The 119806-nt window shown below is 63.0% G+C and overlaps 5 protein-coding genes across 5 annotated transcripts; 1 reads left to right on the top strand and 4 right to left on the bottom strand.

The window, feature by feature from the left end:
- Window positions 1-803: 803 nt before the first annotated feature.
- On the bottom strand, window positions 804-13498 carry LOC131563148 (cytochrome c1, heme protein, mitochondrial). The gene is made up of 9 exons (XM_058813083.1): window positions 13223-13498; window positions 12838-12995; window positions 12547-12706; window positions 9487-9689; window positions 7058-7184; window positions 4827-4984; window positions 2336-2496; window positions 1864-1964; window positions 804-1056 (listed from the first exon to the last, which is right to left on the bottom strand). Exons 1-9 carry the CDS (start codon window positions 13496-13498, stop codon window positions 952-954), a joined length of 1449 nt encoding a protein of 482 aa, XP_058669066.1. The 3' UTR covers window positions 804-951.
- Window positions 13499-15163: 1665 nt separating this feature from the next.
- Window positions 15164-36648, bottom strand: GPAA1 (glycosylphosphatidylinositol anchor attachment 1). The gene is given in 13 exon segments (XM_058810724.1): window positions 15164-15542; window positions 16974-17141; window positions 19066-19294; window positions 20859-20922; window positions 22655-22808; window positions 23995-24191; window positions 25193-25389; window positions 25728-25829; window positions 27249-27396; window positions 29594-29705; window positions 33465-33638; window positions 35413-35490; window positions 36620-36648. Coding segments are annotated over 12 exon segments (1863 nt in total). The 5' UTR covers window positions 35487-35490; window positions 36620-36648; the 3' UTR covers window positions 15164-15298.
- A 2502-nt stretch (window positions 36649-39150) lies between these two features.
- On the bottom strand, window positions 39151-42478 carry EXOSC4 (exosome component 4). Its single transcript, XM_058812968.1, has 3 exons — window positions 42264-42478; window positions 41484-41702; window positions 39151-39522 (listed from the first exon to the last, which is right to left on the bottom strand). The coding sequence occupies exons 1-3, from the start codon at window positions 42432-42434 to the stop codon at window positions 39151-39153; spliced, it is 762 nt and encodes a 253-aa protein (XP_058668951.1). The 5' UTR covers window positions 42435-42478.
- Window positions 42479-43185: 707 nt separating this feature from the next.
- OPLAH (5-oxoprolinase, ATP-hydrolysing) lies at window positions 43186-94316 on the top strand. The gene is made up of 26 exons (XM_058812846.1): window positions 43186-43359; window positions 45986-46177; window positions 51767-51881; window positions 53553-53676; window positions 57945-58140; window positions 60082-60247; window positions 62121-62259; window positions 63041-63108; window positions 63916-64238; window positions 64330-64442; window positions 65698-65868; window positions 67525-67662; window positions 69300-69438; window positions 69960-70072; window positions 70757-70908; window positions 71816-71976; window positions 73551-73652; window positions 75488-75662; window positions 77270-77454; window positions 79410-79541; window positions 82067-82201; window positions 84771-84920; window positions 86841-86998; window positions 87953-88113; window positions 89528-89625; window positions 92129-94316. The coding sequence occupies exons 1-26, from the start codon at window positions 43186-43188 to the stop codon at window positions 92384-92386; spliced, it is 4038 nt and encodes a 1345-aa protein (XP_058668829.1). The 3' UTR covers window positions 92387-94316.
- Window positions 94317-100645: 6329 nt separating this feature from the next.
- On the bottom strand, window positions 100646-113195 carry LOC131562897 (sphingomyelin phosphodiesterase 5-like). The gene is made up of 11 exons (XM_058812723.1): window positions 112991-113195; window positions 110878-110993; window positions 110572-110743; window positions 109230-110001; window positions 108446-108830; window positions 108280-108352; window positions 105586-105726; window positions 104915-105004; window positions 104557-104620; window positions 102764-102908; window positions 100646-100868 (listed from the first exon to the last, which is right to left on the bottom strand). Exons 1-11 carry the CDS (start codon window positions 113193-113195, stop codon window positions 100773-100775), a joined length of 2259 nt encoding a protein of 752 aa, XP_058668706.1. The 3' UTR covers window positions 100646-100772.
- Between the last annotated feature and the right edge of the window lie 6611 nt (window positions 113196-119806).

Genomic DNA, 119806 nt, shown 5'->3' with positions numbered 1-119806 from the left:
TGTGGAACCCCAGCCTTTATTCCCCCCCACAACCCAGACAGACACACAGACAGACAGACAGACAGACTGACCCCACTCGTGTTTCTCTGTGTAATCCCAGCCTTTAATTCCCCCCGCAGCCCAGCCCAGACACACAGACAGACAGACAGACAGACCCCAGTCACACATTTCCATTCTGTGTAGTCCCAGCCTTTACTCCCCCCGCAGCCCAGGACAGACAGCCCAGACAGACACACAGACAGACACACAGACAGACAGACACATTTCCATTCTGTGTAATCCCAGCCTTTATTCCCCCCGCAGCCCAGGACAGACAGACACACAGACAGACAGACAGACAGACACACAGACAGACAGACAGACACACAGACAGACACACAGACAGACACACAGACAGACACACAGACACATTTCCGTTCTGTGTAATCCCAGCCTTTATTCCCCCCGCAGCCCAGGACAGAGAGCCCCAGACAGACAGACAGACACACACACAGACAGACACATTTCCATTCTGTGTAATCCCAGCCTTTATTCCCCCCCGCAGCCCAGGACAGACAGACACACAGACAGACACACACAGACACACAGACAGACACACACAGACACACAGACAGACAGACAGACACACACACAGACAGACAGACAGACAGACACATTTCCGTTCTGTGTAATCCCAGCCTTTATTCCCCCCGCAGCCCAGACAGACAGACACACAGACAGACAGACACACAGACACACAGACAGACAGACAGACACATTTCCGTTCTGTGTAATCCCAGCCTTTATTCCCCCCGCAGCCCCGCGGGGGCCGAGGCCGGGGTCGAACACGAGGTTGGGGGGGGGGGGGGGGAACGTGGGGACCCCCAAAGCCCCTCCTGGGGGGCTCCCCCGGTGCCGCGGGGGGGGCCGGGGGCTCGGGGACCCCCCCGGGGCGGAGTCGGGGGCCGGGCCCTACTTGGGGGGCCGGTACAGCAGCTTCCTGCTCTTGAGCACGGCCCACTTGTGGCGCTTCATGTAGTACAGCAGCGGCGTCAGCAGCCCCGAGATCAGCAGCAGCTGGGGGGGACACGGGGGCTCAGCAACACCGGGACCCCCTGAGACCCCCCGAGCCCCCCAGCCCCTCCTTGGGACCCCCTGAGCAAACCTGAGACTCCCCGAGCCCCCCAATCTCTCCTTGGGACCCCTGAGACCCCCCAAACCACCCTGAGACCCCCCGAGACCCCCAGTCCCTCCTTGGGACCCCTGAGAGCCCCCAAACCACCCTGAGACCCCCCGAAACCCCAATCCCTCCTTGGGACCCCCCTGAGCAAACCTGAGAGCCCCCTGAGAACCCCCCCAAACCACCCTGAGACCCCCCGAGCCCCCCAATCCCACCTTGGGACCCCCTGAGCAAACCTGAGACCCCCCAAACCACCCTGAGACCCCCCAAAACCCCAATCCCACCTTGGGACCCCCTGAGCAAACCTGAGAGCCCCCTGAGACCCCCCAAAACCCCAGTCCCTCCTTGGGACCCCCCTGAGTACTCCTGAGCCCCCCCGAGCCATCTTGAGGCCCCTCTGAAACCCCAGCCCCACCTTGAGAGCCCCCGAGCCCCCCAAGAGACCCCAGCCCTACCCTGAGGCCCCTCAAGACCCCTCATCCCCAGCCCTATCTTGAAGCCCCCAGCCCCACCCTGACCCCCCCTACCCCACCTTGAGGCCCCCTGACCCCCCTTAGGCCCCAGCCCCACCTTCAGGCCCCCCAGCCCCACCATGAGCCCCCCTGAAGCCCCGCCCAGCAGCCCCCCCCAAAGCCCCCAGCCGCCCAGTGAAGCCCCCAGCCCCACCTTGAGCCCCCAGCCCCACCTTGAGCCCCCAGCCCCACCTTGAGCCCCATCTTTTTGCGGTGGTCGTGCTCGGGCTCGGCCGCCCAGCGCAGGAAGGTGCAAACGTCCTTGGCAATCTGGGACATGGTGGCCGGGGTGCCTGGGGGGGGGGACAGGGCAGTGAGACCCCCAATGGGACCCCCGAGACCCCCAGAGACCCCAAAGAGACCCTCTGAACCCCACAGATCCCACTGGGACCCCCAGGACCACTCCAATACCTGGTGTGGTCAGAGCCCCCCAGGACCTCCCCAAACCCCCCCAGGGCACCCCCAGACCCCCCCCCAGCCCCCTCCAATCCCTTCCCCTTCCCACCCCCAGCACGACCCCCCCAAATCCCCTGCAGACCCCTCCCAGGACCCCCAGCTTCCCCTCAGACCCCTCCAGGACCCCCCCAGCCCCAGCAGGACCCCCCCAAGGCCCCTTTAATCCCCCCCAGGACCCCTTTAAGCCCCCCCTTCAAGCCCCCCGTACCGTCCTCGTACTCGAGCACCTCGTCGTAGATGGGGGGGGCCATGCCGATGGCCTGGCCGGGGAAGTAGGGGTTGTAATGGAGCCCCTCCCTCAGAGAGACCCCCCCGGGGGCGTCACAGTACCCCGTGAGCAGGGCGAACACGTAATCCTCGCCCCCGTGCCTGAAGGGTTAATAACAGATCAATAACAGATCAATAACGGATCAATAATGGGGTCACAGTACCCCGTGAGCAGGGCGAACACGTAATCCTCGCCCCCGTGCCTGAAGGGTTAATAACAGATCAATAACAGATCAATAACGGATCAATAATGGGGTCACAGTACCCCGTGAGCAGGGCGAACACGTAATCCTCGCCCCCGTGCCTAAAGGGTTAATGGAATCGATAACAGATCAATAACAGATCAATAACGGATCAATAACTGATCAATAACGGCGTCACAGTACCCCGTGAGCAGGGCGAACACGTAATCCTCGCCCCCGTGCCTGGAGAGATCAATAATGGATCAATAATGCATCAATAATGGATCAATAACGGCGTCACAGTGCCCTGTGAGCAGGGCGAACACGTAAATCTCACCCCTGTGCCTGAAGGGTTAATAACAGATCAATAACGGATCAATAACGGATCAATAATGGGGTCACATTACCCCATGAGCAGGGCGAACACGTAATCCTCGCCCCCACGCCTAAAGGGTTAATAACAGATCAATAACGGATCAATAATGGGGTCACAGCACCCGGTAAGCAGGGTGAACAGGTAACCCTCGCCCCTGTGCCTAAAGGGTTAATGGAATCGATAACAGATCAATAACAGATCAATAACGGATCAATAATGGAGTCACAGCACCCGGTGAGCAGGGCGAACACGTAATCCTCGCCCCTGTGCCTGAAGGGTTAATAACAGATCAATAACGGATCAATAATGGATCAATAACGGATCAATAATGGGGTCACAGTGCCCTGTGAGCAGGGCGAACACGTAACCCTCGCCCCCGTGCCTGAAGGGTTAATGGAATCGATAACAGATCAATAACGGATCAATAACTGATCAATAATGGAGTCACAGCACCCGGTGAGCAGGGCGAACACGTAATCCTCGCCCCTGTGCCTGAAGGGTTAATAACAGATCAATAACGGATCAATAATGGATCAATAACGGATCAATAATGGGGTCACAGTGCCCTGTGAGCAGGGCGAACACGTAACCCTCGCCCCCGTGCCTGAAGGGTTAATAACAGATCAATAACGGATCAATAACGGATCAATAATGGGGTCACATTACCCCGTGAGCAGGGCGAACACGTAATCCTCGCCCCCGTGCCTAAAGGGTTAATGGAATCGATAACAGATCAATAACGGATCAATAACGGATCAATAATGGAGTCACAGTATCCCGTGAGCAGGGCGAACACGTAATCCTCGCCCCCGTGCCTAAAGGGTTAATAACAGATCAATAACAGATCAATAACGGATCAATAATGGAGTCACAGCACCCGGTGAGCAGGGCGAACACGTAATCCTCGCCCCTGTGCCTGAAGGGTTAATAACAGATCAATAACAGATCAATAACGGATCAATAACGGATCAATAATGGGGTCGCAGTGCCCCGTGAGCAGGGTGAACACGTAATCCTCGCCCCCGTGCCTAAAGGGTTAATAACAGATCAATAACGGATCAATAACAGATCAATAACGGATCAATAATGGGGTCACAGCACCCGGTGAGCAGGGCGAACACGTAATCCTCGCCCCTGTGCCTGAAGGGTTAATAACAGATCAATAACAGATCAATAACGGATCAATAACGGATCAATAATGGGGTCGCAGTGCCCTGTGAGCAGGGTGAACACGTAACCCTCGCCCCCGTGCCTGAAGGGTTAATAACAGATCAATAACGGATCAATAACGGATCAATAACCGCGTCACAGTGCCCCACAGTCAGCAGGGTGAACATGCAGTCCTCACACCCTTGCCTGAAGGGTTAACGGGATCAATGACGGATCAATGACAGATCAATGACAGGATCAATGACAGGATCAATGACGGATCAATGACAGATCAATGACAGGATCAATGACAGGATCAATGACAGATCAATGACAGATCAATGACGGATCAATGACGGATCAATGACAGATCAATAACGGATCAATGACAGATCAATGACAGATCAATGACGGATCAATGACGGATCAATGACAGATCAATGACAGATCAATGACAGGATCAATGACAGGATCAATGACAGATCAATGACAGGATCAATGACGGGATCAATGACAGATCAATGACAGGATCAATGACAGATCAATGACGGATCAATGACAGATCAATAACGGATCAATAACGGATCAATGACCGATCAATGGGGTCATTGAGAATGGGATCAATGGCATCAGTGGGGTCAATGCATTGTGGGGTGACCCCAAAGCCCCCCAGGACCCCCAAAGCCCCCCAGAGCCCCCCAGAGCCCCCCAGGACCCCTCCTCACCTGGCGTTGACGATGTAGCTCAGGTCCGGGGGCAGGGCCCCGTTGTTGGCCGCCCGCGCAGCCTCGGGGTTGGGGTAGGGCTTGGGGAAATGATCCGAGATCTTCCCGGGACGCATGAACATCTCCCCGTTCTCATCCGGGCCGTCCTGCACCTCCACCTGCAGGGACAGGTGAGACACGGACAGGTGAGACATGGACAGGTGAGACACGGACAGGTGAGACACAGGGACAGGTGACACACAGGGACAGCAGGGTCCCCATGAACATCTCCCCGTTCTCATCCGGGCCGTCCTGCACCTCCACCTGCACAGGTGAGACACGGACAGGTGAGATACAGGTGAGACACGGACAGGTGACACACAGGGACAGCAGGGACAGCAGGGTCCCCATGAACATCTCCCCATTCTCATCTGGGCCATCCTGCACCTCCACCTGCAGGGACAGGTGAGACACGGACAGGTGAGACATGGACAGGTGACACACAGGGACAGGTGACACACAGGGACAGCAGGGTCCCCATGAACATCTCCCCGTTCTCATCGGGGCCGTCCTGCACCTCCACCTGCACAGGTGAGACACGGACAGGTGAGATACAGGTGAGATATGGACAGGTGAGACATGGACAGGTGACACACAGGGACAGGTGACACACAGGGACAGCAGGGTCCCCATGAACATCTCCCCGTTCTCATCGGGGCCGTCCTGCACCTCCACCTGCACAGGTGAGACACGGACAGGTGAGACACGGACAGGTGACACACAGGGACAGGTGACACACAGGGACAGCAGGGACAGCAGGGTCCCCATGAACATCTCCCCGTTCTCATCCGGGCCGTCCACCTGCACAGGTGAGACATGGACAGGTGAGATATGGACAGGTGAGACATGGACAGGTGACACACAGGGACAGGTGACACACAGGGACAGCAGGGTCAGGGACAGGTGACACACAGGGACAGGTGACACACAGGGACAGCAGGGTCCCCATGAACATCTCCCCGTTCTCATCGGGGCCGTCCTGCACCTCCACCTGCACAGGTGAGACACGGACAGGTGAGATACAGGTGAGACACGGACAGGTGACACACAGGGACAGGTGAGACATGGACAGGTGACACACATGGACAGGTGACACACAGGGACAGCAGGGACAGGGACAGCAGGACACGGCGAATGGCAGGACAGGGACGTTGGGACAGTGGGACGGAGCCAGCAGGACACCAGGGGTGGTGGCAGGACAGGGACATCAGAACACTGGGGACAGCAGGGTGGGGACACTGGGGATGGCAGCAGAGTGGCACCAGGACAGCAGGGGTGGCAGCACAGGGACAATGACACGTCAGGGACAGCAAGGTGGGGACACTGGGGATGGCAGGACAGGGACAGTGGGACACTGGGATGGAGCCAGCAGGACACCAAGGACAGCAGGACAGTGACAATGACACGTCAGGGACAGCAAGGTCACTGGGGACACTGGGAGTGGCAGGACAGGGACAGCAGAATATTGGGGACAGCAGGGTGGGGACACTGTAGGTGGCAGCAGAGTGGCACCAGGACAGCAGGGGTGGCAGCACAGGGACAATGACACGTCAGGGACAGCAAGGTGGGGACACTGGGGATGGCAGCAGAGTGGCACCAGGACAGCAGGGGTGGCAGCACAGGGACAGCAGGGCACTGGGACACTGGGATGGAGCCAGCAGGACAGTGGGGACAGCAGGGGTGGCAGCAGTGACACTGGAACCTTGGGGACAGCAGGACACGGACAGTGGGGACAGCAGGGGTGGCAGCACAGGGACACTGGAACATTGGGGACAGCAGGACACGGACTGTGGGACAGCAGGGGTGGCAGCACAGGGACACTGGGGACAGGGCAGGGGGACACTGGGGAGAGCAGCACAGGGACACTGGGGACACAGGGGACAGCCTGGGTGGCACCCAGAGGCACTGGGAAATTGGGGACAGCAGACTGGGGACACTGGGACACTGGGGACAGGGCAGGGGACACAGAGATATTGGGGACAGCAAACTGGGGACACTGGGACACTGCAGGTGGCAGCACAGGGACACGGGGGACAGCAGGACAGGGACACTGGGACAGTGCAGGTGGCAGCAGTGACACCGGGGGTGGCACAGGGTGGCACGGGGGGTGGCAGCAGCGACACAGGGTGACGGGGGGTGGCACAGGGGGTGGCACAGGGTGACAGGGGGTGGCACAGGGGTCGCGGTGTCACCTCCTCCGCCAGCGCCTTGGCCTCGGCCTCGGTGTGGGTGACGCCGATGAGGTTCCGGAAAGCCAAATACTCCATGGAGTGACAGGCGGAGCACACCTGGCGGTACACCTGGAACCCCCTGCGGACACTGCGGGAGACAGACACCAAAATCACCCCAAAATCACCCCAAAATCACCCCAAACACACCTGGCGGTACACCTGGAACCCCCTGCGGACACTGCGGGACAAACAGACACCAAAATCACCCCAAAATCACCCCAAAATCACCCCAAACACACCTGGCGGTACACCTGGAACCCCCTGCGGACACTGCAGGACAAACAGACACCAAAATTATCCCAAAATCACCCCAAAATCACCCCAAACACACCTGGCGGTACACCTGGAACCCCCTGCGGACACTGGGGGACAAACAGACACCAAAATTATCCTAAAAACCCCAAAATCACCCCAAAACAATCCCAGACACACCTGGCGGTACACCTGGAACCCCCTGCGGACACTGGGGGACAGAAACCCCAAAATTATCCTAAAAGCCCCAAAATTACCCCAAAATCACCCGGAACCCCCGGCGCACACAGCGGGGACAGAAACCCCAAAATCACCCCAAAATGACCCCAAACACCTGGAACTCCCTGCGCACATTGTGGGGACACAGCGGGGTTAGAGACCCCAAAAACCCCCAAAATCACCCCAAAACCACCAAGAATGCCCCCCCCACCATGCACACTGCGGGGACACAGCGGGGTTAGAGACCCCAAAAACCCCAAAATGACCCCAAACACACCTGGAACCCCCTGTGCACAGTGGGATGAATGAGGGAGGTCAGAAACCCCAAAATCACCCCAAAATTGCCTGGAACCCCCTGTGCACACAGTGGGGTCACAGCGGGGTTAGAGACCCTAAAATAACCCCAAAACCCCCAAAATGACCCCAAACACATCTGGAACGCCCCCGTGCACACACTGTGGGGACTCACGACCCCAAAATCGCCCCAAAATCACCCCAAACACACCCAGAACCCCCCTGCGGGGACACAGTGGGGTTAGAGACCCCAAAAACCCCAAAATCACCCCAAAACCACCAAGAATGCCCCCCCCCCCCCATGCACACCTGTGGGGTTAGAGACCCCAAAAAAACCCCAAAATCACCTCAAACACACCTGGAACCCCCCTGCGCACACTGCAGGGACCCCCCCAGAGACCCCAAATGCCCCCAGAGACCCCAAAATCCCCCCCAAATCTCCCCAGTCTCCTTTACCTGGCGTGGTCCAGGGACCCTCAGGCATCCCCAGGACCCCCCAAATTCCCCGTTTCCCACACCTGGCGTGGTCCAGCACAGACAGAGACCCCCAAACCCCCTCAGGACCCCCCAAATTCCCAATTTTTCATACTTGGCATGGTCGAGAGCACACAGGGACCCCCAAACGCCCCCAAAATTCCCCATTTCCCATACCTGGCATGGTCCAGCGCCGACAGGGACCCCCCAAACCCCCCCAAATCCCTCCAAGACCCCCCAAACCCCCCCAGGACCCCCCATTTCCCACACCTGGCGTGGTCCAGCGCAGACAGGGACCCCCCAAAGCCCCCCCAAACCCCCCGAATTTCCCCATTTCCCACACCTGGCGTGGTCCAGCGCCGACAGGGACCCCCAAACCCCCCCAGGACCCCCCAAATCCCACCAATTTCCCATACCTGGCGTGGTCCAGCGCATACAGGTACCCCCCAAACCCCCCCAAGACCCCCCCCAAACCCCCCCAGGACCCCCCATTTCCCACACCTGGCGTGGTCCAGCGCAGACAGGAACCCCCAAACCCCCCCAGGACACCCCCAAACCCCCCCAGGACCCCCCAAATTCCCCATTTCCCACACCTGGCGTGGTCCAGCGCAGACAGGAACCCCCCAAACTGCCCCCCAGGACCCCCCAATTTCCCATACCTGGCGTGGTCCAGAGCCGACAGGGACCCCCAAACCCCCCAAATTTCCCCATTTCCCACACCTGGCGTGGTCCAGCGCCGACAGGGACCCCCCAACCCCCCCAAATCCCTCCAAGACCCCCCAAACCCCCCCAGGACCCCCCATTTCCCACACCTGGCGTGGTCCAGCGCCGACAGGGACCCCCCAAAGCCCCCCAAACCCCCCCAGATTCCCCATTTCCCACACCTGGCGTGGTCCAGCGCCGACAGGGACCCCCAAACCCCCCCAGGACCCCCTGAATTTCCCCATTTCCCACACCTGGCGTGGTCCAGCACAGACAGGGACCCCCCAGACCCCCCCAGATTCCCCATTTCTCACACCTGGCGTGGTCCAGCGCCAACAGGGACCCCCCAAAGCCCCCCAATTTCCCCATTTCCCACACCTGGCGTGGTCCAGCGCCGACAGGGACCCCCAAACCCCCCGAATTTCCCCAAATTTCCCCGTTTCCCACACCTGGCGTGGTCCAGCGCCGACAGGAAGCCGCCGTGGCTCCAGGGCAGGTTCGGGGGGTGCAGCTCCAGCTCCCCCGCGCTCACGGGGCCCCCCCCGAGCGACAGCGACAGGGCCACGGCCAGGGACCCCCCCCCCGCCAGCGCCCCCAGCACGGCCAGGGACCACCGGGAGCGGGGACGGCCCGGGAACGACGACAGCGACACCTGGGGGGACACGGACACGTTAGGGACAGGTTAGGGACAGGTTAGGGACACCTGGGGGGCACAGGGACAGGTTAGGGACAGGTTAGGGACACCTGGAGGGACAGGGACAGGTTAGGGACACATTAGGGACAGGTTAGGGACACCTGGGGGGCACAGGGACAGGTTAGGGACAGGTTAGGGACACCTGGAGGGACAGGGACAGGTTAGGGACACGTTAGGGACACGTTAGGGACATTGGGGGGACACAGGGACAGGGACCCCCCCATGAGGGACCACCGGGAGCGGGGACGGCCCGGCGACGACAGGGACACCTGGAGAGTGACAAAGGGACAGGTTAGGGACACCTGGGGGAACAGGGACAGGTTAGGGACATTGGGGACACAGGGACAGGTTAGGGACAGGTTAGGGACACCTGGGGAGAACAGGGACAGGTTAGGGACACCTGGGGGGGACAGGGGTGTTAGGGGCACCTCAGAAGGTCACAAGGACACCAGGGTGGGGATGGGAGGGTCAGAGGTGACAGGGACACCTGGGAGGGGACACCAGGGTGGGGACAGGGGAGACACGGACACCTGGGAGGGGACACAGGGACACCTGGGGGGGACAGGGACACCTGGGAGGGGACACAGGGACACCTGGGGGGGACACAGGGACACGTGGGGGGTGACAGGGACACCTCGGGGGGACACAGGGACACCTGGGGGGGACAGGGACACCTGGGAGGGGACACAGGGACACCTGGGGGGGACACAGGGACACGTGGGGGGTGACAGGGACACGTGGGGGGGACACAGGGACACCTGGGGGGGACACAGGGACACGTGGGGGGTGACAGGGACACCTGGGGGGGACACAGGGACACCTGGGGGGGACACAGGGACACGTGGGGGGTGACAGGGACACGTGGGGGGTGACAGGGACACCTGGGGGGGACACAGGGACACCTGGGGGGTGACAGGGACACCTGGGGGGGTCAGGGACACCTGGGTGATCACAGGGACACCTGGGGGGTGACGGGGACAGGGACACCTGGGGGGGGGACACGTGGGCATCCAGGGGCACCAGGGACCCCAAGGCTCGGGGGTGGGGGGACAAAAGCAATGGGGGGGTCCCGGGGACAGCGGGAACAGCGGGGATGGAACAGCGGAGACACCGGAGTTACCAGGGACACCAGAATTACCGGGGACAGCGGGAACAGCGGGGATGGAATAGCGGAGACACCGGAGTTACCGGGAATGCCGGAATTACCGGGAACAGCGGGGACAGCGGGGATAGCGGGAACACCGGGAACACCGGAATTACCGGGAACGGGAACAGCGGGAGCACCGGGAATGCTGGAACTAGCGGGAGCGGGAATGGCAGGGATACCGGGAATGGGAACACCGGGGATACCGGAATTACCAAGAATACCGGGACCGGGAATGGAACAGCGGGGACACCGGAATTGCCGGAAACAGAAACAGTGGGAACAGCAGGAACGGGAACAGCGGGAACACCGGGGATGGCGGGAATAGTGGGGACACCGGAATTGCGGGAACAGGAATACCGGGGACACCGGAATTGCCGGGATACCGGAATTGCCGGAACAGGATTACCGGGGATACCGGAATTGCGGGAACAGGAATAGCGGGGATACCGGAATTGCGGGAACAGGAATAGCGGGGACACCGGAATTGCCGGGATACCGGAATTGCGGGAACAGGATTACCGGGGTTACCGGAATTGCCGGGAACGGGAATAGCGGGGACACCGGAATTGCCGGGAACGGGAATAGCGGGGACACCGGAATTGCGGGAACGGGATTACCGGGGATACCGGAATTGCCGGGAACGGGATTACCGGGGATACCGGAATTGCCGGGAACGGGATTACCGGGGATACCGGAATTGCCGGGAACGGGATTACCGGGGATACCGGAATTGCCGGGAACGGGATTACCGGGGATACCGGAATTGCGGGAACGGGATTACCGGGGATACCGGAATTGCGGGAACGGGATTACCGGGGTTACCGGAATTGCCGGGAACAGGATTACCGGGGATACCGGAATTGCGGGAACGGGATTACCGGGGTTACCGGAATTGCCGGCGGCAGCGGCGCCAAGGGCGGGCAGAGGGCACCGCGGGCACGCGGCGAGCGGGACAAGCGAGGGCCCCGAGAACCGGGGACACCGGGCGGGGCTCGGGAGCGAGCACCGGGCACAGCGGGGCAGGCACCGGCAGCCCCCAGGCAGGGCCGGGAGGGGAACTGCGGGTACCGGGAACCGGGAGGGGTAACGGAGAACGGCGAGCAGGACGGGCAAACGAACCGGGAGGGGTTGGGAGCGGAACCGTGCCGGCACCGGGAACCAGGGGCACCGGGAGGGGCTCGGGCAGGAACCGAGGGCACCGGGAATGGAACCGGGGGCACCGGGGAAGGCACGGAGGAGCACCGGGAACCGCCAAGTGGAACCGGGAGCACCGTGCAGGGCTGGCAAGCACCGGGCACACCGGGGGTCCGCAGACAGAACCAGGGGCACCGGGAAAAGGGAGGGGCCGGGAATAGAACCGGGGACACCGGGAAGGGCCGGGGCAGGAACCGGGGACACCGGGAAGGGCCGGGAGCGGCACCGGGGACACCGGGAAGGGCCGGGAGCGGCACCGGGGACACCGGGAAGGGCCGGGAGCGGCACCGGGGACACCATGTGGGCCTGGGGCAGGAACCGGGGACAGCGCGCAGGGCTGCGAAGCACCGGGCACACCGGGGCAGGCACGGCCAGCGCCGGGCACGGCCGCTGCCGTCCCTCACGCACTCCCCGGTGAGCCGCAGGGCCCGCGAGGGGCCGGGCCGCGCCGTGACCTTGCGGGGCCGCACTCACCGTGGCGGGGCCGGGGCCGCGGTGCGGGCGCAGCAGCGCGCGCGGGGGAGCCGGGCCGGGCCGCGCCGGGCCCGGGAGCAGCCGCAGCCCCGGGAGGCCCCGCAGGCCCCGCAGCGCCGCCATCGCCGAGGTCGAGGGGACGCGCCGCGACGCCCCGGAACTGACGTCGGAGGGAGGGAGGGGCGGGAGTGACGTCACCGGGAGGCACGTGACGCGGTAACTTTTTTTTTTTTTATTGCGGCGCCCCCTGGCGGAGGGAGGGGGAGGAGCAAAGGGAGAGACCACGCCCACACGGTAAACCACGCCCCCCCGAGCGGACGCCACGCCTGGTAACAAAACCGCGCCCCTGAAAAAGCCACGCCCCTTAAGAAACCGCGCCTCGCCGCAGAGGCGTGCCGATTAACAGCCACGCCCATTAACAAAGCCACGCCCCTCAACGAGTCACACCCCTGCACATAAGCCACGCTCATTGACAAAAGCCACGCCCATTAACAAAGCCACGCCCCTCAACGAGTCACACCCCTGCACATAAGCCACGCTCATTGACAAAAGACACGCCCATTAACAAATCAGGTCCTTGTACAAGACACGCCCATTACCAAAAGCCACGCCCCCAGAAGGCCGCACCCCCAAACAAACCGTGCCCTGAAAGAGCCACGCCCCTTTAGGCCCCCACTGTGGGGGTCGTCCCGGTGGGCGGGGTCTCAGTGGGGTCACACCTGAGGCCTGTCTGGGCATCTGTCTGTCTGTCTATGGCTCTGTCCGTGTGTCCGTCTGGGGCTCCGGCCGTGGGTCTGTCTGGGGCACTGTCCGTGTGTCCGTGTGTCCGTCTGGGGCTCCGGCCGTGGGTCTGTCTGGGGCACTGTCCGTGTGTCCGTGTGTCCGTCTGGGGCTCTGGCCGTGGCTCTGGGGGCACACTGGGCTCTGGCTGTGTGTCCGTCCGTGTGTCCATCCAGGTGTCTGTCCATGGGTCTGGGGATCTGTCTGCGTGTCCGTGGGTCCTTCCAGTGGTCTGTCCGTGTGTCCAGGGGGGTCTGGGCTCTGTCCAGAGCTCTGTCCGTGTGTCCATCCAGGGCTCTGTCCCTGAGTCTGTGCGTCTGTCCATGTGTCTCTCCAGGGCTCTGTCCGTGTGTCTGGGAGGTCTGAGCTCTCTCTGTCTGTCCGTGTGTCCATCCAGGGCTCTGTCCGTGGTCTGTGCGTCTGTCCATGTGTCTGTCCGGGGCTCTGTCTGTGTGTCCATCCAGGGCTGTCACTGTCACTGGGGTCCCTCTGTGGGACTGTCTGTGGGCTTGTGCCTGCTGGAGATCTGTCCGTGCATCCATCCCCTGTCCGTGTGTCCATCTCTGTGTCCATGTGTCCATCCTCATGTCTGTGTGTCCATCCTGCATCCGTGTGTCCATCCCCAGTCCGTGTGTCTGTTCCCTGTCCGTGTGTCCATCCCCTGTCCGTGTGTCCATCTGTGTGTCTGTGTGTCCATCCCCGTGTCCCTGTGTCTGCTCCCTGTCTGTGTGTCCATCCCCATGTCCATGCGTCCATCCCGTCCGTGTGTCCATCCCTTGTCCGTGTGTCCATGTGTCCGTCTCTGTGTCCATGTGTCCATCCCCATGTCTGTGTGTCCATCCTGCGTCCGTGCGTCCATCCCCGGTCCGTGCGTCCATCCCCGGTCCGTGCATCCATCTCTGTGTCCGTGTGTCCATCCTCATGTCTGTGTGTCCATCCTCATGTCCGTGTGTCCATCCTGCACCCGTGTGTCCATCCTGCGTCCGTGTGTCCATCCCCGGTCCGTGCGTCCACCCCCTGTCCGTGTGTCCATTTGTGTGTCCGCGTGTCCATCCCCGTGTCCCTGTGTCTGCTCCCTGTCCGTGTGTCCATCCCCATGTCCATGCGTCCATCCCCTGTCCGTGTGTCCATCTCTGTGTCCATGTGTCCATCCCCATGTCTGTGTGTCCATCCTGCACCCGTGTGTCCATCCCCAGTCCGTGTGTCCATCCCCGGTCCGTGTGTCCATCCCCGGTCCGTGTGTCCATCTCTGTGTCCATGTGTCCATCCCCATGTCTGTGTGTCCATCCTGCATCCGTGTGTCCATCCCCAGTCCGTGTGTCCATCCCCGGGTCCGTGTGTCTGTTCCCTGTCCGTGTGTCCATCCCCGTGTCCCTGCGTCCATCCCGTGCGTCCATCCCCGTGTCCGTGCGTCCAAGCCGTGTCCGTGAGTCCATCCCCTGTCCGTGTGTCCGTCCATGTCCATCATTTCCAGCAGAGCACGCTCCACAGCAGCAGCCAGCACGGATGGGCCCCCAGGCAGAGCAGCGGGCTCAGCTGAGGGGTCTCTCCGTGTGTCCATGCCGTGTCCGTGTGTCCGTGTGTCCATCCATGTCCCTCATTTCCAGCAGAGCACGCTCCAGAGCAGCAGCCAGCAGGGATGGGCCCCCAGGCAGAGCAGGAGGGACAGCAGGGGGGGCAGCACACCTGTGCTGGAGGTGCTGTAGGTCTGTCCCTGTGTCCATGCCGTGTCCGTGTGTCCATCCATGTCCATCATTTCCAGCAGAGCACGTTCCAGAGCAGCAGCCAGCACGGGTACGCCCCCAGGCAGAGCAGCGGGCTCAGGTGAGGGGTCTGTCCGTGTGTCCGTCCCCGTTGGTTATTTCCAGAAGAGCACGTTCCAGAGCAGCAGCCAGCACGGGTACGCCCCCAGGCAGAGCAGCGGGCTCAGGTGAGGGGTCTGTCCGTGTGTCCGTGTGTCCGTCCCCGTTGGTTATTTCCAGAAGAGCACGTTCCAGAGCAGCAGCCAGCACGGGTACGCCCCCAGGCAGAGCAGCGGGCTCAGGTGGGCCCCGTGCAGGTGCTCCTGCAGCAGCCCCTGGCCCAGCGCCCCCAGGAAGCGCTGCCAGGCCTCGCCCAGCCCCGCCGGCGCCTCCAGCAGCTCCCGCTCCAGCAGCACCGCCGCGAACAGCGACACGCCCGGGGTCGTCAGCACCAGCAGGATGGCCAGGGGCAGCCTGGAATGGGGGAAAGCAGGGTTACAGACCCCTGGGACCACCCTGAGACCCCCGGGACCCCCCCATGGATCCCAGAGGCCCCCAGGAACAGCGACAGGCCCGGGGTCGTCAGCACCAGCAGGATGGCCAGGGGCAGCCTGAAAGGGGGAAAAACAGGGTTAGAGACCCCTGGGAACCACCTTGAGACCCCTGGGAACCACCCTGAGACCCCCGGGACCCCCAGGAACAGCAACAGGCCCGGGGTCGTCAGCACCAGCAGGATGGCCAGGGGCAGCCTGGAATGGGGGAAAGCAGGGTTAGAGACCCCTGGGACCCCCCCACGGATCCCAGAGCCCCCCAGGAACAGGGACAGGCTGGGTGGGGGTGCTCAGCACCAGCAGGATGGCCAGGGGCAGCCTGGGGGGAAAAACAGGGTTAGAGACCCCTGGGACCACCCTGAGACCCCTGGGAACCACCCTGAGACCCCTGGGAACCACCCTGAGACCCCTGGGACCCCCCCATGGATCCCAGAGCCCCCCAGGAACAGCGACAGGCCCGGGGTCGTCAGCACCAGCAGGATGGCCAGGGGCAGCCTGAAAGGGGGAAAAACAGGGTTAGAGACCCCTGGGAACCACCTTGAGACCCCTGGGAACCACCCTGAGACCCCTGGGAACCACCCTGAGACCCCCGGGACCCCCCCATGGATGCCAGAGCCCCCTAGGAACAGGGACAGCACCAGCAGGATGGCCAGGGGCAGCCTGGAAGGGGGGGAAAGCAGGGTTAGAGACCCCTGGGAACCACCCTGAGACCCCTGGGACCCCCCCATGGATCCCAGAGCCCCCCAGGAACAGCGACAGGCCCGGGGTCGTCAGCACCAGCAGGATGGCCAGGGGCAGCCTGGAACGAGGAGGGGGGGATGGATGGGTTAGAGACCCCTGGCACCACCCTGAGACCCCCGGGACCACCCTGAGACCCCTGGGACCCCCCTGAGACCCCCGGCACCACCCTGAGACCCCTGGGACCCCCCTGAGACCCCCGGGACCACCCTGAGACCCCTGGGACCACCCTGAGACCCCCGGGACCCCCGTGCCTCCAGAAGCTCTGGGGACAGGGACAGGCCGGGGGTGCTCAGCACCAGGAGCACGGCCAGGGGGGGACAGGGACACCCAGAGCCCCCTAGGGACCCCTCCTCACCTGTGTCCAAGAGCACTCACCTGTCCCCCCCTCCGTGTCCCACCTGTGCCCAGGTGTCCCTCACCTGTTTCCCCCGGGTCGCACGGCGGCCGCAGGTGGCACCAGGGTGGCCCCATGTCCCCAGGTGTCCCCAGGTGTGTCTCACCTGTGCCCAGGTGTCCCTCACCTGTTTCCCCCGGGTCGCACGGCGGCCGCAGGTGGCACCAGGGTGGCCCCATGTCCCCAGGTGTGTCTCACCTGTGCCCAGGTGTCCCTCACCTGTTTCCCCCGGGTCGCACGGCGGCCGCAGGTGGCACCAGGGTGGCGCCCAGCAGGAAGCCCAGGGAGAAGTTGAGCAGGGCCAGGCACGAGAGCAGCAGGGCCAGGGCCAGCAGGGCCACCAGCTTGAGGGACATCCAGCCGCGCTGGCCACCCCCGGACAGGGCCCTGGGGACAGACGGACACGGTGTGACACGGTGTGACACGGTGCCACCATCCCTGTGACACAGCGCCACCACCCCTGTCACACAGTGCCACCATCCCTGTGACACAGGGCCACCAGCTTGAGGGACATCCAGCCGCGCTGGCCACCCCCGGACAGGGCCCTGGGGACAGACGGACACGGTGTGACACGGTGTGACACAGTGCCACCATCCCTGTGACACAGCGCCACCAGCTTGAGGGACATCCAGCCACGCTGGCCACCCCCGGACAGGGCCCTGGGGACACAGGGACACGGTGTGACACAGGGCCACCATCCCTGTGACACAGTGCCACCATCCCTGTGACACAGGGCCACCATCCCTGTGACACAGTGCCACCAGCTTGAGGGACATCCAGCCGCGCTGGCCACCCCCGGACAGGGCTCTGGGGACAGAGGGACACGGTGTGACACGGTGTGACACAGTGCCACCATCCCTGTCACACAGGGCCACCATCCCTGTCACACAGGGCCACCAGCTTGAGGGACATCCAGCCGCGCTGGCCACCCCCGGACAGGGCCCTGGCGACACAGGGACACGGTGTCACCACCCCTGTCACACGGTGTCACCACCACCAGTGTCACACATGGGCAGCAGCAGCCCCACACCTGTACCTGTGGGTACCTGTGGGTACCTGTGTGTGCTGGGGCAGTGCCAGCTGCACCTGTGTGCACCTGTGCCAGCTGTACCTGTGCGTGCTGTGGGGCAGTGCCACCTGTACCTGTGTGCACCTGTGCCAGCCTCACCTGTGTGTGCTGTGGGGCAGTGCCAGCTGTACCTGTGTGTGCTGGGGCAGTGCCACCTGTACCTGTGTGCACCTGTGCCAGTCTCACCTGTGCGTGCTGTGGGGCAGTGCCAGCCTCACCTGTGTGTGCTCTGAGTACCTGAGGGGCAGTGCCAGTCCCCAGCCCATACCTGTAGGGCACTGCCAGCCTCACCTGTGTGTGCCGTGGGGCAGTGCCAGCTGTACCTGTGTGTGCCGTGGGGCAGTGCCAGCTGTACCTGTGGGGCAGTGCCAGCGCCTCACCTGTGCGTGCTGTGGGGCAGCGCCATGCCCGCCACGTAGATGCCAATCAGTGCCAGCCCCACGCCTGTACCTGTGGGTACCTGTGTGTACCTGTGTGTGCCATGGGGCAGTGCCAGCTGTACCTGTGTGTACCTGTGTGCACCTGTGGGTACCTGTGTGTGCCTGTACCTGTGTGTGCCATGGGGCAGTGCCAGCTGTACCTGTGGGTACCTGTGTGCACCTGTGGGTACCTGTGTGCACCTGTGTGTACCTGTGTGCACCTGTGTGTGCCCTGGGGCAGTGCCAGCTGTACCTGTGTGTACCTGTGGGTACCTGTGGGTACCTGTGTGCACCTGTGGGTACCTGTGGGTACCTGTGTGTGCCCTGGGGCAGTGCCACCTGTACCTGTGGGTACCTGTGTGCACCTGTGGGTGCCAGGCTCACCTGTGCGTGCTGTGGGGCAGCGCCATGGCCGCCACGTAGATGCCAATCAGTGCCAGCCCCATGCCTGTACCTGTGGGTACCTGTGCCAGGCTCACCTTGTGTGCCCTGGGACAGTGCCAGCTGTACCTGTGTGTACCTGTGGGTACCTGTGTGCACCTGTGGGTACCAGGCTGTACCTGTGGGTACCTGTGTGCACCTGTGTGTGCCCTGTGGCAGTGCCAGCTGTACCTGTGGGTACCTGTGTGCACCTGTGTGTGCCTGTACCTGTGTGTGCCATGGGGCAGTGCCAGCTGCACCTGTGGGTACCTGTGTGCACCTGTGTGTACCTGTGTGCACCTGTGTGTGCCCTGTGGCAGTGCCAGCTGTACCTGTGTGTGCCCTGTGGCAATGCCACCTGTACCTGTGTGCACCTGTGTGTACCTGTGGGTGCCAGGCTCACCTGTGCGTGCTGTGGGGCAGCGCCATGCCCGCCACGTAGATGCCAATCAGTGCCAGCACCACGGCCTCGGCCTCGCCCACGGGGAAGTGCTGGGTGGCCACGGCCTGGCCCCGCACGGGCAGCAGGTACAGGGCAGTGCCCGCGCCCCACGACACCAGCACGGGGGGCACCAGCCACAGCAGGGACCCCCGAGCCTGGGGGCACAATGGGGGGCGTTAGAGTGGGGCACAGGGTGTGGGGTAATGGGGGGGCACAGGGGGTATAATGGGGGGCACAGGTGGGCACAGGGGGTATAATGGGGGGGCACAGGTGGGCACAGGGGGTATAATGGGGGGCACAGGTGGGCACAGGGGGTATAATGGGGGGCACAGGTGGGCACAGGGGGTATAATGGGGCACAGGGGTGCCAGCAGGTACAGGGCAGTGCCCGCGCCCCACGACACCAGCACGGGGGGCACCAGCCACAGCAGGGACCCCCGAGCCTGGGGGGCACAATGGGGGGCGTTAGAGTGGGGCACAGGTGGGCACAGGTGGGCACAGGGGGTATAATGGGGGGCACAGGGGGTATAATGGGGGTACAGGGGGTATAATGGGGGGTACACGGGGTATAATGGGGGGCACAGGGGGTATAATGGGGGCACAGGGGGTATAATGGGGCACAGGGGGTATAATGGGGGGCACAGGGGGTATAATGGGGGGGCACAGGGGGTATAATGGGGGGCACAGGGGGTATAATTGGGCACAGGGTGTATAATGGGGGGGCACAGGGGGTATAATGGGGGGGCACAGGGGGTATAATGGGGGCACAGGGGGTATAATGGGGCACAGGGGGTATAATGGGGCACAGGGGGTATAATGGGGGGCACAGGGGGTATAATGGGGCACAGGGGGTATAATGGGGGCACAGGGGGTATAATGGGGGCACAGGGGGTATAATGGGAGCACAGGTGGGCACAGGTGGGCACAGGTGGGCACAGGGGGTTACATTGGGGGCACAGGGGTCAGGGTGGGGGTCACAATGGCGTCAGAATGGGGGGCACAGGGGGTGCCAGGGGCCAGAATGGGGGGGCACAAGAGTAAAAAACAAGGGGACAATGGGGTAAAAAAGGGGGGGAAAAGGGGAAAATTGGGGGAAATGGGGGAAATGGGGGGAAATGGGGGCACAGGGGTCAGAATGGGGGGCACGGGCTGTGCCAGGCGTCACTGTGAGGGGCACAGGGGGTCACAGGCGTCAGTGCAGGGGGCACAGGAGTAAGAACAATGGAAAAGTGGGGTAAAAATGGGGTGAAAATGGGGGGAAACGGGAAAATGGGGGCGCCAGGGGGTCCCAGCAGGGACAGCAAGAGGGGCTGGGCTCAGGGCGGGGGTCCCAGGGGAGGTGGGGGGTCAGGATGGGGGGCTGGCAATGAGACTGGGGGGCCCAGGGGGGCTCTGGGGGTCTCTGGGGCCAGGGTGGGGGTGCCAGGTCAGTTTTGGGGTCCCAGGGGGGCTCTGGGGTCTCTCTGAGGGTCCCAGGGGGGCTCTGGGGTCTCTCTGAGGGTCCCAGGGTGGGTCAGGGGTCTCAAGGTGGGTCTGGGGTCTCTCTGAGGGTCCCAAGGTGGGTCTGGGGTCTCAAGGTGGGTCTGGGGTCTCTCTGAGGGTCCCAGGGTGGGTCTGGGGTCTCTCTGAGGGTCCCAGGGTGGGTCTGGGGTCTCTCTGAGGGTCCCAGGGTGGGTCTGGGGTCACTCTGAGGGTCCCAGGGTGGGTCTGGGGTCTCTCTGAGGGTCCCAGGGTGGGTCTGGGGTCTCCTCACCTCCCCGGGGGGGGTCTCCCCCTCCCCCTCCTCGCTCCGGCTCAGCCGCATCCACAGGTCCAGGGCGTGGGGAGGGGTCAAGGAAAGGGACGGAGCCCCGGACCCCAAAATGCCCCCAAAATCCTCCCTTTTCACCCCAAAATCCCCCCAAACCCCAAAATCCTCCCTTTTCACCCCAAAACGCCCCCAAAATCCTCCCTTTTCACCCCAAAATGCCCCCAAAATCCTCCCTTTTCACCCCAAAATCCCCCCAAACCCCAAAATCCTCCCTTTTCACCCCAAAATCCTCCCTTTATCCCCCAAAATCCTCCCTTTTCAACCCAAAATCCCCCCAAAACCCCAAAATCCTCCCTATTCACCCCAAAATGCCCCCCAAATCCTCCCTTTTCACCCCAAAATCCCCCCAAACCCCAAAATCCTCCCTTTTCACCCCAAAATCCCTGCTTTTTACCCAAAAATTCCCCCAAATCCCAAAATCCCTGCTTTTACCCCCAAAATCCCTCATTTTCCCTCCAATCCCTCCTTTCCCCATTTTCCCCTCTTGCCTCCCCCAAATTTCCCTTTTTCCCCAAAATCCCTCATTTGCCACCTTGTGCCCCAATTCCTCCCTTTTCCCCCAAACCCCATTTCTCCCCCAAATTCCCTTTTCACCCCAAAACCCCATTTCCCCCCCAAACACGCACTTTCCCCATTTTTCCTACAAATCCCCATTTTTCCTGGTTTTCCCCCGTATTTTTCTCATTTCCCCCAATTTCTATCTGCATTTCCCCAATTTTTCTCCATATTTTGCTGTTTCACCCCATTTTTTCCTATTTTTTACCCCGTTTTTTCACCGTTTTTTCCCGTTTTTTCCCATTTTTACTCATTTTTTCCCGTTTTTTCCCATTTTTGCCATTTTTTACCCCAGGATATGCGCAGGGCTAGCACGAGCAGCAGCAGGGCCAGGGTGGGCACGTAGGAGCCCATTTTTAACCCCATTTTTACCGGATTTTCACCGTTTTTCCCCGTTTTTCACCGTTTTTTTCCCGTTTTTCTCCATTTTTTCCCCGTTTTTCCCAATTTCCCGGTGTTTCACCCCAGGATATGCGCAGGGCCAGCAGGAGCAGCAGCAGCCCCAGGGCTGGCACAGTTGTGCCCATTCCCCATTTTTCCCTTATTTTTACCCCATTTTTTACCCATTTTTGCCCCATTTTTTACCCGATTTTCCCCATTTTTTCACCATTTTTCCCTGTTTTTCCCAATTTCCCCATTTTTCACCCCAGGATATGCGCAGGGCGAGCACGAGCAGCAGCAGGGCCAGGGTGGGCACGTAGGAGCCCATTTTTAACCCCATTTTTACCGGATTTTCACCGTTTTTTCCCCGTTTTTCACCGTTTTTTTCCCGTTTTTCTCCATTTTTTCCCCGTTTTTCCCAATTTCCCAGTGTTTCACCCCAGGATATGCGCAGGGCCAGCACGAGAAGCAGGGCACGTAGGAGCCCATTTTTAACCCCATTTTTACCGGATTTTCACTGTTTTTTCCCCGTTTTTCACCGTTTTTTCCCCGTTTTTCACCGTTTTTTTCCCGTTTTTTCACCATTTTCCCCCGTTTTTTCCCAATTTCCCGGTGTTTCACCCCAGGATATGCGCAGGGCCAGCACAAGCAGCAGCAGGGCCAGGGCAGGGCTGGATGAGCCCATTTTTAACCCCATTTTTACCGGATTTTCACCGTTTTTTCCCCATTTTTCACCGTTTTTTTCCCGTTTTTCACCATTTTTCCCCGTTTTTTCCCAATTTCCCGGTGTTTCACCCCAGGATATGCGCAGGGCGAGCACGAGCAGCAGCAGGGCCAGGGCGGGCACGTAGGAGCCGATGCTCACGAAGCGCGACAGCGAGGGCAGCAGGTACAGGAAATAGGATTGGTGCAGCCGCTCCAGGAGGTTGTTGAGCTTCCGGAACATTCCCTCCAGGGTCCTGGGGGCCGACGGGGGGTCTGGGGTCAGGGGAGACCCCGGGGATCCCCAAATACAGAGAGAGACCCCCGGGGATCCCCAAATACAGAGAGAGACCCCCAGGAACCCCCAAATACAGAGAGAGACCCCCAGGAACCCCCAAATACAGAGAGAGACCCCCAGGAACCCCCAAATACAGAGAGAGACCCCCAGGAACCCCCAAATACAGAGAGAGACCCCCGGGGATCCCCCAAATACAGAGAGAGACCCCCGGGGATCCCCCAAATACAGAGAGAGAGACCCCCGGGGATCCCCCAAATACAGAGAGAGAGACCCCCGGGGATCCCCCAAATACAGAGAGAGACCCCCGGGGATCCCCCAATACAGAGAGAGAGACCCCCAGGAACCCCCAAATACAGAGAGAGACCCCCGGGGATCCCCCAAATACAGAGAGAGACCCCCGGGGATCCCCCAAATACAGAGAGACCCCCGGGGATCCCCCAAATACAGAGAGAGAGACCCCCAGGAACCCCCAAATACAGAGAGAGAGACCCCCGGGGATCCCCCAAATACAGAGAGAGAGACCCCCAGGGATCCCCCAAATACAGAGAGAGAGACCCCCGGGGATCCCCCAAATACAGAGAGAGAGACCCCCGGGGATCCCCAAATACAGAGAGAGACCCCCAGGAACCCCCAAATACAGAGAGAGACCCCCGGGGATCCCCCAAATACAGAGAGAGAGACCCCCAGAGATCCCCCAAATACAGAGAGAGAGACCCCCAGGGATCCCCCAGCCCCACAGAGGATCCCCCCTTCTGGAATGTTCCCTGCAGAGCTCCTCGGAATGGGATCGGGATTGGGGTCTGGGGAGACCCCAGGGACCCCTCCCCAGTGTCCCCCAGTGTCACCCCAAGACCCTCAGGACCCCCCTCAGGACCCTCCAAATACCCCCAAACCACCCCAAAGCAGCCCAGGACCCCCTCTGGGACCCCCCCAGGGACCCCCAAAGCTGCCCCAAACTCAGAACTCCCCCCAAACCCCTCCAGGACCCCCCAAAGCCCCCAGACCCACCTGCCCAGCACCCCCAGGTCGAACTTGTGCTGCCGGAAGCTGTTGATGCCCCGCAGGGTCAGGGACCCCCAGGATCCCCCCAAAGCCCCCCAGGACCCCCCAAACCCCCCAAAGCCCCCCAGGGCCCCCAGACCCACCTGCCCAGCACCCCCAGGTCGAACTTGTGCTGCCGGAAGCTGTTGATGCCCCGCAGGGTCAGGGCCTCGATGCGGAAGCGCAGGAAGAGCCCGTGAGCCCCCCCGGGCCCCCCCCCGGCCTGGCCCAGCACCATCAGCCCCAGCGTGCGCAGGCTCTGGGCATAGCCGGGGCCCGAGGGGCCCTCCGGGGGGGGCAGCTGTGGGAGAGTGACCCCTGAGTGACCCCTGAGTGACCACTGACCACACTGACCACTCAATGAACCCCCATTGCCCCCCTGAGCCCCCCCCAGCGTGCGCAGGCTCTGGGCATAGCCGGGGCCCGAGGGGCCCTCCGGGGGGGGCAGCTGTGGGGGACAAAGGGACAAGGGTCACCGAGTGACCCCTGAGTGACCACTGAGTGACCCCTGAGTGACCACTGACCACACTGACCACTCAATGAACCCCCATTGCCCCCCTGACGCCCCCAGGGTGCGCAGGCTCTGGGCACAGGGGGGGCCTGAGGGGCCCTCTGGTGGGGGGCAGCTGTGGGAGAGTGACCCCTGAGTGACCCCTGAGTGACCACTGAGTGACCACTGAGTGACCCCTGAGTGACCCCTGAGTGACCCCTGAGTGACCACTGACCACACTGACCACTCAATGAACCCCCATTGCCCCCCTGACGCCCCCCAGCGTGCGCAGGCTCTGGGCATAGCCGGGGCCCGAGGGGCCCTCCGGGGGGGCAGCTGTGGGAGAGTGACCCCTGAGTGACCCCTGAGTGACCACTGAGTGACCCCTGAGTGACCCCTGAGTGACCACTGAGTGACCACTGACACCCCCAACCCGGGCAGCAGTGCCCCCGAAACCTGGGAGAGACCCCCTGAAGCCCCCCAGGACCCCCAAAGCCCCCCGGACTCCTCCTTGCCCTGGAAGGAGCGGAAGGGGTTCAGCAGGTCCAGGTTGGGCAGCGCAGCCCCCAGACCCCCCAAATCGCCCCCAAATCCCCCCCAAATCGCCCCCAAAGCCCCCCAGAGCCCCACCTTGCCCTGGAAGGTGCAGAGCAGGCCGCTCTTGAGGCAGAAGGAGTGGAAGAGGTTCAGCAGGTCCAGGTTGGGCAGCGCAGCCCCCAGACCCCCCAAATCGCCCCCAAATCCCCACCAAAGCCCCCCCAAAGTCCCCCAGGACCTCCCCAAAGCCCCCCAGGACCCCCCCAGAGCCCCACCTTGCCCTGGAAGGTGCAGAGCAGGCCGCTCTTGAGGCAGAAGGAGTGGAAGAGGTTCAGCAGGTCCAGGTTGGGCAGCTGTCCGTTCAGCCCCTCCACGGCCACGTCCACGCTGGTCACCACGTCCGAGCTGAGCTCCAGGGCCAGCGCGGCCTGGATGGCCCCTGCCCGGCCTGGGACGCCCCCCGAGTGGATGTCTGGGGGCAGAGACCCCTGTGAGACCCCCTGAGACCCCCCCAGAATGGCCACGGGACCCCTGAGACCCCCAGAGCCACAGGACCCCCATGGGACCCCCCCCCCCGTGTCCACTGTGGTCACTGTGTCCGTGCCCAGCTCCGGCCACGGTCACCTGCATGGGCCCTGAGCCCTCCCAGTGCTCCCAGTGCCACCAGTGAGGTTCCCATGGTCCCTCCCAGTCCCTCCCAGTGCTCCCAGTGCCACCAGTGAGGTTCCCACCGTCCCTCCCAGGGCTCCCAGTGCCACCAGTGAGGTTCCCACCGTCCCTCCCAGTCCCTCCCAGTGCTCCCAGTCCCACCAGTGAGGTTGACATCGTGGTAGGCCTCCAGCCAGGCCTGTGTCCCCAGCAGGTCGTGCTCGGTCACCAGGAAGATGAGATCCTTGGCCCAGTACACCTGGCCTGCGGAAACTGGGAGCTGTGGGAGCGTCCCAGTATGGACCAGTACACCCAGTATGGCCCCAGTGCAGCCCCAGTGCCCCCAGTACAGATCCTTGGCCCAGTACACCTGGCCTGCGGAAACTGGGAGCTGTGGGAGTGTCCCAGTATGGACCAGTACACCCAGTATGGCCCCAGTGCAGCCCCAGTACACCCAGTATGGCCCCAGTGCCTGCCCAGTGCCCCCAGTATGGCCCCAGTGCCTGCCCAGTGCCCCCAGTACAGCCCGAGGGAGATGAGATCCTTGGCTGGGGGAAACTGGGAGCTGTGGGACTGACCAGTATGGACCAGTACAAACCAGTACAGCCCCAGTGCAACCCCAATCCCTGCCCAGTACACCCAGTACAGCCCCAGTGTCCCCAGTGTCCCCAGCATTCCCCGTATGCCCCAGTGTCTCGAGTATCCCCAGTATCCCCAGTGTCCCCCAGTGTCCCCCAGTGCTCCCAGTGTCCCCCAGTATCCCCAGTGTCCCCAGTGCCCCCAGTGTCCCCAGTGTCCCCCAGTGTCCCCAGTACTCCCAGTGTCCCCCAGTGCCCCCAAGTGTCCCCAGTGCCCCCAAGTGTCCCCTGTGCCCCCAAATGTCCCCTGTGCCCCCAGTGTCCCCAGTGCCACCAGTGCCCCCAAGTGTCCCCAGTGCCCCCAAATGTCCCCTGTGCCCCCAGTGTCCCCAGTGCCACCAGTGCCCCCAGTGCCCCCAAATGTCCCCTGTGCCCCCAAATGTCCCCTGTGCCCCCAGTGTCCCCAGTACTCCCAGTGTCCCCAGTGCCCCCAAGTGTCCCCAGTGTCCCCCAGTGTCCCCCAGTGTCCCCAGTGCCACCAGTGCCCCCCAGTGCCCCCAAGTGTCCCCAGTGCCCCCAAGTGTCCCCAGTGCTCCCAAGTGTCCCCAGTGTCCCCAGTGTCCCCAGTGCCCCCAGTACTCCCAGTGTCCCCAGTGCCCCCAAGTGTCCCCAGTGCTCCCAAGTGTCCCCAGTGTCCCCCAGTGTCCCCCAGTGTCCCCAGTGTCCCCAGTATCCCCAGTGTCCCCAGTGCTCCCAAGTGTCCCCAGTGTCCCCCAGTGTCCCCCAGTGTCCCCAGTGCCACCAGTGCCCCCAGTACTCCCAGTGTCCCCCAGTGCCCCCAAGTGTCCCCAGTGCCCCCAAGTGTCCCCAGTGCTCCCAAGTGTCCCCAGTGTCCCCCAGTGTCCCCCAGTGTCCCCAGTGTCCCCAGTGTCCCCCAGTGTCCCCCAGTATCCCCAGTATCCCCAAGTGTCCCCCAGTGCTCCCAGTGTCCCCCAGTATCCCCAGCGCCCCCAAGTGTCCCCCAGTACTCACAGTGTCCCCAGTGTCCCCAGCACCCCCCTTAGCCCCCCAGAGCCCCCCAGGACCCCCATTTTGCCCCCCTCACCTCGGCAGAACTCTGCCAGGGCCAGCAGCAGCCCCACGGCCTGGTTGTTCTTGCTGCCCTCGGAGCAGGGCACCAGCAGCAGCAGCGCCTCCGTGCTGGCGGCGCGGGGGGCCCGCAGCACCCCGAACACGTTGGTGCCACGGACCAGCTGGGGATGGACACCCCAAAATCACACAGGGAACCCCCAAATGTACCCCGAGACACAAACAAACATCCCCGCAGCACCCCGAACACGTTGGTGCCACGGACCGGCTGGGGATGGACACCCCAAAATCACACAGGGAACCCCCAAATGTACCCCGAGACACAAACAAACATCCTCGCAGCACCCCGAACACGTTGGTGCCACGGACCAGCTAAGGACAGACAGACAGACACCCCAAAATCACACAGGGAACCCCCAAATGTACCCTGGGACACGAACATCCCCGCAGCACCCCGAAAACGTTGGTGCCACAGACCAGCTAAGCACAGACAGACAGACACCCCAAAATCACACAGGGAACCCCCAAATGCACCCCGGGACACGAACATCCCCGCAGCACCCCGAAAATGTTGGTGCCACGGACCAGCTAAGCACAGACAGACACCCCAAAATCACACAGGGAACCCCCAAATGTACCCTGGGACACGAACATCCCCGCGGCACCCCGAAAATGTTGGTGCCACAGACCAGCTAAGCACAGACAGACAGACACCCCAAAATCACACAGGGTACATTTGGGGGTTCCCTGAGACACGAACATCCCCGCAGCACCCCGAACACGTTGGTGCCACGGACCGGCTGGGGATGGACACCCCAAAATCACACAGGGAACCCCCAAATGTACCCCGAGACACAAACAAACATCCCCGCAGCACCCCGAACACGTTGGTGCCACGGACCGGCTGGGGATGGACACCCCAACATCACATAGGGACCCCCAAAACCTCCACACGGACCCCCAAACCTGCCCTGAGACCCCCAAACCCACAAAACACCCCAACATCCCCGCGGCACCCCGAACACGTTGGTGCCACGGACCAGCTAAGGACAGACAGACAGAGCACCCCAACATCACACAGGGGACCCCAAAACCCAAACAGGGACCCCCAATTCACCCAGGGACCCCAAAACACCCCAACATCCCCACAGCAGCCCGAACACGTTAGTGCCGTGAACCACCTAAGGACAGACACCCCAAAATCACACAGGGACCCTCAAATGCACCCAGAGACCCCTAAACAACGTCCCCACAGCACCCCGAAAATGTTGGTGCCACGGACCAGCTAAGGACAGACAGACAGACATCACACATGGCACCCAAACCTGCCCGGGACCCCCAAACCCACCAGGGACACCCCCAGGGAACCCCGGCAGAGCCCAAGGGTCCCACAGGCACCGGGAGCTCCCCTCAGGGCAGGCCCTTCCCAGTGCTCCCAGTTCCCCATTCCCCCATTCCCCCATTTCCCAGTGCTCCCAGTTCCCCCAGCTCCTTCACTCCTCCAGTTCTCCAAATTTCCCCAGTGCCCCCCAACTCCCCCAGTCCCCATTCCCAGTGCTCCCAGTCCCCTCCATTTCCCCAGTTCCCCCAGTGCTCCCATTCCCAGTGCTCCCAGTCTGTCCCAGTCGCTCCCAGTCTCCATTCCCAGTGCTCCCAGTCCCCCCCATTCCCAGTGCTCCCAGTCTGTCCCAGTCCCCATTCCCAGTGCTCCCAGTGCCCCCATTCCCCATTCCCAGTGCTCCCAGTGCTCCCAGTCCCATTCCCAGTGCTCCCAGTCCCCCCCAGTCCCATTCCCAGTGCTCCCAGTCCCTCCCAGTGCTCCCAGTCCCCCCCATTCCCCATCCCCAGTGCTCCCAGTCCCCCCCCAGTCCCCATTCCCAGTGCTCCCAGTGCTCCCAGTCGCTCCCAGTGCTCCCAGTCACCATATTCCCAGTGCTCCCAGTCCGTCCCAGTCCCCATTCCCAGTGCTCCCAGTCCCATTCCCAGTGCTCCCAGTCCGTCCCAGTCCCCATTCCCAGTGCTCCCAGTCGCTCCCAGTGCTCCCAGTGCCCATTCCCAGTCCCCCCAGCCCCATTCCCAGTGCTCCCAGTCCCCCCCAGTCCCCATTCCCAGTGCTCCCAGTGCTCCCAGTCGCTCCCAGTCTGTCCCAGTCCCATTCCCCATTCCCAGTGCTCCCAGTCTGTCCCAGTGCCCCCCAGTCCCCATTCCCAGTGCTCCCAGTCCCATTCCCAGTGCTCCCATTCCCCATTCCCAGTGCTCCCAGTCTGTCCCAGTGCTCCCAGTCTGTCCCAGTGCTCCCATTCCCCATTCCCAGTGCTCCCAGTCTGTCCCAGTGCTCCCAGTGCCGTTCCCGGTCCGTACGTATCGCTCGTGGGCCTCGTCGGGGAAGGGCAGCGTGCGGCTGAAGGGCTGCACGTGGACCTCGAGCCCCAGCTGGAACATGGCCTGCTCCAGCCACGCCACGGGCATGCCCCTGAAACATGGGGTAAAACAGGGGATTTAGGAACCCCAGAGCATCCCCAAACCCCACAGGCTGTGCTCCAGCCACGCCACGGGCATGCCTCTATAAAAATATGGGGTAAAACAGGGGATTCAGGAACCCCAGAGCATCCCTGAGCCCCCCAGGCTGTGCTCCAGCCACGCCACGGGCATGCCTCTATAAAAATATGGGGTAAAACAGGGGATTCAGGAACCCCAGAGCATCCCTGAGCCCCCCAGGCTCTGCTCCAGCCACGCCACGGGCATGCCACTAAAATAAATAGGGGATTTAGGCACCCTGAGCCCCACCAGGCTGTGCTCCAGCCACGCCACGGGCATGCCTCTACAAAAATATGGGGTAAAACAGGGGATTTAGGAACCCCAGAGCATCCCTGAGCCACAGCTGCAACATGGCCTGCTCCAGCCACGCCACGGGCATGCCCCTAGAATAAACAGGGGATTTAGGCACCCAGAGCGTCCCCAAACCCCACAGGCTCTGCTCCAGCCACCCCACGGGGATGCCTCTACAAAAATATGGGGTAAAATAAGGGATTTAGGCACTCAGAGTGTCCCCAAACCCCACAGGCTGTGCTCCAGCCACCCCACGGGCATGCCCCTGCAAATGATAGGGGATTTAGGAACCCCAAACCCCACAGGCTCTGCTCCAGCCACTCCACGGGCATGCCACTAAAATAAATAGGGGATTTAGGAACCCCAAACCCCACAGGCTGTGCTCCAGCCACCCCACGGGCATGCCCCTGAAATAAATAGGGGATTTAGGAACCCCAGAGCATCCCTGAGCCCCAGCTGGAACATGGCCTGCTCCAGCCAGGCAACAGGCATGCCCCTATATGGGAAATGATAGGGGATTTAGGCACCTTAAACCCTCCCTGAGCCCCACAGGCTCTGCTCCAGCCACCCCACAGGCATGCCCCTAAAATAAATAGGGGATTTAGGAACCCCAAACCCCACAGGCTCTGCTCCAGCCACCCCACGGGCATGCCCCTGAAATAAATAGGGGATTTAGGAACCCTGAGCCCCACAGGCTGTGCTCCAGCCACCCCACAGGCATGCCTCCATAAAAATATGGGGTAAAATAAGGGATTTAGGCACTCAGAGCGTCCCCAAACCCCACAGGCTCTGCTCCAGCCACCCCACGGGCATGCCCCTGAAATAAATAGGGGATTTAGGAACCCCAAACTCCACAGGCTGTGCTCCAGCCAGCCCACAGGCATGCCCCTGAAATATGGGGCAAAACAGGGGATTTAGGAACCCCAGAGCATCCCTGAGCCCCCCAGGCTCTGCTCCAGCCACACCACGGGCATGCCTCTATAAAAATATGGGGTAAAATAAGGAATTTAGGTACTCAGAGTGTCCCCAAACCCCACAGGCTGTGCTCCAGCCACCCCACGGGCATGCCACTAAAATAAATAGGGGATTTAGGAACCCTGAGCCCCACAGGCTGTGCTCCAGCCACTCCCCTAAATAAATATGGGATTTGGATTGGGATTGGGGCACCCCACAGCGTCCCCCAATCCCTTCTGCAGCTTCTCCAGCCAGGAGTGGGGATGTGAAGCCCCCCAGAACTCCCCCCAAAACCCCAAAGGGGTCACCTTGCTCTCCAGCTGAACACCAAAATTCCTGTCCCCCCTCTCCAAACACCCCTCCCCAAAACCCCCAATCCACCCCAAATCCAACCCCAAACCCCCCAGTCCGCCCCAAACCCAAGCCCAAATCCCTATCCCCAAACCCCCCAAACCCCAAATCTCCCCATTCTCACCCCACTTTCCTCTTGTGCCCCCCAAAGTCCTGGGCATGTCCCCCCCCCCCCCCCAAACCCCTGAAATCCAACCCCAAACCCCCGAAATCCAACCCTAAATCCCCCAAACCTGACCCCAAACCTGACCAAAACCCCCCAAATCCCAACCCCAAACCTCCCAAACCTGACCCCAACCACCCTCTATCCCACCCAAAACCCCCCAAATCCAACCCCAAACCCCCCATATCCAACCCTAAATCCTCCAAACCTGACCCCAAACCTGACCAAAACCCCCCAAATCCCAACCCCAAACCTCCCAAACCCCCCAAATCTCCCAACCCCAATCCCAACCCCAAACCCCCCAAACCCAACCCCAAACCCCCCAATCCCAAATCCCCCAAATCCCCCTATTCACACCCCACTTTCCTCTTGTGCCCCCTGAATTCCCGGGCCTCAAAACCCCCAAACCTGACCCCAAAACCCCCAAACCCCAAATTCCCGGGTTCTTACCCCGCTTTCCTCTTGTGCCCCCCAAATTCCTGGGCCCGTCTCCTTCCCCAGACCCCCCAAATCCAACTCCAAACCCCCCCAAACCCCAAACCCAAACACCTCAAACCCCCTAAATCCCCAAATCCCAATCCCAAACCCCTCAAATCCAACCCCAAAACCCCCAAACCCCCTAAATCCGATCCCAAATCCCCCAAACCTGACCCCAAATCTCCCAAACCAAACCCAAACCCACAAATTCAATCCCAAACCCCAAACCCTGGGGGTCTCACCCCACTTTCCTCTTGTGCCCCCTGAAGTCCCAGCTGCGTCCCCCTCGCCAAACCCCCCAAATCCAACCCCAAACCCCCCAAACCTGACCCCAACCGCCCTCAATCCCACCCAAAACCCCTCAAATCCAACCCAAAACCCCAAATTCCCCCCCCTTGTCACCCCACTTTCCTCTTGAGCCCCCTGAAGTCCCGGCCGTGTCCCCCTCCCCAAAACTCCTTAAACCCCTCAAACCTGACCCCAAAACCCCAAAACCTGACCCTAAACTCCAAAAACCCAATCCCAAACCCCCCAAACCCCAAATCCCCCGGGGTTCTTACCCCGCTTTCCTCTTGTGCCCCCCAAAGTCCTGCCTGTGTCCCCCTCCCCAAAACCCCCCAAATCCAACCCCAAACCCCCCAAATCCAACCCCAAACCCCCCAAACCTGACCCAAACCACCCTTAATCCCACCCAAAACCCCCCAAATCCAACCCCAAACCTCTCAAAACCCCCAACCCCAAAACCCCCCAAACCTGACCCCAACCGCCCTCAATCCCACCCAAAACCCCTCAAATCCAACCCCAAACCCCAAATTCCCCCCCCTTGTCACCCCACTTTCCTCTTGAGCCCCCTGAAGTCCCGGCCGTGTCCCCCTCCCCAAACCCCCTTAAACCCCTCAAACCTGACCCCAAAACCCCAAAACCTGACCCAAACCACCCTTAATCCCACCCAAAACCCCCCAAATCCAACCCCAAACCTCTCAAATCCAACCCCAAACCTCCCAAATCCAACCCGAAACCCCCCAAACCTGACCCAAACCACCCTTAATCCCACCCAAAACCCCCCAAATCCAACCCCAAACCTCTCAAATCCAACCCCAAACCTCCCAAATCCAACCCGAAACCCCCCAAACCTGACCCAAACCACCCTTAATCCCACCCAAAACCCCCCAAATCCAACCCCAAACCTCTCAAATCCAAGCCCAAACCTCCCAAATCCAAGCCGAAACCCCCCAAACCTGACCCAAACCACCCTTAATCCCACCCAAAACCCCCCAAATCCAACCCCAAACCTCTCAAAACCCCCAAACCCCAAATCCCGGGGTTCTTACCCCGCTTTCCTCTTGCGCCCCCCAAAGTCCTGCCTGTGTCCCCCTCCCCAAAGCCCCCCAAATCCAACCCCAAACCTCTCAAAACCCCCAAACCCCAACCCCAAACCCCAAATCCCGGGGTTCTTACCCCGCTTTCCTCTTGTGCCCCCCGAATTCCCGGGCCAGCGCCAGCGCCCGCGCCCCGAGGTCGGAGCCCTCGCCCACCATGGTGGAGCCCATGGCGTTCTCGGACAGGTACGTGCGGGGGGCCAGGGCAGGCAGCAGCAGGAACCAGGTGAGCCCCGACAGGTAACTCAGGACGCTGTGAGGGACACCCCAGAGCCATCAGTGACACCCCAAAAATAACCCCAAAATCATCAGTGACACCCCAAAAATAACCCCAGAGCCATCAGTGACACCCCAAAAATAACCCCCTAACCATCAGTGACACCCCAAAAATAACCCCAGAGCCATCAGTGACACCCCAAAAATAACCCCAAAATCATCAGTGACACCCCAAAAATAACCCCCTAACCATCAGTGACACCCCCAAGCCAGCACAGGTAACAGCAGGAACCAGGTGAGCCCCGACAGGTAACTCAGGACGCTGTGAGGGACACCCCAAAACCATCAGTGACACCCCAAAAGTAACCCCAGAGCCAGCCCTGACACCCCAAAATCATCAGTGACACCCCAAAGCCAGCACAGGTAACAGCAGGAACCAGGTGAGCCCCGACAGGTAACTCGGGACGCTGTGAGGGACACCCCAAAATGGGCATTGGTACCCCAAAAATAACCCCCAAATCAGCCCTGGCACCCCAAAGCCAGCCCACAGCCAGCACCGAAACCCTGGTTTCATCACTGACACCCCAAAAACAACACCAGCACCCCAAAACCACCCCCAGGAGCCCCCTCCTCAGAGCCTCCCACTTCCCAGGAGGGTTTTGGGGTGCTCCCCAGGGGTTTTGGGGTGCCCCACTCACTACAGGGGGCTTTTGGGGTGCCCCAGAGGGGTTTTGGGGTGGCCCTAGACCGATCAGAGGGGTTGTTGAGGTCCCCCTTAGCCCCTCAGGGTTTTGGGGTGCCCCCAGACACACCATAAGGAGGGCTCTGAGGTCACCCCGGGGTTTTGGGGTGCCCCCAGGGTTTTGAGGTGCCCTCACTCACCAGACAGGGGTGTTAAGGTGCCCCCCAGTTCCCCCGCAGGTTTTGGGGTCCCTCAGGGGGGTTTGGGGTGCCCCCCATGTTTTGGGGTGCCCCTCACTCACCAGAGCGGGCTGTTGAGCTGCAGCAGCAGCCCCCCATGCTCTGGGGTCCCCCCCATGCTCTGGGGTCCCCCCCATGCTCTGGGGTGCCCCCCTCACACACCACAGCGGGCTGTTGAGCTGCAGCAGCAGCCCCCCATGTTCTGGGGTGCCCCCCATGTTTTGGGGTGCCCCTCACTCACCACAACGGGGTGTTGAGCTGCAGCAGCAGCCCCCCATGCTCTGGGGTCCCCCCCCATGTTCTGGGGTGCCCCCCATGTTTTGGGGTGCCCCTCACTCACCAGAGCGGGCTGTTGAGCTGCAGCAGCAGCCCCCCATGCTCTGGGGTCCCCCCCATATTTTGGGGTGCCTCAGGGTATTTTGGGGTCCCCCCCATGCTTTGGGGTGCCCCCCATGTTTTGGGGTGCCCCTCACTCACCAGAGCGGGCTGTTGAGCTGCAGCAGCAGCCCCCCATGCTTTGGGGTGCCCCCCATGTTTTGGGGTGCCCCCCTCACTCACCAGAGCGGGGTGTTGAGCTGCAGCAGCAGCCCCCCATGCTCTGGGGTCCCCCCCATGTTTTGGGGTGCCTCAGGGTATTTTGGGGTCCCCCCCCATGCTCTGGGGTCCCCCCCATGTTTTGGGGTGCCTCAGGGTATTTTGGGGTCCCCCCCATGCTCTGGGGTCCCCCCCATGTTTTGGGGTGCCCCTCACTCACCACAGCGGGCTGTTGAGCTGCAGCAGCAGCCCCCCATGTTCTGGGGTCCCCCCCATGTTTTGGGGTCCCCCCATGTTTTGGGGTCCCCCCCATGTTCTGGGGTGCCTCAGGGTATTTTGGGGTGCCCCTCACTCACCAGAGCGGGCTGTTGAGCTGCAGCAGCAGCCGGGCCAGCGCCCGCCGGCACTGCGGGTCCGACAGCAGCCCCATGGACCTGAGATATGGGGGGGACAGGGGGGATGTGGGGTCAGGGGGGCACCGGGGACACACTGAGACCCCCCCCCCCAAAAACCCCAAACCCCACAGGGAGACCCCAGAGCCCCCAGAGAAACCTCAAAAACCCCATAGAGCCCACAGAGAGCCCAGAGAGACCCCACAGAGACCCCCAAACACCACAGAAACCCCACGGAGACCCCACAGAGACCCTCAAAAACCCCAGAGACCCCACAGAGAGCCCAGAGAAACCCCAAAGAGACCCCACAGAAACCCCCAAAAACCCCAGAGACCCCACAGAGACCCCACGGAGACCCAGAAAAACCCACAAAGGCCCCACAGAACCCACTGAGCCCCCAAACCCCAGAGATTCCAGACCCCGGAGACCCCCAAAAACCTCACAGAGAGCCCGCAGAAGCCATTGAGACCCCACAGAGACCCCAAACCCCAGAGACCCCTCAGAGACCCCAGTGAGCTCCCCCAAACACCACAGAGCCCCCACAGAATCCACAGAGCCCCCCAAAAACCGCACAGAGACCCCCCCCAAGCCCCTTACCCACCCCGTGGACTGCCAAACCCCCCCCAAAGCCCACAGAGACACCAAGGAGCCCCCCAAAAACCCATTCACACTCCAGGGACACCCCAAATCCCCCTCACTGCCCCCCAGACCCCCTCCCCATGGACACCCCAAACCCCATAGAGACCCCAAACCCCACAGAGCGAGACCCCAGAGCCCCTTTACCCACCCCATGGACCCCAAAACCCGCTGCTCGTGGACCCCCCAAACCCCAAAGAGACCCCAAAAACCCCAAAAGAGACCCCCCAAATCCCACACCCATCCCATGGACCTCCCAAAACCCCCCAGAGCCCCCCCAGAGCCCCCCAAACCCCTCACCCACCCAATGGAACCCCCAAAGACCCCGCAGAGCCCCCAAATCCCCTCAGGTCTCCCCCAAATCCCCCTCAGGCCGGGGCCCTGCCCTCCCCCACACCCCCACACCGCGTTCCCCCGCCCCCCACAGCCCCCACACGGCCCAGCTCCCTGTCCCGCACCCCCTGTGCCCTCCGGGACCCCCAAAAACCCCAAAATGTCCCAAAAACCCCCCAAAAATCCCCAAATCCCCCAAAACCTGCGGAGCGCGGCACGGCCAGGCCGCTCAATCGCTGCCGGAGCGCGCGGCCAGGGCGGGGAGCGGAGCGCCGAGACAGCGATCGCGGGCACTGCACCGCCAGGGGGCGCCAGGCGAGGGGCGGGGCCAAGGGGTGTGGGCGGGGACAACAGGCTATGGGCGTGGCCAACGGGGATGTGGGCGGGGCCACGGGAATAACGGGGATTTGGGGTAAAGGGGCAAAAAAGGGGGGAAAAACGGGGGGAAACCAGGGGGGAACAACGGGGGGTTTGGGGGCACAAAAGGGGGGAAACCCAGGGGGTTTGGGACGGAAAAGGGGCAAAAAAATGGGGGCGTTGGGGGCAAAAAAAGGGGAAAATCGGGGGGTTTGGGGGTACAAAAGGGGACAAAAAAGGGGAAAAATGAGGGGTTTGGGGTGAAAGGGGTAAAAATGGGGAGAAAACGAGGGGTTTGGGGGGAAAAAAGGGGGCAAAAACAGGGGGAAAACTGGGGGGGTTGGGGGCACAAAAAGGGGGGGAAAATTGGGGGTTTGGGGTTACAAAAGGGAGCAAAAAAGGGGCAAAACTGGGGAATTTGGGGGCACAAAAGGGGTGAAAAGGGGGAAAATGGAGGGTTTGGGGTAAAGGGGGGGAAAATGGGGGGAAAACAGGGGATTTGGGGGCAAAAAGGGGGGAAAACCATGAGGTTTGGGGGCATAAAAGGGTACAAAAAAGGGGGTAAAAATGGGGGGTTCGAGGGGTACAAAAGGGGGAAAAAAGGGGGGGAACCTGGAGGGTTTGGGGGCACAAAATGGAGAAAAAAAGGGGGCAAAAATGGGGGATTTGGGGCACAAAAGAGGGCGAAAAAGGGTGGTTTGGGGGCACAAAAGGGGCTCTGGGCAAAGGTGGAGGTGACAGGGACAGCCCGGGGACACCAGGGAGAGCAGCACTGGGGAGGGGGGTGTGCAGGTGGGTGACACACGCAGGGCACACAGGTGACACACAGAGCTGCAGTGACACACCCCGGTTTATTGCCACGGAGACACCCCAAAACACAGGGTCACAGTGTCCCCAGTGTCCCCAGGACTGGTCACTGCAGGGTCACTGCAGGGTCCCCAGGAGCTGCTGGTCACTGCAGGGTCACAGCCACAGTGTCCCCAGTGTCCCCAGGACTGGTCACTGCAGGGTCACTGCAGGGTCCCCAGGAGCTGCTGGTCACTGCAGGGTCACAGCCACAGTGTCCCCAGTGTCCCCAGGACTGGTCACTGCAGTGGTGTGAGGCTGCAGCCCCCAGGGGTCAGTTGGTCACCACAGGGTCCCCCAGGTCACTTGGCCATGGCAGTGTCCCCATGGTGTCCCCACAGTGGTCACTGTGCCGTGGCAGTCCCCGTTCCATGGCCATGTCCCCATGGTGGTCACTGTGGTCAGTGACCGCTCCATGGTGGTGTCCTGGTGTCCCCACGGTGGTCACTGTGGTCATTGTGTCATGGTGGTGTCCTGGTGTCCCCATGGTGGTCACTGTGGTCATTGTGCCATGGTGGTGTCCTGGTGTCCCCACGGTGGTCACTGTGGTCATTGTGTCATGGTGGTGTCCTGGTGTCCCCACGGTGGTCACTAAGGTCACTGTGCCACGGCCATGTCCCTGCAGCGGTCACTGCTCTGTGGCAATGTCCCCTCAGTGTCCCAGTGGTCAGTCACTGTGCCATGGCAGTGTCTCTGCTGGTCACTCTGGTCACTGTGCCATGGCCGTGTCCCCAGGGTGGTCACTGCGATGGTCACTGTGCCATGATGATGTCCCAGGGTGGTCACTGTGGTCACTCAGTGTTCCATGGCAGTGTCCTGGGGTGGTCACTCAGTGTTCCATGGCACCATCCCAGGGTGGTCACCATGCTGGTCAGTGCTCCATGGCGGTGTCCTGGGGTGGGCACCATGCTGGTCAGTGCTCCATGGCAGTGTCCTGGGGTGGGCACCATGCTGGTCAGTGCTCCATGGCAGTGTCCTGGGGTGGGCACCATGCTGGTCAGTGCTCCATGGCAGTGTCCTGGGGTGGTCACTCAGTGTTCCATGGCGCTGTCCTGGGGTGGTCACCACGCTGGTCAGTGCTCCATGGCGGTGTCCTGGGGTGGTGACTGTGGTCACTCAGCACTCCATGGCACCATCCCAGGGTGGTCACCATGCTGGTCAGTGCTCCATGGCAGTGTCCTGGGGTGGTGACTGTGGTCACTCAGCACTCCATGGCACCATCCCAGGGTGGTCACCATGCTGGTCAGTGCTCCATGGCGCTGTCCTGGGGTGGTCACCACGCTGGTCAGTGCTCCATGGCGGTGTCCTGGGTGGTCACTGTGGTCACTCAGCACTCCATGGCACCATCCCAGGGCGGTCACCATGCTGGTCAGTGCTCCATGGCAGTGTCCTGGGGCTGTCCCTGTGGTCACTCAACACTCCATGGCAGCATCCCAGGGCGGTCACCATGCTGGTCAGTGCTCCATGGCGGTGTCCTGGGGTGGTCACTCAGTGTTCCATGGCGCTGTCCTGGGGTGGTCACCACGCTGGTCAGTGCTCCATGGCGGTGTCCTGGCGCAGCCTGGCCCTCACCACGCCGTCCAGCACGGCGTGCAGCCCCTGGCAGGCGGCCTGGGCAGCGTCCAGCACGGGCCGCAGCCGCTCCTGGTGCAGGCGGGCGCTGAGCTGGCACAGGGCCAGCTGCCCGCTGCCCGCCACCGTGGCCACGGCCAGCCTGGGGCCCCCGGCCGCCTCCTCGGCCGCGCTCAGGTCGCTCAGGGCCACCGGGGGCCCGGCCGGGGGCTCGGCCAGCCCGGCCGACCCGGCCACCACGGCCCCGCGCAGCGCCACGCCGGCGTCCAGGAGCGCCAGTCCTGCCGCGCTGACACTGGCACCCAGCTCACCGCCGTCCGCCTGGAGAACCTGGGGGAAAAGGGGAATGGGTCACCCCAAAATATCCCCAAAATAACCCTAAAATATCCCCAAAATCGTATTGACACTGTGTGCCCCAGCAGCGCCACGCCGGCGTCCAGGAGCGCCAGTCCTGCCGCGCTGACACTGGCACCCAGCTCACCGCCGTCCGCCTGGAGAACCTGGGGAGAAACGGGTCAGGGTCACCCCAAAATATCCCCAAAATATCCCCAAAATCGTATTGACACTGTGTGCCCCAGCCCAGCCATGCTGGCATCAAGGAGTGACACTGGCACCCAGCTCACCACCGTCCGCCTGGAGAACCTGGGGAGAAACGGGTCAGGGTCACCCCAAAATGTCCTAAAATATCCCCAAAATCGTATTAACACTGTGTGCCCCAGCCCAGCCAAGCTGGCATCAAGGAGTGACACTGGCACCCAGCTCACCACCGTCCGCCTGGAGAACCTGGGGAGAAACGGGTCAGGGTCACCCCAAAATGTCCTAAAATATCCCCAAAATCGTATTAACACTGTGTGCCCCAGCCCAGCCAAGCTGGCATCAAGGAGTGACACTGGCACCCAGCTCACCACCGTCCGCCTGGAGAACCTGGGGAGAAACGGGTCAGGGTCACCCCAAAATGTCCTAAAATATCCCCAAAATCGTATTAACACTGTGTGCCCCAGCCCAGCCATGCTGGCATCAAGGAGTGACACTGGCACCCAGCTCACCACCGTCCGCCTGGAGAACCTGGGGAGAAACGGGTCAGGATCACCCCAAAATATCCCCAAAATTGTATTGACATTGTGTGCCCCAGCAGGGTCAGTCCTGCCACGCTCATGCTGGCACCGAGCTCACCGCCGTCAGCCTAGAGAATCTGGGGGAGAAGGGGTCAGGGTCACCCCAAAATCCCCCAAAACAAACCCTGAAACACCCCAAAATCCCACAGATCCTATGTGCCCCAGAAGGACCAGCCCGGCCGCGCTCACGCTGGCACCGAGCTCACCGCCGTCAGCCTGCAGAATCTGGGGGAAAAGGGGCCAGGGTTACCCCAAAATGCCCAAATTACCCCAAAACATCCCCTGAAAGACCCCAAAACAAACCCTAAAACACCCTAAAAAACCCCAAAACCACACAGAACCCATGTGTGTCCCAGCCCAGCTGTGCCCCCCCCCGTGACGCCCAGCTTGCCTCCATCTGCCTGCAGCACCTGTGGTCAGGGACACTCCAAAAACACCCAAATCACCCCGAAACGCCACAGATTTTGGGTGAGCACAGCCCCTCCAGGGCCCCTAAACCCACCCAGGACCCCCCAAACTCCCCCAGACTCACCTGTACATGCACGTCGATCTGGGAGCGGGGATAGAGCCGGCTGAGCACGGCTCCCTCCAGCCCCACAGCAGCAGCGCTCCCCTAAACCCCCCACAGAACACCCCCAAACCCACCCAGAAGCCCCCAAACCCCCTCAGGACCCCCCAAACCCCCTCGGGACCCCCCAAAGCTCACCTGTACGTGCACGTCGATCTGCGAGCGCGGGTAGAGCTGGCTGAGCACGGCTCCCTCCAGCACGCCCCAGGATCCCCCCGAATCCCCCTAAACCCCCCCAGAACACCCCCAAACCCACCCAGAAGCCCCCAAATTCCCCTCGGGACCCCCCAAAGCTCACCTGTATGTGCACGTCGATCTGCGAGCGCGGGTAGAGCTGGCTGAGCACGGCTCCCTCCAGCACACCCCAGGATCCCCCCGAATCCCCCAGAACACCCCCAAACCCCCCCAGAACCCCCCCAAATTCCCCTCGGGACCCCCCAAAGCTCACCTGTACGTGCACGTCGATCTGCGAGCGCGGGTAGAGCTGGCTGAGCACGGCTCCCTCCAGCACGCCCCAGGATCCCCCCGAATCCCCCTAAACCCCCCCAGAACACCCCCAGACCCACCCAGAACCCCCCAAATTCCCCTCAGGACCCCCCAAAGCTCACCTGTACGTGCACGTCAATCTGCGAGCGCGGGTAGAGCTGGCTGAGCACGGCTCCCTCCAGCACGCCCCGCAGCAGCAGCGCTCGCTCCCCCGATCTCCGGTCCGTGCCGCCCTGCGCCGAACGCCGGCGCCGCTCGCCGCCCCCCGCGAACGGGGCCGAGCTGCAGCGGACGCTGAGCAGCGCCCGGTCCGGGGGGGCCTTGGCCCGGGACCCCCGAACCTGCGGGGAAAAGGGGGGCATGGATTTGGGGGGGCCTCGGCCCGGGACCCCCGAACCTGCGGGGGAAAGAGGGGCATGGATTTGGGGGGGCCTTGGCATGGGACCCCCGAACCTGGGGAGAAAATGGGGGTTGGAGTGGGGTGCACACATATGGGGGGGCCTCGGCCCGGGACCCCCGAACCTGCGGGGGGAAAAGGGGGGCATGGATTTGGGGGACACCTAATGGGGGGCTGTGGGATCCCCGAACCCTGGGGGGAAAAGGGGCCGGGAGTGGGGGGAGCACCCCTATGGGGAGGGGGCTGTGGGACCCCCGTATGGGGAGGTGAGAGAGAGAAACGGGGGGCAGGGGGGGGGGGTCCCAGGACAGGGGGAGGCACAAATTGAGGAGGGTCAGAATGGGGGACCCTGAAAACCCCACGGGGAGGGGGGCAGAGACATGGGGGGGGGGGGAGGTCACAGACATTGAGGCGGTGGGCACAGAGACTGGGTGGGGGGCCACAGGCACTGAGGGGGGGTCACAGCCCTGAGAGAGGACTTTTACAGCCCCGGGGCCCCGCTCACCTCGTGCGGGCCGTACACGGCCGCCAGCACTTTGGTGTTGCCCTGCTCCAGATAGGCCGAGCCGTCGGCCCGGGCCAGCACCCCGAGCCGGGCCCGCACCTTGCGCAGCTCGTCCGGCCGCCGCCCGTCCGCCCGGAACCCCGCGTCCGACACCAGCTCCAGCCCCGCCATGCCGGTACCGCCGCCGGTGCCGCTCCCGCCGCCGGCACCGCGTGTGGGGCCGGACTACAACTCCCGGCGTGCACCGCGCGCGGCCTTTACTGCCCGTGCGCGCCGTGCGGGGCCGGACTACAACTCCCGGCTTGGCCCACGCGAGAAGCCCGCCAACGGGAGGCACCGCCCCCCTGACGCTCCCGCGGCTGAGGCCACGCCCCCCGGCTTGTTCCCTGGGGCCACGCCCCTGTGACGTAATCCCCTACAAGGCCACGCCCTATTCGGTCACGCCCCTCCGTACAGACCACGCCCCCAGGGAGGCGGTGTCCCGGTTCCGCCCCCGGGAGGCCCCGCCCCCCGTAGGGCCCCGCCCCCTCGGCCGGTTCGCGGCACCGAACGGGACCGGGCGGCACCGGAGCGACCCCGGCGCCCCCTGGCGGAGCGGCAGCACCCCCGGACCCCCCCTCGGGCACGGCCGAACCTTCCCGGGCTGTCCCGGTCCCGGTGCCGGTCCCGAGCGGGCACCGCCGGCCGTCCCGAGCGCTCGGAGCGGGTCAGAACCGGCACCGGGACAGCACCGAGCCCGTGTCCCGCCGGCACCGGGCGGCACCGAGCGCCGGGCGGGCCGGAGCGGGCGGCTCCGCTCCGCCGTTCCCGCTGACCCCCGTCCGGCCAGCGCTGACCTTGCCCAGGCCGGTCCGGAGCGGCCCCGAGCGCCGCCGCTGCCGCTGGTACCGATCCCGATCGCGGTGCCGATCCCGGTGCAGCCATGGCCGCCCCGCCGGGCCCCGCCGGGTTCCAGTTCGCCATCGACCGCGGCGGGACCTTCACGGACGTGTTCGCCCGCTGCCCCGGCGGCCGCGTCCGCGTCCTCAAGCTGCTCTCCGAGGACCCCGCGTACCGCGACGCGCCCACCGAGGGCATCCGCCGCGTCCTGCAGGAGGTGCGACACCGGGGGGACACCGCGGGGACACCGGGGGGACACCGGGGGGACACCGCGGGGACAGCGGGGGGACACCGGGGGGACAGCGGGGACAGCGAGGGGGACAGCGGGGGGACAGCGGGGGGACAGCGGGGGGACAGCGGGGGGGACAGCGGGGACAGCGAGGGGGACAGCGGGGGGACAGCGGGGGGACAGCGGGGGGACAGCGGGGGGACACCGGGGGGACAGCGGGGGGACACCGGGGACACGGCGGGGACAGCGAGGGGGACAGCGGGGGGACAGCGGGGGGACAGCGGGGGGACACCGGGGACACGGCGGGGACAGCGAGGGGGACAGCGGGGGGACAGCGGGGGGACACCGGGGGGACAGCAACGGGACCCCGGGGACACGGCGGGGATCGCGGGGGGACAGCGAGGCTTGGCGGGGACAAGGCAGGGGGACGCGGCAGGGACATGGCGGGACCCCCCAGATTCCCTTCTGGGACCCCCGGGACCCCCGGGACATGGCGGGGGGACAGCGGGATCCCCGGGACCCCCCCCAAGTGCCCTGCCGGGACCCCCGGGACCCCCCAGGACATGGCGGGGGGACACTGGGGACACCCCCAAACCCCCCGAGTACCCTTCTGGGACCACCAGAATCCCTGGGATCCTCGAGACCCCCCAAATCCCCCGAATGCCCTGCTGGGACCCCCGGGACCCCCTCAGGAACTCACCGGGACCCCCCCCCCCCCCAAATGCCTCTCCCCGAGACCTCCGTGGGAAATTTCGGGACCCCCCAAGAGGACCCCCCAGACCCCCCCGGCCCCCCCCCCACCCCAGCCCTGGGCCTGCCTGGACCCCCGGCCCAACCCCGTGCTGGGAGTCCCCAAGTGGGTCTGGGGTCCCCAAATGGGTCTGGGGGTCCCTAAATGGGTCTGAGGGTCCCTAAGTGGGGCTGGGATCCCCAAATGGGTCTGGGGTCCCCAAGTGGGTCTGGGGTCCCCAGGGAGGTCTGGGGGTCCCGAGATGGTTCTGGAGTCCCCAAGTGGCTCTGGGGGTCCCCAAATGGGTCTGGGGGTCCCTAAATTGGTCTGAGGGTCCCTAAGTGGGGCTGGGATCCCCAAATGGGTCTGGGAGTCCCCAAGTGGGGCTGGGGGTCCCCAAATGGGTCTGGGGTCTGGGTCTCAGTTTTGGGGTCCCACAGGAGCTGGGGGTGTCCCTGCCCCAGGATGGACAAGTCTGGGATCCAGTGGATCCACTCGGGCACCGGGGGTCTGGGGGTCCCCAAATGGGTCTGGGGGTCCCCAAACGGGTCTGGGGTCCCACAGGTGAATTTTGGGGTCTCCTGGTGAATTTTGGGCTTCCTTGGATGAATTTTGGGGTCCCACAGGAGCTGGGGGTGCCCCTGCCCCGGGAGCAGCCCCTGGACAGATCCCGGATCCAGTGGATCTGCATGGGCACCCAGAGGGGCTGTGGGGCTGGGGTCCTGCTGAGGATCCCACTGTGGGTCCCCAGTTGGGTCTGGGGTCCCCACATGGGTCTGGGGTCTCAGTTTCGGGGTCCCGCAGGAGCTGGGGGTGCCCCTGCCCCGTGAGGAGCCCCTGGACGGCTCCCGGATCCAGTGGATCCGCATGGGCACCTGGGGGGCTGTGGGTCCCTAAATGGGGCTGGGGGTCCCTAAATGGGTCTGGGGTCCCCAGTTGGGTCTGGGGTCTCAGTTTTGGGGTCCCGCAGGAGCTGGGGGTGGCCCTGCCCCGTGAGGAGCCCCTGGACGGGTCCCGGATCCAGTGGATCCGCATGGGCACCTGGGGGGCTGTGGGGCTGGGGTCCTGCTGAGGATCCCACTGTGGGTCCCCAGTTGGGTCTGGGGTCCCCACATGGGTCTGGGGCTCCCCACATGGGTCTGGGGTCTCAGTTTCGGGGTCCCGCAGGAGCTGGGGGTGCCCCTGCCCCGTGAGGAGCCCCTGGACGGCTCCCGGATCCAGTGGATCCGCATGGGCACCTGGGGGGCTGTGGGTCCCTAAATGGGGCTGGGGGTCCCTAAATGGGTCTGGGGCTCCCCACATGGGTCTGGGGTCTCAGTTTTGGGGTCCCGCAGGAGCTGGGGGTGGCCCTGCCCCGTGAGGAGCCCCTGGACGGGTCCCGGATCCAGTGGATCCGCATGGGCACCTGGGGGGCTGTGGGGCTGGGGTCCTGCTGAGGATCCCACTGTGGGTCCCTAAATGGGTCTGGGGCTCCCCACATGGGTCTGGGGCTCCCCACATGGGTCTGGGGTCTCAGTTTCGGGGTCCCACAGGAGCTGGGGGTGCCCCTGCCCCGGGAGGAGCCCCTGGATGGGTCCCGGATCCAGTGGATCCGCATGGGCACCCAGAGGGGCTGTGGGTCCCTAAATGGGGCTGGGGTCCCGCTGTGGGTCCTGCTGTGGGTCTGGGGTCCCACAGGTGAATGTTGGGGTCCCGCAGGAGCTGGGGGTGGCCCTGCCCCGTGAGGAGCCCCTGGACGGCTCCCGGATCCAGTGGATCCGCTTGGGCACCTGGGGGGCTGTGGGTCCCTAAATGGGGCTGGGGGTCCCTAAATGGGGCTGGGGCTCCCCACATGGGTCTGGGGTCCCCAGTTGGGTCTGGGGTCTCAGTTTCGGGGTCCCACAGGAGCTGGGGGTGGCCCTGCCCTGTGAGGAGCCCCTGGACGGCTCCCGGATCCAGTGGATCCGCATGGGCACCACGGTGGCCACCAACGCGCTGCTGCAGCGCCGGGGCGAGCGCGCGGCCCTGGCCGTGACCCGCGGCTTCCGACACCTGCTGCACATCGGCACCCAGGCCCGGCCCCGCCTCTTCGACCTGGTGAGCACCTGGGCACAGCTGGGCACAGCTGGGCACACCTGGGCACGCACCTGGGCACGCACCTGTACCCCAACCCCATCCAAAGCCACCCAAACCCAGCCCCAAACCCACCCCGACACCTGCTGCACATCGGCACCCAGGCCCGGCCCCGCCTCTTCAACCTGGTGAGCACCTGGGCGCACACCTGGGCACACCTGGGTACAGCTGGGTACACACCTGGGCACACCTGGGTACAGCTGGGTACACACCTGGGCACACCTGGACACACCTGGGCACACACCTGGGCACACCTGGACACACCTGGGCACACCTGGGTGCACACCTGGGCACGCACCTGTACCCCAACCCCATCCAAAGCCACCCAAACCCACCCCGACACCTGCTGCACATCGGCACCCAGGCCCGGCCCCGCCTCTTCGACCTGGTGAGCACCTGGGCACACACCTGGGCACACCTGGGTACAGCTGGGTATACCTGGACACACCTGGACACACCTGGGCACACCTTGGCACAGCTGTACCCCCACCTGTGCACACACCTGGGCACACCTGTACACACACCTGTACACACACCTGGACACACCCCTGGGCACACCTGTACACACCTGGGCACACCCCTGTACACACCCCTGTACACACACCTGGGCACACACCTGGGCACACCTGGACAGCCCTGTACACACTCTTGGGCACACATGTGTATACACATGTACACACACCTGGGCACACCTGTACACACACCTGGGAACACACCTGGGTACACCTGGGCATGCACCTGGGCACACCTGGACAGCCCGGTACACACACCTGGGCACACTTGTACACATACCTGTACACACACCTGTACACACCTGTACACACATCTGGGCACACCTGTACACACACCTGTACACACACCTGTACACACACCTGGGCACACACATGTGCACACCTGGGCATACCTGGACAGCCCTGTACACACACTTGGGCACACATGTGCATACACATGTACACACACCTGGGCACACCTGTACACACACCTGGGCACACACCTGGGCACACACCGCGGTACACCTGGGCACACCTGTACACACACCTGGACACACACCTGGGCACACACCTCGGTACACCTGGGCGCACCTGTGCACACCTGTGCCTGCACTGGCACTGCCGGGTCTGTGGTGCCACATCCCCCTTGTTCCAGTGTCCCCTGGGTTCAGGGTGCCAGGTGCCTGTGCCCGCAGTGCCCCGTGTCCCCTGTGTCCTGTGACCCCCCCCCGTGTCCCCTCAGTGTGTCCTGTGACCCCCCCCGTGTCCCCTCGGTGTCCCCTCGGTGTGCCCCGTGACCCCCCCGTGTCCCCTCGGTGTGTCCTGTGACCCCCCCGTGACCCCCCCGTGTCCCCTCGGTGTGTCCTGTGACCCCCCCGTGACCCCCCCGTGTCCCCTCGGTGTGTCCTGTGACCCCCCCGTGACCCCTCAGTGTCCCCTCGGTGTCCCCACGCTGACCCCCTTGGTCACACACATGATGTCTGTCCCCTCAGTGTCCCCTCAGTGTCCCCTCAGTGTCCCCTCAGTGTCCCCACACTGACCCCCACAATGTCCCCTCAGTGTCCCCTCAGTGTCCCACAGTGTCCCCCCAGTGTCCCCACACTGACCCACACAATGTCCCCTCAGTGTCCCCCCAGTGTCCCCACACTGACCCACACAATGTCCCCTCAGTGTCCCCCCAGTGTCCCCACACTGACCCACATGATGTCCCGCCCGGTGTCCCCTCGGTGACCCGTGGCCGCCTGGCACGGGGCTGGCACGTCCTGTGACCGGCACCGTGTCCCATGACCGGCACTGTGTCCCCGTGTGCCCCACGGTGTCCCCAAATACTCTGTCCCTGTGTCCCCTCTCCATGTGCCTCACGCTGTCCCCGTGTGCCCCACAGTGTCCCCACCACCGTGTCCCTGTGTGTCGCCCCCCCAGGCTGGCACCGTGTCCCCTGTGCCCCACAGTGTCCCCACCACCCTGTCCCTGTGTCCCCTCCTGGGGCTGGCACCGTGTCCCCTGTGCCCCACAGTGTCCCCACCACCGTGTCCCTGTGTGTCGCCCCCCCAGGCTGGCACCGTGTCCCCTGTGCCCCACGGTGTCCCCACCACCGTGTCCCTGTGTGTCCCCTCCTGGGCTGGCACCGTGTCCCCTGTTCCCCACAGTGTCCCCTCCTGGGGCTGGCACCGTGTCCCCTGTGCCCCACAGTGTCCCCACCACCGTGTCCCTGTGTGTCGCCCCCCCAGGCTGGCACCGTGTCCCCTGTGCCCCACAGTGTCCCTGTGTGTCCCTCCCCACGGGATAGCACCGTGTCCCCTGTGCCCCGCAGTGTCCCCTCCTGGGCTGGCACCGTGTCCCTGTGTGCCCCACAGTGTCCTCAACCACCCTGTCCCTGTGTCCCCTCCCCTGTGCCCCGCAGTGTCCCCTCCTGGGCTGGCACCGTGTCCCTGTGTGCCCCACACTGTCCCCAACCACCCTGTCCCTGTGTCCCCTCCCGGGGCTGGCACCGTGTCCCCGTGTGCCCCACAGTGTCCCTTCCTGGGCTGGCACCATGTGCCCCACGCTGTCCCCAACCACGCTGTCCCCGTGTCCCTGCTGGGGCTGGCACCCTGTCCCCCTGTGCCCCACGGTGTCCCCACAGCCCTGTCCCTGTGTCCCCTGCTGTGTTGGCATCGTGTCCCAATGTCCCCCCACAGTGCCCCTGCTGGGGCTGGCACCGTGTCCCCTATGCCCCACGGCGTCCCCACCACCCTGGCACTGTGTCCCCTCCTGGGGCTGGCACCGTGTGCCCCACACTGTCCCCTCCTGGTGCTGGCATTGTGTCCCCATGTGCCCCACATTGTCCCTGCTCAGGCTGGCACCGTGTCCCTGTGTGCCCCACGGTGTCCCCACTGCCCTGTCACTGTCCCCTCCTGGGCTGGCACCGCGTCCCCGTGTGCCCCACACTGTCCCCTCCTGGGCTGGCACCGTGTCCCCGTGTGCCCCACACTGTCCCCTCCTGGGCTGGCACCGCGTCCCCCTGTGCCCCACACTGTCCCCTCCTGGGCTGGCACCATGTCCCCCTGTGCCCCACACTGTCTCCTCCACCCTGTCACTGTGTCTCCTCTCAGGCTGGCACCGTGTCCCCCTGTGCCCCACGGTGTCCCCACTGCCCTGTCACTGTCCTCTCCTGGGGCTGGGACTGTGTCCCCGTGTGCCCCACACTGTCCCCTCCTGGGCTGGCACCGTGTCCCCGTGTGCCCCACACTGTCCCCTCCTGGGCTGGCACCGTGTCCCCCTGTGCCCCACGGTGTCCCCACAGCCCTGTCCCTGTGTCCCCTCCTGTGACTGACACCCTGTCCCTGTGCCCCACGGTGTCCCTGCTGTGGGACTCGGTGTCCCCGCCGTGTCCCCACCCGTGTCTCCCCCTCGTGTCCCCTGTGTCTCCCCGCCGTGTCCCCCTGTGTGCCCCGCGGCTGCGTGTCGGAGCCTGGCCAGGTGTCCTTGGCGTGTCCCCTGTCCCTGTCCCTGTCCCTGTCCCGCCAGCGGGGCTGGGCTGGGCGCCAGGCCTGGCCCGTGGCCCGCGTGGCCTGGCCAGAGCCGGCGGGACAGGGACAGGGACAGGGGACACGGGGGGGACACGAGACAGTGGACAGGGACAGGGACAGGGACAGGGGACACGGGGGGGACACGAGACAGTGGACAGGGGGCACGGGACAGGGGACAGGGGACAGGGGACACGGGGGGGACACGAGACAGTGGACAGGAACAGGGACAGGGACAGGGGACAGGGGACACGGGGGGGCAACACGGGACAGGGGACACGGAGGGGACAGTCCTGTCCCTGTCCTGTTCCAGTCCTGTCCCTGTCTCATCCCAGTCCTGTCCTGGTGCCACTCCTGTCCCTGCCCTGTCCCTGCTCTGTCCCACTCCTGTCCCAGTGCCACCCCAGCCCTGTCCCACTCCTGTCCCAGTGCCACCCCAGCCCTGTCCTTTCCTGTCCCAGTGCCACCCCACTCCTGTCCCTGTCCCCGCCCTGGTGCCACCCTATTCCTGTCCCTTTCTTGTCCCTGTCCCATCACAGTCCCATGCCAGTGCCACCCCAGCCCTGTCCCACTCCTGTCCCAGTGCCACCCCACTCCTGTCCCACTCCTGTCCTCGTGCCACCCCAGCCCTGTCCCAGCCCCAGCCCCAGTGCCACCCCATTCCTGTCCCTTTCTTGTCCCTGTTCCATCCCAGTCCCATGCCAGTGCCACCCCAGCCCTGTCCTTTCCTGTCCCAGTGCCACCCCACTCCTGTCCCAGCCTCGGTGCCACCCCATTCCTGTCCTGGTGCCACCCCAGTCCTGTCCCACTCCTGTCCCAGTGCCACCCCACTCCTGTCCCTTTCTTGTCCCTGTCCCATCCCAGTGCCATGCCAGTGCCACCCCAGTCCTGCCCCCCTCCTGTCCCAGTGCCACCCCACTCCTGTCCTGGTGCCACCCCTGTCCCTGACCTGTCCCTGTTTCTGTCCCAGTCCTGTCCCAGTGCTGCTCCAGTCCTGTCCTGGTGCCACCTCTGTCCTGTCCCACTCCTGTCCCAGCCCCAGTCCTGGTGCCACCCCTGTCCCTGACCTGTGGCATTCCAGTCCCATCCCAGTGCCAGTCCTATCCTGGTGCCATCCCAATCCCGTCCCCTTCCTGTCCCAGTGCCACCTCACTCCTGTCCCTGTCCCGTGCCAGTTCCATCCCAGTGCCACCCCACTCCTGTCCCAGCCCCAGTGCCTGTCCCTGTCCCCATTCCTGTGTCTTTCTTGTCCCTGTCCCATCTCAGTCCCATCTCAGTGCCACCCCTGTCCTTGTCCTGGTGCCACTCCACTCCTGTCCCTGTTTCTGTCCCAGTCCTGTCCCAGTGCTGCTCCAGTCCTGTCCTGGTGCCACTCCACTCCTGTCCCCTTCCTGTCCCAGTGCCACCCTAGCTCTGTCCCACTCCTGTCCCTCTCCTGTCCCCTTCCTGTCCCAGTGCCACCCCTGTCCCGGCCCTGTCCCCTTCCTGTCCCTCTCCTGTCCCCTTCCTGTCCCAGTGCCACCCTAGCTCTGTCCCACTCCTGTCCCTGTCCCACCCCAGTCCTCTCCTGGCGCCACCCCAATCCTGTCCCCCTCCTGTCCTTGCCCCAGCCCTGGTGCCACCCCAGTCCTGTCCTGGCGCCACCCTTGTCCCTGCCCTGTCCCTGTTGTGTCCCACTCCTGTCCCACCCCACTCCTGTCCCATGTCCCCGCGGTGTCACTCCAGTGCCACCCAGCAATGTCACCCCACGTCCCCGCGGTGTCCCTGGGTGATGTGACCCCGTGTCCCCACAATGTCACTCCAGTGCCACCCAGCAATGTCACCCCACGTCCCTGCGGTGTCCCTGGGGTGATGTGACCCCGTGTCCCCGCGGTGTCACTCCGGTGCCACCCAGCAATGTCACCCCACGTCCCCACAGTGTCCCTGGGGTGATGTGACCCCATGTCCCCACAATGTCACTCCAGTGCCACCCAGCAATGTCACTCCACGTCCCCGCGGTGTCCCTGGGGTGATGTGACCCCGTGTCACCCCCGTGTCCCCCGGTGTCCCCGCAGGAGGTGGCCATGCCGGACGTGCTGTACGAGGAGGTGATCGAGGTGGACGAGCGGCTGATCCCGGAGCAGGAGGATTGTCACCTGCCCGGGAGTGACACCTGGCCCCGGGTACAAGGTGGGTGTCACCATTGTCACCATTGTCACCATTGTCACCTGCCCGGGAGTGACACCTGGGACAGGGTACAAGGTGGGTGTCACCATTGTCACCATTGTCACCATTGTCACCTGCCCGGGAGTGACACCTGGCCCCGGGTACAAGGTGGGTGTCACCATTGTCACCATTGTCACTGTTGTCACCATTGTCACCTGTGGGGCAGTGACACCTGGCCCCGGGTACAAGGTGGGACACTGGGGTGGTGGCACTGGGGTGGCACCTGGCAGGTGACACTCCTGTCACCGTCCCCTGCCGCTCTGTGCGGTGGCACTGGGGGCTTTTGGGTGTCCCAGGGCTCTCGGTGACACTGTGACACTGTCCCCATGTCCCCAGGTGTGACCAGTGTCACCCTGCAGGTGCAGTGGGGGGGTTCAGGGGCTCTCAGTGCCACTGTCCCTGTCCCAGGTGTCTCAGGTGTCACCCAGCTGTTGCCGTGTGGGTGTCCCAGGGCTCTCGGTGACACTGTGACACTGTCCCCATGTCCCCAGGTGTCTCCAGTGTCACCCTGCTGGTGCAGCAGGAGGGTTTAGGGGGTGTAGGTGACACTGTGACACTGTCCCTGTCCCCGTGTCCCCAGGTGTGTCGGGTGTCACCCTGCAGGTGCAGTAGGGGGGTTTATGGGCTCTTGGTGACACTGTGACACTGCTGTCCCCTCAGGTGTGTCGGGTGTCACCCTGCTGCTGCAGTGTGGCTGTCCCGGGGCTGTAGGTGATGCTGTGACACTGTGACACTGTCCCTGTCCCCGTGTCCCCAGGTGTGTCCGGTGTCCCTCTCCTGGTGCAGGAGGGCTCTCAGTGCTCTCGGTGACACTGTGACACTGGTGTCCCCTCAGGTGTGTCCGGTGCCACCCTCCTCGTGCACTGGAGGGGTTTAGGGGCTGTAGGTGACACTGTGACACTGCTGTCCCCCGTGTCCCCTCAGGTGTGTCCGGTGTCACTCTGCTTGTGCAGCGGGCAGGTTTAGGGGGTGTAGGTGACACCATGACACTGTGACACTGTCCCTGTCCCCATGTCCCCAGGTGTGTCCCGGTGTCACCCTGTCGGTGCAGTGTGGCTTTCCCAGGGCTCTCGGGGCTCTCGGTGACACTGTGACACTGTCCCCGTCCCCAGGTGTCTCCGGTGTCACCCTGCTCGTGCAGCGGGCAGGTTTAGGGGGTGTAGGTGACACCATGACACTGTGGCTGTCCCCGTGTCCCCCCAGGTGTGTCCCGGTGTCACCCTGTCGGTGCAGTAGGGGGGTTTATGGGCTCTCGGGGCTCTCGGTGACACCGTGACACCGTGACACTGTGACACTGTCCCCGTGTCCCCCCAGGCGTGTCGGGTGCCACCCTGCTCATGCAGCGGGCAGGTTTAGGGGGTGTAGGTGACACTGTGGCTGTCCCCATGTCCCCTCAGGCGTGTCGAGTGTCACCCTGCTCGTGCAGCGTTGCTGTCCCAGGGCTCTCAGTGACACTGTGACACCGTGACACTGTGACACTGTGACACTGTGACACCGTGACACTGTCCCCGTGTCCCCTCAGGTGTGTCCGGTGTCACCCTGCTCGTGCAGCGTTGCTGTCCCAGAGCTCTCAGTGACACTGTGACACCGTGACACCGTGACACCGTGACACTGTCCCCGTGTCCCTGTCCCCAGGCGTGTCGGGTGTCACCCTGCTCGTGCAGCGCCCTCTGGACGTGTCGCGGCTCCGCACGGACCTGGAGCGGCTCCTGGCCCGCGGCATCCGGAGCCTGGCGGTGCTGCTGCTGCACAGCTACGCGTGCGAAACGGGGGGATTTGGGGGGGATTTGGGGGGATTTGGGGGGTCCCGGGGGGCTTTGGGGGGTCCTGAGGGGTCCCTGAGGGTCCCCAGAGCCTGGCGGTGCTGCTGCTGCACAGCTACGCGTGCGAAACGGGGGGCTTTGGGGGGGATTTGGGGGGATTTGGGGGGATTTGGGGGGATTTGGGGGGATTTGGGGGTCCCTGAGGGTCCCCAGAGCCTGGCGGTGCTGCTGCTGCACAGCTACGCGTGCGAAACGGGGGGATTTGGGGGGGATTTGGGGGTCCCTGGGGGGTCCCTGAGGGTCCCCAGAGCCTGGCGGTGCTGCTGCTGCACAGCTACGCGTGCGAAACGGGGGGATTTGGGGGGGATTTGGGGGGATTTGGGGGGATTTGGGGGGTCCCGGGGGGCTTTGGGGGGTCCTGAGGGGTCCCTGAGGGTCCCCAGAGCCTGGCGGTGCTGCTGCTGCACAGCTACGCGTGCGAAACGGGGGGCTTTGGGGGGATTTGGGGGGATTTGGGGGGATTTGGGGGGGATTTGGGGGTCCCTGGGGGGTCCCTGAGGGTCCCCAGAGCCTGGCGGTGCTGCTGCTGCACAGCTGCGCTTGAGAAACGGGGGGCTTTGGGGGGGATTTGGGGGGATTTGGGGGGTCCCGGGGGGCTTTGGGGGGTCCTGAGGGCTTTGGGGTGTCCCGGGGGGTCCCTGAGGGTCCCCAGAGCCTGGCGGTGCTGCTGCTGCACAGCTACGCGTGAGAAACGGGGGGCTTTGGGGGGATTTGGGGGGATTTGGGGGGGATTTGGGGGTCCCGGGGGGCTTTGGGGGTCCCCAGAGCCTGGTGGTGCTGCTGCTGCACAGCTGCGCTTGAGAAACGGGGGGCTTTGGGGGGTCCCGGGGGGCTTTGGGGGTCCCTGAGGGGTCCCTGAGGGTCCCCAGAGCCTGGCGGTGCTGCTGCTGCACAGCTACGTGTGAGAAACGGGGGGATTTGGGGGGTCCCGGGGGGCTTTGGAGGGTCCCGGGGGGCTTTGGAGGGTCCTGAGGGGTCCCTGAGGGTCCCCAGAGTCTGGCGGTGCTGCTGCTGCACAGCTATGCGTGCGAAACGGGGGAATTTGGGGGGGATTTGGGGGGCTTTGGGGGGTCCCGGGGGGCTTTGGGGGGTCCTGAGGGGTTTGGGGGTCCCTGAGGGGTCCCTGAGGGTCCCCAGAGCCTGGCGGTGCTGCTGCTGCACAGCTGCGCGTGAGAAATGGGGGGCTTTGGGGGGATTTGGGGGGATTTGGGGGTCCCTGGGGGGCTTTGGGGGTCCCGGGGGGCTTTAGGGGGCGTCCCCCAGCCCGGCGGTTCTGCACCCTTGTGCACGGGTGGGGACATTTGGGGATTTGGGGGGGGGGGGTCCCAGGTGACCCCCAGGTGTCTCAGGTGTCCCCCAAGGCGCCCTCCCAACCCAAAGTTCCCGGAGATCGAAAAACGCCCAAAGTTCGCCCGAAAAACATCGAAAGTGGAGAAATTCGGGCGAAAGGGGAAATTCGACCCAAGTTCAGGCCAAATTGACCCCAAACTCAACCCCGAGTTCACTCCAAATTCAGCCCCAAATTCATCCCCAAATCACCTCAAATTCAGCCCAAATTCGACCCCAAATTCACCCCAAATTCAGGCCAAAATTCAGCCCCAAATCATCTCAAGTTCACCCCAAATTCACCCCAAATCAGCCCAAACTCAGCCCCAAATTCAGCGCCAAATTCATCCCAAATCACCTCAAATTCAGCCCAAATTTGACCCCAAATTCCCCCCAAAATCAGCCCAAAATTCGGCCCAAATCACCTCAAGCTCGGTGCAAATTCACCCCAAATTTGACCCCAAATTCAGCCCCAAATTCAGCCCCAAATTCAGCCCAAATTCAGCCCCAAATCATATCAAATTCACCCCAAATTCACCCCAAACTCAGCCCCAAATTCACTCCAAATCACCTCAAATTCAGCCCAAATTTGACCCCAAATTCATCCCAAATTCAGGCCAAAATTCAGCCCCAAATCGTCTCAAGCTCGGCCCAAATTCAGCCCCAAATTCACCTCAAATTCACCCAAAATTCAGCCCCAAATTCACCCCAAATCACCTCAAATTCAGCCCAAAATTCAGCCCAAATTCAGCCCCAAATCATCTCAAATTCACCCCAAATTCACCCCAAACTCAGCCCCAAATTCACCCCAAATCACCTCAAATTCAGCCCAAATTTGACCCCAAATTCACCCCAAAATCAGCCCGAAACTCGGCCCAAATCGCCTCCAGCTCGGCCCAAATTCAGCCCCAAATTCACCTCAAATTCACCCCAAATTCAGCCCCAAATTCACCCCAAATCACCTCAAATTCACCCCAAAATTGACCCCAAATTCACCCCAAAATCAGCCCAAAACTCGGCCCAAATCGCCTCAAGCTCGGCCCAAATTCAGCCCCAAATTCACCTCAAATTCACCCCAAATTCAGCCCCAAATTCACCCCAAATCACCTCAAATTCAGCCCAAATTTGACCCCAAATCACCTCAAATTCAGCCCAATATTCAGCCCAAATTCACTCCAAATTCAGCCCCAAATTCACCCCAAATCACCTCAAATTCAGCCCAAAATTCAGCCCAAATTCAGCCCAAAATTCAGCCCAAATTCACTCCAAAATCAGCCCAAATTCAACCCAAAGTCAGCCCCAAATTCACCCAAACTCGGCCCAAATTCACCCCAAATTCAGCCCCATTCCCCGGGGCGTTAATTAGCACCGATTTGGCGTTAATTAGCATCAAATTGGCGTTAATTAAACCCAATTAGCATTAATTAAACCCATTAATTTCACCTGGAAACGTGGAACCCTGGGATGGGAGGAGCCCAGAAAATTCCGGGAAAAGGGGAAAGGAAAGGGCTCAAAAATGAGGAGAAAAAAGGGAAAAATGCCCAGATTTGGGTTCTGGAGCTCGAAAAAAAGAGAAAAATCAAAAAAATCTGCAGATTTGGGTCCCGGAGCTCAAAAAAATGAGGAAAAAACAGAGAAAAAATTGCCCAGATTTGGGTTCTGGAGATCAAAAATAAAAAGAAAAAAAAAAAAAAGAGAGAGAGAGAAAAATACCCCAGATTTGGGTTCTGTGGGGTCAAAAAATGAGATAAAAAGGAAGGAAGGAAAATGCCCAGATTTGGGTTCAGGAGGTCAAAAAAAGGTTAGAAAAAAAAGAAAAAAAGTCCAGAATTTGGGTCTGGAGATAAAAAAAATATTAAAAAAAGAGAGAAAGAGTTCCAAATTTGGATTCTGGAGGTGAGAGAAAGAGAAAAGAGGAAAAAAGCCCAGATTTGGGTTCAGGAGGTCAAAAAAAGATAAAAATAAAAGAGGAAAAAAGCTCAGATTTGTGTTCAGGAGGTCAAAAAATAAAGGAAATAAAAAGAGAAAAGAGAGAAATGCCCAGATTTGGGTTCTGGGGCTCAAAAAATGAGACAAAAAGAGAGGAAAAAAGAGAAAAGAGAGGAAAATGCCCAGATTTGGGTTCAGGAGGTCAAAAAAGGAGGAAAAAAAGGGGAAAAATCCCCACATTGGCTGATTGATTGATTGATTGATTGATTGAATGATTTTTTGATTGATTGATTGATTGATTGAGTGATTGGTTGGCTGATTGATTGGTTGGCTGGTCGATGGGATGATTGGCTGATTAATTGATTGATTGGTTGTTTGATCAATTGGCTGATCGATTGATTGGCCGATCGATTGATTGGCTGGTCGATGGGTTGATTGGCTGATTGATTGATTGGCTGATTGATTGATGGGCTGATTGATTGGTTGGCTGGTCGATGGGATTATTGGCTGATTAATTGATTGATTGGTTGATTGATCAATTGGCCGATCGATTGATTGGCTGGTCGATGGGTTGATTGGCTGATTGATTGATTGATTGATTGATGGGCTGATTGATTGATGGGCTGAATGATTGATTGGTTGAGGGATTGATTGGCTGATTGATTGATTTATAGATGGATTGGCTGATTGATTGGATGATCAATTGGCTGATTGATTGACAGCTCTGCAGGTGTGATTGGGGGTTCCAGGTGACACAGGTGTAACACAGGTGTGACACAGGTGTCCCCTCACAGGTGGCCGGGTCACGAGGAGCAGGTGGGGGCCCTGGCGCTGTCCCTGGGTTTCTCCCAGGTGTCGCTCTCCTGGGCCGTGGTGTAACTCAGGTGTTTGCTGTAACTCAGGTGTTACTCAGGTGTTCCCCAGGTGTAACTCAGGTGTCCCCTCACAGGTGGCCGGGTCACGAGGAGCAGGTGGGGGCCCTGGCGCTGTCCCTGGGTTTCTCCCAGGTGTCGCTCTCCTCGGCCGTGGCCGGCATGGCGCGGGCGGTGCCGCGGGGGCTCACGGCCTGCGCCGACGCCTACCTGAGCCCAGGTGTGCGCAGATACCTGCACGGCTTCTGCCAGGGCTTCCGCGACGGGCTCAAGGTGAGTGGGGACAGACTGACCTGGGATAGACCCGGGATAGAGCAGGGACTGACCTGGGACTGACCCGGGACTGAGCCGGGCCTACCTGAGCCCAGGTGTGCGCCTGTACCTGCCCGGCTTCTGCCAGGGATTCCGGGACGGGCTCGAACTGACTGACCTGGGATAGACACGGGAGTGAGCAGGGACTGACCTGGGACAGACACGGGATAGAGCAGGGACTGACCTGGGATTGGCCCGGGATAGAGCAGGGACTGACCTGGGATTGGCCCGGGATAGAGCAGGGACTGACCTGGGATAGACCCGGGATAGAGCAGGGACTGACCTGGGATTGGCCCGGGATAGAGCAGGGACTGACCTGGGATAGACCCGGGATAGAGCAGGGACTGACCTGGGATTGGCCCGGGATAGAGCAGGGACTGACCTGGGATTGGCCCGGGATAGAGCAGGGACTGACCTGGGATAGACCCGGGATAGAGCAGGGACTGACCTGGGATTGGCCCGGGATAGAGCAGGGACTGACCTGGGATTGGCCCGGGATAGAGCAGGGACTGACCTGGGATAGACCCGGGATAGAGCAGGGACTGACCTGGGATTGGCCCGGGATAGAGCAGGGACTGACCTGGGATAGACCCGGGATAGAGCAGGGACTGACCTGGGATTGGCCCGGGATAGAGCAGGGACTGACCTGGGATAGACCCGGGATAGAGCAGGGACTGACCTGGGATTGGCCCGGGATAGAGCAGGGACTGACCTGGGATAGACCCGGGATAGAGCAGGGACTGACCTGGGATAGACCCGGGAGTGAGCAGGGACTGACCTGGGATAGACCGGGATAGAGCAGGGACTGACCTGGGATAGACCCGGGATAGAGCAGGGACTGACCTGGGATAGACCCGGGATAGAGCAGGGACTGACCTGGGATAGACCCGGGATAGAGCAGGGACTGACCTGGGATAGACCCGGGATAGAGCAGGGACTGACCTGGGATAGACCCGGGATAGAGCAGGGACTGACCTGGGTTACAGCGGGACTGGCCCGGGACAGAGCCAGGGCTGACACGGGACAAAGCCAGCACACCCTGTGACGCCCTGGGACCCGCTGGGACAGCCCGGGACAAGGGTGGGGACACGGCTGGGACACCCCCGGGACACCCCCAGACCCACAAGGACACCCCCAATGTCCCCCCTCCCACCGGGACCCCCCTGAGGGCGTTGGCCCTTCCGCGACCCCCTCCCCATTTCCCACCGGGACTCCCCCCCTCATTTACTACTGGGACCCCCCCCAGTCTCCTGCTTGGACCCCCCCCCATTTCCCACTGTGCCCCTCCCATTGGCTCCTGCCCCGCTGGGACCCTCCCCCATTTCCTACAGGGATCCCCCCGATTTCCCACCGGGACCCCTCCCCCATTTCCCACTGGGACCCCTCCCCTCATTTCCCACTGTCCCCCTCCTCCCCATTTCCTACAGGGACCCCCCCCCATTTCCCACCAGGACCCCCCATTTCCTACTGTGCCCCCCCCGCATTTCCCACCAGGACCCCCCCTCTCATTTCCTACCGGGACCCCCCCCCATTTCCCACTGACATCCCCCCCATTTCCCACCAGAACCCCCCATTTCTCACTGTGCCCCCCCCCCCATTGACTCCCACCCCTCCCACCCCATGGGCCTCCCCGAGCCCCCTCCAATGTCCCCCCAATTCTGCTGAGCCCCCCAGGACCCCCCAGGACCCCCTGAGCCCCCCATGTATCCCCATTTCAGGGGGTCCCGGTGCAGTTCATGCGCTCGGACGGGGGGCTCACCCCCATAGACCCCCCCTGACCCCCCCATTTCCCCATTTCAGGGGGTCCCGGTACAGTTCATGCGCTCGGACGGGGGGCTCACCCCCATGGCCAGCTTTGGGGGGCTCTGACACCCCTGACCCCCCCATGTACCCCCATTTCAGGGGGTCGCGGTGCAGTTCATGCGCTCGGACGGGGGGCTCACCCCCATGGCCAGCTTTGGGGGGGCCCGGGCCATCCTGTCGGGCCCGGCCGCGGGGGTCGTGGGCTACGCCCGGACCACCTTCGACCCCCGGGACGGGACCCCCGTGATCGGCTTCGACATGGGAGGTGAGAGCGGGGAACGGGGGGTCCCGGGGGGAATCGGGGTCACGGGGGGGATCGGGGTTGTGGGGGGGTCACGGGGGGTCAGGGGGGGATTGGGGTCACGGGGGTCAGGGGGTCCCATTGAGGGTGGGGGTCCCACTGGGATTGGGTTTTACAGGGGCGATTGGGGGTCCCGGGGGGGTCACAGGGGGATTGGGGGTCCCATTGGGATTGGGGTCACAGTGGGGATTGGGGGTCCCATTGAGGGTGGGGGTCCCGCTGGGATTGGGGGTCCCGGAGGGATTGGGGTCACAGGGGGATTGGGGTCCCATTGAGGGTGGGGGTCCCGCTGGGATTGGAGTCATGGGGGGGTCATGGGGGGGATTGGGGGTCCCGGGGGTCCCGCTGGGATTGGGGTCCCATTGGGATTGGGGTCACGGGGGGCTGGGGGTCCCATTGAGGGTGGGGGTCCTGCTGGGATTGGGGGTCCCAGGGGGGTCACAGGGGGGATTGGGGGTCCCATTGAGGGTGGGGGTCCTGCTGGGATTGGGGTCCCATTGGGATTGGGGTCACAGGGGGATTGGGGTCCCATTGAGGGTGGGGGTCCTGCTGGGATTGGGGTCCCATTGGGATTGGGGTCACAGGGGGATTGGGGTCCCATTGAGGGTGGGGGTCCTGCTGGGATTGGGGTCCCATTGGGATTGGGGTCACAGTGGGGATTGGGGTCCCATTGAGGGTGGGGGTCCCGCTGGGATTGGGGGTCCCGGAGGGATTGGGGACCACGGGGCATTGGGGGTCCTGGGGGGGGTCCCACCAGGGTCGGGGTCCCACCGGCACTGGGGTCTCTCTGGGGTTGGGACGGGGTGTTTGGGTGTTTTTTGGGGTCCCCCAGTTTTGGGGTGCCTCCCCCCAGGCACCTCAATGGACGTGAGCCGCGTGAAGGGGTCGGGATGGGGCGGTTTTGGGGTGCGCCAGTTTTGGGGTGCGCCAGTTTTGGGGTCTCTCTGCGGTCGGGATGGGGCGGTTTTGGGGTGCGCCAGTTTTGGGGTGCGCCAGTTTTGGGGTCTCTCTGCGGTCGGGATGGGGCGGTTTTGGGGTGCGCCAGTTTTGGGGTGCGCCAGTTTTGGGGTCTCTCTGCGGTCGGGATGGGGCGTTTCTGTGGCCCCTCAGTTTTGGGGTGCGCCAGTTTTGGGGTCTCTCTGAGGTCGGGGGTCCCGCTGGCTTTGGGATGGGGCAGTTTCGGGGTCTCTCAGTTTTGGGGTGCCCTCAGTCACCCCTACAGACGTGAGCTGCTTCACGGGGCAGTTGGAATGGGATGATTTTGGGGTGTCTCTGGTCAGTTTTGGGGTGCTTTTGCGGTCAGTTTTGGGGCATTTTGGGGTCACTTTTGGGGTATTTTGGGGTCAGTTTTGGAGTGCTTTTGGGGTCAGTTTTGGGGTGTCTGGTCAGTTTTGGGGTGTCTTTGGAGTATTTTGGGGTCAGTTTTGGGGTGTTTTTGGGGTATTTTGGGGTCAGTTTTGGGGTATTTTGGGGTCAGTTTTGGGGTGTTTTTGGGGTATTTTGGGGTCAGTTTTGGGGTATTTTGGGGTCAGTTTTGGGGTGGTTTTGGGGTCAGTTTTGGGGTGTTTTTGGGGTCAGTTTTGGGGTATTTTTGGGGTATTTTGGGGTCATTTTTGGGGTATTTTGGGGACAGTTTTGGGGTATTTTGGGGTCAGTTTTGGGGTGTTTCTGGAGTATTTTGGGGTCAGTTTTAGGGTGTTTTTGGGGTATTTTGGGGTCAGTTTTGGGGTGGTTTTGGGGTCAGTTTTGGGGTATTTTGGGGTCAGTTTTGGGGTGTTTTTGGGGTCAGTTTTGGGGTGTTTTTGGGGTCAGTTTTGGGGTATTTTGGGGTCCCCAGGCACCTCCACGGACGTGAGCCGCTTCGCGGGGCATTTCGAGCACGTGTTCGAGGCCAGCACGGCCGGGGTCTCCATCCAGGCCCCGCAGCTCGACATCAACACCGTGGCGGCCGGGGGGGGGTCCCGCCTCTTCTTCAGGTGTGGGGAGGGGGCTCCGGCTGTGGGGAGGGGGCTCCAGGGGCCAGGTGGGCTCCCGCCTCTTCTTCAGGTGTGGGGAGGGGGCTCCGGGGATGGGGGGAGATGTAGGGGGGGGGGTTCCAGGTGTGTCCCAGGGGAGTGAGGGGCACCCGTGGGTGTCGCTGTCCCTTCCGTGTCCCCGTGTCTGTCCCCGTGTCCCCTTATCTGTCCCCATGTCCCTGTGTCCCCGTGTCCCCATGTGTGTCCCTGTGTCTGTCCCCGTGTCCCCGGGTCTGTCCCCATGTGTCCCCATGTCTGTCCCCATGTGTCCCCATGTCTGTCCCCATGTCTGTCCCCGTATCCCCGTATCTGTCCCCATGTCCCTGTGTCCCCGTGTCCCCATGTGTGTCCCTGTGTCTGTCCCCGTGTCCCCACTGTCCCCATGTGTCCCCATGTCTGTCCCCGTGTCTGTCCCCATGTCCCCGTGTCTGTCCCCATGTCTGTCCCTGTGTCCCCATGTGTCCCCGTGTCTGTCCCCGTGTCTGTCCCCACTGTCCCCATGTCCCCACTGTCCCCATGTCCCCATGTGTCCCCATGTCTGTCCCTGTGTCCCCATGTCTGTCCCCATGTCCCCACTGTCCCCATGTGTCCCCATGTCTGTCCCCGTGTCTGTCCCCATGTCTGTCCCCGTGTCTGTCCCCACTGTCCCCACTGTCCCCATGTCCCCACTGTCCCCACTGTCCCCATGTCCCCATGTGTCCCCATGTCTGTCCCCATGTCTGTCCCCATGTCTGTCCCGCAGGTCCGGGCTCTACGTGGTCGGTCCCGAGTCCGCGGGCGCCCACCCGGGCCCTGCCTGTTACCGCAAGGGTGAGTCAGGGACAGCGCCCGTGTCCCCCCGTGTCCCCCCGAGCCCCCTGACCCCCGCCGTGTCCCCAGTGTCCCCCTGACCTCCCCCGACCCCTCGTGTCCCCGTGTCCCCTGACCCCTCCCGGGGAACCTTGGAGACCCTGTGTCCCCTCTGACCCCCCCTGTGTCCCCATTGTCCCCGTGTCCCCCTGACCCCCCCCAATGTCCCCTGAACCCCCGTGTCCTTTCTGACGCCCCCCGTTGTCCCCATAGTCCTCATTGTCCCCAGGCTGTCCCCATTGTCCCCATGTCCCCAGACGTTCCCCTGACCCCCCTCACCCCCATGTCCCCAATGTCCCCAATGTCCCCAATGTCCCCGTGTCCCCAGGAGGTCCCCTGACCCCCATGTCCCCAATGTCCCCAATGTCCCCAATGTCCCTGTGTCCCCCATGTCCCCCATGTCCCCAATGTCCCCAATGTCCCCAGGCGGTCCCCTGATGGTCACGGACGCTCCTGACCCCCATGTCCCCAATGTCCCCAATGTCCCCAATGACCCCCATGTCCCCCACGTCCCTAATGTCCCCAATGTCCCCAATGTCCCCAGTCCCCAGGCGGTCCCCTTGACCCCAATGTCCCCATTGTCCCCAGGCGGTCCCCTGACGGTCACTGACGCCCCTGACCCCCATGTCCCCAATGTCCCCGTGTCCCCATTGTCCCCCATGTCCCCAATGTCCCCCACATCCCCCATGTCCCCAATGTCCCCAATGTCCCCCATGTCCCTCACGTCCCCCATGTCCCCCATGTCCCCATTGTCCCCACTGTCCCCAGGCGGTCCCCTGACGGTCACGGACGCCAACCTGGTTCTGGGCCGGCTGCTGCCCGAGTTCTTCCCGCGCATCTTCGGTCCCAACGAGGACCAGCCCCTCTGTCGCGACACGGCCGCGGCGGCTTTCCGGGAGCTGGCCGCCACCATCCGCGCCTTCCGGGGACACGGCGGCGACAGCGGCGACAGCGGCGACAGCGGCGACAGCGGCGACAGCGGCGACAGCGGCGACAGCGGCGGCGACAAGCTCTCGGTGGAGGAGGTGGCGCTGGGCTTCATCCGCGTGGCCAACGAGGCCATGTGCCGGCCCATCCGCGCCCTGACGCAGGTGCGGGACCCCCGAGGGACCCCCGGCACGGGCAGGGGGCCGCGCGGGTGGCAGCGGTGTCACCCGCGTGTCCCCCCGGTGGTGGCGGCAGGCGCGGGGACACGACGCGGCGCGACACGTGCTGGCGTGCTTCGGGGGCGCCGGGGGGCAGCACGCGTGTGCCATCGCCCGCACGCTGGGCATGGCCCGCGTCTTCATCCACAAGTACGTGTGGGCAGGGGGCGTGGGGAGACCCCCGGGGCGGGCACCGGGACCCTGAGGGTGGGCAGGGGGCACAGGGACCCCCGGGATGGGCAGGGGGCATAGAGACCCCCAGGGTGGGCAGGGGGCAGGGGGACGGCACACTGGGCATGGCCCGCGTCTTCATCCACAAGTACGTATGGGCAGGGGGCGTGGGGAGACCCCCGGGGCGGGCATTGGGACCCTGAGGGTGGGCAGGGGGCACAGGGACCCCCGGGATGGGCACAGGGACCCCCGGGATGGGCAGGGGGCGTGGGGACACCCACCCAGGGAACCCTGAGATGGGCAGGGGGCACAGGGACCCTTTGTGTGGGCAGAGGGCGTGGGGACACCCCCGGGGTGGGCACAGGGACCCTGAGGGTGGGCAGGGGGCACAGGGACCCCCGGGGTGGGCAGGGGGCTGGGGGACGGCACGCTGGGCATGGCCCACGTCTTCATCCACAAGTACGTGTGGGGAGACCCCCGGGGCGGGCACAGGGACCCCCGAAGTGGGCACCGGGACCCCCGGGATGGGCAGGGGGCGTGGGGACACCCACCCAGGGAACCCTGAGATGGGCAGGGGGCACAGGGACCCTTGGTGTGGGCAGGGGGCGTGGGGAGACCCCCGGGGTGGGCAGGGAGATCCCCGGGACGGGCAGGGGGCGTGGGGACCCCCGTGTTGGGGTTTGGGGTGTGGGGATGGATCTCCTTTCTGGGGTGGGGGCGGGGGGACCCCGATTTGGGGGCGGGGCTGGGGGCTCCCCGGGGATTCCCCTCTGAGGGAGGGTCCTGGAGACCCCCGGACCCCTCCCACCATAGGGCTGGGGAGGGGGCGCGGGGGGTTTGGGACGGGGTGTCCCCAGGCTGGGACAGGGATGGCCTGAGGGTGTCCCCGCAATGTCCCCTCGCTGTCCCCGCGCTGTCCCCACGGTGACAGCGCTGTCCCCTGTCCCCAGGCACAGCGGGCTGCTCTCGGCCCTGGGGCTGGCGCTGTCCCAGACTGTCCCCAGGCTGTCCCCGCAGTGTCCCCGCAGTGTCCCCACGGTGTCCCCGTGGTGACAGCGCTGTGTCCCCTGCCCTGTCCGCAGGCACAGCGGGCTGCTCTCGGCGCTGGGGCTGGCGCTGTCCCCGCAGTGTCCCGGGGCTGTCCCGGTGCTGTCCCGGGGCTGTCCCCAGGCTGTCCCCGCGGTGTCCCCGCGGTGTCCCCACGGTGACACGGTGTCCCCTGCCCTGTCCCCAGGCACAGCGGGCTGCTCTCGGCGCTGGGGCTCGCCCTCGCGGACGCGGTGCAGGAGGAGCAGGAGCCGTGCGCGCTCCCGTACGGCCCGGGCGCGTTCCCGCGGCTCGAGGCGCGCCTCCGCGAGCTGGAGCGGCGCTGCCGGGACGCGCTGAGCGCGCAGGGATTCGCACCGTGAGCGACACCGCGACAGCGCGACACGCGATAGCGCGACAGCGTGACACCGCAACATGCGACACGCGACACTGCGATACCCGACAGCGTGACACTGCGACACGCGACAGCGCGATACATGACAGCGTGACAGCGCGACGCGACACGCGACAGCGCGATACACGACAGCGCGACATGCGACACGCGACAGCACGACAGCGTGACACCGCGACAGCGCGATACACGACAGCGTGACACTGCGACACGCGATAGCGTGATACACGACAGCGTGACACTGCGACATGAGACATGTGACACCGCGACAGCGCGATACACAACAGCGTGACGTGACACCGCGACAGCGCGATACACGACAGCGTGACACCGCGACACGCAATAGCGTGACACCGCGACACGCGATAGCGTGATACACGACAGCGTGACATGCGACACCGCGACAGCGGGACACTGCGATAGCGCGATACACGACAGCGTGACACCGCGACATGCGACACGTGACACCATGACAGCGCGACACGCGTCACTGTGATACACGACAGGGTGACGCATGACACCGTGACAGCACGACAACGTGACACACGACACCGCAACAGAGCCGCGATGGGGGCGGGAGGGAGCGCCGGCGGGACGGGGACAGCAGGGACAGCAGGGACAGCAGGGACACTGAGGACGGGGACAGCGGGGAGTGGGGACACTGGAGATGGGGCAGGGGACACTGGAGACAGTGGGGATGGGGACATCAGTGACACTGGGGACAGCAGGGACAGCGGGGCAGAGGACAGGGGACACGGGACAGTGGGGACAGGGGCCTGGGGACAGGGGACACTGGAGATGGGACAGGGGACATGGGGGGCTGGGGCCAGGTTGACATGGGGACACGGTGATGCAGTGGCACAGCGCCAGGGTGACACTGGGGCCAGGGTGACACAGTGATGCAGTGGCAGGGTGCCTGTGTGACCGTGTGGGTGACACCGGTGCCAGGGTGACGCAGTGATGCAGTGCCAGGGTGACATGGTGACAGGATGACACAGTGACACTGGTGGCAGGGTGACGCAGTGTCAGTGCCAGGGTGACGCTGGTGACGCTGGTGCCAGGGTGACACAGTGACACAGTGCCAGGGTGACACAGTGACACAGTGCCAGGGTGCCTGTGTGATGTGGTGCCAGGGAGACAGGGTGACGTGGTGACACTGGTGACAGGGTGCTTGTGTGGTAGTGTGTGTGACAGGGTGACACTGTGCCAGGATGCTTGGGCGACACTGTGGGTGACAGGGTGACGCGGTGACAGTGCCACAGTGCCACAGTGCCTGTGTGACAGTGTGGGTGCCCGTGTGACACGGTGCCTGTGCGATAAGGTGTCGGTGACACCGGTGCCAGGGTGGCACAGCGATGCAGTGCCAGTGTGACACGGTGACACTGGTGTCAGAGTGATGCAGTGTTGGTGACACTGGTGACATGGGGACAGGGTGACAGGGTACCACGGTGCCACGGTGACTGAGTCACATGGGGACAGGGTGACATGGAGACAGGGTGACAGGGTGACACAGCTCCAGGGTGACGTGGTGCCACGGTGCCTGAGTGACATGGGGACAGGGTGACACGGTGGCACAGTGACATGGTGCCAGGGTGACACAGGTGCCACCGCGTGTCCCCGCAGGGCTCAGATCCGCACGGAGCCGTTCCTGCACCTGCGCTACGAGGGCACCGACTGCGCCCTGATGGTGTCGGCGCAGGGACACCCGCCCGGCCCGGGCACCTGCGCGGCTGGCGACTTCCTGGGCGCCTTCACCGAGAGGTGAGTGCCACCCGACGTGTCACAGTGCCACCAAACCCATCCCAGTGCCACCAGTGCCATCCTAGTGCCACCAGTGCCATCCTAGTGCCACCAACCCCATCCCTGTGCCACCCCCAGGGCCGGGCACCTGCAGGGCTGGCAACTTCCTGGGCGCCTTCACCGAGAGGTGAGTGCCACCACCAGCCTGTCACAGTGCCACCAAACCCTGCCCAGGGCCACCCAACCTGTCACAGTGCCATTAGTGCCACCACAGTGCCACCCAACCCATCCCAGTGCCACCCCCTGGGCCGGGCACCTGCAGAGCTGGGGACTTCCTGGGCACCTTCACCGAGAGGTGAGTGCCACCACCAGCCTGTCACAGTGCCACCAAACCCTGCCCAGGGCCACCCAACCTGTCACAGTGCCATTAGTGCCACCACAGTGCCACCCAACCCATCCCAGTGCCACCCCCTGGGCCGGGCACCTGCAGAGCTGGGGACTTCCTGGGCACCTTCACCGAGAGGTGAGTGCCACCCGACATGTCACAGTGCCACCAGTGCCATCCCAGTGCCACCAAGCCCTGCCCGTGGCCACCCAACCTGTCCCCAGGTGCCAGCAGGAGTTTGGTTTCACCATGCCAGGCCGTGTCCCTGTGTCACTGTGTGTGTGTGTCACTGTGTGTGTGTGTCACTGTCACTGTCACTGTGTCCCTGTCCCTGTCCCCAGGTGCCAGCAGGAATTTGGTTTCACCATGCCGGGCTGTGTGTCATTGTCACTGTGTGTCACTGTCACTGTGTCACTGTCACTGTGTGTGTGTCACTGTCCCTGTCCCTGTTCCCAGGTACCAGCAGGAGTTTGGTTTCACCATGCCGGGCCGGGCCGTGTGTCACTGTGTGTGTGTCACTGTCACTGTGTCACTGTCAGTGTCCCCATGTCCCCAGGGTGTCACTGTGTCCCTGTCCCCAGGTACCAGCAGGAGTTTGGTTTCACCATCCCAGGCCGTGTCCCTGTGTCACTGTGTCTGTGTGTCACTGTCCCGGTGTCAGTGTCCCTGTGTCCCTGTCCCCTCAGGTACCAGCAGGAGTTTGGTTTCACCATGCTGGGCCGGGCCGTGTGTCCCTGTCTGTGTGTCCCTGTCCGTGTGTCACTGTCCCTGTCCCTGTCCCCTCAGGTACCAGCAGGAGTTTGGTTTCACCATGCCGGGCCGGGCCGTGTGTCACTGTCACTGTGTCACTGTGTCACTGTCACTGTGTGTCACTGTCCCCTCCCAGGTACCAGCAGGAGTTTGGTTTCACCATGCCGGGCCGGGCCGTGTGTCACTGTGTGTGTGTCACTGTGTGTGTGTCACTGTCAGTGTCCCCATGTCCCCAGGGTGTCCCTGTGTCCCTGTCCCCTCAGGTACCAGCAGGAGTTTGGTTTCACCATGCCGGGCCGGGCCGTGTGTCACTGTGTGTGTGTCACTGTGTGTGTGTCACTGTCCCTGTGTCACTGTCCCTGTCCCTGTCCCTGTCCCCTCTCAGGTACCAGCAGGAGTTTGGTTTCACCATGCCGGGCCGGGCTGTGTGTCACTGTCACTGTGTCACTGTGTGTGTGTCACTGTCACTGTGTCACTGTCTGTGTGTCACTGTCACTGTGTCTCTGTCCCTGTCCCCTCTCAGGTACCAGCAGGAGTTTGGTTTCACCATGCCGGGCCGGGCCGTGCTCGTGGACGATCTGCGGGTCAGGGGCACCGGCAGCACCGAGCCCGTGCCCGAGCCCCCCCTGGCGCCCCGGGGGGAGCCCCCGAGGGTGGAGACGGTGAGGGGGGCACGGGGGGCACTGGGGGGGGCACGGGGGGCACTGGGGGGTCATGGGGAACTGGGGGTGGCACCGGGAATGGGGGGCACCGGGAATGGGGGGGGCACGGGGGGCACTGGGGGCACGGGGGGGCACCGGGAATGGGGGGCACCGGAGGGGCTGGGGGTGCTGGGGGGAAATTGGGGGCCTGGGGGTGTCTGGGGTCAGGGGGTCTGGGGGTTACCTGGGGTCTGGGGGTGACCCCAAGGTGACCCAGGAGTGACCCCAGCAGTGACCCCAGGGGTGACCCCAGGTGACCCCTCAGGTGACCCCCCAGGTGACCCGGTGCTATTTCGAGGGGGGACACTGGGTATGAGGTGACCCCAGGTGACCCCGGGTGACCCCAGGTGTGTCCCCATGCCCCCCCAGGTGACCCGGTGCTATTTCGAGGGGGGACACTGGGTATGAGGTGACCCCAGGTGACCCCGGGTGACTCAGGGCTGACCCCGGGTGACCCCAGGTGTGTCCCCATGCCCCCCCAGGTGACCCGGTGCTATTTCGAGGGGGGGTACCGGGACACCCCCGTGTTCCTGCTGGGGGAGCTGGGCTCGGACCACGCCCTGCCCGGGCCGGCCATCGTCATCGACACCAACAGGTGACACTGGGGACAGGGGGACAATGGGGACAGGGACAGGGATGGGACAGTGGGGACAGGGACAGGGGGACACAGGGACCACGCCCTGCCCGGGCCGGCCATCGTCAGCGACACCAACAGGTGACACTGGGGACAGGGACAGGGATGGGACAGTGGGGACAGGGATGGGACACGGGGACAATGGGGACACACAGGGACAGGGACCACGCCCTGCCCGGGCCGGCCATTGTCATCGACACCAACAGGTGACACCGGGACACACGGACAGGGGGACAGGGGGACAATGGGGACACACGGACAGGGGGACAGGGGGACAGAAGGGACGGGGACAGAGACAGGGGGACACTGGGGACAGGGATGGGGACAGGGACAGGGGATAGGTGACACCGGGACAGGGGGACACATGGACAGGGACAGAGGGGACAGGGGGACAGTGGGAGAGGTGACACAGGGACAGGGGCACGGTGGGGACAGGGATGGGGACAGGAGGGGACGGGGATGGGGGCCGGGGCAGGGACAAGGACGGGGACAAGGGGGACAGGTGGGGACAGAGGGGGGACCGGGGGGCACAGGGGCACCCGGGCGTGGCGGCACCCTGGGCGGGATTCAGGGAGCCCCCCGCGTGCCCTGTGGGACCCCGGGGGGATTTGGGGGAGCCCCAAGGTGACCCGCGCCGCCCCCCAGCACGATCGTGGTGGAGCCGGGCTGCGTGGCCCGTGTCACCGCCCTTGGGGACATCAGCATCGAGGTGACGGCGGGGACGGCGCCCGCCCTGGGCCCGGCCATGGAGCCGGTGGCGCTCTCCGTGTTCTCGCACCGCTTCATGAGCATCGCAGGTGGGATTTGGGGGGTTCCTGAGGGGGTCCTGGGGGCTTTGGGGGGTCCCGGGGGTCCCTGGGCCCGGCCATGGAGCTCTCAGTGTTCTGGCACCGCTCCATGAGCATCGCAGGTGGGATTTGGGGGGGTTCCTGAGGGAGTCCTGGGGGCTTTGGGGGGTCCCGGGGGGCTTTGGGGGGGCTTTGGGGGGTCCCGGGGGTCCCAGGGCCCGGCCATGGAGCTCTCCGTGTTCTCGCACCGCTCCATGAGCATCGCAGGTGGGATTTGGGGGGGGTCCTGGGGAGGGGTTTGGGGGTTCCTGAGGGGGTCCTGGGGGGCTTTGCGGGGCTTTGGGGGGTCCCGGGGGTCCCTGGGCACGGGACTGGAGCCGGTGGCGCTCTCCGTGTTCTCGCACCGCTCCATGAGCATCGCAGGTGGGATTTGGGGGGGTCCTGGGGGGTCCTGGGGGGGGGGGTTGAGAGGGTCTGGGGGGGTCCTGGGGCTCCATGAGCATCGCAGGTGGGATTTGGGGGGGGTCTGGGGGAGGTTTGGGGACGTCCTGGGGGGGTCCCGGGGGGCTTTGGGGGGTCCTGAAGGGTGTCCTGGGGTCTCCTGGGGCTCCATGATCATCGCAGGTGGGGCTTTGGGGGAGGCTTTGGGGGGCTTTGGGGGGTCTGGGTGGATCCTGGGGGGTCCGGGGGGGGTTCCTGAGGGGGTCTCTGTGGGTCCCCCCGAGGTGTCCCCATTCCTGGGGTGTCCCTGGGGGTCCCCACAGACAGGGACCCCTCGACTCAACCTCGTCCCTCGAGGCCGGCCCAGCGCCGGGGGTCCCGGGGATGCTCTCGGGGCGGTCGCGGGGGTCTCGGGGCCGGTTGCCGGGGGTCCCCCCCGTTTCGGGGTCCCCCTGAGGGTGCCGTGTCCCCGCAGAGCAGATGGGGCGCACGCTGCAGCGCACGGCCATCTCCACCAACATCAAGGAGCGCCTCGACTTCTCGTGCGCCCTGTTCGGGCCCGACGGGGGGCTCGTGTCCAACGCCCCCCACATCCCCGTGCACCTGGGCGCCATGCAGGAGGCCGTGCAGTTCCAGGTGAGGGGATTTCGGGGGTCCCTGGTGTGTTTGGGGGTCCCAGAGCCGTGCAGGAGCCGTGCAGTTCCAGGTGAGGGGATTGGGGGGGTCCCAGGGGGGTTTGGGGGGTCCCTGGGGGGTTTGGGGGTCCCAGAGCCGTGCAGGAGCCGTGCAGTTCCAGGTGAGGGGATTGGGGGGATTTGGGGGGATCTGGGGGGGATTTGGGGTGTTTGGGGGTCTCTGGCTCGTGTCCAACGCCCCCCACATCCCCGCGCACCTGGGCGCCATGCAGGAGCCGTGCAGTTCCAGGTGAGGGGATTTGGGGGATTTGGGGGGTCCCAGGTGTGTTTGGGGGTCCCAGAGCCGTGCAGGAGCCGTGCAGTTCCAGGTGAGGGGACTGGGGGGTTCCTGGGGGGATTTGGGGGGTCCCACGTGTGTTTGAGGGGTCCCAGAGCCATGCAGGAGCCGTGCAGTTCCAGGTGAGGGGATTGGGGGGGATTTGGGGGTCCCAGGTGTGTTTGGGGGTCCCAGAGGGGATTTGGGGGGTCTTGGGTGGTCCCAGGGCCGTGCAGGAGCCGTGCAGTTCCAGGTGAGGGGATTTGGGGGATTTGGGGGGTCCCAGGTGTGTTTGGGGGTCCCAGAGCCGTGCAGGAGCCGTGCAGTTCCAGGTGAGGGGTTTGGGGGGGATTTGGGGGTCCCAGCGTGAGTTTTGGGGCTCTCAGAGGGGATTTGGGGGGTCTCGGGTGGTCCCAGGGCCGTGCAGGAGCCGTGCAGATCCAGGTGAGGGGATTTGGGGGAAAATTGAGGGGATTTGGGGGGTCCCAGGTGTGTTTGGGGGTCCCAGGGCCGTGCAGGAGCTGTGGAATTCCAGGTGAGGAATTGGGGGGGGGGGGGGCGGTTTGGGGGTAATTTGGGCGGGGGTCTTGGAAGGGTTTTGGGGGTCCTGGAGGGAATTTGGGGGTGCTGGGGGGAGTGTGGCGGCTCCCAGGCGGGATCTGGGGGTTCAGGAGGGGATTTGGGGGTTCCCGGGGGGGGAAACTGGGGGGAATCTGAGGGGATTTGGGGGTTCAGGAGGGGATTTGGGGGGAATCTGGGGGGATTTGGGGGTTCAGGAGGGGATTTGGGGAGAATCTGGGGGGATTTGGGGGTTCAGGAGGGGATTTGGGAATTTTGGGGGAATTTGGGGGGAATTTGGGGTCACGGGGAGTTTGGAGAGATTTGGGGGTTCCCGGAGTGGATCTGGGGGGGGATCCTGAAGGGGATTTGGGGGGGCCTGGAGGGGATTTGGGGGTTCCGGGGGGATTTTGGGGGGATTTGGGAATTTCTGGGGGGATTTTGGGGCGATTTGGGGTTGCTAGTGGGGATTTCGGTGTTCAGGGGGGGATTTGGGGGAATTTGGGGTCCGGGGAGAATTTGGGGTTCCTGGAGGGGATTTGGGGGGGATTTGGGGGGGATTTGAGGTCATGGAGGATTTTGGGGGGTCCAGGAGGGAATTTGGGAGGATTTGGGGGCGATTTTGGGGGATTTGGGGTCGTGGGAGATTTTTGGGGTTCCCGGGGTGGATTTTGGGGTTCAGCCCCGCTGTGCCCCCCCAGATCCGTAACCTGGGCCCGGAGCTGAGGGAGGGAGACGTGATCCTGAGCAACCACCCGATGGCGGGGGGCAGCCACCTGCCCGACCTGACCGTCATCACACCTGTGAGTGAGTGAGGGACACACCAGGGACACACCTGGGGGTGACACACCTGGGGGTGACACACCTGGGGGGGACACACCTGGGGGGGACACACCTGGGACACACCTGGGACACAGCTGGGGGTGACACACCTGGGGGTGACACACCTGGGGGGGACACACCTGGGACACACCTGGGACACAGCTGGGGGTGACACACCTGGGACAGGGACACACCTGGGCTGTGATCCTGAGCAACCACCCGATGGCGGGGGGCAGCCACCTGCCCGACCTGACCGTCATCACACCTGTGAGTGAGTGACACACCTGGGACACACCTGTGTGGGACACACCTGGGACACACCAGGGGACAGGGACACACCTGGGACACGTGGGGGACACATCTGGGGACACACCTGGGACAGCCGGGACGCCCCCAGGTGTCCTGGCTGGGTGTGCCCAGGGTTGTCAGCTCTCCCGTGTCACCTGTCCTCAGATGTTCTCACCACGCCAGCCCCGCCCCGTGTCACCTGTCCCAGGTGTCTAACCCAGTGTCCCCTGTCTGACCCCAGTGTCACCTGTCCCAGGTGTCCTGTCCCACCTGTGTAACCCCTCACTGTCACCTGTCCCAGGTGTCTAACCCAGTGTCCCCTGTCTGACCCTCACCTGTCCCAGGTGTTCTGGCCAGGTGTTCCCCTCCCGGTGTTTTTCGTGGCCAGGCAGGGTCACCACGCCTGACCCAGTGTCACCTGTGCCATGTCCCTAACCCCAGTGTCACCTGTGTAACCCCCCCAATGTCACCTGTCCCGTGTCCCTAACCCCAGTGTCACCTGTCTGAAGCCCCAGTGTCACCTGTGCCATGTCCCTAAGCCCAGTGTCACCTGTCTGACCCCAATGTCACCTGTCCCAGGTGTTCTGGCCAGGTGAGCCCCGCCCCGTGTTCTTCGTGGCCAGCTGTGGTCACCACACCTGATCCAGTGTCACCTGTCCCACCCCAATGTTACTGTTACCTGTCCCAGGTGTCCTGTGCCATGTCCCTGACCCCAATGTCACCTGTCCCAGGTGTTCTGGCCAGGTGAGCCCCGCCCCGTGTTCTTCGTGGCCAGCCGCGGGCACCACGCCTGACCCAGTGTCACCCGTGCCATGTCCCTAACCCCAGTGTCACCTGTGTAACCCCCTAGTGTCACCTGTGCCATGTCCCTAACCCCAGTGTCACCTGTCCCGTGTCCCTAACCGCAGTGTCACCTGTGCCATGTCCCTAACCCCAGTGTCACCTGTCCCATGTGCCTAAGCCCACCGTTACCTGTCGCAGGTGTTCTGGCCAGGTGAGCCCCGCCCCGTGTTCTTCGTGGCCAGCCACGGGCACCACGCCTGACCCAGTGTCACCTGTGCCGTGTCCCTAACCCCAGTGTCACCTGTGTAACCCCCTAGTGTCACCTGTGCCATGTCCCTAACCCCAGTGTCACCTGTCCCGTGTGCCTAAGCCCAGTGTCACCTGTCGCAGGTGTTCTGGCCAGGTGAGCCCCGCCCCGTGTTCTTCGTGGCCAGCCGCGGGCACCACGCCTGACCCAGTGTCACCTGTGCCGTGTCCCTAAGCCCAGTGTCACCTGTCTGACCCCCCAGTGTCACCTGTGCCATGTCCCTAACCCCACCGTTACCTGTCGCAGGTGTTCTGGCCAGGTGAGCCCCGCCCCGTGTTCTTCGTGGCCAGCCGCGGGCACCACGCCTGACCCAGTGTCACCTGTGCCATGTCCCTAAGCCCAGTGTCACCTGTGTAACCCCCTAGTGTCACCTGTGCCATGTCCCTAACCCCAGTGTCACCTGTCCCGTGTGCCTAAGCCCACCGTTACCTGTCGCAGGTGTTCTGGCCAGGTGAGCCCCGCCCCGTGTTCTTCGTGGCCAGCCGCGGGCACCACGCCGACGTGGGCGGCTCCAGCCCGGGCTCGATGCCGCCGCACTCGCAGAGCCTGGCCCAGGAGGGCGCCGCCTTCGTGTCCTTCAAGCTGGTGACCAACGGCGAGTTCCAGGAGCAAGGTGGGACATGGGACACTGAGGGGACATCTCTGGGGACTGAGGACACTGGGGACATTGGGGACACTGGGGACATTGGGGACATTGGGGACATTGGGGACACTGGGGACATTGGGGACACTGGGGACATTGGGGACACTGGGGACACTGGGGACATTGGGGACATTGGGGACATTGGGGACACTGGGGACATTGGGGACATTGGGGACACTGGGGACATTGGGGACACTGGGGACATTGGGGACATTGGGGACATTGGAGGCGCAAAGGTCCTTCTGGTCACCAACGGCGAGTTCCAGGAGCAAGGTGGGACATGGAGGGACATGGGACACTGGGGACATCTCTGGGGACACTGGGGACACTGGGGACATTGGGGACACTGGGGACATTGGGGACATTAGGGACACTGGGGACGTTGGAGGCACAAAGGTCCTTCTGGTGACCAACGGTGAGTTCCAGGAGCAAGGTGGGACATGGGGACACTGAGGGGACATCTCTGGGGACTGGGGACATGGAGGACATTGGGGACATGGGGGACACTGGGGACATGGGGGACACTGGGGACATCTCTGGGGACTGGGGACACTGGGGACATGGGGGACATTGGGGACATTGGGGACACTGGGGACACTGGGGACGTTGGAGGCGCAAAGGTCCTTCTGGTCACCAACGGCGAGTTCCAGGAGCAAGCTGGGACATGGGGACATCCCTGGGGACATCGGGGACAGTGGGGGCATCACTGGGGATTGGGGACACTGGGGACACTGGGGACACTGGAGGGACAAAGGTCCTTCAAGCTGGTCACCAATGGAGAGTTCCAGGAGCAAGGTGGGACAGGGGGGACACTGAGGGGACATCCCTGGGGATTGGGGACAGTGGGGACACTGGAGGGACAAAGGTCCTTCAAACTGGTCACCAACGGGGAGTTCCAGGAGCAAGGTGGGACACTGGGGACATCTCTGGGGACACGGGGAGCACTGAGAGGACATCCCTGGGGATTGGGGACATTGGGGACACTGGGGACATTGGGTCACAAAGGTCCTTTGAACTGGTGACGTGGGGTGACTTCCAGGAGCAAGGTGGGACACTGGGGGGGCATTGCGGGGACATCAGGGACAATGGGGACATCCGGGGGATTGGGGACATCTCTGGGGACAAAGGTGTTCCTGTCCTTCAAACTGGTCACCAATGGCGAGCTCCAGGAACAAGGTGGGACATGGGGACATCCCTGGGGACATTGGGGACATCCAGGGGACTGGGGACTTTGGGGACATTGGGGACATCCAGGGGACTGGGGACTTTGGGGACATTGGGGGCCCTGCTGGCCCCTGGGGCTGTCCCCATGGGCTGTCACTGTCATTGTCATTGTCACTGTCATCGTCCCCAGCTGTCACCGAGGCGCTGCTGGCCCCCAGCTCCGTCCCCATGGGGTGTCACTGTCACTGTCACTGTCCCCATGGGGTGTCACTGTCATTGTCCCCATGGGCTGTCACTGTCACTGTCATCGTCCCCAGCTGTCACCGAGGCGCTGCTGGCCCCCGGCTCCGTCCCCATGGGCTGTCATTGTCCCCATGGGGTGTCACTGTCACTGTCACTGTCATCGTCCCCAGCTGTCACCGAGGCGCTGCTGGCCCCCGGCTCCGTCCCCGGCTGCTCGGGCACGCGGAACCTGCGGGACAACCTGGCCGACCTGCGGGCACAGGTGGCAGCGAACCAGAAAGGGATCGGGCTGGTGCGGGAGCTCATCGGGCAGCACGGGCTGCAGGTGGTGCAGGCCTACATGGGACACGTGCAGGTGAGACCCCAAAAACGCCCCAAAAAACCCTAAAATCACCCCAAAACATCGAAAACCCCAAAAACCCCAAATCCGCCCCAAAAACCCCCAATCCCTGTGCCCGGAGCTCATCGGGCAGCACGGGCTGCAGGTGGTGCAGGTGTGAATGGGACACGTGCAGGTGAGACCCCAAAAATCTCCAAAAAACCCTAAATATACCCTAAATACACCAAATAAACCAGAAACCCCCAAAACCCAAATCCGCCCCAAAATCCTCAAATCCGCCCCAAAATCCCCAATCCCTGTGCCCGGAGCTCATCGGGCAGCACGGGCTGCAGGTGGTGCAGGTGTGAATGGGATATGTGCAGGTGAGACCCCAAAAACACCCCAAAAAACCCTAAATATACCCCAAATACACCAAATAAACCAGAAACCCCAAAAACCCCAAATCTGCCCCAAAAACCCCCAATGCCTGTGCCTGGAACTCATCGGGCAGCACGGGCTGCAGGTGGTGCAGGCCTGCATGGGACACGTGCAGGTGAGACCCCAAAAACACCCTAAATACCCTAAAATCACCCCAAAAATATCAAACCCCACAAAAATCCCAAAATCCCCAAATCCGCCCCAAAAACCCCCAATCCCTGTGCCCGGAGCTCATCGGGCAGCACGGGCTGCAGGTGGTGCAGGTGTGAATGGGACACGTGCAGGTGAGACCCCAAAAACGCCCCAAAATCACCTCAAAAACATCAAAAGCATCGAAAAACCCCAAAACCCCCAAATCATCAAAAACCTCAAATACCCCGAAACCCCCAAAACATCAAAACCCCTAAAAAACCCAAATACCCCAAATTTCCCCCAGATACTCCCAAAGCCTCCAAAACCCCAAACCCCTAAAAACATCAAAAAGCCCCAAATACACCCGAGAGAGCCCAAAAAGCCCCAGAAACCCCAAATGCACCCCAAATTCACCCTAAAAACCCCAAATGCACCCCAAAGATCCCCAGAAACACCAAATGCACCCCAAATTCACCCTAAAACACCAAATGCACCCCAAAAAGCCCCAGAAACCCCAAATGCACCCCAAATTCACCCTAAAAACCCCAAATGCACCCCAAAAAGCCCCAGAAACCCCAAATGCACCCCAAATTCATCCTAAAACCCCAAATGCACCCCAAATTCACCCTAAAAACCCCAAATGCACCCCAAAGATCCCCGGAAACCCCAAATTCACCCCAAGTTCACCCTAAAAACCCCAAATACACCCCAAAAAGCCCCAGAAACCCCAAATTCACCCTAAAAACGCCAAATGCACCCCAAAGATCCCCAGAAACCCCAAATGCACCCCAAATTCACCCTAAAACCCCAAATACACCCCAAAAATCCCCAGAAACCCCAAATGCACCCCAAATTCACCCTAAAAACCCCAAATGCACCCCAATGATCCCCAGAAACCCCAAATGCACCCCAAATTCACCCTAAAACCCCAAATGCACCCCAATGATCCCCAGAAACCCCAAATGCACCCCAAATTCACCCTAAAACCCCAAATACACCCCAAAAATCCCCAGAAACCCCAAATGCACCCCAAATTCACCCTAAAAACCCCAAATGCACCCCAAAATCCCCAAACGCATCGAACGGAGCCCAAAAACCCAATACAAAACCACCAAAAACCTCAAATACAACTGAGAGACCCCAAAACTGCTCCAGGAACCCCAAAATCCCGGTGTGACCTCCATGTGACCCCTGTGTGACCCCTGTGTGACCTCCATGTGACCCCTGTGTGACCCCTGTGTGACCCCTGTGTGACCTCCATGTGACCCCTGTGTGACCCCTGACCCCCGTGTGACCCCAGGCCAACGCGGAGGTGGCCGTCAGGGACACGCTGCGGGCGGTGGCTCTTTGGGGACACTGTGTGACCCCTGTGTGACCCCTGTGTGACCCCTGTGTGACCCCTGACCCCTGTGTGACCCCAGGCCAACGCGGAGGTGGCCGTCAGGGACACGCTGCGGGCGGTGGCCGCGCGCTGGGGGACGTCGCTGTGGGCCGAGGACACGATGGACGATGGCACCCCCGTGCGGCTCAGGGTCACCCTGGAGCCCAAGGAGGTCTGGGGACACCTTGGGGACACCTTGGGGACAGTCTGGGGACAGTTTGGGGACATGGGGACACCTTGGGGACATTGCTGGTGTCTGAGGACACGATGGACGATGGCACCCCCGTGCGGCTCAGGGTGACGCTGGAGCCACGAGAGGTCTGAGGGCACCTTGGGGACACCTTGGGGACACCTTGGGGACATGGGGACAGCCCTGCAGATATGGACATGGGGACAGCTTGGGAACACGGGGACACCCTGGGGACACCTTGGGGACAGTTTGGGGACATGGGGACACCCTGGGGACACCTTGGGGACACCTTGGGGACATGGGGACAGCCCTGCAGATATGGGGACATGGACATGGGGACAGCTTGGGAACACGGGGACACCCTGGGGACACCTTGGGGACAGTTTGGGGACATGGGGACACCCTGGGGACACCTTGGGGACACCTTAAGGACATCGCTGGTGTCTGAGGACACGATGGATGATGGCACCCCGTGCGGCTCAGGGTGACACTGGAGCCCAAAGAGGTCTGGGGACACCTCGGGGACAGTTTGGGGACACCCTGGGGACACCTTGGGGACAGGCTGGGGACATGGGGACAGCCCTGCAGATATGGACATGGGGACAGCTTGGGGACACGGGGACACCCTGGGGACACCTTGGGGACAGGCTGGGGACATGGGGACAGCCCTGCAGATATGGGGACGTGGACATGGGGACAGCTTGGGAACACGGGGACACCCTGGGGACAGCTTGGGAACAGCCGTAGGAGATGGGGACACCTTGGGGACACCTTGGGGACAGGCTGGGGACACCTTGGGGACATGGGGACAGTTTGGGGACATGGGGACACCCTGGGGACAGGCTGGGGACATCGCTGGTGTCCGAGGACACGATGGACGATGGCACCCCTGTGCGGCTCAGGGTGACACTGGAGCCCAAGGAGGTCTGGGGACACCTTGGGGACAGTTTGGGGACATGGGGACATGGGGACATGGACATGGGGACAGCTTGGGAACACAGGGACACCCTGGGGACAGCTTGGAGACAGCTGTAGGACATGGGGACACCTTGGGGACACTCTGGGGACGTCGCTGTGGGCCGAGGACACGATGGACGATGGCACCCCGTGCGGCTCAGGGTCACCCTGGAGCCCAAGGAGGTCTGGGGACACCTTGGGGACACCTTGGGGACATGGGGACAGCCCTGCAGATATGGGGACATGGACATGGGGACAGCTTGGGAACACGGGGACACCCTGGGGACAGCTTGGAGACAGCTGTAGGACATGGGGACACCTTGGGGACACCTTGGGGACACCTTGGGGACACCTTGGGGACACTCTGGGGATGTCTCTGGTGGCCGAGGACACGATGGACGATGGCACCCCGTGCGGCTCAGGGTCACCCTGGAGCCCAAGGAGGTCTGGGGACACAACAGGGACACCTTGGGGACACCACGGGGACACCACGGGGACGTGGGTATAGACTGGGGACAGCCTGGGCACAGCCCTGGGGACACGGGGACACCTTGGGGAAACGGGGACCTGGGCACGGGGACAGCCTGGGGACAGCTGGGAGACACAGGGACGCCACAGGGACAGCCTGGGGACACCATGGGGACAGCTGGGGGACACCTTGGGGACATGGGGACGCCATGGGGACACTGCAGGGACACCACGGGGACAGCCTGGGGACACCTTGGGGACATGGGGACACCCTGGGGACAGCCTGGGGACACCTTGGGGGCACGGGGACAACCTGGGGACAACCTGGGGACAGCTCGGGGACAGCTCGGGGACAGCTCTGGGGTTTGTGGGGACATCCCTGAGGTTTGGGGACCCAAATCCAGCAGGACCCCAATGAGGCCAGGGGGGAAATGGGGGAACCCCAAATTTGGGGTCACGCCCAGGTTTTGGGGTCACGCCCAGGTTTTGGGTGGGTTTTGGGGTCACCCCCAGGTTTTGGGTGGGTTTTGGGGTCCCCCCCAGGTTTTGGGTGGGTTTTGGGGTCCCCCCCAGGCTGTGGGTGGGTTTTTGGGGTCACCCAGAGATTTTGAGGTCCTCCTGGGCCCTGGATGGCTTTTGGGGTCACCCCTCGGTCTCTGGGTGGGTTTTTGGGGTCCCCCCCCAGATTTTGGGGTCACACCCGGGTTTTGGGTTCCCCCTGGTCTCTGGGTGAGTTTTGGGGTCACCCTCCAAGCTCTGGATGTTTTTTTTTGGGGGACCCCCGGTCTCTGGTTGGATTTTGGGGTCCCCCCCGGGTTTTGGGGTCCCTCCGGGCTCTGGGTGGGTTTTTGGGGTCACCCCGAGTTTTGGGTGGTTTTTGAGGTCCCCCAAAATTCTGGATCTTTTTTTGGGGTTCCCCCGGTCTCCGGTTGGGTTTTCAGTGTCACGCCGGTTTCCGGGTGGGTTTTTGGGGTCCCCTCCCGGGTTTTGGGGTCCCCCTGATCTCTGTGTGGGTTTTTGGGGTCCCCCCCCGGTCTCCGGTTGGGTTTTGGGGTCCAACGCCCCCCGTTCCCCCCCCCCAGGGCAGCGCCGTGTTCGATTTCGGGGGGACGGGACCCCAAGTTGTGGGGAACAGCAACGCCCCCCGCGCCATCACCCTGTCGGCGCTGATCTACTGCCTGCGGTGCCTGGTGGGGCACGACATCCCCCTGAACCAGGTGAGACCCCAAAAATACCCCAAAAAACAGCCTGGGCACCCCGAAACCCCAAACACACCCCAAAATACCCCAAATACACCCCAAAAACCCCAAACACGCCATGTCGGCGCTGATCTACTGCCTGCGGTGCCTGGTGGGGCGCGACATCCCCCTGAACCAGGTGAGACCCCAAAGTACCCCAAATACACCCCAAAAACAGCCTGGGCACCCTGAAACCCCAACCACACCCCAAAACCCCCAACCACACCCCAAAAACCCCAAACACACCCCAAAAACCCCAACCACACCCCAAAAACCCCAACCACACCCCAAAACCCCAACCACACCCTGTCGGCGCTGATCTACTGCCTGCGGTGCCTGGTGGGACATGATATACCTCAGAACCAGGTGAGACCCCATAATACCCCAAATACACCCCAAAAACAGCCTGGGCACCCCAAAACCCCAACCACACCCCAAAACCCCCAAACACACCCCAAAACCCCAAATACACCCCAAAAACCCCAAACACGCCATGTCGGCGCTGATCTACTGCCTGCGGTGCCTGGTGGGGCGCGACATCCCCCTGAACCAGGTGAGACCCCAAAGTACCCCAAATACACCCCAAAAACAGCCTGGGCACCCTGAAACCCCAACCACACCCCAAAACCCCCAACCACACCCCAAAAACCCCAAACACACCCCAAAAACCCCAACCACACCCCAAAAACCCCAACCACACCCCAAAACCCCAACCACACCCTGTCGGCGCTGATCTACTGCCTGCGGTGCCTGGTGGGACATGATATACCTCAGAACCAGGTGAGACCCCATAATACCCCAAATACACCCCAAAAACAGCCTGGGCACCCCAAAACCCCAACCACACCCCAAAACCCCCAAACACACCCCAAAACCCCAAATACACCCCAAAAACCCCAACCACACCCTGTCGGCGCTGATCTACTGCCTGCGGTGCCTGGTGGGGCGCGACATCCCCCTGAACCAGGTGAGACCCCAAAGTACCCCAAATACACCCCAAAAACAGCCTGGGCACCCCAAAAACCCCTAACACACCCCAAACCTGATCCCATGGGCGGTCAGGTGTATCCCAGGTGTGTCCAGGTGTACCCAGGTGTATCCCAGGTGTACCCAGGTGTGCCCAGGTGTGCCCAGGTGTATCCCAGTGTACCCAGGTGTGCCCAGGTGTATCTCAGGTGTACCCAGGTGTATCCCAGGTGTGTCCAGGTGTACCCAGGTATACCCAGGTGTACCCAGGTGTATCCCAGGTGTGCCCAGGTGTATCCCAGGTGTGCCCAGGTGTATCCCAGGTGTACCCAGGTGTGCCCAGGTGTATCCCAGGTGTATCCCAGGTGTGCCCAGGTGTGCCCAGGTGTATCCCAGGTGTACCCAGGTATGCCCAGGTGTATCCCAGGTGTACCCAGGTGTGCCCAGGTGTGCCCAGGTGTATCCCAGGTGTACCCAGGTATGCCCAGGTGTATCCCAGGTGTGCCCAGGTGTGCCCAGCTGTATCCCAGGTGTACCCAGGTATGCCCAGGTGTATCCCAGGTGTACCCAGGTATATTTCCACCCCCAGGGCTGACTGGCCCTGGTGCAGGTGCGGATCCTGGGGGTACCCAGCTGTACCCAGGTGTATCCCGGTTGTATCCCAGGTGTACCCAGGTGTATCTCAGGTGTATCTCAAGTGTACCCAGGTGTATCCCAGCTGTGCCCAGCTGTATCCCAGGTGTGCCCAGGTGTATCTCAGGTGTGCCCAGGTGTACCCAGCTGTACCCAGGTGTATCCCGGTTGTATCCCAGGTGTGCCCAGGTGTGTCTCAGGTGTATCTCACATGTACCCAGCTGTATCTCAGGTGCGTTTTACCCCCCCAGGGCTGCCTGGCCCCGGTGCAGGTGCGGATCCTGGGGTGCCCAGGTGTGCCCAGGTGTACCCAGCTGTACCCAGGTGTATCTCAGGTGTACTCAGCTGTACCCAGGTGTACCCAGGTGTATCCCAGGTGTACCCAGGTGTGCGCCCAGGTGTATCCAGGTGTATCCCAGGTGTATCCCAGGTGTATCCCAGGTGTATCTCAGCTGTATCTCAGGTGTGCCCAGCTGTACCCAGGTGTATGCCGGTTGTATCCCAGGCGTACCCAAGTGTGTACCCAGCTGTATCTCAGGTGTACCCAGGTGTATCCAGGTGTATCTCAGGTGTACCCAGCTGTACCCAGGTGTATCTCAGGTGTATCCAGGTGTATCTCAGGTGTACCCAGGTGTATCCCAGGCGTATCTCAGGTGTACCCAGGTGTACCCAGGTGTATCTCAGGTGTACCCAGGTGTATCCAGGTGTATCCAGGTGTATCTCAGGTGTACCCAGCTGTATCTCAGGTGTACCCAGCTGTACCCAGGTGTATCTCAGGTGTACCCAGGTGTATCCCAGGTGTATCCAGGTGTATCTCAGGTGAACCCAGCTGTATCTCAGGTGTACCCAGGTGTATCCAGGGGTATCCCAGGTGTACCCCGGTGTACCCAGGTGTACCCAGCTGTATCTCAGGTGTACCCAGGTGTACCCAGGTGTTTTTCCCCCCCAGGGCTGCCTGGCCCCGGTGCAGGTGCGGATCCCCCCGGGCTCCATCCTTGACCCCGCCCCCGACGCCGCCGTGGTGGGCGGGAACGTGCTGACGTCACAGCGCGTGGTGGACGTGGTGCTGCGCGCGTTCGGCGTCTGCGCCGCCTCCCAGGTGAGCACGGGGACAGGGGAGGGGACAGGGGAGGGGACAGGTGAGGGCACAGGGGAGGGACAGGGACAGGTGAGGGGACAGGGGAGGGACAGGGGAGGGGACAGGGACAGGTGAGGGGACAGGGGAGGGACAGGGGAGGGGACACAGGTGAAGGGACAGGGACGGTGAGGGGACAGGGACAGGTGAGGGGACAGGTGAGGGGACAGGGACGGTGAGGGGACAGGAACAGGTGAGGGGACACAGGTGAAGGGACAGGGACAGGTGAGGGGACAGGGACAGGTGAGGGGACAGGTGAGCAGGGAGAGGTGAGGGGACAGGGGAGGGACATGGACAGGTGAGGGGGGGACAGGGGACACGAGCAGGTGAGGGGATGGGGACAGGTGAGGGACAGAGACAGATGAGGGGACAGGGGAGAGGACAGGTGAGCGACACAGGTGAGGGACAGCGACAGGTGAGGAGACAGGTGAGGGGGGACAGGTGAGCTGACAGGGACAGGTGAGGGGGCAGGGGAGGGGACAGGTGAGCGATACAGACAGGATGAGGGGACAGTGAAAGGTGAGGGGAAGGGACAGGTGAGCAGGGACAGGTGAGGGACCGGGGAGGGGACACGGACAGGGGAGGGGGGACAGGGACACGGACAGGTGAGGGGACAGGTGAGGGACACAGGTGAGGAGAAAGGGACAGGGACAGGTGAGGGGACAAGAACAGGGGACAGGTGAAGGGGGACAGGTGAGATGACATATGAGGGACAGGGACAGGTGAGGGTCAGTTTTGGGCTGTTTGGGGTCAATTTTGGGGTGTTTAGGGTGACATTTTTGGGGTGTTTAGGGTGGCAGGTTTGGGGTGTTTAAGGTGACATTTTTGGGGTATTTGGGGTGGCAGTTTTGGGGTGTTTAAGGTGACATTTTTGGGGTGTTTAGGGTGGCAGTTTTGGGGTGTTTAAGGTGACATTTTTGGGGTGTTTAGGGTGGCAGGTTTGGGGTGTTTAGGACGGCATTTTTGGGGTGTTTGGGGTCAGTGACAGTTTGGTGTCCCCATTGTCCCCAGGGCTGCATGAACAACAGGGTTTGTGTTTTGGGGTGTTTAGGGTGACATTTTTGGGGTGTTTAGGGTCAGTTTTGGGGTGACATTTTCATTGTCCCCAGGGCTGCATGAACAACGTCACCCTCGGCTCCCCGTGGGGTTTGGGGTTTTGGGGTCAATTTTGGGCAATTTGGGGTCAGATTTGGGGTCAGTTTTGGGGTGACATTGTCCCCATTGTCCCCAGGGCTGCATGAACAACAGGGTTTGTGGTTTGGGGTGTTTAGGGTGACATTTTTGGGGTGTTTAGGGTGACATTGTCATTGTCCCCATTGTCCCCAGGGCTGCATGAGCAACGTCACCCTCGGCTCCCCGTGGGGTTTGGGGTCAATTTTGGGCAATTTGGGGTCAGTTTTGGGGTGACATTGTCCCCATTGTCCCCAGGGCTGCATGAACAACAGGGTTTGTGTTTTGGGGTGTTTAGGGTGACATTTTTGGGGTGTTTAGGGTGACATTGTCCCCCTTGTCCCCAGGGCTGCATGAACAACGTCACCCTCGGCTCCCCTCGGGGTTTGGGGATTTGGGGTCGGTTTTGGGGTCAGTTTTGGGTTATTTAGGATGACATTTTCATTGTCCCCAGGGCTGCATGAACAACGTCACCCTTGGCTCCCCGCGGGGTTTGGGGTTTTGGGGTCGGTTTTGGGGTCAGGTTTGGATTATTTGGGTGACATTTGTGGGGTGTTTAGGGTGACATTGTCCCCATTGTCCCCATTGTCCCCAGGGCTGCATGAACAACGTCACCCTCGGCTCCCCGCAGGGTTTGGGGATTTGGGGTCAATTTTGGGCAATTTGGGGTCAGATTTGGGGTCAGTTTTGGGGTGACATTTTCATTGTCCCCAGGGCTGCATGAACAACGTCACCTTCGGCTCCCCTCGGGGCGGCTACTACGAGACCGTGGCCGGGGGCGCGGGGGCCGGGCCCGGCTGGGGGGGGCGCAGCGGGGTCCACACGCACATGACCAACACCCGCATCACCGACCCCGAGATCCTCGAGAGCAGGTGGGTCTGGGGGGGCTTTGGGGGCTCCTGAAGGGTCTGTGGGGTTTGGGGGGCTCAGGGGGTCCCAGGGATCCCACACGCACATGACCAACACCCGCATCACCGACCCCGAGACCCTCGAGAGCAGGTGGGTCTGGGGGCTCCGGGGGGGCTTTGGGGGGGGTCTGTCAGATCCTGGGGGTCCTAAAATGTCTGGGGGGTTTGGGGTTTGTGGTTTTGGGGGTCCCACACGCACGTGACCACCACCCGCATCACCGACCCCGAGATCCTCGAGAGCAGGTGGGTCTGGGGGCTCTGGGGGGGCTTTGGGGGGGCTTTGGGGGTTTCAGGGGTATTTTGGGGTCCTGAACCCCTTTTTTTCTCCCCCTCCCAAGGTACCCGGTGGTGCTATGGGGGGGATTTTGGGGGGGTCTCAGGATGATTTTGGGGGTTCCTGACCCCGTTTTCCCCCGCCCCAGGTACGCAGCGGTGCTGTGGGGGTCTCGGAGGGGTTTTGGGGTGATTTTTGGGGGGATTTTACCCCGTTTTTCCCCTTGCAGGTACCTGGTGGTGCTGTGGGGGTCTCTGGGGGATTTTGGGGTGATTTTTGGGGGGCTTTTGACCCCGTTTTTTCCATTCCTCTGCAGGTACCTGGTGGTGCTGTGGCAGGTTCAGGGTTCTTGGGGGGATTTTGGGGTGATTTTTGGGGGGTTTTACCCCATTTTTTCCATCCCTTTGCAGGTACCGGTGGTGCTGCGGCGCTTCGAGCTCCGGGCGGGCTCGGGGGGATTTTGGGGTGATTTTGGGGTGATTTTGGGGTGGTTTTTGGGGGGTTTTACCCCGTTTTTTCCATCCTCCTGCAGGTACCCGGTGGTGCTGCGGCGCTTCGAGCTCCGGGCGGGCTCGGGGTGATTTTGGGGTGATTTTGGGGTGGTTTTTGGGGGGTTTTACCCCGTTTTTTCCATCCCTCTGCAGGTACCCGGTGGTGCTGCGGCGCTTCGAGCTCCGGGCGGGCTCGGGGGGCGCGGGCCGGCACCGGGGAGGGGATGGGGTGGTCCGGGAGCTGCAGTTCCGGGCGCCCACCCAGCTCTCGGTGCTGAGCGAGCGCCGGGCCACCAGGCCCTACGGGATGGCAGGTGAGGGACCCCAAAAAAAATACCCAAATTCACCCCAAAATCCCCCCAAAATCCCCATAATCCCCCATGATCCAGGTCCTATGGCATGGCAGGTGAGGCACCCCAAAAAATACCCCCCAAAATACCCTAAAACACCCCCAAATCCCCCGAGCCACCAGGCCCTACGGGATGGCAGGTGAGAGACCCCAAAAAATACCCAGATTCCCCCAAAAATCCCCCCCAAATTCCCCCAAAACACATCCTTAAATACCCCCAAATCCCCTGAGCCACCAGGCCCTATGGGATGGCAGGTGAGAGGCCCCAAAATCCCCTAAAACATCCCCAAAATCCTCCCCAAATTCCCTCCCGCCTAAATCCCCCTTAAACCCCCTCCAAATCCCCCAAATTCCCATAACCCAGGCCCTACGGGATGGCGGGTGAGAGACCCCAAAAAATACCCCAAACCCCCTGCGAAATTGCCCCAAAATCCCCTAGAGCACCCCCAAATCCCCCGTAACCCAGACCCTGTGGAATGGCGGGTGAGGGACCCCAAAATCCCCCCTAAAATCCCCCCCAAAATCCTCCCCAAAATCCTCCCCAAAATCCCCCCAAAATCCCCCCCAAAATCCCCCCAAAATCCCCCCCAAAATCCTCCCCAAAATCCCCCCCCAAAATCCCCCCCAAAATCCCCCCCAAAATCCCCCCCCAAAATCCCCCCCCAAAATCCCCCCCAAAATCCCCCCCAAAATCCCCCCCAAAATCCTCCCCAAAATCCCCCCCAAAATCCCCCCCAAAATCCCCCCCAAAATCCTGTAAACCCCAGCCAAAATCCTCCCCAAAATCCTCCCCAAAATCCCCCCAAAATCCTCCCCAAAATCCCCCCAAAATCCTCCCCAAAATCCCCCCAAAATCCCCCCAAAATCCCCCCCAAAATCCTCCCCAAAATCCCACCCAAAATCCCCCCCAAAATCCTGTAAACCCCACCCAAAATCCTCCCCAAAATCCTCCCCAAAATCCTCCCCAAAATCCCCCCAAAATCCTCCCCAAAATCCTCCCCAAAATCCTCCCCAAAATCCCCCCAAAATCCTCCCCAAAATCCTCCCCAAAATCCCCCCAAAAATCCCCCCCAAAATCCTCTAAACCCCACCCAAAATCCCCCATAACCCAGGCCCTACGGCGTGCCAGGTCAGGGACCCCCGGGACCACCCCCAAACCCCCCCAAAATCCCTGGGACCCTCCCCAAATCCTCCATAACCCCCCCAAAATCCCCCGGGACCCCCTCAATTACTCACACACCCCCCAAGAACCCCAGAACCCCCCCAGATTCCCCCCTCAGGTCCCCCTGACCCCCCATAACCCCCCCGACCCTCGGGGGTCCCCCCAGGCCCCCCCCCGGGACCCCCAAACGCCCCCTGAGCCCCCCCATTTCTCCCAGGGGGGCTCCCGGGGGCGCCGGGGCTGAACCTGCTGCTGCGGAGGGACGGGAGAGTGATCAACCTGGGCGGCAAGAGCTCGGTCTGCGTGCAGCCGGGGGTGAGCCAAAACTGCCCAAAATCACCCCAAAATCATCCCTAAAACCTGCCAAAAAACTGCCCCAAAATCACCCCAAAAACTGCTCCAAAACTGCCCCAAAACTGCCCCAAAATTCACCCCAAAAACTGCTCCAAAACTGCCCCCAAATCACCCAAACCCCATCAACCTGGGCGGCAAGAGCTCGGTCTGCGTGCAGCCGGGGGTGAGCCAAAACTGCCCAAAATCACCCCAAAATCATCCCTAAAACCTGCCAAAAAACTGCCCCAAAATCACCCCAAAAACTGCTCCAAAACTGACCCAAAAACTGCCCAAAATCACCCCAAAACCTGCCCCAAAAACTGCCAAAAAACTGCCCCAAAATCACCCCAAAAACTGCTCCAAAAGTGCCCCAAAACTGCCCCAAAAACTGCCCCAAAATTCACCCTAAAAACTGCCTCAAAAACTGCCCCAAAATCCCCTCAAACCCCATCAACCTGGGCGGCAAGAGCTCGGTCTGCGTGGAGCCGGGGGTGAGCCAAAACTGCCAAAAATCACCCCAAAAATCACCCCAAAATCATCCCTAAAACCTGCCAAAAAGCTGGCCCAAAAACTGCCCCAAAATCACCCCAAAACCTGCCCCAAAAACTGCCCCCAAATCACCCAAACCCCATCACCCTGGGCGGCAAGAGCTCGGTCTGTGTGGAGCCAGGGGTGAGCCAAAACTGCCCAAAATCACCCCAAAAATATCCCTAAAACCTGCCAAAAAACTGCCCCAAAATCACCCCAAAAACTGCTCCAAAACTGCCCCAAAACTGCCCCAAAATTCACCCCAAAAACTGCCCCAAAACTGCCCCAAAATCACCCAAACCCCATCAACCTGGGCGGCAAGAGCTCGGTCTGTGTGGAGCCGGGGGTGAGCCAAAACTGCCCAAAATCACCCCAAAAATATCCCCAAAACTGTGCCAAAATCACCCAAAAAACCACCCCAAAATCCGCCCAAACCCCATCACCCTGGGCGGCAAGAGCTCGGTGTGCGTGGAGCCGGGGGTGAGCCAAAACTGCCCCAAATCACCCCAAAATCCCCCCAAAATCCCCCAAACCCCAAATCCCAATGGCTGACCCCAAACCCCCCAACCCCAAACGCCCCCAAACTCCCCAAACCCAGACCCCAAAACCCCCAAAAATCCCCCAAATCCCCCAGACCCCCCAAACCCCCCAAACCCCCCAAACCCCAGTCCCTGACCCCAAACCCCAAACCCCAAACCCCCCAAACCCCCCAGACCCCAAACACCAAATCCCCCAGACGCCCCAAATCCCCCAGACCCCAAATCCCCCAAATCCCCCAGACCCCCCAAATCCCCCAAGCCCCAAATACCCCAAATCGCAATCGCTGACCCCAAATCCTGACCCCAAACCCCAAACCCCACACCCTGACCCCAAACCCTGACCCCAAATCCCCCAAAAATCCCCCGAACTCCAAACCCCAAAGCCCCCGACCCCAAACCCCGAATCCCCCAAAAATCCCCCGAACCCACAAATCCCAATTGCTGATCCCTGACCCCAAACCCCCCAAACGCCCCCAGACCCCAAATACCCCAAATACCCCAAATACCCCAAACCCCGACCCCAAACCCTGATCCCTGACCCCAAACCCCCCAAACCCCAAATACCCCAAAACCCCCAAACGCCCCCAAACCCCAAATACCCCACACCCTGACCCCCAACGCCCCCAAACTGCAAACCCCACACCCTGACCCCAAACCCCAAACGCCCCCAAACCCCAAATACCCCACACCCTCACCCCAAACCCCCAATCCCTGACCCCACATCCCAAACCCCAAATACCCCACACCCTGACCCCCAACGCCCCCAAACTCCAAACCCCAAACCCTGACCCCAAACCCCAAACCCTCAATCCCTGACCCCACGCTCTGACCCCAAACCCCAAACCCCACACCCCCACACCCTGACCCCAAAGCCCAAACCCTGACCCCACACCCTGACCCCAAACCCCAAACCCCAAACCCCACACCCCCACACCCTGACCCCAAAGCCCAAACCCTGACCCCACACCCTGACCCCAAACCCTGACCCCAAACCCCAAAGCCAAAACCCCACACCCTGACCCCAAACCCCAAACCCTGACCCCACACCCTGACCCCAAAGCCCAAACCCCAAACCCCACACCCCAAACCCCACACCCTGACCCCAAAGCCCAAACCCCACACCCTGACCCCACACCCTGACCCCACACCCTGACCCCAAACCCCACACCCTGACCCCAAACCCCAAACCCCAAACCCCACACCCTGACCCCAAAGCCCAAACCCCACACCCTGACCCCACACCCTGACCCCAAACCCCAAACCCTGACCCCACACCCTGACCCCAAACCCCAAACCCTGACCCCACACCCTGACCCCAAACCCCACACCCTGACCCCAAACCCCAAACCCCAAACCCTGACCCCAAACCCCAAACCCTGACCCCACACGCTGACCCCACACGCGCTCTCTCCCCACAGGACGTGTTCCGGCTGCTGACCCCGGGCGGGGGCGGGTTCGGCCCCCCCGAGGACGGGGCTGGGGGCGCCCCCCGGGACCCCCCGGACCCCCAGGACCTCTGGGCCCCCCAGGACCCCCAAAACGCCCCAAACGCCCCAAACGCCCCGACCCCAGAGACCCCAGAGACCCCAGAGACCCCAGAGACCCCAGAGACCCCAGAGACGTTCCTGGAGCGCGGCAGCGTCTTCGAGTTCCGGCGGGCGCAGGAGGCCGTGTGAGACCCCAAACCTGCTGTGGGGCACCCCAAACCTGCTATGGGGCACCCCAAACCTGCTATGGGGCAGGCCAAAACAGTTATGGGGCACCCCAAACCTGCTATGGGGCACCCCAAACCTGCTATGGGGCAGGCCAAAACAGTTATGGGGCACCCCAAACCTGCTATGGGGCACCCCAAACCTGCTATGGGGCAGGCCAAAATGCTTATGGGGCGCCCCAAACCTGCTGTGTGACCCCAAAACGGCTGACACCCCAAACGGCTGTGGGGCACCCCAAAACCTGCTGTGTGACCCCAAAACGGTTATGGGGCACCCCATAACCTGCTGTGGGGCACCCCATAACCTGCTGTGTGACCCCAAAACGGTTACGGGGCACCCCATAACCTGCTGTGGGGCACCCCATAACCTCCGGTGTGACCCCAAAACGGTTATGGGGCACCCCAAAACAGCTGTGGGGCACCCCATAACCTGCTGTGGGGCACCCCATAACCTCCTGTGTGACCCCAAAACGGTTACGGGGCACCCCAAAACAGCTCTGGGGTGGTCCCAAAACATTTATGGGGTGGCCCCAAATGCGCTATGGGGCGGCCCCAAACAGCTGTGTGACCCCAAACCCCACTGTGTGACCCCAAAACGGCTGTGGGGCGCCCCATAACCTCCTGTGGGGCGCCCCATAACCTGCTATGGGGCACCCCATTACCTGCTTTGTGACCCCGAAACGGCTGTGGGGCACCCCATAACCTGCTGTGGGGCGGCCCAAATCCACTGTGGGGCGGCCCAAACCAGCTGTGGGGCAGCCCCAAATCCCCACTATGTGATACCGAAACAGCTGTGGGGCAGCCCCAAATCTGCTGTGGGGCAGCCCCAAGTTCGCTGTGGGGCAGCCCCAAATCCCTCTGTGTGACCCCAAAACAGTTATGGGGCACCCCAAATCTGCTATGGGGTGGCCCCAAAAAAAAAAGCCTCCATCCCATCTCTGCACCTGCTATGGGGCAGCCCCAAACCTTGCTATGGGGCAGCCCCCCCCTCCTTTAGATACACACAGCCTATAGGGCAGCCCCCTAACTCCACTATGGGGCAGCCCCCATCCCATCTCTGCACCTGCTATGGGGCAGCCCCAAGCCAGCTATGGGGCAGCCCCCCCCTCCTTTAGATACACACAGCCTATAGGGCAGCCCCCTAACTCCACTATGGGGCAGCCCCTGACCCCGCTATGGGGCAGCCCCTCCTCTAGATACGCACAGTCTATAGGGCAGCCCCCCAACCCCACTATAGGGCACCGCCCATCCACTCCAGCTATGGGGCAGCCCCTGACTCCGCTATGGGGCAGCCCCCCTTTAGCTACACACAATCCATAGGGCACCCCCATAACTCCGCTATGGGGCAGCCCCCGACCCTGCTATGGGGCAGCCCCCCATCCACTGCAGCTCTGCACAGCCTATAGGGCAGCTCCCCATCCCATCTATGTACTGCCTATAGGGCACCTGCTATGGGGCAGTCCCCCTTTAGATACGCACAGTCTATGGGGCAGCCCCCCAACCCCACTATAGGGCACCGCCCATCCACTCCAGCTATGGGGCAGCCCCTGACTCCGCTATGGGGCAGCCCCCCTTTAGCTACACACAATCCATAGGGCACCCCCATAACTCCGCCATGGGGCAGCCCCCGACCCTGCTATGGGGCAGCCCCCCATCCACTGCAGCTATGCACAGCCTATAGGGCACCCCCTAACTCCACTCTGGGGCAGCTCCCTGACCCTGCTATGGGGCAGCCTCCCCCCTTTAGATATGCACAGTCTATAGGTCACCCCTCTACCTCCGCTATGGGGCAGCCCCCCACGCATTGCAGCTATGCACGGCCTATAGGGCAGCGCCCCATTGCTAGATAGGCACGGCCTATAGGGCAGCCCCCGTCCCTGCTATGGGGCAGCCCCCCCTAGATACGCACAGCCTATAGGGCAACCCCCATCCCTGCTATGGGGCAGCCCCCCATCCCATCTATGCACCTGCTATAGGGCAGCCCCCATCCCTGCTATGGGGCAGCCCCTGACCCCTCTATAGGGCACCCCCTCCCAAACCCTGCTATGGGGCAGCCCTGACCCTGCTATGGGGCAGCCTCCCACCCACTCCAGCTATGCACAGCCTATGGGGCAGCCCCTCCTCTAGGTACGCACAGTCCATAGGGCAGCCCCATAACTCCACTATGGGGCAGCCCCCAAGCCTGCTTTGGGGCAGCCACCCCTCTAGATACGCACAATCTATAGGGCAGCCCCTCACCCAGCTATGGGGCAGCCCCCATCCCATCTATGCACCTGCTATAGGGCAGGCCCTCACCCAGCTATGGGGCAGCCCCCAAGCCTGCTATGGGGCAGTCCCCCTTTAGATACGCACAATCTATAGGGCAGCCCCTCACCCAGCTATGGGGCAGCTCCCTAACCCTGCTATAGGGCAGCGCCTTAACCCTGCTATGGGGCAGCCCCCTAACGCTGCTATGGGGCAACCCCTCATTTAGATACTCACAATCTATAGGGCAGCCCCTCACCCAGCTATGGGGCAGCCCCTAACCCTGCTATGGGGCAGCCCCCTGACCCTGCTATGGGGCAGCCCACTGCCAAACTCTGCTATGGGGCAGCCCCCTGACCCTGCTATGGGGCAGCCTGCTGCCAAACCCTGCTATGGGGCAGCCCCCCCCCCCCTTTAGATACACACAGTCCATAGGGCACCCCCTAACTCCGCTATGGGGCAGCCCCCCGTCCCTATGCACCTGCTATGGGGCAGCCCCTCATTTAGATACTCACAATCTATAGGGCAGCCCCTCACCCAGCTATGGGGCAGCCCCCTAACCCTGCTATGGGGCAGCCCCTCACCCTGCTATGGGGCAGCCCCCTGACCCTGCTATGGGGCAGCCTGCTGCCAAACTCTGCTATGGGGCAGCCCCCTGACCCTGCTATGGGGCAGCCTGCTGCCAAACCCTGCTATGGGGCAGCCCCCCCCCCTTTAGATACACACAGTCCATAGGGCACCCCCTAACTCCGCTATGGGGCAGCCCCCCGTCCCTATGCACCTGCTATGGGGCAGCCCCCCCCCCCTTTAGATACACACAGTCCATAGGGCACCCCCTAACTCCGCTATGGGGCAGCCCCCCGTCCCTGTGCACCTGCTATGGGGCAGCCCCTGCCAAACTCTGCTATGGGGCAGCCCCTGACCCTGCTATAGGACAGCCTCCTAACCCCGCTATGGGGCAGCCCCTAATTTAGATACTCACAATCTATAGGGCAGCCCCCCCTCCCCAGCTCAGCCCCTCCATTGGGGGGCCCAGCTCCCCCCTTTGGGGGTCTCCCCCCTGTTCCCCCTCAGCCTCCAATAAAGCTTCTTGTGCCCCCCAACTCCTGTCTGGTGTCTTGGGGGGGACAGGGACCCCAGGGACCCCCCCAGCCCCACAGAGCCCCCCAGAGCTCTGCCCCACAGATCTGGGGGGGAACACCGACCCAGTGACCCCAAATCTGGGAATGTGGGGGGGACCCCCCTGTGCCATGGGGGCTGTGCCAGCCCCACTGGAGAGAGGCTGGATCGATACTGGATTGAAGCCAGATCAATGCTGGATCAATAACAAATAGATGCTGGATCAATGCTGGATCAATGCTGGATCAATGCCAGATCAATGCCAGATCAATGGTGGATCAATGCCAAATCAATGCCCGATCAATACTGAGCAAATGCTGGATCAATGCCGAATCAGTGCTGGATCAATACTGGATCAATACCAGATCAGCGCTGGGTCAGTGCCAGATCAATGCCGAATCAATGCTGGATTAATACCAGATCAATACCACATCAAAACTAAGCCAATGACAGATTGACACTGGTTTGATAGTGGATCAATACGAGATCAATGCCAGATCAATGCTTGTTCAATGCTGGATCAATACTGAGCCAATGATGGATCAGTGCCGGATCAGTGCTGGATCAATGCCGGAACAATGCTGGATTAATGCCTGATCAATACCAGATCAATACTGGATCAATGCTAGCTCAATATTGACTCAAAAGTGAGCCAAGGCTAGATCAATGCCAGATCTATGCTGGATCAATGCTGGATCAATGCTGGACCAATATCAGATCAATCCCAGATCAATGCCGGATCAATACTGAGAAAATGCTGGATCAACACCGGGTTCAGACCTGGGCTTTGAGGTGGAGCCAGAGCCGGACCCTGTGCCCCCGATCCCCAATCCCAATCCATCCCCATTCCCATTCCCATTCCCATTCCCCAAATTCCCCATTCCCATCCCCCATTCCCCAAATTCCCCATCCCCATTCCCATCCCCCAAATTCCCCATTCCCATTCCCATTCCCCATCCCCATTCCCCCATTCCCATTCCCAATTCCCAGTTCCCGCTCCCATTCCCCATCCCCATCCCTGTTCCCATCCCCATTCCCATTCCCATTCCCCCAATCCCAATCCCAATCCCAATCCCCATCCCCATCCCCATCCCCATTCCCCATTTCCATTCCCATCCCCATCCCCATTCCCCAAATTCCCCATTCCCCATCCCCATTCCCCATCCCCATCCCCCATTCCCCATCCCCATCCCCATCCCCATTCCCATTCCCCAAATTCCCCATCCCCATTCCCCATCCCCATCCCAATTCCCATTCCCATCCCCATCCCCATCCCCATCCCCATTCCCATTCCCATTCCCATTCCCATTCCCCCAATCCCAATCCCAATCCCAATCCAAATCCCCCATTCCCCATTCCCATTCCCATTCCCATTCCCCCAATCCCAATCCCAATCCCAATCCCAATCCCAATCCCAATCCCCCATTCCCCATCCCCATTCCCATTCCCCATTCCCCATTCCCCATTTCCATTCCCATCCCCATCCCCATCCCCATTCCCATTTCCCATTCCCTGGGCAATCAAGTCCCAAACTCAATTAATTTTTTCCAAAATTCCTTCATGAGCTTCATCCCGACAGCAGAGCACCAGAGCAAAGCCCGGCTGATGCCAGAGCAGTGCCCAATCAATGCCGGGCCGATCCCGGATCAATACAGACCGATGCTGGATCAATGCCAGATTAATGCCCAATCTATGCTGCAATGATTCCCAATCAATGTCAGATCAATACCAGATCAATACTGCCCCAATACCCAATCAATGCTAGGTCCATCATGGACTGATTCCCGATCAATGTCAGATCAATACCAGATCAATACTGCCCCAATACCCAATCAATGCTAGGTCCATCATGGACTGATTCCCAATCAATGTCAGATCAATAGCAGATCAATACTGCCCCAATACCCAATCAATGCTAGGTCCATCATGGACTGATTCCCAATCAATGTCAGATCAATAGCAGATCAATACTGCCCCAATACCCAATCAATGCTAGGTCCATCCTGGACTGATTCCCAATCAATGTCAGATCAATAGCAGATCAATACTGCTCCAATACCGGATCAATGCTGGATCCATCCTGGACTGATTCCAAATCAATGTCAGATCAATAGCAGATCAATACTGCTCCAATACCGGATCAATGCTGGATCCATCCTGGACTGATTCCCAATCAATGTCAGATCAATAGCAGATCAATACTGCTCCAATACCGGATCAATGCTGAGTCCATCATTGACTGATTCCCAATCAATGTCAGATCAATAGCAGGCTGATCCTGTCCCAATACGAGATCAGTGTCAGATCAATAGCAGGCTGATCCTGTCCCAATACCAGATCAATGTCAGATCAATAGCAGGCTGATCCTGCCCCAATACCAGATCAATGTCAGATCAATAGCAGGCTGATCCTGCCCCAATACCAGATCAATGTCAGATCAATGCTGGATTAATGCCCAATCTGTGCTGGATCAGTGCCGGACTGATACCCAACCAATGTCAGATCAATACTGCACCAATCCTGCCCCAATACCAGATCAATGCTGGGTCCATCCTGCACTGATACCCAACCAATGTCAGATCAATAGCAGGCTGATCCTGCCCTGATACTGGATCAATGTCAGATCAATACTGGACTGATACACGATCAATGTCAGATCAATACCAGGCTGATGCTGCCCCAATACCATATCAATATCAGATCAATAGCAGGCTGATCCTGTGTCAATAAGGGATCAATGCTGGATCCATCCTGCACTGATATCAAATCAATGTCAGATCAATAGCAGGCTGATCCTGTGTCAATAAGGGATCGATGCTGGATCCATCCTGCACTGATATCAAATCAATATCAGATCAATAGCAGGCTGATCCTGTGTCAATAAGGGATCGATGCTGGATCCATCCTGCACTGATATCAAATCAATGTCAGATCAATAGCAGGCTGATCCTGCCCCGATAGCGGATCAATACCAGATCAATACTGCACCAATACTGCACCGATCCTGCACCAATACCGGATCAATCCTGCACCAATATGGGATCAATATTGCCCCGATCCTGCCCCTGCAGTGACCGCTGCTGTGTCCAGTGCAGTGTCCAGTGCAGTGTCCGGTGCAGTGTCCAGTGCAGTGACCGCTGCAGTGTCCAGTGCAGTGTCCAGGGCTGTGTCCAGCGCTGTGTCCAGGGCTGTGTCCATCCCAGTGTCCCCTGCAGTGACCGCTGCTGTGTCCAGTGCAGTGTCCAGTGCAGTGTCCAGAGTTGTGTCCAGTGCTGTGTCCAGTGCAGTGTCCAGTGCAGTGTCCAGCGCTGTGTCCAGAGTTGTGTCCAGTGCAGTGTCCAGTGCAGTGTCCAGTGCAGTGTCCAGTGCTGTGTCCAGGGCTGTGTCCAGGGCTGTGTCCAGTGCAGTGTCCAGCGCTGTGTCCAGGGCTATGTCCATCCCAGTGTCCCCTGCAGTGACCGCTGCCGTGGCCAGAGCCGTGGTCACGCTGGGGTCACACTGGGGTCACACTGGGGTCACAGCTGTGGCCAGTGCCGTGTCCAGCCCCATGTCCAGAGTGTGGCCACTCTCAGGTCCGAGCTGTGTCCATCCCAGTGTCCAGCCCCATGTCCATCCCAGTGTCCATCCCCGTGTCCATCCCGGTGTCCATCCCAGTGTCCATCCCCGTGTCCATCCCAGTGTCCATCCCAGTGTCCATCCCGGTGTCCATCCCAGTGTCCATCCCCGTGTCCATCCCCGTGTCCATCCCAGTGTCCATCCCGGTGTCCATCCCCGTGTCCAGCCCCATGTCCATCCCCGTGTCCATCCCAGTGTCCAGCCGTGTGTCCATCCCCATGCCCATCCCAGTGTCCATCCCCGTGTCCATCCCAGTGCCCATCCCAGTGTCCAGCCCTGTGTCCAGCCCTGTGTCCATCCCAGTGTCCAGCCCTGTGTCCAGCCCCGTGTCCATCCCTGTGTCCATCCCCATGTCCAGCCCTGTGTCCATCCCCGTGTCCATCCCAGTGTCCAGCCGTGTGTCCATCCCCGTGCCCATCCCAGTGTCCATCCCGGTGTCCATCCCAGTGTCCATCCCCGTGTCCAGCCCTGTGTCCATCCCCATGTCCAGCCCTGTGTCCATCCCAGTGTCCATCCCCGTGTCCAGCCCTGTGTCCATCCCGGTGTCCATCCCCGTGTCCAGCCCCATGTCCATCCCAGTGTCCATCCCCGTGTCCATCCCCGTGTCCATCCCGGTGTCCATCCTGGTGTCCATCCCGGTGTCCATCCCAGTGTCCATCCCCGTGTCCATCCCAGTGTCCAGCCGTGTGTCCATCCCCGTGCCCATCCCAGTGTCCATCCCAGTGTCCATCCCAGTGTCCATCCCAGTGTCCATCCCCATGTCCAGCCCTGTGTCCATCCCAGTGTCCAGCCCTGTGTCCAGCCCCGTGTCCATCCCAGCGTCCATCCCAGTGTCCATCCCGGTGTCCATCCCTGTGATCATCCCCGTGTCCATCCCAGTGTCCATCCCAGTGTCCATCCCAGTGTCCATCCCGGTGTCCATCCCCGTGATCATCCCCGTGTCCATCCCAGTGTCCATCCCAGCGTCCATCCCAGTGTCCATCCCGGTGTCCATCCCCGTGATCATCCCCGTGTCCATCCCAGTGTCCATCCCAGTGTCCATCCCAGTGTCCATCCCGGTGTCCATCCCCGTGACCATCCCCGTGTCCAGCCCTGTGTCCAGCCCCGTGTCCATCCCAGTGTCCATCCCGGTGTCCATCCCGGTGTCCATCCCAGTGCCCATCCCCGTGTCCAGCCCTGTGTCCAGCTCCGTGTCCATCCCAATGTCCATCCCTGTGCCTATCCCAGTGTCCAGCCAGGTGTCCAGCCCCGTGTCCAGCCAGGTGTCCAGCCCCATGTCCAGCCTGGTGTCCAGAGTGTGGCCACACTCTCAGCTCTGAGCTGTGTCCATCCCGGTGTCCCTCCTGGTGTCCGGCGCCGTGTCCGTGCCGGGGTCAGAGGTCAGTGGGCCCCAGGCGCAGCCGCAGGGCCACGGGCAGGTGGTCAGACATTGTGGCCAGCTCGGTGATGACTGAGTAGCCGGTGACCTCCTGTGGGGACAGCGGGGTCAGGGCGGGGTCACGGGGACACCAGGGGTCACTGGGGTCATGAGGGTCACACGGGGTTCCCAGTGGTCACTCACAGCGGTCAGTGTGGGGTCACAGGGGTCACTGGGGTGTTTACTGTGGGGGTCACCGGGAGGTCCCAGTGGTCACTGAGGACACTGGGGGTCACTCACGGTGGCCAGCATGGGGTCACAGGGGTCACTGGGGTCACTGGGGGTTCATTGGGGGCGTCCTTGGGGTCCCAGTGGTCACTCACAGTGGCCGGCACGGAGTCACTGGGGTCAATGAGGTCACTGGGGGGGTCCCAGGGGTGTCCTGGGGGGGTCACTGAGGGGTCACTGTGGTCACTAGATGGCTCTCAGGGGGGTTCATTGAGGGGTCACTGGGGTCCCCAGCGGTCACTCGTGGCTGTGGTGGGTGGGTCCCAGGGGTTCCCAGTGGTCACTCACGGTGGCCAGCTCCTGGTCACAAGGGTCACTAGGGGGTCACTGGGGGGCAGTCTCAGCGGTCACTCACAGTGGTCAGCACGGGGTCACGGGGGTGTCCCAGGGGGGTCAATGGGGGTTCAGTGAGGGGTCATTGGGGTCCCAGTGGTCACTCATGGTGGCCAGCATGGGGTCCCAGGGGTCACTGAGGTCCCAGTGGTCACTCATGGTGGCCAGCATGGGGTCCCAGGGGTCACTGAGGTCCCAGTGGTCACTCATGGTGGCCAGCATGGGGTCCCAGGGGTCACTGAGGTCCCAGTGGTCACTCATGGTGGCCAGCATGGGGTCCCGGGGGTCACTGAGGTCCCAGTGGTCACTCACGGTGGCCAGTGCAGTGTCACTGGAGGGTCCCGGGCGGGTCACTGAGGGGTCCCTGGGGCTCCTAGTGGTCACTCATGGTGGCCAGTGTGGGTTCCAGGGGTCACTTACAGCGGCCAGAGGGGGGTCCCAGGGGTGTCCCAGGGAGGTCAATGGGGGTTCAACGAGGGGTCACTGGGGTCGCAGTGGACCGCTCATGGTGGTCAGTGTGGAATCCCAGTGGTCACTGGGGGGCCACTGGGGGGGTCCCGGGGAGGTCACTGAGGGACCACTGGGGAGTCTCAGTGGTCACTCACAGTGGTCAGTGTGGAATGCCAGTGGTCACTAGGGAGTCACTGGAGGGGTCCTAGGGGGGTCCCAGGGGGGTCACGGAGGGGGTCACTGAGGGATCACTGGGGAGTCTCAGTGGTCACTCACAGTGACCAACACGGAGTCCCAGAGGTCACTGAGGGGTCGCTGGGAGTTTCCCAGTGGTCACTCACAGTGGTCAGTGTGGAATCCCAGTGGTCACTGGGGGGGTCACTGAGGGGGTCACTGAGGGGGTCACGGAGGGGGTCCCTGAGGGGTCTCAGTGGTCACTCACAGTGGTCAGCGTGGAATCCCAGTGGTCACTGAGGGGTCACTGGAGGGGTCGCTGGGGGGTCACTGGGGGGGTCACTGGGGGGGTCACTGAGGGATCTCCGGGGAGTCTCAGTGGTCACTCACAGTGACCCACACGGAGTCCCAGAGGTCACTGAGGGGTCGCTGGGAGTTTCCCAGCGGTCACTCCCCGTGGTCAGCGTGGAATGCCAGTGGTCACTGGGGAGTCACTGAGGGGTCACTGAGGGGTCACTGAGGGGTCACAGGAGGGGTCCCAGGGGGGTCACTGGGGGTTCACTGAGGGATCACTGGGGAGTCTCAGTGGTCACTCACAGTGGCCAACACGGAGTCCCAGAGGTCACTGAGGGGTCGCTGGGAGTTTCCCAGCGGTCACTCACAGTGGTCAGTGTGGAATGCCAGTGGTCACTGGGGAGTCACTGGAGGGGTCACTGGGGGGGTCACGGAGGGGGTCCCTGAGGGGTCCCAGCGGTCACTCACAGTGGTCAGCGTGGGCCCCCTCCTCAGCAGCGCTCTGTCCACTCTCCGGCCCTGCCACGGCCGCGCGGCCATCGGATCCAGGGTCCCGCAGGACAGGATGGGACCGGCCAGGAACCGCTCGCGTCCCCACGGCTCGGACAGTGTCCTGAGGGACAGGGGGACATGGGGACATGGGGACATGGGGACATGGGGACAGTGTCCTGAGGGACAGGGGGACATGGGGACATGGGGACAGACATGGGGACATGGGGACAGTGTCCTGAGGGACAGGGGGACATTGGGGACATGGGGACATGGGGACAGTGTCCTGAGGGACAGGGGGACATGGGGACATGGGGACATGGGGACAGTGTCCTGAGGGACAGGGGGACATTGGGGACATGGGGACATGGGGACATGGGGACAGTGTCCTGAGGGACAGGGGGACATTGGGGACATGGGGACATGGGGACATGGGGACAGTGTCCTGAGGGACAGGGGGACATGGGGACATGGGGACAGTGTCCTGAGGGACATGGGAACATTGGGGACATGGGGACATGGGGACATGGGGACAGTGTCCTGAGGGACAGGGGGACATTGGGGACATGGGGACATTGGGGACATGGGGACAGTGTCCTGAGGGACAGGGGGACATGGGGACATGGGGACATGGGGACACAGGACAGGATGGGACCGGCCAGGAACCGCTCACGTCCCCACGACTCGGACAGTGTCCTGAGGGACAGGGGGACATTGGGGACATGGGGACATGGGGACATATGGACAGTGTCCTGAGGGACATGGGGACATTGGGGACATGGGGACAGTGTCCTGAGGGACATGGGGACAGTGTCCTGAGGGACAGGGGGACATGGGGACATGGGGACAGTGTCCTGAGGGACAGGGGGACATGGGGACATGGGGACATGGGGACATGGGGACAGTGTCCTGAGGGACAGGAGGACATGGGGACATGGGGACAGTGTCCTGAGGGACAGGGGGACATGGGGACATGGGGACAGTGTCCTGAGGGACATGGGGACATTGGGGACATGGGGACAGTGTCCTGAGGGACATGGGGACAGTGTCCTGAGGGACAGGGGGACAGGGGGACATGGGGACATGGGGACAGTGTCCTGAGGGACAGGGGGACATGGGGACAGTGTCCTGAGGGACAGGAGGACATGGGGACATGGGGACAGTGTCCTGAGGGACAGGGGGACATGGGGACATGGGGACATGGGGACAGTGTCCTGAGGGACAGAGGGACATGGGGACAGAGTGGGACACAGTGACAGGGACATGGGGACACGGGGACATGGGGACACGGGGACAGGATGGGACCGGCCAGGAACCGCTCGCGTCCCCACGGCTCAGACAGTGTCCTGAGGGACAGGGGGACACAGTGGGACATGGGGACATGGGGACAGTGTCCTGAGGGACAGGGAGACAGAGTGGGACACAGTGACAGGGACATGGGGACACAGGACAGGATGGGACCGGCCAGGAACCGCTCGCGTCCCCACGGCTCAGACAGTGTCCTGAGGGACAGAGGGACACAGTGGGACATGGGGACAGACATGGGGACTTGGGGACACAGGACACAGTGACAGGGACATGGGAACACGGGGACATGGGGACAGAGTGACATGCGGCCATGGGGACACAGAGGGACGTGGGGACACAGGGACACGGGGACACGGGGACATGGTGGCAGAGGGGCCACGGTGACACAGGCATGGAGGACCCTCTCCTCCCCCCTCCCCAGTGTCCCCCCCCCCCCGCCGTGTCCCCAGTGTCCCCATTGTCACCTCTTCATCTCCTCAGGGGTGGACACGGGCTCCTCGTAGATCCTGAGGTAGTTGAGCAGCGTCCCTGGGGACAGCAGGGGACAGCAGGGGACAGGGACATGAGCGGGACCCTGGACATGGGGAGGGGACAGGGAGGGGACAGCAGGGGACAGCAGGGGACAGGGACATGAGCGGGACCCCGGACATGGGCAGGGGACAGGGAGGGGACAGGGACATGAATGGGACCCCAGGGGACAAGGAGGGGACAGGAGGGGACGGGGAGTGAGCAGGAGCCCAGGGGACAGGGAGGGGACAGTGCACTCCCCCAGACACAGGTGACACTGGGGTCCCCGGGCAGAGGTGGCATTGGTGTCCCCACCGATGGCCCAGGGCTGCTCCTGGCCCGAGTCGCGGCACGCGGGGTCCCAGAACTCCTTGAACAGGGCGTGCCGCCGGTTCTGGCTGTCACCTGCCGGGGACACGGCGCTGCTGTCACCCCCGTGTCCCCCCCGATGTCCCCCCTGTGCTTCCGTGTCCCCCCGATGTCCCCCTCTCCCCGTGTCCCCCACTGTCCCCCACCCATGACCCACCGTGTCCCTCCCGTCCACCTGTGTCCCCCAATGTCCCTCCGTGTGTCCCCCACCCATGAGCCACCTGTCCCCCATCCTGTCCCTCCGTGTCTCCCCCGTGTCCCCCACCCGGCTCCTCTGTCCCCTGCCTGTGTCCCCACAGTGTCCCCTCTGCATCCCCCCACATCCCTCTGTCCCTTCGTGTCCCACACCTTTGTCCCCTGTGTCCCCTCGCGACCCTCTGTCCCCCTCCCGTGTCCCCCTGAGTCCCCCCATGTCCCCCCGTGTCCCTCTGTCCCTGTCCTGTGTCCCTTCGTGTCCCACACCTTTGTCCCCTGTGTCCCCCCGTGTCCCTCTGTCCCCCTCCCGTGTCCCCCAATGTCCTTCTGTCTCCTGCCTGCGTCCCTTCGTGTCCCACACCTCTGCCCTCTGTGTCCCCCTGTGTCCCCCTCCCACGTCCCCCCGTGTCCCCTGTCCCCACCTCGGGAGCAGTTGTCGAAGTTGAGGTCCCCGCAGAGGACATCGAAGGCCACCAGGTCCCCAGGCCGGTGCTGCTCATCCCGGAACTCCCGGAGCCACTGGAGCACCCAGGACAGCTGCTGGTCACGGATGGTGGCATCGGCTGGGACAGGGGGACATCATGGGGACATCATGGGGACAGGGACAGAGACAGGGACAGACACAGGGACGCAGGGACAGACACAGGGACAGCTGCTGGTCACGGGTGGTGGCATCGGCTGGGACAGGGGGACATCATGGGGACATCATGGGGACAGGGACAGAGACAGGGACAGACACAGGGACGCAGGGACAGACACAGGGACAGCTGCTGGTCACGGGTGGTGGCATCGGCTGGGACAGGGGGACATCATGGGGACATCATGGGGACAGGGACAGAGACAGGGACAGACACAGGGACGCAGGGACAGACACAGGGACAGCTGCTGGTCACGGGTGGTGGCATCGGCTGGGACAGGGGGACATCATGGGGACATCATGGGGACATCATGGGGACAGGGACAGACACAGGGACAGCTGCTGGTCACGGATGGTGGCATCGGCTGGGACAGGGGGACATCATGGGGACATCATGGGGACATCATGGGGACAGGGACAGAGACAGGGACAGACACAGGGACGCAGGGACAGACACAGGGACAGCTGCTGGTCACGGATGGTGGCATTGGCTGGGACAGGGACACAGGGACATCATGGGGACATCATGGACACAGGGACAGACACAGGGACAGCTGCTGGTCACGGATGGTGGCATTGGCTGGGACAGGGACACAGGGACATCATGGGGACATCATGGACACAGGGACAGACACAGGGACAGACACAGGGACGCAGGGACAGACACAGGGACAGCTGCTGGTCACGGGTGGTGGCATCGGCTGGGACAGGGGGACATCATGGGGACATCATGGGGACATCATGGGGACATCATGGGGACAGGGACAGACACAGGGACAGACACAGGGACAGCTGCTGGTCACGGATGGTGGCATCGGCTGGGACAGGGGGACAGGGACAGACACAAGAACATGGACAGACACAGAGACAGCTTCTCGTCACAGATGGTGGCATCGGCTGGGACAGGGGAACAATGGGGACATCATGGGGACAGGGACAGACACAGGAACAGCTGCCGGTCACGGATGGTGGCATCGGCTGGGACAGGGGGACATCATGGGGACATCATGGGGACATCATGGGGACAGGGACAGACACAGGAACAGCTGCCGGTCACGGATGGTGGCATCGGCTGGGACAGGGGGACATCATGGGGACATCATGGGGACATCATGGGGACAGGGACAGACACAGGGACAGCTGCTGGTCACGGATGGTGGCATCGGCTGGGACAGGGGGACATCATGGGGACATCATGGGGACAGGGACAGAGACAGGGACAGACACAGGGACGCAGGGACAGACACAGGGACAGCTGCTGGTCACGGGTGGTGGCATCGGCTGGGACAGGGGGACATCATGGGGACATCATGGGGACATCATGGGGACAGGGACAGACACAGGGACAGACACAGGGACGCAGGGACAGACACAGGGACAGCTGCTGGTCACGGATGGTGGCATCGGCTGGGACAGGGGGACATCATGGGGACATCATGGGGACATCATGGGGACATCATGGGGACAGGGACAGACACAGGGACAGACACAGGGACAGCTGCTGGTCACGGATGGTGGCATCGGCTGGGACAGGGGAACAATGGGGACATCATGGGGACAGGGACAGACACAGGAACAGCTGCCGGTCACGGATGGTGGCATTGGCTGGGGCAGGGACATGGGGACATCATGGGGACATTGGGACATGTACAGACACAGAGACAGCGACACGAGACACGGGGACATGGACAGAAACAGGAATGGGGACATGGGACATGGGGACACGGACATGGGGACATGTACAGACATAGGGATGGAGACATGAACATGGGGATATGGGGACATGTAGAGACATGGAGATGGGGACAGGGAACATGGGGACGTTGACATGAGGACATGTACAGATACTGGGACAGAGACATGGGACATGGGGACATGTACAGACACAGGAATGGGGACACAGGACATGGGGACACGGGGACACGGGGACATGGGGACGCAGGGACATGGGCACATGGATATGGGACATGGACATGGGGACATGGACATGGTGATTTGTACATGGGGACATGTACAGACATGGGGATGGAGACATGGGACATGGATATTGGGTATGGACATGAGGACATGGACATGGGGACATGTGCAGACACTGGGACAGGGACATGGGGCATGGGGACATGGAGAAACACAGGCACAGTGACATGGGGACATGGACATGGGGACATGGACACATGGACCTGTACCGACACGTGGACATGAACATGGGGACATGGGGACACAGGGACACAGGAACATGGGGATCTGGAAACACGGACACATGGACACATACAGACACGTGGACACGGGGACACAGACAGACCCAGAGTCACAGACACGGGCTCGTGGACACACGCATGAGCAGATGGACACAAGCGGACACAGACACCTGGACACAGCTGGACAACACCACACAGCCCCAACACCCCCAGACACCCCAAGTGTCCCCCCCAGTGTCACCCCCCGGTGTCCCCCACGCCATCACCATGTCCCCACTCACCCGCGGGCGCCTGCAGGTGGGTGCAGCCCAGGTACCCCACGACGCGCCGGCCTCTCCCCATCCCCAACAGCACCTGGAGGGGACACCAACCACACGTCACACGTCACCTCAGCCCCGTGTCACCCCCACACCCCTCAGGTGTCCCCCCCAGGTGTCGTCCCCTCACCTGCGCCACCAGCAGCCCCTTGTTGGCCAGCGCGTCCTCGCGGGCGGCGTTGGGGAAGGGCAGGAAGCGGGCGGCCAGCGGCGGGAAGCGGCTGCCCAGGAGGAGCCCGCTGCCCAGCGCCCGCAGCCGCCCGCAGCGCAGCCCGCCCGGGCCCACGCCCCACAGCACGTGCGGGAAGCGCCGCCCCAGCTGCCGGCGCAGCGCGGCGGCCGCGGCGCCGTCGAACACCTCCTGCAGGCACACGAAGTCCACGTCCGGCGGGATGCGGGCGCTCAGCACCGGGGGCATGGGGTCAGCCAGCGGGATCGGCCGCTCCGGCCCCGGGCTGGACATTGGGCATGGAGCGGCTCCCAGGCTTGGGTTGGTCATCGGCGTTGGGTTGGTCATCGGCGTTGGGTTGGTCATCCATGTTGAGTCGGTCATTAGAGTTGAGTTGGTCATTGGAGTTGGGTTGGCCATCAGTCTTGAGTTGGTCATCCATGTTGAGTTGGTCATTGGAGTTGGGTTGGTCATCCATGTTGAGTTGGTCATTGGAGTTGAGTTATCCATAAATGTTGGGTTGGTCATCCGTGTTGAGTTGGTCATTGCAGTTGGGTTGGTCATCCGTGTTGGGTTGGTCACCCATGTTGAGTCAGTCATTGCAGTTGGGTTGGTCACCCATGTTGAGTCAGTCATTGGAGTTGGGTTGGTCACCCATGTTGAGTTGGCCATCGGTGTTGGGTTGGTCACCCATGTTGAGTCGGTCATTGCAGTTGGGTTGGTCACCCATGTTGAGTTGGCCATCGGTGTAGGGTTGCCCATCGACATTGGGTTGCCCATTGGCGTTGGGTTGCCCACCGCCATCTCCGACCATTCCATCGTGCCATCCACCGTCTCCGCCGGCCCGGCCGCCCTCCACGCGTCCCCCCTGGCATCTCCACCCGGGTGCCCCCGCGCCGCGGTGCCCCCGTACCCGCGGCCCCTCCGCGGCTCCAGCAGCCCGCGCCGGTGTCCGGCAGCTTCCGCGGGCGCCCCGGCCGCCAGGACCCGCCCGATGAGCGCCGCGCGGCGCCGCGTGTCGCCCAGGTTGCTGAAGCGCGCCAGCCCGCTGGGCAGCAGGCACACGTTGGCCGTCAGGAAGGTGAAGCCGCGCGCTCGCCGCGGGTCCCAGGGCTCGGCCGCGGCCGTGCCCGCCGTGCGCTGGTGGACGAACGGCCGGCGCTTGGCCTGCGCCGGGAGCCACAGCAGCAGCCCCAGCAGCGCCGGCGGCAGCGCCAGCGCCAGCGCCAGAGCCAGCGCCGGTGCCAGCAGCACCCGGGCGCCCACGGCCAGGCAGCGCCCGGCCCGGTGCCGCCGCCAGCGCGCCCGCTGCGCCGTGGTGGGCACCAGCAGCGCCAGCAGCCGGTCCAGCGCCCAGTACCCGGGGGTCAGCAGCGCTTCGGCCACCGCGGCCACTGCAGCCAGCGTCCGGCTGGGGAAGGGGGTGTCCGGCAGAGTGGACGGGGGTGGCCACGGCATTGGGGTGTCCTCGGTGTCCCCCTGGAGGGGTTCGGAGGCTTGGAGGCAGATGGCACAACCTGTGGGGAGAGATCTCGGTGAGGGGGGGCGGGTCCCGGGCATGTCCCTGGCACCGGATGGAGCAGGACCCTCCGTGACCCGCGTGCCACCGTGGGAAAATGGCGCTGACCCCCCAATCCGGGAGTCCTGGTCAGTGTGGGACACCCCTGTGGCCGGAGTGTGACCTGTCCCCATCCCGGCCACCACCGTGGGAAAATGGGGCTGACCCCCAATCCGGGAGTCCTGGTCAGTGTGGGACACTCCTGTGGCCGGAGTGTGACCCCTCCCCATCCCGGCCACCACCGTGGGAATGTCCCCAAATCCCAATCCCCGTGGGAAAACGGGGTGTGACCCCCCAATCCGGGAGCCCTGGTCAGTGTGGGACACCCCTGTGGCCGGAGCGAGACCCCTCCCCATCCCGGCCACCACCGTGGGAATGTCCCCAAGTCACAGTCCCTGTGGGAAAACGGGGCTGACCCCCCAATCCGGGAGCCCTGGTCAGTGTGGGACACCCCTGTGGCCGGAGCGAGACCCCTCCCCATCCCGGCCACCCCCGTGGGAATGTCCCCAACTCCCCGTGGGGAACTCACGCGGCCGCAGCGCGACGCCCCCGGCCCATCCCGGCCACCGTGGGAAACTCCTGCGGCCACCGTGGGAATGTCCGGCGGGAGCGTCCCCTGGCCGGGCCATCCCCCGCGTCCCCGGCGCCACCGTGGGAATGTCCCCAGCGGCCACCGTGGGAACGTCCGGCGGCAATGTCCCCTGCCCGGGACCCTCCCCATGTCCGGATGGGGGTGACGGACACGGGACCCCCCCCCCCCCCTCGGTGTCCCCTCCCCGGGACCCCCGAGGCCTCCTCAGGTGGGCGGGGACGCTCCGGTCCCGGGTGGCCCCACCTGCGCCCTCAGCCCCGCCCCCTCCGCAGCCCTCACCTCACCTGTGCCCGGTTTGGGGGGGCCTGGAGGCACCGGGACCCCGCTCAGGGTGAGGCGGGACAGGTGAGGCCCGAACCCTGAGCCCGGCCAGGTGAGGCCCGGTGGATGAGCCTGACCAGGTGAGGCCCGGCCCCTCCCCTTGTCCAGGTGAGTCCTGGTGGATGAGCCTGGCCAGGTGAGGCCCGGCCCCTCCCCTTGTCCAGGTGAGTCCTGGTGGATGAGCCTGGCCAGGTGAGTCCTGGCCCCTCCTCTTGTCCAGGTGAGTCCCGGCCCCTCCCCTTGTCCAGGTGAGTCCTGGTGGATGAGCCTGGCCAGGTGAGTCCCGGCCCCTCCCCTTGTCCAGGTGAGTCCTGTCTGGCTGGACTGGCCCAACAGGTTCCCAGCAGCTCCAAGCCCCCGGGGCCGGACACTGCATGTGGTCAGTGACAGCTCACCTGGGCAGGTAACAGCTCACCTGGGCAGGTGAGACATCACCTGGGCCAATAAAAACTCACCTGGGCCAATGAAACCTCACCTGGGCCAGTGACACCTCACCTGGGGTGCTAACACCTCACCTGGGGTGCTAACACCTCACCTGGGCCAACAAAACCTCACCTGGGCCAGTGACACCTCACCTGGGCAGGTGACTCCTGCCCCAATTCTTCCCTGACTCTGCAGCTGCCCAACCCCAGCATGGGATGGAGCCGGACACTGGGGGACACTTGGGGACACTGGGGGACACTGGGGACACTGGGGATGCTGGGGGACACTGGGGACACTGGGGATGCTGGGGACACTGGGGACACTTGGGGGCACTGGGGACACTGGGGACAGTGGGATTGGGGACACTGGGGACACTGGGGGACACTGGGGGACACTTGGGACACTGGGGACAACGGGGGACACTGGGGGCACTGGGGGCACTGGGGACAGTGGGATTGGGGACACTGGGGGACACTGGGGACACTGGGGACACTGGGAGCACTGAGGGACACTGGGGGACACTGGGGACAACGGGGGACACTGGGGGCACTGGGGACACTGGGGACACTGGGAATATTGGGGACACTGGGGACACTGGGAATATTGGGGACACTGGGGACACTGGGGACACTGGGGGCACTGGGACCCCCCTGAGGGTCCCCCCCACTCCTGGCTCGTCCCTTGTCCCCTGGGTGCCGTGGGCGGCAGCGCTGGCAGTGCCACAGGTGACACAGGCCAGGTGTGGCACCTCTGGCCTCGGGATAGACCCGACACCCACGGGGCCCAATCTGTGTCACCTGAGCCCGTGGGGACTGTCCCCGGTGTCCCCAGTGTCCAGGCAGAGGGGTCCCAGTGTCCCCAGTGTCCCCCAGTGTCCCCCAATGTCCCCAGTGCCCACCCAGAGCTGTCCCAGTGTCCCCACAAGGGGTCAGGCCCAGTGTCTCCCGGTGTCCCCCAGTGTCCCCAGTGTCCCCAGTGTCCCCCAGTGTCCCCCAATGTCCCCAGTGTCCACCCAGAGCAGTCCCAGTGTCCCCACAAGGGGTCAGGCCCAGTGTCTCCCGGTGTCCCCCAGTGTCCCCCAGTGTCCCCAGTGTCCCCCAGTGTCCACCCAGAGGGTCCCAGCGTCCCCAGTGGTGGCTCAGTGACACGGTCAGTGTCCGCAGGGTACTGGCAGTGTCACCCCCATTGTCCCTGTGGTGTCAGAAGTGTCACCGCCATTGTCCCCACAGTGCTGTCCCCGTGTCACCGCCATTGTCCCCGCAATGCCGGCAGTGTCACCGCCATTGTCCCCACGGTCCTGTCCCAGTGACACCCCCATTGTCCCCACAAAGCTGGCCTGGTGACACTGGCACTGTCCCCAAGGTGCCAGCAGTGTCACCCTCGTCGTCCCTGCAGTGCCGGCAGTGTCACCCCCATTGTCCCCAAGGTGCCGGCAGTGTCACCCCCATTGTCCCCATCGTCCTGTCCCAGTGTCACCCCCATTGTCCCCAAGGTGCCGGCAGTGTCACCCCCATTGTCCCCATGGTCCTGGCAGTGTCACCCCCATTGTCCCCGCAATGCCGGCAGTGTCACCAGCACTGTCCCCATCGTCCTGTCCCAGTGTCACCCTCACTGTCCCCGCGGGGCCCGGGTGTGGCCACCGAGCCCTCCCTGCCGTGTCCCTTGCTGTGCCCGGGGGGCACAGGTGACACCGCAGGTGACACCACAGGTGGCACGGCGCCGCGGTGGCCCGAGGGCTGGGCAGGACCCGTGCCACCCGCGCCAGCTCCGAGCCCGTCCCTGTTCCCCGTTCCCCGTTCCCGGTTCCCGGTTCGCATTTCCCCCTTCCCATTTCCCCGTTCTCCGTTCCCGGTTCCCAATTCCCAATTCCCAATGCGCATTTCCCCGTTCCCGGTTTCCCGTTCCCATTTCCCCGTTCCCGGTTCCCGGTTCCCGGTTCCAGTCCCCATTTCCCGGTGCTCTCCAGTGCCACTTGTCGCCGCCACCTCCCGGCCACCCCCTCACCTCCGCACGCCGCCATCGGGGCCACCACCGGGAGCCACCACCGGGAGCCACCACCGGGGCCACCACCGGGAGCCACCACCGGGAGCCACCGCCGGGGCCACCGCCGGGGCCACCTCTGGCCGCTGCCACCGCCGGCGGCCGCAGGTGACAAACAAAACATCCGCCGGCCGCGGGGTCACCGCGGCGCCGCCCGGTGTCGCGTTCCTGTCGCGCTGCGTGGCCGGACACGGGCCCACCCCCGGGACACGGACATGGGGCCACAGAGTCCCCCGGGACACGGGGCCACCCCCGGGACACGGACATGGGGCCACAGAGTCCCCTGGGCCACCAGTGCCACCCCTGGGACACGGACACGGTGCCAGCCCCGGGACACGAACATGGGGCCACAGCGTCCCCCGGGACACCGGGGCCACCCCCGGACAGGGACACGGGGCCACCCCCGGGACACCGGGGCCACCACCGGACACGGTGCCAGCCCCGGACAGGAACACGGTGCCACAACGTCCCCCGGGCCACCAGTGCCACCCCCGGGACACGGACACAGGGCCACCCCCGGGACACGGACATGAGGCCACAGAGTCCCCCGGGACACCGGAGCCACCCCCGGGACACGGACACGGTGCCACCCCGGACACGGACACGGTACCACCCCCGGACACGGTGCCAGCCCCGGACAGGGACACGGAGCCACCCCCGGACAGGGACACGGTGCCACCCCGGACACGGTGCCAGCCCCGGGACATGGAGCCACCCCCGGGACATGGAGCCACCCCCGGACACGGTGCCAGCCCCGGACACCGAGGCCGCATGGCCGTCGCCGCCGCCGCCGCCAGGTGCGGCCGGACCGGTTCTCCCGGTAGCCCCAAGGGGCTGCGCTGGCACCTGCGCCACGCCACACCCCCTCACCTGCCCAGGTGACACTGGGGGGGGGGGAGGGATGTCCCGAGCTGTCCCTGTCCCCTCCCCTGTCCCCTCCCCTGTCCCCTCCATTTCCTTTTCCCGCCACCGGAGCGAACGGACTCACGGCGGGGGGGGGGGGCGGGTCCGTGTCCCCCCCTCTCTGCCCCGGACCCCCAAACCCCCAGACCTCGGCCCGTGTCACCCCCTGTCACCCCGTGTCACCCCCTGTCCCCTCTGTCACCCCCTGTCACCCCCTGTCACCCCCTGTCCCCTCCTGTCACCCCCTGTCCCCCCTGTCACCCCCTGTCACCTCTGTCACCCCCTGTCCCCTCTGTCACCCCCTGTCCCCTCTGTCACCCCCAGCCCGCAGCCGGCGCCGCCTGAGCCCCCTCCGGGGCAAGGGGTGACACGGAATGCGACAGGGCAGGGGACAGGGAGGGGACACGGCAGGGGACAGGGCAGGGGACACGGGAGGGGACACAGGAGGGGACAGGGAAGGGACACGGAATGTGACAGGGCAGGGGACACGGGAGGGGACAGGGAGGGGACAGGGAAGGGACAGGGAAGGGGACAGGGCAGGGGACACGGGAGGGGACAGGGCAGGGGACAGGGAAGGGACAGGGAGGGGACAGGGCAGGGGACAGGGACACGGGAAGGGACAGGGAAGGGGACACGGAGGGGACACGAGAGGGGACAGGGAGGGGACAGAGAGGGGACAGGGAAGGGACAGGGAAGGGACAGGGAAGGGACAGAGCAGGGGACACGGGAGGGGACACGGGAAGGGACAGGGAGGGGACAGAGCAGGGGACACGGGAGGGGACACGGGAAGGGACAGGGAGGGGACACGGAGGGGACACGGAGGGGACAGGGCAGGGGACAGGGAGGGGACACGGCAGGGACACCCCCCCAGCGCCCCCCGGGACCCCCCGGTGACCTCGGCGCGGATCCGCGGCTCCGCTGCTGCCGCCGCCAGAAGCGAAAGGAAAAGCGCGGCCGAAAGCGAAAGGGAAAGCGCCGGGACCCCCCCGGAATGGAGGGAACCCCGGAATGGCCGGGACCCCCCCCAGTGCCACCGGGACCCCCCCGGAATGGCCGGGACCCCCCCGGAATGGAGGGAACCCCCCCCGTACAGCCGTGACCCCCCCAGTGCCACCGGGAACCCCCGGAATGGCCGGGACCCCGGGAGGGTCCTGTGCCAGGTGCTGGGCCAGGGACAGTGCCAGGTGCCATGCCAGGTGTTGTGCCAGGTGTTGTGCCAGGTGCCATGCCAGGATCATGCCAGGTGCCGTGCCAGGTGCCATCCTGAGTTTTATGCCAGGTGCCATGTCAGGATCATGCCAGGTCCTGTGTCAGGTGCTGTGCCAGGTGTCATGTCAGGTGTCATGCCAGGCGTCGTGCCAGGTGCTGTGCCAGGGACAGTGCCAGGTGCCATGCCAGGTGCCATGCCAGGTGTTGTGCCAGGTGTTGTGCCAGGTGCCATGCCAGGTGCCGTGCCAGGTGCCATCCTGAGTTTTGTGCCAGGTGCCATGTCAGGATCATGCCAGGTCCTGTGTCAGGTGCTGTGCCAGGTGTCCTGGCAGATGTCATATCAGGATCATGCCAGGTGTTGTGCCAGGTGTGGGGCCAGGTACCATGTCAGGATCATGCCAGGTGTCATGCCAGGTCCTCTGCCAGGTGCTGTGCCAGGTGCCATGTCAGGTTCCAGGTGCCATCCTGAGTTTTGTGCCAGGTGCCGTGCCAGGTGCCGTGCCAGTTGCCATGCCAGGTGCTTTGCCAGGTGCTGTGCCAGGTGTCATCCTGAGTTTTGTGCCAGGTGCTGTGCCAGGATCATGCCAGGTGTCATGCCAAGTCCTGTGTCAGGTACTGTGCCAGGTGTCATGCCAAGTCCTGTGCCAGGTGTCATGCCAGGTGTTGTGCCAGGTGTCAGTTGGCATGCCAGGTGTCATGTCAGGCACCATGCCAGGTGTCCTGCCAGGTTCCAGGTGCTGCGCCAGGTCTCATGCCAGGTACCATGTCAGGATCGTGCCAGGTGTCATGCCAGGACCATGCCAGGTGCTGTGCCAGGTACCGTGTCAGGATCGTGCCAGGTGTCATGCCAGGACCATGCCAGGTCCTTTTCCAGGTGCTGTGCCAGGTACCGTGTCAGGTGCCATGTCAGGTACTGTGCCAGATCCTGTGCCAGGTGCTGTGCCAGGTGTCATGTCAGGTGCCATCCTGAGCGTCACGCCAGGTGCCATGTCAGGATCATGCCAGGTGTCCTGCCAGGTTCCAGATGCTGTGCCAGGTGCTGGGCCAGGATCGTGCAATGCCAGGTGCCATGCCAGGTGTCATGCCAGGTGCCGTGCCAGGTGCCATCCTGAGTTTTATGCCAGGTGCCATGCCAGGATCGTGCAATGCCAGGTGTCATGTCAAATACCATGTCAGGATCATGCCAGGTGTCATGCCAAGTCCTGTGCCAGGTGCCATGCCAGGATCATGCCAGGTGTCCTGCCAGGTTCCCGATGCTGTGCCAGGTGCCATGCCAGGTGCCATCCTGAGTGCCGTGCCAGGTGCCATGCCAGGTGTCACACCAGGTGTTGTGCCAGGTGTTGTGCCAGGTGCTGTGCCAAGTGTCATGTCAGGTGCCATCCTGAGCGTCATGCCAGGTGCCATGCCAGGTGTCACACCAGGTGTCCTGCCAGGTTCCAGATGCTGTGCCAGGTGCCGTGCCAGGTGCTGTGCCAGGTGCTGTGCCAGGTGCTGTGCCAGGTGTCACACCAGGTGCTGTGCCTGATCCTGTGCCAGGTGCTGTGCCAGGTGTCATGTCAGGTGCCATCCTGAGCGTCATGCCAGGTGCCATGCCAGGATCATGCCAGGTGTCCTGCCAGGTTCCAGATGCTGTGCCAGGTGCTGTGCCAGGATCGTGCAATGCCAGGTGCCATGTCAAATACCATGTCAGGATCATGCCAGGTGTCATGCCAAGTCCTGTGCCAGGTGCCATGCCAGGATCATGCCAGGTGTCCTGCCAGGTTCCAGATGCTGTGCCAGGTGCCATGCCAGGTGCCATGCCAGGTGTCACACCAGGTGCTGTGCCAGGTGCCATGCCAGGTGCCAGGTGCCAGGTTCTCCGTGTCCCACCATCGCTCCTTCCATGTCCAGGGGGGTCCCAGGTGTCTGGGGGGGTCCCCAGGGTGTCCCAGGTGTGCGGAGCCCTGCCAGGTGTGCAGGGAGGGGCCGCAGGTGTCCCGGGAGGCCCCGGATGTTCAGGAGGTGCCAGGTGCCCGGGGGGATCGGGGGGCACGGGAGTCCCGGGGAGGGGTCCCGAGGGGGCCCAGGTGTGCCAGGTGCCCGGGGGGTGGCACAGGTGTCCCGGTGGGGGTGCCCAGGTGTGCCAGGTGTCCCAGGTGGGGGTCCCAGGTGCCCCGGTGGGGTTGCCAGGTGTCCCAGGTGTGCCCGGGGGGTGGCACAGGTGTCCCGGTGGGGGTGCCCAGGTGTCCCAGGTGTGCCAGGAGGGGACACAGGTGTCCCGGTGGGGGTGCCCAGGTGTGCCAGGTGTGCCAGGAGGGGACACACACAGGTGTCCATAACGGCCTCAGGTGTCTGGGCGGAGGCCGCAGGCACCCACTGAGGGCATCCACCGTGTCCCTATGGGGCAGGGGGGTCTCTGTGGGGCAGGGGGGTCTCTATGGGGCAGGGGGATCTCTATGGGGCAGGGGGGGTCTCTATAGGGCCAGGCCCCTCTATGGGGCAGGGAGGGTCTCTATGGGGCAGGAGACTCTCTATGGGGCAGGGAGGGTCTCTATGGGGCCAGACCCCTCTATGGGGCAGGGGTGTCTCTATGGGACAGGGGGGTCTCTATAGGGCCAGGCCCCTCTATGGGGCAGGGAGGGTCTCTATGGGGCAGGGAGGGTCTCTATGGGGCCAGACGCCTCTATGGGGCAGGGAGGGTCTCTATGGTGCAAGGGGGTCTCTATGGGGCCGGGGTCTCCCTATGGGGCAGGGGTCTCTGTATGGGGCAGAGGGGTCTCTATGGGGCAGAGGGGTCTCTATGGGGCAGGGGGATCCCTATGGGGCAGGGAAGGTCTCTGTATGGGGCCGGGGTCTCTCTATGGGGCAGGGGTCTCTCTATGGGGCAGGGGTCTCTATGAGGTCGGGGTCTCTCTATGGGGCAGGGGGATCCCTATGGGGCAGGGGTCTCTCTATGGGGCCGGGGTCTCTCTATGGGGCCGGGGTCTCTATGGGGCAGGGGTGTCTCTATGGGGCAGGGGTCTCTCTATGGGGCCGGGGTCTCTATGGGGCCGGGGTCTCTCTATGGGGCAGGGGTCTCTCTATGGGGCCGGGGTCTCTCTATGGGGCAGGGGTCTCTCTATGGGGCAGGGATCTCTCTATGGGGCCGGTGTCCCTCTATGGGGCCTGGGTCTCTATGGGGCAGGGGGGTCTCTATGGGGCAGGGGTGTCTCTATGGGGCCTGGGTCTCTATGGGGCAGGGGGGTCCCTATGGGGCAGGGGTCTCTCTATGGGGCAGGGGTGTCTCTATGGGGCCGGGTTCTCTATGGGGCCGGGGTCCCTATGGGGCAGGGGTCTCTCTATGGGGCAGGGGGGTCCCTATGGGGCAGGGGTGTCTCTATGGGGCCGGGGTCTCTCGATGGGGCCGGGGTCTCTATGGGGCCGGGGTCTCTCTATGGGGCAGGGGTCCCTCTATGGGGCCGGGGTCTCTCTATGGGGCAGGGGTCTCGATGGGGCCGGGGTCTCTATGGGGCAGGGGGGTCTCTATGGGGCCGGTGTCCCCCTATGGGGCAGGGGTCTCTCTATGGGGCCGGGGTCTCTCTATGGGGCAGGGGGCTCTCTATGGGGCCGGGGTCTCTATGGGGCCGGGGTCTCTATGGGGCAGGGGTCTCTATGGGGCAGGGGTCTCTCTATGGGGCAGGGGTCTCTATGGGGCCGGTGTCCCTCTATGGGGCAGGGGTCTCTCTATGGGGCAGGGGTCTCTCTATGGGGCCGGGGTCTCTATGGGGCAGGGGTGTCTCTATGGGGCCGGGGTCTCTCTATGGGGCAGGGGTCTCTCTATGGGGCAGGGGTGTCTCTATGGGGCCGGGGTCTCTATGGGGCAGGGGTGTCTCTATGGGGCCGGTGTCCCCCTATGGGGCAGGGGTCTCTATGGGGCCGAGGTCCCTATGGGGCAGGGGTGTCTCTATGGGGCCGGGGTGTCTCTATGGGGCAGGGGTGTCTCTATGGGGCAGGGGGGTCTCTATGGGGCCGGTGTCCCCCTATGGGGCCGGTCTCTCTATGGGGCCGGGGTCTCGATGGGGCCGGGGTCTCTCTATGGGGCCGGGGTCTCTATGGGGCCGGGGTCTCTCTATGGGGCAGGGGTGTCTCTATGGGGCAGGGGTGTCTCTATGGGGCAGGGGGGTCTCTATGGGGCCGGGGTCCCTCTATGGGGCCGGGGTCTCTCTATGGGGCCGGGGTCTCTCTATGGGGCCGGGGTCTCTCTATGGGGCCGGGGTCCCTCCGTGTCCCCGCCCCCCCCCGGCTCCCGCTGTCGCTG

Source organism: Ammospiza caudacuta, chromosome 1 (assembly GCF_027887145.1).
Source record: "Ammospiza caudacuta isolate bAmmCau1 chromosome 1, bAmmCau1.pri, whole genome shotgun sequence".
Lineage (NCBI taxonomy): Eukaryota > Metazoa > Chordata > Aves > Passeriformes > Passerellidae > Ammospiza > Ammospiza caudacuta.
This window is presented reverse-complemented; position numbering and strand designations above follow the sequence as displayed.

What these genes read in the sequence shown, in the direction of transcription:
- LOC131563148 (XM_058813083.1), bottom strand. Translation starts at nt 13,498, where the DNA reads ATGGACACACGGACGGACACACAGCCAGAGCCCAGTGTGCCCCCAGAG. An exon ending in CCAAGGCGCTGGCGGAGGAG is followed by an intron (nt 4,985 to 7,057) that starts GTGACACCGCGA and finishes CTGTCCCTGCAG; the next exon opens with GTGGAGGTGCAGGACGGCCC. An exon ending in AGCTACATCGTCAACGCCAG is followed by an intron (nt 2,497 to 4,826) that starts GTGAGGAGGGGT and finishes TTAACCCTTCAG; the next exon opens with GCACGGGGGCGAGGATTACG.
- EXOSC4 (XM_058812968.1), bottom strand. Translation starts at nt 42,434, where the DNA reads ATGGCGGGGCTGGAGCTGGTGTCGGACGCGGGGTTCCGGGCGGACGGG. An exon ending in CCGTGTACGGCCCGCACGAG is followed by an intron (nt 41,703 to 42,263) that starts GTGAGCGGGGCC and finishes TTTTCCCCGCAG; the next exon opens with GTTCGGGGGTCCCGGGCCAA. An exon ending in AGATTGACGTGCACGTACAG is followed by an intron (nt 39,523 to 41,483) that starts GTGAGCTTTGGG and finishes CTTTTCCCCCAG; the next exon opens with GTTCTCCAGGCGGACGGCGG.
- OPLAH (XM_058812846.1), top strand. Translation starts at nt 43,186, where the DNA reads ATGGCCGCCCCGCCGGGCCCCGCCGGGTTCCAGTTCGCCATCGACCGC. An exon ending in CTGCTGCTGCACAGCTACGC is followed by an intron (nt 53,677 to 57,944) that starts GTGCGAAACGGG and finishes GTCCCCTCACAG; the next exon opens with GTGGCCGGGTCACGAGGAGC. An exon ending in ACCTGACCGTCATCACACCT is followed by an intron (nt 73,653 to 75,487) that starts GTGAGTGAGTGA and finishes TACCTGTCGCAG; the next exon opens with GTGTTCTGGCCAGGTGAGCC.
- LOC131562897 (XM_058812723.1), bottom strand. Translation starts at nt 113,195, where the DNA reads ATGCGAACCGGGAACCGGGAACGGGGAACGGGGAACAGGGACGGGCTC. An exon ending in GGGCGTCGCGCTGCGGCCGC is followed by an intron (nt 110,002 to 110,571) that starts GTGAGTTCCCCA and finishes CTCTCCCCACAG; the next exon opens with GTTGTGCCATCTGCCTCCAA. An exon ending in CCACCTGCAGGCGCCCGCGG is followed by an intron (nt 105,727 to 108,279) that starts GTGAGTGGGGAC and finishes CCCCTGTCCCAG; the next exon opens with CCGATGCCACCATCCGTGAC.